Source organism: Antennarius striatus, chromosome 2 (genome assembly GCF_040054535.1).
Source record: "Antennarius striatus isolate MH-2024 chromosome 2, ASM4005453v1, whole genome shotgun sequence".
NCBI classification, from domain to species: Eukaryota; Metazoa; Chordata; class Actinopteri; order Lophiiformes; family Antennariidae; genus Antennarius; species Antennarius striatus.
This window is the reverse complement of record NC_090777.1, coordinates 11,281,158-11,425,336: the sequence shown is the minus strand read 5'-3', so window position 1 is coordinate 11,425,336 and position 144,179 is coordinate 11,281,158. Positions and strand designations below refer to the sequence as shown.

The window sequence follows — 144,179 nt, the reverse complement described above, 5'->3', positions numbered from 1 at the left end:
TTAATTCATCTATTGGAAGGCAGGGCTGTATTTCATCTCCAGCGCTGTGAAATGATTATTGAGTTTTGTGCTAACATCTATCTTAGACTGACGTAAGAGTAATTTACAAGCAAAAAGAGCAGAGAAAATACAGAAAGAAATCTGCCGCATTGCCACTTGATGTTATTGGTTCAAATCCACTCCAATAGTCACATTACCTCCTGTAAAAGACGGCAGGTAATTCTAAAAACCTATCCAAGCAGGGGGCAGTTTATGGAAAAACTATCACATTGCTACAACAAATCTCTCACTTTCAACACCTCTATCCATTTCACTGTTAATACATTTTCCTAAGAGCCCTTTCAAGAATGTTTACCTCTAGTGTTCTTCGAGGTAAAGTCTCTGCCCACTCAGTGCAGAGAAAGGTCTCTCTGATTGATAGATGTAGAATATTTTCCAGTTGCTGCTATTGTTCTAATGGTCACAGGAGTTTTGGGACCCTATCAGATTGGCTGGGAGTACTACATGATAATAAGGCCACACTGTGGAAGGGAAACAGGACAAGGGTTGTTAGAGTGACAACGCAGAGGAAGAGAGAGGCTGATCAGGGCATACCTCTGGCAATATCTCACAGTCTGTGATAAAACGTTCTCCCCCAGGCCTAGCCTATCTGAGACATCATGCTTCTGCTGGAGGGTGCCAAAAGCTCCCTCATGGCACCCGCTACATGTCTGCTTGTGTCGGATTTTAACACAGCCCAAGAATAAAAACACAGAAACAGTTTTCTTTTTCTCTGATGGTCGAGGCTTCATGTATCTTATAGTGTGATTAATTAAATAAAAGGGAAATCCCTGGCTGCAGATGCCAAAGATTGAGCCCAGGGCAGCATAAACGCAAAGCATGCGCTCTACCACTGAGTTACATCCCCAATATCTTTCGTTTCTTTTAATCCCTGTTAAACTTAATGTCCTGAGATTTTCAAGGTGAATGTGGGATATCAGTCACAACCTCAAAACATAATCCCTTGTGTCCTTTGCGTATTTGGATTTTAATTTATTTTTAATGACTTATTTCACTACCTCAAACTTTGATCCAGCCTTTTGCTTTTAGTCACTTTTACTCATTTTGTCCTTTCTATCACACCCTTACTACTTCTCCTAGTCCGCATGTTTGCACCTGTCATTTATTTTTATACTTTATATCACTTTATTCTTGGAATTGAATCTTTCTGAAATATTTCTCTCCTTGTATTAGCTGTATCAACATTTAAAATAGTGGGCACAATTAATTAAAGGACTACACCAACAAAACAAAGGCACAGTGGACCTTCAAGGTCTTAGCCAAACCTGTAAACACCTTGTGGAGCCATTTATTTTCTGTGTGGACATGTTCCTATAAACCAGCCACTGTTTAAATCAATAACAATGTAATGACAGGGAAAGATTAAGTGACATATTATGTCTCATTCTGACAAGGATATAATAAAGTCTGTCTCTATATATGTATGCATTCGCGCGCGCGTGTGTGTGTGTGTGTGTGTGTGTGTGTGTGTGTGTGTGTGTGTGTGTGTGTGTGTGTGTGTGTGTGTGTGTGTGTGTGTGTGTGTGGATGCATCTTCAAGCTAGTGAGACATCATCTGCCAGACTGCCAGACATCTGTTTGTCTCTGAAAGCCATCACGTCCTTGCCATTGTTGGCTAAAACAACAGGGGCAGGCCGGGTACCTCCCTCAGGCCTGACAAATCTGTCAGCCTGGATGGCAAGCACAGAGGAAGAGAGAAAGGAGACAAGTTCCATAAAGGGTTCATCTCTCAGGAGGGAAAAGAACCAAAACTATAAAATATTCGGAAAAGTTCTGATTTTTCTGATTTACTTATTCCCTACATAGAAGCACATTCTTTCATTTAAACAATAATGTTATGGTTAAATATGCAAAATTTATTTTGACACACATAGCATACATCTGATAGAAACCAATGTAGCAGAAGAACTAATATCGTGGGGGTTTTTTGTATTTTTCCCTCAAAGTTAAAATTCAATGCCTACATTACCCATAAAGCAACATGTCTAACAGTTGGAAATTGAGGCATGTTTCACTGAAAGTAGCTAATTAAGGACGGCCTGAGTCTCTAGTCTCAAGGCAAATGAGGAGCAGGATACAGAGATCTGGCGATGTATCAGACCCTAACCCTTAAAAAAACTGAGTTAAAGTTAAATATTTTTTTCTCATCAGTTCTGTTAGATCTTGAGGGAGCTGTAAGAGAGACAGAGTGGGGGGGGGGTTAGAGAGAGAGAGAGAGAGAGAGAGAGAGAGAGAGAGAGAGACAGACAGACAGACAGACAGACAGACAGACAGACAGACAGAGACAGAGAGAGAAAGAGAAAGAGACTTGATTTGAGGGAGAGAGAGAAACACAGGAATTAGGTCAGAGGCTGATGTCAAGTCTGCACAAACTCCACCTGGTTGTTAGGACTATGACAGCTTTATAGGGCAGGGGATTCCAGTCTAATTACATGTGAAACCCCTGTGAGAAGGGAACACTGGAGGAAGAAGATGACAACTGTGAGAATAATAGCAATGTGGGTGGGGCAAAAACTTCTAGAAGGATTTGATCAGTTTTAACAGAAAGAATGGATGCAAAAAACACTCAATTTAATTGAGAAGGTAAAAAATCTTGGAGAAAGATAAACCAATAATGGTAAACGCATAAGAAGAACAAGTCACTAAAAAAGAGAGAAGTTTTTCCTGGATTTATCATTCTGTCAACAATTAGATTGGATGATGAAGCAGAGATGAAGGTGTGGAGAGGAAGTTACAGCCTATGCTGTGTGAGGAGCAAAATAGCACCGCATGAGGTTGTAAATAGCACAATTTGTTTGTGAATGTGGGACCCCCAACTGTGAAGTCTCCTTTACTTCCTGTATGAGCAGCACTATTATTAGGTGTTATTATATTAAATAATGCATCCCATCACTAATGTTCATGGGCTAAATGGGAGCAAAATATTACAGTCGCATTGTGCAGAAAAAGCTAGACCAGAAGAGCAGAGGCTGTTTCAACAGCATACTAATACCAAGGTGCATTTACTAACGCTACATGGGTGTTGTATAGGGTGTCAAAGAGAATGTGTACAGGAGCAGTTCTATTCCAATCAATGAAAATAAAGCCCCAAATACCAGCATATATAACTGGCTGGACTGCCATACACATGGATGGTGGTATGCTGGTGCATGATTTGAGACAATTGGGAAACAATACGTCTAATTTGCCAGTATTGTTTCACTGCATCTCCAGTCGAGGTTCAGAAGGCGGCAGGATGTAATTAACCTCTGAGCCAAATCCCTCATATTTTTATCTATCAGATAAATGTCTTCAAGGGTCAAAAATGGACAACACTGACAGATGTTCATCCTGAGATAGAAGGAGCCGTATTGGAACACTGCTGGAAGTTGCTGACATAATTCTGGAGACACACGGACATACAGCTGACAGCAGATGAGCATTCATCAAATATGATCAATAATCTGCTTTCCTTCATAAGTAGAGGGCAATAACAGGCACAATAGTATGGGATTATAGTTGGAAGAAAGGTTGGTGAAAAAGGGTCCGTCTGCATTCAACAACAAAAAGAAGTAATAGGGGGGAAAAAAAGAAAGGTTTAATTCTCTTCCTTGTTTTCTATCAGTGTGATACACACTGGAGTGACAGCTGAGCTGACCTAAATCTTAAAACACATTAGGGCTTTGCTATGCTACAAAACCCCTTTTTTCTTAAACCTGATGTTATTGGCATGGTGAGAGCAAGTGGCCACACTTGCCACAGCAGCTGCTTCAGAAATGCAGTCTTGGAGCAAGAATTTTGTCACGGATCCAGTTCCCTAAAGGGAGCCCAGAGCTCATGCAGACTGCTGCACTGAGCTCCTTATGTCTGGGATGGAAGACGGATGTTTCCGGGTCACTGTACATCCAAGTCAACTATCCAGACCCTCCTAGTTTAGTTCCCCTCTCTTCTACTAAAGAGCTTATCTGGGACTTAAACTGCTGCCAACTTCAGATCTCCTCAATTTCAGGTCTGACAGTATTTTGAATTCTGATGAGGAAACCATGATGCAGGTCATTTTAATAGTTAATAGTTTAATACTTTATGGTCACGGCATGGTGGAAAGTACTGGAAATGACAATTGAAGATCTTAGTGCAATGAGCACTTAAACAGCTGGTTACATTCCTATAAAGACATTTTGAAGGTGTTTCAAAGAGCATTGTCTTATTGCACTGAGCCAGTAAAAACTAATAAAGTCAGGATATTTTGATAGGCTTGGTGTTGCACAGTGTGCGTGTGCACAGTGGCCATGTTAACATCTCACTGATGTGACAGGCATGTCACTACATGTTGGTGTCTTTGGGTCCAATCAATATCATCTCTGATCCATATCAGAAAGACAGTGATACACAGCTCGCTTTAGTTGGGAAACAAGCCAAGGTGAACAGCCTGCGGTTAAGTGGTCTGTTCCTCCTTAGCTCTCTTCCATCTTTCATGGCTTTTTCATTTCAGAGCCCTTTATTGCTATGCCAAACAGGCTTTCCACTCCCGCATTTTTAATTAAAATCTAAAATGTGCAATAACTCTGGAGACTGGGGCTAGCTGGGAAACAGGTCCATTGGCCTTGTTTCTCTTGCCGAGCCTTTGTTGCTTATTTCATCAGAGTTTTTTGATCTGTCCGATTCCGTTCGCTTCATTGCATAAAAGCTTTGACATAAGCCACACATGGTACACAGACTTACCTACGGTACACCTTTGCAGAAAAGCTCTGTAGAAAGCAGATGAACTCTCACTCTTAGACTATTGCCTAATCCATTGGAGGACCCTGAGAAAAATCCAATCCCTAAAGTCTTGACTTCTTGTGACCCCCTGAAGACAAAAGGTTGCTTGTGCAGTCATGAACTGGATAAGGACCCCAGTGCTTTAGTTTAGCCACCAGGTCATGGCTGAATATAGTTCTCACACACTTTCCAGGCAACAGATAAAAAACTTTTTTATTTTTTATAAAATGGAAAGGCAAATAAATGATAGGTCATCATGTTTTACTATACAGGATGGATGTTCTAATCCATCAACACAATTTCTAGGTAAGCTTAAAACAGGAGCAGGTGGTAGTTGAGACTGATATTTAAATTATAGGGAAGAAAGCATGCTGTAAGATTTCCCAGAATGTTTTATAGCAGAGGTAGACCACCTTGTCTGTAGAAAAAACTGCCCCTACAAACTCAGAGGAAATGATTAAGCTTAAATGATTTTTTTTTTTTAAATCAAGGTAAACAAAAACAAGCACAACACAACTAAGCCAATTCTTAACATTGGTGGCAGCTGTGCCATACTACTACACCAACAGACAGGATATCTCAACTCAGAATGTCATCTAAGCACAGTTCTAAACCTGGGCGAGCATGTCCCCACCATACTCAACATTAACTCTTTGCCGTCGCAAGAAAACAAACCGCTGTGACCAACAAAGCCATAACGGCTCCGTATGTGTGGGACGGATGAACGCGAAGACGAAGGCCGCTTCGGTTGTATGGTCCGGTCATCCAGGTAGACACCGGCTTTCTGAGTTTGGTCCTGGTGTATAAAACAACTGGTTCCCCACACGACAACGTGAGGTTCGTCACAATCCAAGAATATAAACCGCTATGTTTGATGTAAGAGTTGTATCCGTAACCACTCTTTGTGATGATCTGACCGAGGGGGTTCAGGCCTATGCAGAACAGCAGTGGTGATAGTGCATCCCCTTGGTATATGCCGAACTTGATGTTAACTTGGGCAGTTGGCTTGGAGTTGGCCTTTAGGGTTGTCTTCCACATTCCCATTGAGTTTGTGATGAAGGCTTTTAGTGTCCTGTTGATCTTATACAGTTCCAGACATTCCAGTATCCATGTATGTGGCATTGAATTATAGGCTTTCTGGCACTCAATCCAGGCTGTGCACAGGTTAGTCTGCCTGTTCTTACAGTCTCTGTGGACTGCTGTGCCCACCTGTAGCTGATGCTGGGCTCCCCTGGTGTTACTACCAACTACTTTCTGTGCCCCGCTCATATATTGATACATGTGCCTACTCATCTTAGCCACCATGATGCCTGATATGAGCTTCCATGTTGTACAGAGACAGGTTGTTGGCCAGTAATTGGATGGGATGGAAACCTTCTGTGGGTCTTTCACGATCAGGACTGTCCTGTATTCAGACCACCATTCTGGGTGTGTCTTATCCCTTAGTAGCTGGTTCATCTCTGCTGCTGGGCACACAATATGTATGGATCATATTGGGGCCCGGTGCTGACCAGCTCTTTATCTTTGGCACTCTTTCTTGGATGTTTGCCATTGAGATGGTTACTGGTTCTGGGAAGCTGCTTTGGTCAGTTCACAGGTCCACTAGCCACTGGGCATCGGTGTTGTGTGATGCTTCTCTTTCCCATATGCCCTTCCAGTATTTCTCCACCTCAGCTCTTGGTCGGTCTGACCGGCTGCTGTTATTTCCCTGCCACTGAGAGTACACCTTTGCTGGTCGAGTGGAGAAGGTCTTTTTAATTATCTTGGCCTCTATCTCCTTGGTGTATCTCTTGAATCGGGTAGCCAGAGCTGTTAGTCTCTGCAAGCCCACTCGGACCTTTGGGCGGAAAGTTTATTTATAAAAAGAACAAAGACGGAACTATCAACAAAAACGCAGTGATTCTGCGCTGCCAATCTGTGCTGTAGACGCCACCATCAGTCTGCCCCAGGGCAGCTGTGGCTACACACGTAGCTTAGCATCACCAAGTATGAATGAGGAGTGGATGAATAATGGATCTGATGTAAAGCGTCTTTGAGTGTCCAGAAAAGCGCTATATAAATCTAATCCATTATTATTATTATTATTATTATTATTATTATTATTATTGTTATTGTTATTGTTATTGTTATTATTATTTGTACCTTTTGTAAAAGAGAATTATCATATCACCTCAGCAGCTCCAGCCTAACGTATCATTTAAATGTAAAACATGTCAAGGACACAGAGTTGAACGTTAGCTTACCCTTTTAAAGGAAAAGCCTTTTGGCATCTTACCATTTAGTTGCCTTATTTAGAGGCATGTTATACTATTCATTTTGAATTGCTGTGTTGAGTTAGCTGTAGTGTTCATTTTGATTGAGAGTCTGCTTATGTGCCTATTTGAGACTCAGCCTTATTTTATTTCTGATTTTTTTTTTCATTTTATTTAACTATTTGTATTGCATTTTTTAGAAATGCACCTGTTCTAATTGGTTTGCTGATGTGCTTGGCCTTTTTTCTTTTGAATTTCATTTATAAAGCACACTTAACCTATAAAAATGTGGATTTCAAATCGTCTCTTCTTGGTGCATTCTATTGATTAGTCATGCACTACAATTTTGTATTGTCTTAGAGTTCAAATTATTTCTTTGGGGGGCTTTAGCACGTATGAGATTAAAATGTGATTAATTAATTACAAATCCTGTAAATAATTAGATAAATTTTTTTAATCGCCTGACAGCACTAGTTTATACAAAAACCAAAAATGCCCAGACTCTTAGTTGACTAATACATGACTAAAACAAAGATACCTGTGCATATATTACATGCAACAAATAAACTAATAGGACCTTTGACAGACAACACATTATGTGCTCAACCAAGGAAATTTGATTAAAGTAAAACAGACGACGGTAAAATTTCTAAAAAAGTTACAGTGCATTCATGAATACATATAAGGAAAATAAATTTAAATTCAGCTTCAGAAATTAACTACTAAACCTCATATGATGTCTTCCAGTGTTACAGTCACTGATTAACTGTGAAGTGACCCCTTTGTTTGGTAAGTCTTAAAATGCTCAAGAAATGATGGAGCCGCATGTTTTCAGGATGTTTAGAATTCAAGTTACTAAGAACTGAAGCATTCAACTCTCTCAATTTTTCTCATATCATCCCGTCACTATCTCCTTACAGATCAAGAAGGTGAGTAGGGTGGAGGCAGCCAGGTAGGAGCTGGTGCAGGTTAGGAATTCCAGCTGATTCTGGGCCACCTCCTTGCACAAACAGTGGGAAAAGAGCTCAAAGTTTTCTGTGAGGCCAAGGCTCATTCAAAGAAAAAGCCCTATAGAGGAGGTGGGGAGTGCTTAAACAGTCATCCCACATCCCACCCACCCCGTGGAACATTCCACAGGACTGTCTGCTCGACCGTCATTAAGCTAGACCACCTGCTGAAAAATCAAGACCCCCATCATGTTCTCAGCAAGCCTGGCAAACCCCATTACCAGTGAATCTCTGGACTGCTGTACACACAGATGATAAAGAGCCAGTGGTATGTTGAGCAGTAAAATGCTGCTCATTAACATCCCACAAAGCCTTCTGATTGTCCAACCGGTGAGGCACGCAAGCTCCACCCTGTATTTTGTATTGAATAGACACAGCTCAAAGGCACAAAGAAATCATGTTTGATGCAGCTGTAGCATGACTTTGCACTGACTTTTGACTGGCTCGTCTCTCCTCTTCGAAGAAATAACCAGATAAAAAAGGGAAGGAGAAATCAGGACAAGAGGAAGAAACAGCCCTTTGTTGCTGCTTTTCTTCATAGCCTTGAGGGAAAAGACTCTGACATCAAGTCATCAAGCGCTGAAACAAAAGCAGCTGATAAACAGAGCCAGACAGATAAGATCTTCCTGTACCGCTCAACACTTCTCCATCAGGAGGGCTTCCTCTCTTGCAAATCTAAAACACCTATGCCTACACTCTTTATTGCTATTAACACAGCATGGGGGGGGGGGTGGAAGTAAACGTGGCACAATATCTGTATCTTCTTACGACTGACAAATCATGAGGACAATGTTGCTGAGTCTTTGTTTCTCTTTGCAAAACTATGACTTCCCTTTTTGCCTGTATTTGAATCTGACATGTTATCTGTCAACTCTCTTCACAGCACAATTGACCAAGGTTTCAAACACATTTGTGAATGGTCGCTGGAGGAGGAAGATATTCTGTGCCAATGACCTTTTGCTTATCAGGACTGACAAGGTTAAGAATAGAACAATGTAGATGTGGTCATTTAAAGCAAAATTTTCACATTTTTGCTTTTTACTTTATTACATTAACCACAAAAATGGCAGTATATCTCTAAATCCATCTATTTAAGTAAAGATAAGGAATCAAGGAACACAAGAAAAGGGCTAAAGGGGGGGTTCTTTTATACACTAAATATGGCATACAAAATTTTCAATGTCTGATCGACCCCACTGAGATCTAGCAAACACTCCTTTGTGTAGGGCTGCCCTGTTACAGATAAAACCCTGCAGCCAAGTGATCACATACAGAGACGGAATGGCCTTGAAGTGCCACCGCCCAGTGCGAAGAGCACAGGAGTGGAGCAGAAATAGTGTGGAAAAACAATGTCAGAAGGAATCTATCGTCAAACGGCAATGATCCAAATTTCAACAAGTATGCCACAGCAAATACAGCATCCGTCACGTTCTCACATGTGAGAAAGAATTTCTCTGTTTTTAATTTATCTATATCACTCATCTTATTTTCCATCGTGTCTGTGTCCCCAAAACTCCTGGTGGGAAAGAGCTCACACAAAGCCTTTTTTCTTTTACCTCAGAAGCCTTCCCACCCAAGCTCTCTGCCAAGCATTCCTGAGTCTATCCTAGCTATCGAAAATGTCAAGAATGAGTAGAAAGCAGAAGAGGGTACAATGAGTTCTGCGGCAGGTAGAGTCTTGTCCCAGTGCACTGATGTTCCAGTCTCTGGGGGTAGCCGTTGCACAGAACAAATGGGATTTGACTTGACTCTCTTAATTAAAACTCTGTATTGGTACAAACCTCAAATTTTCCCTACGGATGGGGGTACCAACTAATTATTAGGGATGATTTCACTACACACAACACAAATACAGAGTTAATGGTGGTGAATAAACAGGAAACTGTGCCACAATATTACATAGTGACAGTCAATAAGTCTTTCTGAGAAAATTTTACTTTTTTTAAATGTCTCAAGCCCAATTTGACTCAAACTTCTCCCAGATGACATAAGGTATTTTCTTACTGCTATTCCCTCAACTGTAAAAGGATATGAGAAAATCAGGTTATGCAAAGTAAACCCTTTTCAAATACAAAGCCTTGAAACAAAAAGGGCACATTCTAGACAGTTTATCAGAGCCAAAAAACTCCCCTATCCACAACAGGAGTCCAAAAGAAAGAAAAGAGTGCTGGATAAAAAGGTTAGCAGTGCAGTGTTTCGTGACTGGACAGACAAACAGAAGAAGTTTTATGTGTGTGCCAAATGCAACTTTACACTGCAAACAAGTCCATCCATTGGAACATCTTGCCACCCTGAACTGTTCAGAGTAAAGAATCCACAACACAGACCCTATGACTGAAACAGCAATTGCCTCAGAAGGCTCTCAGCAAGGTGATTCGTGCTCTGAGTCATTTCCCCCTGGTCGTCCCAGTCTGTCTAAGAGTTAGATTAAAATTTTGAACACCTGCCAACATTGTCAAGCACCAGTTAGAGTTAAACAGCGGCAAGCTAACAGTTCTGTTCACTGGCATGGGGGCCCAGGCTGTTGCGTCTCACAGTCATGGTGGATGCTGACATTTATTAGTCGTGGCTGCATGGTTTGTCTCATAAGAGCATGACAAATGACTTCCCAACCAAAAACTGACTCGTGGGAATAAAACTATTTATTTAATTCATTTCCTGCAGGAATTCTAGTATGCAAATCATTAAAATATCAAGATCTTTCTAACTATTGCTGTCTTTTAACATCAAAATATTGAAAAGTCATGGAAAATGTTTTCACTTCATTTTAACTTGCACAAAAATTCAGATTTTCCTGCTTTTGTTTTCTGGTTTGTTAGGTACCCAAGAGTCACCAGTAAAAAACACAGGGAACTTGTTTTCCTCTTTAAAGTTCCCATGTTAAGTGTTGTGTAGTGTTATGCAGCCCCCCACCCCCGCCCCCACCCACACTTCATAAAATGGCCCAACTACATGGTGCAAAGGTTGGGAACCATCCTTTAACCACTCAAACCTTGTCCTCAAGGTATTAATCAGACACACTCACCTAACCCTAAGCGTAGCATAGCTAAAAAACGGTGGAGACTCCTCATGGCAACAAAACTGCTTAAATGACTCAGGTATCCTCACTTCATTGAGTTCTGGGAAACATTTGACTCTAACCCAGAGGCTAAGTAATTTCAGCAGCCTTCGGTGTATGACAGCCTTGCTGCTCTAAGGATTTAGCACTGCTGTGAGCAACCACACCCTGGATTTTTCTCATGAGTGACACACAGTTTTGAAGTTATTAAATTAATTAATTTATGTATTTATTTAATATCAATAAGTAATACAGTAATACAGCAATACAGTAATTCCATATGAAGGTCAATGTGACTCCCACGCAAATTAAATATTATACAAAGGACTGGTTGCTTACCTTCCACGCAGTGCTCCACATCCTCCAAGTTACGCAGGGTAATCCTCATCAAACTTGAGTTGAGCATAAGTTCGTTCTTGTGTTCTGGCCCCATGGACTGTGATGCAGGGTTGAGAAAGAATATACGCGTGTCGCCCGTGGCTACCTGGTTGTCGCATATCCCAGGGTTTCCAAAGCCACCGATCATCACCTTGTTGCCACCATCCAGGAGAATTTCACGGTTGATGCTGGTCTTCCCTTTCAAGTAGCGCCAGACCCTTACCTTTAGACCAAGGACAACAGAAAGACAGCACATCTTGTAGCGTTTTGTTCAACTCAAAGTACATACCGTAGGTATAAGCAGGCCTGTCCTATAACTTGTAACACGTTCTCTTTGGCAGACCACCTTTAGAACATTTAAATCAGTTTCTCTCAGAAAAAGTGAACATTCACATTTTTATGATTTTTTTCTTTTTTTTTTACTATTCAAATCCCAAAGGCATTGTCATAGCACTTATTATTAAGTAATTATTTATCTTGGGATTAATTTTATACCAAAGATCAAAATATGCATTTGTCCAGCCATTCAAGAGTTTATCTAAAATACTGCATGCAAACGGGTTTTTTACGCACTGTCATGGGAAAGCTTGTCCCTTCTATTACATGTTGGCGGTCTTGTCAAATTTCAGCACATGGTGGTGGTTTCTGTTTCCAGGAGGCAAGCCGCGTGCCTCTAATCTACTCCATTCATTCACTGGGATATGGGAAGCAAGTGGGCGCCGAACAAAACAGCAGCAAGAGAGCTGACCAAACACCACTTGATAATTTTGACAGATTATAGAGTGGTCTGCCACAAGTGCATGACGTGTATAAATTTGTTTCACAATGAGTGGTCATGCAAAAAGAATGGACAAAAGCCTGCTTCCTGACTCAAAATGTGCTTGTTTGCTGAAAAGTGACATTTTGGTTGTCTTTTTTTTTTTGGTGTATTAACCTTAATCCTGGAGTGAGATGTGATTTGGTAATTTTATTGTTTCAGACGGATCTATCACACAAGTCTTATATGATGATTAATGACTATGTAAAGCATGACTACCAATCTTTGCTTTGGGCACACCTTGTAGCACTCTCAGTACACTTTACTGCATTAAAAAAATGTTTCTTAAAATTTCATAACGACAGCCTAAAATTCACCATAATATTTTGCTATTTCTGTGGAGTAATCCTATTAGAGTTTAAGACCCTTTTAATTGCAAAGATATCACAACTACAGCCCCAAACCATCGTATTTGCGGAATGGAGTTGCAGGTTTTCAAGGCTGCAGCCAGGGGCCAGCCAGGGGCCGGTCTCCTACCACAGCATGTGTGAGACCCTGACATAGTCGGTGAGCGCAGTTACTACTTTTTTTATTTTGTTAAAGTGGATTACATATTAGTGTCACTGCAAAGTGTTACTCAATAATGCCATTGGGCATTTTTGCCGTTATGCATTTAAGAGGGAAGAGACAAACTCGGTGGTAATGGCTCCACGAGGGTCAAGGTGTGAAGTTAAGATTGGACTTTCTGAGTCCACACGCAGCGTGATGGTGGAGGAGCAGGTGTCTTTGCCTTGAAGCAACGCGCCTCCGCTACTTCACTTGATTGCTTCAGAAATTAAATGAGATCACTTACCTTGCAAGAATACGTATTGTGCACGGGGTCCACGTTAATGATTTCGTCTACGGTGCCGGTTAATACTATGTTGGCTTCCTCTTCCCTGTCCTCCAAGTCTTTCTCCGGGCAACTTGCGGCGCAGCGGTGCCACAGAGCCACGAGCAGCCCCGCCAGGAGCAGCGCTGTCCTTCCGGGCCGGAGTGAGCGCTGGGACCCCATTACCATCACGCGGAGGTAACCCAAAAAGTAAACTTAAAATTCTATACCTAGGGTCGAGAACAAACTCCAAACTCTTTCGAGTTTAAATGTTGCACCGAACCTCCTTCCACAACTTCCCTTCAGGCTACCAGTGGCTCTCACTCTGCAGCCTGGTTCCCCGCATCTGCAGCCCTGATCAAAAGTCCCTCACTGCCGCCGCCGGCTGGAAGACCAGGAGGGAAGAGAGGAAGGAGGAGGAAGGGGCAGGGATCTGTCTTTCTCCAGGAATGCAACTGCACTTCTTTACCCCCCCCCTAACTCTCTCTCTCTCTCTCTCTCTCTCTCTCTCTCTCTCTCTCTCTCTCTCTCTCTCTCTCTCTCTCTCTCTCTCTCTCTCAAACACACACACACACTCTCTCTCTCTCTCCCTCTCTGACTATCTCTCTCGCAGAACACAGATTCACAGTGACGCTCCTGGATTTGCATCCGATCTGAATTGCTGATCCCACAAGTGAGGGTGGGTGGCGGTGAGTCCGAGACGGGGGCTGGATTGTTTGGAGAAGGTGGCTGTCCAATGCCGCCCCCAATCGGGCAGACAAGGTCCCTACCTAAGGTCCCACTCAACAGGAGCAGTATGGAATCAGGCGTGGGAGCCTCCATTTACTGGAGGGTGGGCTGTACTGTAAATCTGACATCCATTAAGGTTCACTGCGTAGGATATGGAGTGGCATCCAGTATTTCTATCTTACAAAAGATCTGGTAGTGGAAATATTTAATTTGGCTTTACTTAACCATTTGTCAGTTTCATGTGGTTGAAGAAGAGACGACAGTTTGCTCTGTCATTTCAAAGTGAAAGAAAATAGAGTTTGACACTGTTTTTTTTAATGGTCAAGGATCTTAAATGTTTTTATTATCACTTCACCGCCAACAGCAAACAAGGACACATAAACAAATATGCTGGTCTGTTAAGTAGGCCAATAGCAGCAGGAACAAATGAGTTTAAACCCATTGGTCCTGCGCTTTGGCACAATATCAGTGGTGAGCAACAGGACTTCATTTGTAAGAGGATGGCTCAGGTCGAAAACAATGGAAAGAGTTTCCTTTCAAAGTCTAGATGTCATACAGGTGATTCAGGCAATTTAAAGACAAGCCTGTAACCTTGCTACAGACTTTAACAAGACCATGCAGCCAATTTCTATTTGTGAAACTTATTGACCCAACCAGCAGAGAAACGAAGGTGGGCACAGATTCAATAGAGTAAAACGTTTTCAGAAAAGTGCTATCTACCTGAAAAATACAAGATTTTGCTATAATAATACATACACTGGTGTATTTTTTGTGCACACCATCAAAGGTCAGGTCAATGAACTTGACTGCCTGTCACTAAATATGGAACAACCCAGGAGATGGCTGCAGGATTCTTCACAAAATCTGTCTTCATCTCCTTGGTTTTATGTTCATGCTTTAGGACCCAGACCTCAGATGGTTTAGGAATAACTTCACCAACAACTTTCATGATATACAAATGTCTCACAGTTCTTCTCAACCCAGTGTGTCCAATGATTTGTTCTCCACTAATTATGCAACCCAACTAATCAGTCACTTAAGTAATAAGTAAAAGATCTTTTCAGAACCAGATAATCCATTTTCCTTTGCAACTTTGTTTCCCAACCCTTTTCATCTTTGCAACTCTCAACAATAGGATGATTTGTTTCCACTCAGGTAACGTATTAGTCTTTGCATCCCCAAGTCATTGTCAGCAAAGTAACATCTCCTCTCATCTTTTCAATGAGATGTCTGTGTTCTCAATTATCCACATCATGGTTATCCAAATCTGTTCAAATCAGTACAGTGGACTTTAAGATCTTTTCAATGGCTGTATGTAAAGAAAATACTTGCATTGCATTTGATGTGAATGCAGCTCTACATCACCAGTCTTTTGTTCAGTGTAAACAAACAGTGTAGAGAATAATCTTGTTTGCAGCACTCTTGTGTGATCACTGTGTGGAAAGGGCTCAAGAAGTGTGTAGTTTGCACCAAACTCCTCAACACAATGGTGTAATAAGCAGCCAAAGAAGCAGATGTCGTCAAGGGTTGATGGAGACCAAAGTGAGCTAAGAGAAGGTTGAGAATAGGGGTTTTCATGTATCTGTTGGCCAGAGACTTTATGAGGTGGTCATGTCTGATTGCACATAGGTAGCCTTCTTGGTCTGGGAACCTTTGTAAAGGTGATACTTGATCCCAAAGGGTTAAATAAAGGTTAAATAATCAACTGTTTTCTGATACATATATGATAACACCCGTGTAAGGCAATATTTAGCATTTATATTAATGCTAACTGCACATCTTCACCCCAATAAAGGGCCAAAAATGAACAAGTGTACTTACTATCTTTTCTTATTTTTTATTTTTAAGTTATCTTTGAGACAGATCTGTCTTCAATGTCAATGAATCTCTTTAAATCAAATGTTTAATTTAAATATTATTAGTATGATAAGTAGTAGTAACAGTTGTAGAATTTTTTTTTTGTTATTAGCTGTGGCCAGTGTATAAAACAACAAGCGTTTGAAAGTCCATGTATAACAGCTTAGCAGCCTCATAGGCAGATGCTACTCATATCATTAAAGTAAATTGGTCCTGTGTAAATATAAAAATGTTACCATATGTCTATTTTTTGAGGCTCCTATTTAAGAACAGGCAGTGCGTAAATTTCCACTCTTCAAAAGCTGTAATTTTAACTACCCTTCTATTCCTGGGAAAATGACAGGCTTGACTATGCTCAGTTGCTAGAGAAGATATTTGGAGAAATTTGTTCAAGTAGGCCTCAGCACTGACAGCTGAGTTAACCTGACAAGACAAGTGTGGTTTGAATTAAAATGATACATTCGTCACGTCCTCTCATCCATTTCTATACAGCAGAGGGAAGGATCTCATTTGTGACAGCAGACTGACAGCTTTTAAAAACGTTATTAGCTTCTACATTTGAACAAATTTTATTTTAGACTATTATTTAAACAATAGTACACAGTCAGTCATATCCAGAGTAAGTTATTTTGCAATCAGGTTTGTGTGTGTGTGTATGTGTGTGTGTGTGTGTGTGTGTGTGTGTGTGTGTGTGTGTGTGTGTGTGTGTGTGTGTGTGTGTGTGTGTGTGTGTGTGTGTGTGTGTGTGTGTGTGTGGGTGGGTGTGTGTGGGTGCGTGCGTGCGTGCGTGTTTGTGTGTGCACTTGCATGCGTGCGTGCGTGCGTGCGTGCGTGCGTGCGTGCGTGCGTGCGTGCGTGCGTGTGTGTGTGTGTGTGTGTGTGTGTGTGTGGCCATGTGTTTTTGGGACAAAAAGCCAGCTATATTTACTTCTCAACACACTAATTACAGTATAGTGCACAGAGATTAAAATTAGAATCTCTGTTAAAGTTAAAGTTTTAGATTGAAGGCCAATCATCATCATTGTATACTTAAAGTCATTTTTTTAGAATTTTTCTGGTTTTCTGTCCCAAACATTTGGTTCTAAACCTTTTGCCTGTCTTTCAGGCAGTTGCTTCACCTCTTGTAAACTCTTTGCATACTGCCGGATTATCAGCATGGATTGGACAGAAAGTCAGTTACTGACTGGTAGCAAGCAGAGTGGCTAGGAGCATGTAAGTAAATAATCAGGTATTTACATCAGGTATTAGTGGAAACCAAAATTAGATAAACATAGAGTCACTTGAATCAGTTAGGCGCAAGTAGTGACTACAAGTGAATGCAAATATCCTTCCATGCTTCTTGCATGTCAGCTGTTTGCTAACATGTTTACCACATGGAAGCAAATAGAGGTGGGGCCCCATGGATATTGGGCCAAATAAAAGTCCCCTCAAGAGCCTTACAAGGGTCTTACAAAGCAAATCAACCCCACAATGATTTCATTTAATTTTGTGATGTATAAAAAGTCTGAGGATTGGGGCGAAGAGCACCATGCTGTCGACTGCCAGCCAATCCATACCGTCCCCTATAGTTTCCTCGGCGGGTGGTGAGTCTACCAGAGGTTGACCCCACCTCGTCCTTTCGGGCTGAGCCCAGCCGGGCCCCATGGGCGCAGGCCGGGCTTAAGATTTTTATTTTATTTTCAGGGAAAACTCATCGTATGTTACACTTACAAATACAATTTAAATATCAATAAATTAAAATAATTATGAAAACAGATCAAAAGTGCCCAGGTTGGGGTCGCTGATTCATTCATTTATTAAATTTCCAAACTGCTTTTGCAGGTCATGGAGGTTGCTGGAGCCTGTCCCGGTGGAGAGGTGGGGAGACGCTTCAGACAGGTTGTCAGCGCACTGTGTAGCCACACGTAAGACAAACAGCCTCTCGTGTACACGCTCACACTTATAGACAATTTGGAACCAACCAATACATGCACTGAATGTTTTGAAGGTAGGAGGAAACCTGAGAACCCGGGAAAAACTCATGTAAACACAAAAATAACATACAGACCCTGCACAGAAAGGATTCAAACCCGAAACCTTTTTGCTGTGAGATGACAGCACTGCCATTCCGCCACCACGCTTACTTTTTTAAATTTATAGCTTATTGTAGTTTTGCACGGTCTCTGCTTTGCATAAAATAATTTGTAGTAAAATTGGCATCAAATGTTCACAGTATTTGTACCACTATTTTCTGGAGTTCCATATACAGTAAAGGTAATATTGCAGATGTGTTTACTAATTATTATTATTATTTTACAAATACATTTGTAAAATCTAATGTGCAAACACTCAAGGTGGACATCACTTTTAATATAAATTTTTTAACCCATTTTTGTATCAGACAGACTTTACTAAAACACTAAACATCTCACAATTTGAAATGTCCCAGGGCACCCAAACGTCACATTCTGCTCTCTCCAGATAGCCCTCCTCCTCCCACAAGTATTTGAACACAAAAGCCCCACAAAATAAACTATCTACAACATGTTTGAAGATTTCATATGCTCTTTAGTGAATCAAAGCTATGGCAGACAGCTGGACATTAAGAAGAAGTACTGGAAGAGTACTGTATTCAAAGGCATAGGTATAACTTTGCCTCAATGTTTTCTCTCACCATAATAGCACAGTACATCAAGACCACAAAAAAAAAGAGAAAAGGAATCAACTGGACTTGCTTTAGGTTGATTGAAGACATTTCACCTCTCATCCAAGAACCTTCCGAAGACGTCCAGTTGATTCTTTTTTTGCTCTTCTTGATTTACCTCGACCTGGATGACCGAGAACTTACAGACACATAAGTATATTTTACATTCTGTGTTGTTAAAATTTGTTCCTTAAGAGCAGAAACTGTCTGAACAAAGCTAGTTGGTCTATTTAAATTAAAACAGTCAAAGTAGGGTGCAATTTGCTTTAAAAACTGGGTCTTGCAGTGTCATGCTGCTGTTGGCTAAAAAAACCACTAAGCTTTGCTGATGAAGTCTTTTACTGTAATTTATATTGATGAGTCATGTATGTTTATGGCTTGAAGCCCATCGCAAATGGAAAGAGTTGATTCTTTATTTAGATGTGTGTCAATGGAAAGAAAGAGGTGTAACCCGAGATTTTGACTTGGTAGCCAAATCCTATGCAAAGCCTTTGGGCTGCATTTTACAGAGAGACAGCTGCATTGCTGCACTGCTGTGTATCACTGCATCATGGTCAGCCAGAGGATCACTGCGCAGTATCAAAAAACAATCCACCTTAGGACTTGTGCTCCAGTAGCGTAAGTGATATCTTAGAGTGTGTGCCACATAAATAATGGACCACTCCTGCTAGGCTCTTTAGCACCTTGACATTTGAGCATGAGCTCTATTTTTAAAAATCCTTTATCCTGATAGCATCTGTTCATTACCTCTGCTGTGTTTTACAAAGTCTAATATATCATGTGCAGGCACATTTGCACTCAGCGTTTCCTAACAAGCAGCACAGACATACAAAACATGCACACACATGCATTTAGACATTCCAACGCTATCAAACAAGGCAGCCATGGCTCTGTTTTTTGTTATTCCAGAGGACAGGCTTAGTTCAATTTATCAGAAATCAGCCTGAGAAGATGCCTGGCATCTATCTGCCTCACACCGCAGACACAGTGTCCAGTTTCCTGCAGTATAGTGCAGCATGCCCTCTCTTTGTTGTTGTTTTGTGTGAAAGGCCTTGCCCTAGAATCATCTGGTAAGGACCCCTTAATTTGGGAATTACAAGTCAGCTTTCTGGTATTTGTTTCTGCATCTGCCAACAAAATATTAAAATACCTTGCTGAGACACCTTTTAGCTCCAGTTTTTGGCTTAAAACAAAATATTCCTGTAATCATACAGAAATGTCTTTACTTTTAATAATGACAAATTATTTTTCAGTAATAAATTAACAACCTATAACCAGCTGTTCCTGAAAAAATGCTTACATTTAAATACAGTAATAACATTGTCATCAACTTTGTTAAATTTAAATTTAATTCAACTAACACATTCAGATTTTTTTTTCTTCAAACATTAAACCATTAAAGAGCTGCTAAGACTCTCTTCTGATCAGATGCAATAACCTGAAACCAAATTGGATTCTCTCAGACTACAATTCCTTTCATATTCATGTGGGAATCTTGTGGGGGAAAAAACATGAATATGTACCAGTACAATGACTGACAGTGAAGCACCAGAGGAATGGCAGCTATTTTCTGGAATGAATATGCTAACATGTAAAGAAAAATTAATTAATCTTTTAAAGATCTGATTTTATTCATTAATCACCTTGAAGATGAGACAGTTACAATCGTCTTGTCTTCTTCAGTCGCTTATCCGAATCCGTGTCACATGTTACGCTGGAGCCTTTCCCAGCTGACAACAGGTGAGAGTCGGGATACACTCTGGACAAGTCGCCAGTTTATCACACAGCCACATAGAAAGACAGACACATTCACTCTCACACTCACACCTATGGTCAATTTAGAGTGACCAATTCACCTAAGTTGCATGTTTTGCTGGTGCGAGGAAGCTGAAGAACCCGGAGAGAACCTATACAGACACAGGGAGAACATGCAAACTCAACACAGAAAGGTTTCAGGTGGAATTGCACCAAGGACCTTCTTGCCTCAAAACAACAACGGTACTCACTGCACCATCGTGCTGCCCTAAGAATGGATTTCATTTATAAAAAAAAGAAAATTATAAATAGCACAGGCAGTACTTAAGAGGTACATCAGAGATCACCATTCCAAATACAAACAGTTTGAAAGGATGGTCAAACACAGGTTCAACAAATAGGTGCTGTCAAATATCACACACTGGGTTTGTGTGTCAGACTTCTATACAATGAAAAGCAAAGGAATGTAAACAGAGACAACTCACTGAAAGCCTTTTTTTTTAAACAGAAATATCAAATGCTCTACGAGTCCTTCTCAAAAAAGTATCATATTGTGATAAAATTCATTATTTTCTGTAATGTTCTGATAAACATTAGACTTTCATATATTTTAGATTCATTGCACACCAACTGAGGTAGTTCAAGCCTTTTTATTGTTTTAATATTGATTAATTTGGCAAAAAAGTAAAGAACCTATAACAAAAATTGTTTTTAATACAAAAAAAGTCAACCTTCAAATAATTATGTTCAGTTATGCAATCAATACTTGGTCGGGAATCCTTTTGCAGAAATGACTGCTTCAATGCGGCGTGGCATGGAGGCAATCAGCCTGTGGCACTGCTGAGGTGTTACGGAGGCCCAGAATGCTTTGATAGCGGCCTTAAGCTGATCCACAGTGTTGGGTCTGGTGTCTCTCAACTTCCTCTTAACAATATCCCACAGATTCCCAAGGGGTTCAGGTCAGGAGAGTTAGCAGGCCAATTGAGCACAGTAATACCATGGTCAGTAAGCCATTTACCAGTGGTTTTGGCACTGTTAGCAGGTGCCAGGTCGTGCTGAAAAATGAAATCTTCATCACCATGAAGCTTTTCAGCAGATGGAAGCATGAAGTGCTCCAAAATCTCCTGATAGCTAGCTGCATTGACCCTGCCCTTGATAAAACACTGGACCAGCACCTGCAGCTGACATGGCCCCCCAGACCATCACTGACTGTGGGTACTGGGTACTTGACACTGGACTTCAGGCATTTTGGCATTTCCTTCATCCCAGTCTTCCTCCAGACTCTGGCACCTTGATTTCCGAATGACAAGCAAAATTTGCTTTCATCTGAAAAAAGTACTTTGGACCACTGAGCAACAGTCCAGTGCTGCTTCTCTGTAGCCCAGGTCAGGCGCTTCTGCCGCTGTTTCTGGTTCAAAAGTAGCTTGACCTGGGGAATGCGGCACCTGTAGCCCATTTCCTGCACACGCCTGTGCAAGGTGGCTGTGGATGTTTCTACTCCACACTCAGTCCACTGCTTCCGCAGGTCACCCAAAGTCTGAAATCAGCCCTTCTGCACAATCTTTCTCAGGATCCGGTCAATGCAGTGTTTTGTGCCACACTTTTTCCTTCCCACAGACTTCCCACTGAGGTGCCTTGATACAGCACTCCGAGAACAGCCTACTCGCTCAGAAATTTCTTTCTGTGTCTTAGCCTCTTGCTTGACGGTGTCAGTGATGACCTTCTGGACATCAGTCAGGTCGCGAGTCTTACCCATGATTGCTGTTTTGAGTGATGAACCAGGCTGGGAGTTTTTAAAAGCCTCAGGAATCTTTTGCAGGTGTTTAGAGTTAATTTGTTGATTCAGATGATCAGGTTAATACTTCGTTTAGATACCTTTTCATGATATGCTAATTTTTTGAGATAGGAATTTTTGGTTTTTCTTTACTTTTTTGCCGAAATCATCAATATTAAAACAATAAAAGGCTTGAACTACTTCAGTTGTGTGTAATGAATCTAAAATATATGACAGTCTAATGTTTATCAGTTCATTACAGAAAATAATTAACTTTATCACAATATGCTAATTTTTTGAGAAGGACCTATATATAGCTGGAGTCCCAATTGTGTGATTAAATATTATACAGATACCGACAGATAGCGTTATAGTTTCCTTCTTTTTTTATTGTTCTTTCTATAAAGGAGGACCCATCTATACTTACTCTTGTCACAGAAAAACTGTCGGAATTTCATCAGATCCTTGTTGAAGTCGCGCAAATGAAATGTCTGTAGCCACTCACTGCACTTTCATAATATAATGCAATTTTAATTTTGTCTTCCTGCAAAGTTTGAATCATTTTGGAAACTATTAGGTCATCTAGTACACCCTAATGCTTGTATAATGCAATATCTAAGTACCAAAATTAAATGTCTTATTTCCAAATGACATCCAACAATGTCATTTGGAAATGTTGACTTATAAGTAGACAGAAGGTTCAGTGGAAATGTTTTCCAGCAGGATACTACATTTCTGCAACTGCAGCACCATTTTCAAAATACAAACTGTTGAGGTGGAGGAGCTGCAGTGTACAGATTTTGTTTAGCTTTCTGACAGTTTGCCAGATGGCCTTCTGCTTTGTGGCGTCAAGTCTAAACAGGAGAGTTGGTTTCACACCTGGTTTTATCCTTATGTATTTAACTGGAATGTCAGATAGTTCAGTGCCCTGTGGAGCTTCTTCCAGTTTTGTTTTTTTTCTCTCAAGCTTACTCTTTCAGAGAGAAGATGCTTTAAGCAGAGCTGACATGTTTCATTTTGTGTCAGTGGTATTGGATAAATACTTACCATGTGTTTGGACTCATGGAGGCCACCTTTTTCTGTCTGTAGCACATACCCACATATTCCATGTTTTTCCATGGTTTCAGATGCACTAAAAACATTGGTCTTGTGGATTTTATTTTTTTCCACCATTATTAGTAACTGTGTTATCTGAATGGATTTCCTCAGATAATGTCGAGTGGACACAAGATAACAGAGCGTCAGAGAGTAACACCGTGTAGACTGTCTGTCTCATTAAAGACAGGGACCCAGATAAGAACCCTCATATCCTCATGTCACACATCGTGACTGTATTGCCTCTTAGAGTTATATTAACTCTGCAACATTGCCACACAAGTGGGTGATGTGAGGAAAAAGTCTATCTCAAATGTTTTTAAGCCCAAAAAGGCACAGATATTGTAAAAATAGTAGTTACAAAATGTTGATTTGAAATGCAATTTGAATGTATAACTTTACTATACATCATACATTTTCTGTCACTTGGTGCACGCCCCACCCCTTCCCCCATCCTATCTTCATAGTGATGTGTCTCTGTGCTCTGACTGGACTGGTCAGGGTGGTGCTCTAGATTTGAAGTCCTCAAGGTTTAGTGGGTTGGCCTGACTGCTTTCTATTGGACTCTAAGGGGCCCTGGGCACTAGTTGGATTCTTCCTGCATGATGCTGGTCCAACACACCATCTTCTAGCAGTACACAGTTTTCAGAGTTGATTGGGTCCACTGGTTGTTGCTGAGTCATTGTTTGGGGTCTACCCTACCACTCTCTGTTTGGTTCTTTGGACTCTTTGGTTTGACTTATTCCTTTGTGGGCATAAACCAGAAGCATAAGTGCAGACAGATATTAAAAATATATGATAAATACATAAATAAACCCAGCTATAAACTGCTCACTGGTCAGGCTGAAGACAGACCTTCTGTGAGTGACAGTGAGTTAGTTTTCATTACTACAGTATAAGTCTGTTCAAGATGCTCTCCATCAATCTGCTCCCTCTCTTGCCCAGCTCCTAGTGCTTTATGTCAAGTGGCCACAATTCACAGACAGCCATTTTTTCTAATGGAAGCTATTCCTTTGTTTCTTGTTGCTCTTTGGCAGGCACTCACTGGAGTCCATTAGGAAATTAATCCACTGTGAATACCTGCCATGACACTGCAGATGAACGGCAGGACGAAAACCTGTCTGATCCCAGATGCTTTAGTCACAGGCTACTGTTGAGCAGATTTTGTATTCTGTACCTGCTGGCTACTTCTGTTATAACAGGATTCATTAGGATGTGAAACTGACGGCTCCCTTTTACAATAAACCACTTAAATGTTAAATCCACAATGACATATTCTGTATTTAACATGTTGAACCCACTTTGGCAGTATGAGCTGTAGGTAGATCAGGGGTGTCCAAAATGTCCACTGAGGGCCATGTACAGAAAAATTTACAAAAGGCTGGGTCACTATTAGAGTTAGCACTTAACAGTTTCTAACATTTTTTTTGTTGCAAAAACAGCACCATCTCAAACCAAATTTTTAGAAAATCAACTTTGAATTAAATTACTCAGTGTTTGGGCTTTTCAACATATGAATGACTAATATGTTTTTGACACATATGATGGAAAAAGCGTTGCACTTTGGGCTGAAGAATGGCTGGTAGGTCTGGAATCAGTTTGGTTGTTGAGATGCAAAAGACATCACAGACATGGCTGTCAGTCATTTTGGTTCATGAGATCTGCTTTTCTTCAGAGTTAACAGAGAAAATGTTTGTTCACATGTATGCTGAGTTGAACAGACTCGTAATTGTGTGTCGCGACACATCAGAAGAAACCTATCATTATCCAAGCTCCAGTAGAAGTCGGGAAGGGAGAGATGCTGTTTTGCATTGAAAGAATCACCAAATTGCATCCCATTAAGTTCTAATTGCAAATTCTCTTCTATTTCTTTTATATCCATAAGGAAATGAGATGAGAACAGCTCGATTTCTTTGTCAATGACAGAGAAGTTAGAGAAGCACTGACTGAATTATGTCATAATAAACGTCATCACAGACACACATTTCCACTTTTTCAAAGAATATTTGGCCTCTGAAAAGACATTAAGGAATTTGGACAACAGCATGTCCCATTTAAGTTTCATCTTGTCGATTGCATCCGATAAAGCGTTAAAAGCTTTAAAAATGTCTGCACCAGTTGTGCCCTTTAGACTCCTGGGATCAAAGGGCTACTCTCCAATGCTCCAAAGTTTTTGTCGAGAAAAATTAACAGCTGTGCAGTGTCTGTAGGGTGGCACAATGGCGCAGTGGGTAGCGCTGTCGCCGCACAACACGGTGGGTCTGTGTTCAAGTCCCGCACTGTGCAGAGTTTGCATGTTCTCCCCATGCTTGCGTGGGTTCTCTCCGGGTTCTCCGGCTTCCTCCCACCTCCAAAACATGCCCTTCAGGTTAATTGGCCGGTCCCAAATTGCCCGTAGGAGTGAGTGTGTGTGTACATGGTTGTTTGTGTGTGGCTCCAAGGCACACTGGCGTCATGCCCGGAGTGTCCCCCGCCTCATGCCCTACGCCAGCTGGGATAAGCTCCAGCTCCCCGTGACCCACTGCGGTGGACAAAGCGGAAGAAAATGGAGGGATGGATGGCAGCGTCTGTATGTACTGTATACACATTTGCACATACACACTAGGAACTGGAGACCAGCCTACGCTTCCCAGAACCCCGACACCTGGTCACAGAAACTCGTTTGGGTCGAGTTTGCTCACAATACTCTTCCGTCTGCTTCCACTGGTTTGTCTCCATTCCATATTGTTCATGGTCATCAACCATATCTGTTCCCCTCCGTTGACTCGGAGTCTTTGGTGCTCTCTGCATTGGCCATGGTGAGGCGCTGTAGGAAAACCTGGGAGTGGGCTCGCCAGAATCTCCAACAGCAGTCCATCATCTAATAAGGAAGCTACAGACCGTAAGAGGTCAACCGCCCCACGTTACAGACGCGGCCAGAAGGATTGGTTATCTACCAAGAACTTACTACTTCGGGTGGAGTCCAAGAAGCTTGCTCCCAGGTTTGTCGGTCTGTTCCCCATCGCCAAAGTCATTAATCCGGTCACAGTTCAGCTGAAGCTCCCAATGTCAGTGCGTGTCCACCCCACGTTTCATGTCAGCCATGTCAAGCCCGTCAGAACCAGTCCTCTTGTTCCTCCGGCCAGACCCCTTCCGCCCTCCCAGTTCATTGATGGCGAACCGGTGTTCACCGTTCGGCGGCTCCTGTCTGCTCACCATCAGGGCCGGGGGTCCAGTACCTGGTCGACTGGGAGGGCTATGGCCCTGAGGAGCGCTCCTGGATTCCGTCCCGGTTCGTCGTAGATCCCTCCCTCATCCGGGATTTTCATGCCGCCCACCCTGACGCGCCAGGGCTTTCAGGGGCCGGCCTTTGAGGAGGGGGGGGGGTACTGTCATGATCCTGTATAAGTATTTTATTTGCTTCCCCATGTTTCATGTCTTGTCTTCCTGTTTTATTTTGTGAACACTCACCCCTGTCTCTGTTCCAGGTTCCTGTCTCCCCTCCTCCCTCCCCATCTGCGTGCACCTGATCCCTGATTGTGTCTCCCGCACCTGTGTTTAATCACCCCCATTAGTTCCCCTTTGTGTCTTGTCTCGTTGCCAGTTTGTTGTAGTTCTTTGCTCACGTTCCAGCCTTGTTCTATAGCTCTTGTCATTGTTATCGTGTTTGATTCTTGCTCGTTTTTCGACCTTGCCTTTTTTCCTCCCGTCTTGGATACCTCTGCCTGGATTGAGTGCCTTTCCTGGGTTACATCAAGGATGAACTGGTTTCTCACAAGGTGCCTACTTCACTGGATGGGGTCATTGAGCTGGCGACCCGGGTTGATCGTCGCATCCAGGTCCGGAGGTGGGAGAGGCGCCAGGAGGCCGTCCGACATCAGTCATCAGCTTCATTGGGCCGGAACTCCCCCAGCTCACCTCACTTGACAGACCGACCGTCGGAGGAGTAAGAGCCAATGGAGTTGGGTCGCACCTCCCTCGCCCCAGAGGAACGCCAACGTCGTCTTCGCTCCAGGCTATGTCTGTATTGTGGGGAGGGAGGCCACATGGTAGCCACATGTTCAGCAAAAGGCCAAGCTCACCTGTAATCGGGGAGATACTGGTGAGCTCAACCAAGATACAGTCTACCCCCCGACCAGAAACCGCTGCTCCAGGTCAGTCTTCTCCTGCCTGAGGGATCCTACTCCTTAGTTGCCCTGATAGACGCTGGTGCACAGGCCTGCATTATCAGCGAAGAGTTGGCTCGGCAACTGAAGCTTAAACGGGTCCCTCTACATCAGGCCGTTCCTGCACGAGCCTTGGATGGACACAAACTGGGCACCATCAGACACCAGACCTCCCCAGTTCCCATGTTACTTTCAGGCAACCACCATGAACTCATTCAGTTCCACATCCTGGATCATTCTGTTCTGCCTCTCGTCCTGGGATTCCCGTGGCTCCGGCGTCACAACCCCCACGTCAATTGGGAGGCTGGAACCATCCTGGAGTGGGGTTTCCTGTGACAGGTTTCCTGTCACATCACCTGCCTTCGTCAAGCGACGATAACTCAGTTGTCCCTATCACCCGCCACCGACCCTCCTGACCTGACCGGGGTTACCCCGGAATATCACGACTTCCGGCAGGTCTTCAGCAAGGCCAAGGCGTTGTCCTTGCCTCCTCACCGGCCGTACGACTGTGCCATCGATCTGCTCCCAGGCACCTCCCCTCCCAAGGGAAGGTTGTACTCCCTCTCTCAGCCAGAGCGACAGGCCATGGAGGAGTACATCAACGCCTCGTCAGCTGCCGGGATCATCCGCCCTTCCTCCTCCCCAGCCGGGGCTGGGTTCTTCTTCGTGGGGAAGAAGGACAAGTCCCTGCGCCCCTGCATTGATTATCGGGGTCTGAACGACATCACGGTAAAGAACAGGTACCCATTGCCCCTAGTGACCTCTGCATTTGAACTCCTGCAAGGGGCCCAGGTATTCACCAAGCTAGACCTCCGCAACGCCTACCATCTGGTCCGCATTCGTGAGGGGGACGAATGGAAAACGGCCTTCAATACTCCTGTGGGACATTATGAGTATTTGGTGATGCCTTTTGGGCTCACGAACGCCCCCGCCGTATTCCAGACGCTGGTAAACGATGTACTCCGGGACATGCTTAACAGATTTGTTTTTGTCTACCTTGACGACATTTTGATTTTTTCCCAGTCTACCCAGGAGCATGTTCAGCATGTCAAGGCAGTCCTCAAGAGACTCCTGGAGAACTTTCACCCACAAACCAACCGCCTCTGTTTCCTGCCCTGGACGCCGAGGTCTCCTGCCCCTCTGCCTCTGCTCACGTCCGCCGCTGCCGTCAGGTGTGGTCCAGGGCCCGCGACACCCTACTCCGCACCGGGGAGTGCTATGCCACCGCTGCTAACCACCGCCGGACTCCTGCACCCGAATATCAGGTGGGCCAGAGGGTGTGGCTCTCCACCCGAGACCTTCACCTGCGTGTGGAGTCCAAGAAGCTGGCCCCCAGGTTTGTGGGCCCATTTCCGGTTTCTAAGATAATCAGCCTGACAGCAGTAAGATTACTACTACCTCGCACTATGCGGGTTCACCCCACTTTCCATGTATCAAGGCTCAAACCTGTGCATGAGAGCCCTCTGTCCCCAGCTCATCCCCCTCTGCCTCCTGCCATCCAAGTGGAAGGAGGACCAGTCTACGCGGTCCGTCGCATCATTCGTTCCCGCCACCGGGGTCGCGGACTGCAGTACCTGGTGGACTGGGAGGGGTACGGTCCGGAGGAGAGCTCTTGGGTCCCGGGCCGCCACATTGTGGACCCCCTGATGGTGCGCGATTTCCACCACCAACACCTGGAGCAACCAGCACCTCGGACCCATGGGCGGCCTCGTCGAGAGGAGTCCAAGGGGGACAGGCCTGCATCCAAGGGGGAGGCGCTTGACCCCGGGGGCATGGAGTCCTCGGGGTCCCAGGAATTCTAGCCCGCCTTCCTGTTTTCCCCCACCTTAATCCCCCACCTTAATTTTTGGGACGTCAAGAGCCGTCCCTTGAGGAGGGGGTCCTGTCATGATCACTCCATTCCTGCAGTCTGCTCCACAGTTTCCACTGTCCCACCTCCCAGCCTGACCACACCTCCCGCTGATCACCCACAACTACAGCCCATCTGCAATCAGTACGGTATTTAAACCCACGTCTCATACTCAGCCAGATTGTAATCGACCCATGTCTTACTCTCCAGCGTGCTACTCCGGATTGCCTGCCCGAACACGACCCGTTTCGTCTCTGGACTCTGCCTCTCGTCTGCCTCCCAGCCAACCTACCCGCCCTTCGTCCACGGATTCTGCCTCGTCTCTCTGTGCCGGTAAACCTGACCCTCGCCTGTCCCACGACTCTGCCTCCTGTTCCAGCCCCGGTAAATTGGCTAGCCTTCCGTCCCTTGACCTCGTCTCCTGCCTGCTCCCTTTCTCTGGAGGGATCCTTTGTGTCTCTAGCGTGCTCTGCTGGCCTAGTGGTTACCTGCCTGCCTGCCGCCTGGGAGACCCAGGTTTGATTCCCACTCCGCCCGGCCTGAAAATAAACCTTGTTGAACTTACTGCTGTCTTGCCTCTTTGTGCTGCACCTGGGTCCTGTTCACACCCTGTGACAATGCTGCTGTATTAATGAGTTTTTATTGACTACAGGTAGCTCCATTAGTGGTGAAACTGAGAATCATAATTAATGAATTGCAAATTTCACATACGGGCCATATTTTATTATAGTCCATACAGTACAGCTATTGCCTGTGGGCCAAATGTGGCCCACAGGCCATAGTTTGGACACCACCAAGGTAGATAATTGTAGAAATGATAAGTGATGCCTCTGTGGAGCTCAAGGTAAAAGTTTTCAGTGGTGCACTCTTCTATTAATGACCTTTTGATAGATAGGAGCTCAGTTACAGGGGAGAGCATTATATTCAGAGATTGGACCTAGGTTTTTGTAAGTGTTTAATCTACTGTATATGTCTGACCGAGGGAAGGGGGTATGATCTATAGTTTAACTCTGCTGGTGTATGTGTGTGTCCTCTCCTTAAGGGATTTGATCATTGTGCCAAAGACAAAATACGGACTATGTGATAAGAAAATGCAGCGTCATCGCAGCTTCCTTTTTTGCAGTCATGGTACAACCCAAACTGACTGCCCACTTGCATTAGCTAATTGGATACTCCATTGTCCCTCCCACATTGTCACCAGCCAATTTAATTAGGACAAGCACTTAATTGTACTGTTATTGATGACATAGACTCACCAGTATCAATAAAACTATATCTGTCATTGATTAATTATGAATCCTACAGATCCACGGATTAGTCATCTCTCTATAACAAAACAAACAGCCCATTGTGTACAGACTGTTGTGGCATGACCTGCATGGTGCTGAAGCTAAAATGTGCTGCATCATAGTTTGAGTGGGCTTCATGAGTCATTGACAAAATTTTTGTGTAGATGAATGGTAAACATCATCATATTCCAGTTTGGGAGACCTAAGCTTCATTCCAAAAATGTTTTCTTTCTGTATGCCGCGTTCATGCTACACAGCATTAAAAGCCCCTTCAAAACCCAATGCTGTAGACCATCAACTCGGGATCTGTGATGCTACCTGACATCTAGACACAGATTTCAGATTTTTTTTTTTCATTCCTCCTCTTCTATGATCAACAATGTCCACCAAAACTATCTTTAATAGGAGCATAAATGGAAGTGCTATACCTCTCTTAACTTTTTGAACTGAGGAAGGAATGATGGGTGATATCATTTGGGGGGTATGGGTGAATGGGGGGCAGGGTAATTTTCAAGACTTTTCCTGAAAACATCACTTAAAATGACATTGTCTATTAACGTCATTGTCGGCCAAAACCCACTGAAACTGCCAACATTTTAGGTCATGAACCTAAAGGATTGCTTAGATACCTTCACTGTCAGTTAGTCATTAAATGGGGACTATTTCTATTCAGAGACAAACGTCTAGAGGAGTTGTAGGTATTCCTTAGGCTACCGAGTAAACCGAGTCATGCCATCTGGTGCAATACTCCTAAAAGTCTGTAGAGAGCAGCTGTCTGAGTCATGGACATGGACAAAAGGAAATCTGACTTTCCTTGAAGTATTACAAGTAAAGTTGTGGATTTAATGATTTATTTATTATCAGTTACATTTAAACAAATGTGAATTACGTCTCTTTTCTATTAGTTTTGAAGGATTTTTCCAATCAGCTTTTCTGATTAGCTCCATTAGCTGTTGTATGCTGTACTTCAACTTCTCCCAATGTAAATTCATTGCTTTGCATGAACATATTTTTAAAATTGCTCAGCCAGTACTTCTGGTATAACACCTGAAATGTTGCTTGTAAGCACTCCTTTTTTTGGTAGCATGTTGCACGAGATGTAGCATGACATTTTCTTCATCAAAAATTATAAATGCGCTCTTTGACTGATTTTAATCTTTTGCCATCAGCACTATGCTAATGGTTGTCTGTGACCATTATTCCTACTTAGCTAAATTAGAACTAAATCTAGTGTTTCCCTCATGCTGAAATAGGCAACTAGTTTTATGAATTATAAATGGTGAACCAGTGGGCCCACTATCACAAAGTGAAGCCATCCACATGTCTTTTGCCTGTGCAGGTGGATACATACATTCAAACTACAATACAGTACATTGCTGGATTGGAGCCAGGTAGGAGAGGAGAACCGCCCTCCGCATCTGGAAGCAGATGTTACCTCATGAATGCTAACCCAGGAATCTGTGACTCACACCAAATCCCTCCTTGAAAAAACCTTTGAGAACCTTAAAGAATGTAGTTGGGAAGAATATTGGGGTGGTGGAGGTAAATCTTGATGTGCAGGACAGAGTGCCGGAAGGGTGAAGGTGGGAAGGATTAAGGGATTGGGTGGCTAGTTGATGACTCAACTCCCCACTCCTCCAATATGAGATAGAGTTCCAACCTAGGGAGAAATATTTTAAAAGTTGAGTGAAGAGGTGAAGAGGCAAAGCAGAGAATAAACAGGAGTGATGTCAGGAATGAGAGGCTCGATTGATGAAAGCACTTCCAACATGTTTTCTGTCCCTGAGCAGAGGAGGCCGACTGCCTGTTAGGACAAGAGCCTTTTGTGGTTGCGACTGAGCATGCATTTGTGATCTCAAGTGGCTTCATGTGCGTGTTGAAGTCAAGTGACTGCATGTGTGTTTCATCTGCTTAAAGCAAACCCTCTGTCTATCTGTTCCCTGGTGAGAATTCAAGTTTAAGAAGCAGGTGAGCCCTGCCGTGTAAGGGAGTTAATATCTCATCTGAGAAATATGTCTTGTTCAGCCAGGCCTGCGAGAGGGAGAGGGGCCCTCAAGTGGAAAAAAAATGGGATCTTCTCCCCTTCCCCAATGTTGCTACATTTCAACCCCCCACCTCTCTCACTCTCTCATTTTCTCCATGTAAAGTGCTGTCAGGCTGTTAGGGTACTTCTGCTTCTCCTCCCACTGCAAACCCACAACACACACACACACACACACACACACACACACACACACACACACACACACAGAGTTCCACACTCATGTACACATTTGGACATGCACACTGCTGAGTGCTGATTAAGGCATCAACCTGATCGGTGCATAATTCAGGTTACATAACTTTGCATATTAATTACCAAATCATGTTAGTTAAATTATTAAATTAATCATTAAATGACATTCTGTTCTCTATTTCTTGCAACCATAATAAGCTTACGCTTTTTGAATAACAAAAAAGGGGTCATAATTTGCTTCACTAATTGTCATTCAAAAGCGAATTAATTAATTATTAATTCATTTGAAATCCTGGGACAAAGACTTTGATTTCCTTAAATACAGCATTTAGCGAACACATTCATGGTCAGAATTTAATTGACTGAAATGAAATTGTCTCGTCTACAAGAAAATGGACGGATGGATGGATTAGAATTGAAGTCCTCTTTATAGCAAGACTTCTCACTGCTTGTCCATGACTGTAAACTTTTTACAACAGTTTTTAAGTACAGTGGTACCTCTACTTACGAATGTCTCTACTTACAAAATTTTCTACTTACGAAATTTTTCAGCAGGAAAATATTTCCTCTAGTTACGAAAGGAATTTCTACTTACATAAGGTAAAAATACAATATCGGCTGATACTTGCTGTTCCCACAGGCTCCTGAACGCAACATTCTCATAGCTGCTCTGCCATTGGCTATTACCTAGTATCTTCCTGGCATCCCATTGGGTAAGAGGGACCTCTGTATGGAGCTAGATCGGTGTTTATGCAGTTTCCTCGTCATTCGGCTCTCGTCCTGTGAGGTGTTCCGATAGTTTTGCGCAAATATACTTTATTAACTTTTTGAGTACGTATTCGCTATGGACCCCAAGAAAGTGACGGAGAAAAGAGGAAAATAAATGACGAAGAAAAGAGTTTTTTTGTCCATACAAACAAAGCAAGAGATAATATAAAAGCATGAAAAAGGGATGCGTTTGGTTGATCTCGCCAAAGAATATGTCTGTAATGCATCTACAATCGCCACGTTATTAAAACAAAAGGAAGTTTAAGGCATCGCGTTGGAGAAGTTCAAAAGGAGGACTGGAGTTCACTCTGTTGTTCGGCATGGTGAGATAGGAGCGTATGAACCAGAGGGCAAAAACTGAGGACAGCAGTTAAAAAGTAAATGACCATCATTCTTATTCTTTACTCTATTCTTTGTTTTTTACATTATGCACAACTCTCATTTATTGTGTAATAATCTAATTTTAACATGTATTTGTTACATGTTTTGATGCATTTTTATGCTTCATAAAACATTTATGTCAGAATATTGGGGGGGCTTGGAAGGCATTTGCATCAAAACGCGTCTCTACTTACGAATTTTCTCCTTACGTAATTTCTTCCGGAACCAATTAATTTCATAGGTAGAGGTACCACTGTAGTTGACTTTGATTAACATTATTCACGCGTTTATAGTAACAATACTACCTGATGGGCTGACGTTTCAAATCAGCCAATATATGAATGTGTCAATGAAATGGTGTAAAAAAATGTTTTTGACAATGTGATGATACAATTTTTAAAGGACTAATATGTCCTTCCGCATTGCACTGGCATGCCGCCTGGGGTTGCCCCCGCCTCAGGCCCTCAGTCAGCTGGGATAGGCTCCAGTTCCCCGGGACCCACCACAATTGATGAAGCAGTTGACGATAAATGAATGAATGAATGAAAATATGTCCTTTAAAAATATGTATATGTCTATCCTGTGCACCTGTGTAGATGGTCTTGTGACATGCCTTGTTGTTATACTTAACACGTCCTGCCTGAATACCTAGGAGAAAACTTTAGACATGCATCAGCCCAGGACTCAGGAGACCAAAAAAAAAGATGATCAGTTCTCCACATGTTCCACAATTGGCAACATCAGCCCTATTTATTTATGTATTTATTCATTTATTTATTTACTTATTTACTTAGTTAGTTAGTTTATTTTTTCCCCGGACATGTTATTATAACAAACTTCACACCTTCATCACATTTAAGACATCAACAACAACATCCGGAAAAAAAGGACTGACGGGTAGAAGCCAATAGGCCAGTGAAATGTCTCCCAGACACTATGTGCCGGAATCTGTGAAAGAATGGATGAAGTGCTTGCCTAAGGAAACATATTTCACATCATGACCTCAAGATAGACAGATAGATAGATAGATAGATAGATAGATAGATAGATAGATAGATAGATAGATAGATAGATAGATAGATAGATAGATAGATAGATAGATAGATAGATAGATAGATATATAGATAGATAGATAGATAGATAGATAGATAGATAGATACTTTATTAATCCCAGAGGAAATTGTATATATCCACTGCTCAGGCATTACATAACAAATAATACTGGATAAACACCAGGAGAAAAAGAAACACTGACATCACAGGACATACCACAAGACATACACTACACTAACAGACAAATCCAATCCAAAGATGGTATAAATGTCAAAGTAGTTACTAATCATGGATCTGTTTAATGTTGAAAATACTTTTGACATTTAGGGTCCAATTTCCTACAACTGACAAATAAGAGGATGTGTGTCTAATTGGTGCTTTGCACTGTGGTAAATGTCAGACGTGCTGTAGAGCTGCATGCCACCACACACAGGTAACTGCCTTTCATCAGTAGGAGTTGGCTGTTTACTGGAACCACGTCCCCCCCTTCAGGCAGAAATTTAATCATGGAATAAAGACAGTCAAGATGTACTGTCCGTGACAGTACATCTTGTGAGGATGTACTGTGAGGATCTTAAAACTCTACCCAAAATCATGAAGCAGAACTTGGTGTCAGAGGTTAAAGTTGCACTCTGTGAGCTTTAGGTTTGGTGGCCCGAACGTGTTCACGCGGACAACGGCGCCGTGAATCTGCTGTGAGTGAACTGCGCGCTCACCTCTGCGCAGCCTGGTCGACGCAACCCGACGTCCGTGAGGATCTCTGTGTGCGTCCTGCCGGAGGGGGACGGCTTAGCGTAGCAGTACCGTAGCTAACCAAACAGTAACCGATCCTAGCCCGGTGTTTGTGCAATGAGAAATATTCCGCGAAAGCTGATGAGAAACCAAGTGGCCGATATACTAACATAAACACGTAAGTTACACAAAACGTCTTTGTTTTCTCGCTAATGGTGTGTCACACCAATCGATCCAAGTTTAACCTTAGCATTAGCTGGCTTTTGCAATGCACATACCAACACGACACATTGTAAGATTGTCGGACTATCCGTAACGGTTACTTACCTTACGTACAACATATTGTTGTCATTTTATTGTTTTGGACAGAAAGATGCATTTATTTCTTGCTTACTTTCATTCGTCAGTTTGGTGGGCTGGTGAGCAGCCAGTGGGGAGATTTGGTTCACTAACATTAGCAGACTTGGGCATGTAGCTAGCTGTAGCATCAGCTAACAACAACATTGCCCCGTGTAAACAATCACATTGATTCATTCCAAGTTTAATTATTACATGGTTACATTGCATTTTCTGCGTCGTATTTGTATAAACAAGAACGAGTTAATGAAAACGTATCCATTTATATTCACTTCAAACAGATCAGGCCATCCAAATGGTGATCATGTCAGGCACAGCCACTGTGCTGCAACAGTTTGTCAGCGGGTTGAAGAGTCGAAATGAAGATACCAGAGCAAAATCTGCCAAAGATCTACAGCATTATGTGACTACAGAGCTCAGAGAGGTAACTGCAACAGAACACATGAACGTACAGTATAATGGAGAGCTGTAGCAAAAAAAACAAAACGTTTACACTCCAAGAAGAGGGTCTGAACCCACGTCCAACCAGTATTTTAAAAAAAAAATTAGGTAGGGTTCATGAGGAATCCAGTCACATTCACTTTGCTGGACTCTATTTTTCCAACATACTGATTTTGTACCTTCTACAGCTAAGCCAAGATGAAGCTACTACGTTCTATGATGAGTTAAACCACCACATTTTTGAGCTGGTATCCAGCTCAGATGTGAATGAGAAGAAAGGAGGGATCCTTGCTATTGGTAAGTTATAAATACTTTATATACATATGTCGTTTACACAGAGTATATGTGAAACAATACGCTCTTAATAATTTATTTCAGTGAGTCTGATCGGAGTTGAGGGAGGCAATGCCACCAGGATCAGCCGCTTTGCAAACTACCTCCGCAACCTGCTCCCCTCCAGTGACCCCGTAGTCATGGAGATGGCCTCTAAAGCCATGGGACATCTCTCTATGGCGGGGGACACCTTTACTGCTGAGTATGTAGAGTTTGAGGTGAAGAGAGCCCTGGAGTGGCTGGGAGCAGACAGAAACGAAGGCCGGCGTCACGCTGCTGTAAGTGAACTGCAAACAGCACAGTGTGTATTGTTTATTGTTAAAATACCTTCACATCTTTTGGTGTCTATGTGTGATGGGATGAGGGAACTGGAAAGTTTAAGACAGACGTTTATATGTCATTATACATAAAACAGGGTTTCATGGACAGCGTGATGAGGAAATAACTTGTTTCTAAAGCAGGAAAAATAAGTAGTTATTCTTTAAATTCATTCAGCCTTGTGGCTTTCTAAGATTTAATGGCAGCCAGCAGTAGAATAGTAACGATGAAAACATTACGTTAAGGCTTTTTTCAACGTGAATTTGCTCTCTTGGGCAATTTTCAGTGACGTGGAGTTGGTTTCACAGATGATCCATAATGATTTTCAGGAAACGACTGATGCTTTGTTGGTAGTTATGTCTGTGAAATCAGTTGAAATTGTATTGAAGACAACATTCAGGACATATAGGAAAACAACCTTGCTCATGTCAGCTAATCTGATTAACACCTTCTTCAACTTTACACTCATGAACTGTCATGATGTCTCGTTCAGTCATGTGTCTCTGTCCTGTCCATCTTCAGTCCATATTCACTTAACACAGAGCAGCACGGATAACAAGAATCCAAACAAGCCGACAAATTGTCCACAAACAGAAGAAATTATTCCGAATAAAACTGCAGTGTCTATCATTCTCTAATTTGGAGACATTTATGCCACATATGCTAACATTAAAGTGACATATGCTAAAATTAAACCTCTTAATGGTTTTATTGTCATCACGTGTTCCTAGAGTACTTTTGTCTTTGTAGAATGATTTTCTATTATCCTTTTATTAACCTGACTGATGGTCAAACAGGCCTTTCTCTCGTACCACGTTGAAGCTAAATGTAAAAGTTTCTTCATATTCCCAGCTTTCAGTTTTATTTCATAATTCCCACAAAGATGGGGATAATTATGTGTGGCAGCAGATACAGGTTTTCTGACTTGAATACTGAAGTACTGAATATGTTAAGAAGTTCATCTTATCATACGGCATTGCAATATATTTCCAGTAAACATTTTAATAAATTAGCATTTAGAACATTTATAGAACACAATAATGTAAGTCCTGGGTTACAAATGAATTTACAGAAGTGATATGTGTTTCCATTTCAAAGAAGCGAACCAAACTTGGGACATTTAATGAAGAGTTCTGATGGGATGTTCTGCTTCTTTCCAGGTGTTGGTTTTGAGGGAGCTAGCTGTGAGTGCCCCCACCTTCTTCTTTCAGCAAGTGCAGCCTTTCTTTGACAACATCTTTTACGCGGTATGGGACCCCAAGCAAGCCATTCGAGAAGGCGCTGTGTCTGCACTGAGGGCTTGTCTCATCCTCACCACACAGAGGGAGACTAAGGAAATGCAGAAACCACAGTGGTACAAAGTAAGACATTCCGCTCTTGATGATTTTTGTCAGAACACACTGCATTTTGCAGGAGAAAACCTAAAACAACATGAATGCCTGTATCTCTGACAGCAAACTTTTGAAGAGGCGGAGAAAGGCTTTGATGAGACTCTGGCCAAGGAGAAGGGGATGAATCGTGATGACAGGGTCCATGGAGCACTTCTGATTCTTAATGAGCTGGTTCGCATCAGCAGCATGGAGGGAGAGGTGAGGGCTGAACTTAGTGTGGAAACATCCTCACATGTACAAGTGAATCATTCCTGTCATGATCATGTCTTTGTCAGCGCATGCGTGAAGAGATGGAGGAGATCACACAGCAACAGCTGGTCCATGATAAGTACTGCAAGGAGCTAATGGGCTTTGGAACCAAGCCCCGCCACATCACACCCTTCACCAGCTTCCAGTCTGTGCAGCCGCAGCAGTCCAATGCCCTCCTGGGCCTGCTGGGCTACAGCACGCCTCAGGGCTTCCTCACCTTTGGAGCCGCCCCAGTGCCTGCCAAGAGTTCACTGGTGGAGAGTCGCTACTGCCGTGAGCTGATGGAGGAGCGATTTGATCAGGTAGATTTGAGTTAGTAGTTGCTTATCTGAAATTCGTATACTATATATCAATATTTTTTGTAGCTCTATACAATTATGTCATTATGTTATTTGAGTTTTGCTTTACAAACTCAAAGCATTCTTATTGTTTCAATATATCAGTCATTAGTTTAGTGTAATCTATCACCAGAATTAGATGATAAAGCGAGCTATTGTAGTTGGCTTTGAATGTTTGGAATTGATTGTAATAAATTTGAAATGTTACAATTCCTGCTCCACTGACTCGTTCGCAACAGCAGCACAGAGGAAGAGATGAGGGCTAAATTCACTGTGGAAACATCCTCAAAATTACAAGTGAAGCATTCCTGTCATAATCATGTCTTTATCAGCGCACTATCATGTCACTCTCTGGCCCTTACTTAAACTGGCACTTTATGATGAATCTTCAACACTAATTTTCACCTTTTCTCCCTTTTTGTCTGAAAGCAATGATGGCATAATTGGGTGTCAGATTTTTCCTCGTCTGTGAAGCCTATAGGGGTAGTAACATAAATGAAGTGCCTTGGAGTCACACAGTGGGTGTGTAGTTGTGTTATATTATAACACAACTACAGATAGATGTTGGTGGGTTGACTACTTGACACGAGTGCAGTCCTGATACAGGAAAAATCACATCTATCATGTATTCTGTCCAGGTGTGCCGGTGGGTGCTGAAATACAAAACCAGTAAGAACCCTCTAATCCAGATGACCATTCTCAACCTGCTTCCACGCCTGGCCGCCTTCCAGCCACATATCTTTACAGGTGGGAGTAGTTCATGATTAAATGTATGCCTGGATCCGTTTGACTGTCTTTAATGCAGGAATAAGGAGCTGTTCATTTTCACCAGTCACTGTAGCCACTGCCTTCTGTCATCATTACAACAAAGCTCTTTAAAGAGAATAAAGAGATCATCACTATTCATCACCAATATTTCTTGATTTATTTTTGTGGCCTATGTACATTGCTATGTACATTTAACCCTTTGCGATTTTCCTTTAATTGTGCAGACCAGTACCTCTCTGACACTATGGGTTACCTGTTGGCCTGCCTGAAGAAGGAGAAAGAGAGGACAGCAGCTTTTCAGGCTCTGGGGCTGCTGGTGGTGGCTGTCAGGGCAGAAATCAAGCCGTACCTCACCAAGATCCTTGAGATTATCAAGGCTGCCCTGCCACCCAAGGACTTTGCACACAAGTCAGTTTTTAAAAGCATGGTTGTCTCCATCAGTTATAGCTCCTCACTTCTTATACCACACACATTTTGTTGTCAGTGTTGTGAATTATTCTTTTACTCTGACATACTGAGTTAAAATGCTGTAAAAATCATTTTCTCAATCAGATAAGTAATTCTTGTTGGTGCTGTACTCAGTGAAAACCTGTTTCTTTAAAATTCTGCTGTCTGTCCTGTACGCAGGAGGCAGAAGACCATGCAGGTGGATGCCACGGTGTTCACCTGCATCAGCATGCTTTCCAGAGCTATGGGACCCAGCATCCAACCTGACATCAAAGAGCTGCTGGAGCCTATGCTGGCTGTAGGACTCAGGTAGGACACAATGGTCTCATCAGAATGCTCCTTAATATCTTATAGAACATATCTTTACGTCTTTTTGTTGATTTTTGGACTGCTTTTATTCAAATTGCAGTTTTTAAACCCAGAGATTGAGTGTTATGTTTAAAGTTGTATTCACCGATTAACACACACATATTTCCCCTCATCTATAAATGACATCATTGATGATCTGTCTTTGTTTTTTTCTCCGTGTCCTATTAATTTAGTCCTGCATTGACGGCGGTGCTGTATGACTTGAGTCGTCAAATCCCCCAGTTGAAGAAGGACATCCAGGATGGTCTGTTGAAGATGCTGTCTTTGGTGTTGATGCATAAGCCGCTGCGACACCCTGGCATGCCCAAAGGCCTGGCTCACCAGCTGTCGTCACCAAGCCTCACAAACATCCCTGAAGCCAGTGACGTAGGCAGCATCACACTGGCTCTACGGACACTGGGAAGCTTTGAGTTTGAAGGCAAGAATCTTGCACAAAATGCAGCTTAATACTAGTGCTACTCGCTATTACTCTTTTATTTCACAAGAAGCACAGAGAAAGAAAGTGTAAATAGTGGCATTCCCTGAGGAAAACACAGAGCACTATGAAAGGAGTGTGAATGGATTTCTGGGCTCAGTAGGTAATCTGAAGCACTGGATTGTCAGACTTGTGTATTTTAAAGTCATTCCCCTTTGAATTCAGTTTTAACCATATATGTTTATTGTTTGCTGACAAAGGTTACTGAGCATTGTTTAGCTGAAAGAGAATGAAACAAATATATTTAAAAAATATAGGATATACCGGTGCGACTACTTCTAAAAATACTGATGAAACTGCCTTCACTCTGCCACAAATAGCACAAGGTAGCTTCAGCTTTGGATGCCAGTTCACAGCTCGACGTACAAATGAGTCTAACAGCACTTACTGCGTTTGATATGTGGTGCTACAGGATACTCTGTTCAGTATACCAAGTGTAGATGACTCCTTCATATTTTTATGTAAATGAAATTCATTTCCCAGATGGCTTACTTTTTGTTGCCAGTACCTGGTAACAGTACTGGCAACAAAAGTCATGATTCTGACTTGGCTTTTTATTTTCTTGAGGTAGGACTCTTATCGGTCGTGTGAAAATTTGATCGGTGTGCATTATATGTTAAGTTTATGATTAGACATTGAAATTTGAAGGGCGACCATTGCCATGCCATTTAATGAAAATCTGAAAGGTGATCATCTTGTCAGTAAAGTTTTAAGACTGCAAAAACCAAATGTTATTTTTTGGGCTAAGGTTTCTACCTACATTCACAAATGCAAGCATTTTTAATTTATGTTCTTTCAACAGGACACTCCCTCACTCAGTTCGTGCGTCACTGTGCCGATCACTTCCTGAACAGTGAGCACAAAGAAATCCGGATGGAGGCAGCTCGGACCTGCTCACGCCTCCTCACCCCATCCAATCACTTGATCAATGGCCATGTTGTCAGCCAGACTGCTGTGCAGGTTGTTGCAGATGTGCTCAGCAAGCTGTTGGTTGTTGGCATCACTGACCCAGGTAGAAGAATTGTACTTCTTCTTCCCTTTTTTTCATTGATAAATGATGCATCAAGGTCTCTGTATGAAATGCTAGCACAGGTTTTTAAGTATGGGCATTTGGCTCTCAAGAAATATTGCATATGTGGCACAGGAATGGCCATATGCTGTTATCACCCGTGATGTGTTGAATGGGTGCAGAAATATCTCACTTCGTCTCATCCCTCTTTCCTTCTAGATCCGGATATTCGGTACTGTGTGCTGGCATCTCTAGACGAGCGTTTCGACACACACCTCGCCCAGGCAGAAAACTTGCAGGCCCTTTTTGTTGCACTCAATGATGAGGTGTTTGAGATCAGAGAACTGGCCATCTGCACAATCGGACGGCTCAGCAGCATGAACCCTGCTTTTGTTATGCCCTTCCTACGCAAGATGCTCATCCAGGTAGGGAAACCGTAACACAGGACACAGTCTGAGTAGTGTGGTGATTTATTGTTTTGCTTTTTGTGTTAATCGTCTTGTGTGTTTTTGTCCTTAAGGTGGAAGTTTGCTGTGGGATTAAAATCAAATACGTTGACCCCACATTTGTTTCACTGCTAGGTTTGGTACACTAACATGCAAGCTGTGAAACAGTTGTAGCAAAATGACGCCCTTTTCATTATTGAAGTTTAGGTCAGGATTATAATTTTTACAATTGGATCTTGTGGAAGGATTCTGGACAACGCATAAATAATGTGTCAAAGATATTGATGATACGAAGTTTTTTTTAAAGTTACAGTAATTGATTCTACTTAGTTTGATTGTTGAAGTCAAGAAAGTAAAATTAGGGTAGCTTAAGTGAAAGAAATGTGTATTAATCATGTGCCCGTTTTTACACTATACAGTATTATGCTTGAAAGATTACTTGTCATTTCAATTAGTTGCCATTAGAGGGCAGCAAAGGATCTGGTATGCTGTCATACTATTCAGTTTAGTAGCCTGAAATACTGTATGTCTCTGACATTCGTTCGGTGATAGCATTATTGGTGCTCTGACTGAACCAGACCTGGTTTCATGACCCTCTGCTCATGATGACTGCTTTTTTGATATACTCTAGATATTTGACGTGAACAAAAGCATTAAGCGTCCCTTATTGTTATGTAAGATAACATATTCTTTATTGATCCCAAACTGGGAAGTTTACATGTTGCAGCAGCATTCAGACAAACAGAAACAGGGAGAATATGTATTGAAGAAAATTAAGACATAAGGGGAAAAGGAATAATAATAGTATTAAAATATTAGTAATAATAATAATAATAATAATAATAATAATAATAATATAGTAATACCCTAGTAATAATAATAATACCCTAGCAGGGTACAACCAGCATGGGAGGAAACCTGTATGGAAAAAGTTCACTGCTGTTCTCTTGTATTTTCTCCAAGTGGCATTCTTTAATCTTGATCAATGTTCCCTAGGTCACCTACATGGCAAGCATTAAAGTGCTGTAACTTTGAAACTGTTGCTCTTTGTTTTTTTTTTTTCATGATTTGGATTTTCTCCATAAGAACACCACCTGCCTGAGATGTTCACATTTTATTTTGTTGCAGATCTTGACAGAGCTTGAGCACAGCGGTGTTGGCAGGAACAAAGAGCAGAGTGCTCGAATGCTTGGTCACCTTGTCTCCAATGCCCCTCGCCTCATAAGGCCCTACATGGAGCCAATCCTTAAGGTACAACTGCTATATTTTGATTGTTTAATAATACGTCCACGTCTTTTTTAGATTTCAGTTAGTATCAGAAAACAACTGGATTATGCCATCTGTTCCCTCTGATGTAATTGCCTCTAGTGGTGTCATAATGAGTGTTGGGTGAGCCTGAGGACAAGTTTGGAAAAGGGGTAAAAACTTTTAAGGGTGAAACTTCTACTTGAAGCTAGTCCCTACATTAGCCTCTGCTATTATAGCACATTTGAATATGATATGGAACTGGCATCAGGTAACAAAGAAGAATGTGTTAAATTTAAACATTAGATGATTCTGTTCAGCTGTTTCTCCTACGACTATGTCAGTGGTATGACTTAGTTGTAGGAGAGCGGTGCTACACGAACCTCTCAAAACATTATTCTCAGATTTGTAAATTCAGAAATGCAAATTATTTATGAAGAAGGGGAACACTAGAGTTTAATTCACAGAGTTTTTATTTACAGGCTCTCATCCTCAAGCTGAAAGACCCAGACCCAAACCCTGGAGTTGTTATTAGTGTTCTTGCAACCATTGGGGAATTAGCTCAGGTAATGTGATCCTTATTGTTTTAAAATGTATTGCACCATTATTAGCCTGTGTATCAAATGTTTCTCTACCCAGAAAATAGGAACAAAATTGATTGGCCCCTGGCCATCACTTCTTGGATTCTTTTCATTTTAGTGCAAGTGATTTTATTTTGTCTTCTCCGGAGGTTGAATTTTCAGTCTTTTTCACTCTGTCCATGTGGTTCAACAGTCCCCACAGACGAATAAGGAAAACCCAGTTAGGGCCAGACAGACTCTGGATTTCAAACAAAGTGTAGAGATTCTCAGGTTGAACAGATGTTCAGGGTTGACTCAGTGCAGGAAGAGGCAAATTCCCATATGCCCAGGAACCAACACCAGAGAACGTAAGAAAAGTAAGAAAGAGTAGGGAATTCAAAACAAAGTTACAAAAAATAGACTAAAACAGTCACACAAACTTTAAAACACATTGTGTGGAAGTCAAAATGATAGTGATGGTTTTTCATTTTGTTAATATCAAAATGATGCTGTGAACTAATAAATACCCAGTGACACAGGGACAGGGATGAATGGATTGAAAGCAAAAGACACATTTTAGGAACAACTCAAAGTACATCATTGTCATTTAACGGCCTAGACAGAGAAGCTGGTATTTGATCAGGACCCACACAGTGTCTCTTCTTCTGTATGTATGTAGCAGGCTTAGGGGGTGTGTGGTTTGTCCATGTGTCATGATAGACCAGAGGACATACATTCAGATTGTATATATCTTAGTGACAGGAAAGGCCATACATTTGCATAGTTTTGAAGGGTCTCTTGTGACTATCCTGTCAGGTGAGTGGCCTGGAAATGAGAAAATGGATGGATGAGCTTTTTCCAATTATCATGGACATGCTGCAGGACTCCTCCTCATTGGCCAAACGTCAAGTAAGTCACAAACAGGAATATGTCATTCACATGGTTCCAGTTTATATCATCATTATATCCTCAGTACTACTGACAGTTCTGAAAAATATTTTATTTCCTGTAGTAAATACATGCCCAGTTCAGTGAACATAACAGGATAGAATATCTGTAAACATCTGAAGTCACTTGGAAAGCTTTTTGAGATACTTGTATTTCTGGTATGTGCTGTTTAAACAGGATTGAGTGCAATGATCAAATATAGGGTATTTTTCAATAAGGTCCAGCAACTTAACCTGAAATGATGTAGAAAAGAGGTAATAAATGACTTTGGACTCATCTTTGTGTAATGGATTCATTTAATTAAAAAAACAGGTAAATTAATTCTGCCTCTCTATGGGTAGCTCTATGTAAAGTGAATGTGCCTCTGTCTCTCCACCAGGTCGCTCTGTGGACATTGGGCCAGCAGGTGGCCAGTACAGGTTATGTGGTGGAGCCATATCGCAAGTACCCCTCCCTTCTAGAGGTGCTGCTCAACTTTCTCAAGACGGAACAAAACCAGGGCATCAGGAGAGAGGTATGCATGGGTGCCTCAAGCTCAACTCATAAACCCCCTATACCCCACAGTTTGTATCGGCAGCAATTAGAACTCAGCTCTGTCAATCTGCAAGTTATCATGAGGCCAGAATCCTTTCCTGTCAACGTATGCTAAATAAACATGACTTGACTTTAACTCATGAATTATAATTATAAGGACACGTGCTGTGTGAGTTTACATTTTCCTTATAGTAGTAACTTTTTCTTTAGTTGTGATGTAAGTGGTAATTGTCAACTGTTTTTCCCCTGCTGGTAAATTATGACCAGCAACGCCAGGGTCTGTGTTGTGGGTGGTAACTTGTTTCTTTTATCTCATGAATTTAAAATACTGTTAGGCTCACCATCCACAGGCGTTTGTCTACCTGAATATTTACCGGTACTCTGGTTCATTCATTCGTGTCCTGTCATTTTTGATGAAGAAAATCATCTCTACCAGAGATCGACGATTTAGTATCATGCATTCTCCGTCTGCAGACCTGAACGACTGCTTTGAAGAGGACGGCAGCTGTAGTCAGCTTGGATTTATAACACTATATATTGATTCCAGTGGGAACTCAGTCCTAGAATAAAAAACACAACATCCAGAAAGACCTCTCAATCTCATGAATTACTGTATAGTCCACATTTCAGTTGTAAAATTAATTTGTTAAACAGGCTATTTCAGCAAACCTTCACAACCTCAAGGATGTAAAAACATTTTAAAACTGTAATTCAGAAGACAGTTACTGATGTGAGTGCGCTGTGTGTCTCCCAACAGGCCATCCGTGTGCTGGGTCTCCTTGGAGCTCTTGACCCCTATAAGCACAAGGTGAACATCGGCATGATCGACCAGTCACGTGACGCTTCCGCTGTCAGTCTGTCTGAATCCAAGTCCAGTCAGGACTCCGGTAGGCATGTTTATTTCTAGTCACAACTCTGAGGATCAATGTGATGATCACTGGTTAAGCTTCACAATATGAATTAGGTCGGCTGTTTTACTTTGTTTGCTCCTTTTTGTGTCCAGTAATGGGAGTCTTAAGTTCATATCGCAACAGCTGAAAAGTCTCTCAAACCATATGGACCTTTTTACAAGCTCGGTGTGTGGCTTTGGTCATTGGGGACCTTGGGTTTGAGTGTGTGCATGTGTCTGTGTGTGCGTGTGTCTGTGCATGTGTGTCAAAGCCTAGTGGATAGTATTAAATCTATGGTCAGATAAAACAATACTAGCTGGAACCCGTGGAAATTCCTCGATAAAATAATAATATCAGACTTCATACCAAACATATGAAAACAAATGCATTGGTATTATAAACCAAGCGCACCCAATGTAGTCAAAAATCAACGTGGTGACGTAACAACTTTGAGTTGGCAAATCATGGATTGCGCTGGACGGACATTGTGAAGCCGTAGGTGAATGTTAGCAGGCTAACTGGAGAGAAAAATTAAGTAATCGTGAGATTGGGAAAGCTAACGTGGAGAAGAAATTTTAGAGAAGTGATAGTTCCGTTAACTGACTACATGAACAGAACTGTATGTAGTTACTTAAAGACCATTTTTCTCAGATGCACGGGGAGCATTTTCGATACTACATCGATTGTCCCATTGCAAACGGACACCATAGCTGGACAGACTGTTTGTGTTAGTCAGATAGTTTCACTCAGGATTCGTTGCCGTTTTCTGTGTGGTTCCTGCTGTTTGGACTTTCTGCTCAAAAACATGAAAATTGTTGGAACAGTTATGACACTCTGAAATTATGTAAACTGGGAAGTGCATGTATACTTTGTGATGGACAGATGAAGCCACATGAAGCATCTAAGTTTTTCATCCCAATCGGTCCATTGTGGTTCAAAGCTTCATGAGGCTTCATTTGCTCTAGTACGACATCTACTGGATGCTAAAATATCAGTTGGCATGAGTTTGAAGTGTGTGACATTTTGCAGAAAACCTGTGAATAAAACTGTCAGTAAAATAAGGAAGTATGCAAAACATGTATATTTTAGTGATGGCAGTACACTGTGTGTGTGTGTTTAAAAAATTAAATAAGTCTATTAATAATTCCCGTAGGGAAATTACTTTTGTTTTACTCCATTTACTTGCACACGTATACAGTACACACTGTAATGTTGTAATGTTGAGGTATAGCCAGTGATTATGCCTGGGTCATATCATTGGGACTTGTGCAAATTCATGCAATTCCTCCTGGAGGACGACCTCCATCACAGAGTTCTCCCACCAGCAGGCAGTGTGACCCGGTCTGACCCAAAACTGCCGTCAACGAGGAACGTGAATGAATGAATGAATGTATAAATATGTAAACTTTATGACTCGTAAAGAAAAACAGATGAACAAATATCCAACTGTCAAGCATGTTTATTCGACGTGGAGCTGTTATACGTCAGAAAATAGCCGGTTTTAACTCCATCCATTCTGTGTGTAAATGTAGACACGGGTCACACACACTAACGTCACAGCGGTTTTCGCCCCCCAGATTGAAAAGGTTCCGGTTACAACATCCACACGACAACGCAGACTCGGCGTTTTAAAAAACTTTACTTAGGCCAGCGTTTTTGTCCCGGATATCTGTGTTGTCGTGTGGACGAAAGGCGTAACCTCAACAAAAAGCCTTGCTACCATATGCCTTACGCCATATTGTTCATGTGATTCCTTCTGGCAGATGCGCCATGATTGGTTGGCCGCTTGATTGACAGGTAGTGGGTGGAGTTTAAAGCGGGACAGCGTGAGGTTTTCATGTTAGCTCATTCAAATATGTAGGTGGTGCAGATACGGATGGATTTTTTTGATGATCATTAATTTTTTTGACTAATGTCATGCTTTCATAGTAATTTAAAAAAGCCAAGACATGATATTTTATTAGCCGTTATGAGATGTAAGAACGTATACATAATATCTCCACACACAGAGACAACCAGATGAAACCTTGAAGTGCACAAATATGCAACAAAGCAGTCTAGCCAGTAAAATGTCTCTTAAAGATGAGGAAACTCTAACCAAGCTTGATTTTTAAGGTTACAGCATTTATAAAGGGGTAGTGCATTTTACAAAAGCATTCAGGCAAAGACATCCAGTGTGTTAAATTAAGCAAAACTGACTCATGAGTTCTTCTGTCACATTTATGGTTTTGATGAATTTAGATTTGTTTCACACTTGTTAACGATTTAATGATGCAAGATAACTGCTGCAAATAGAAAACAGGGTCACAAAAATTAAATATTCATATCAGTAAGCATGAATATAAGCATGAATGCACAGATTTCCCCATTAGTTACAACGTGGTGCTCTGGAAAGAGTAGAACACACCTTTGTAGTCATGCAGTATAATTTCTGTTTGGTTTGAATCCGTTCACTCTAGAGAGGATCAGGTTTCATCCATATTGGACTTGCTGAATCTGGCTTGAATAAACCAGTGATATTTCTGTCTGACTACAGCTTGGCTGTTTCACTTTTCATAAGTCAACACTTAATTTGAAATGGAGTACAGTGAGGTCATACAGTATGTCTGCACCTTCAACTCCAAGCACAATTTTTTTAATCTACTTTGGTGTTGGATTTTAATTGCTTTGAGTCTATTTTCTGCCTTCTGTCTGACCTGTGCACCTGTATACACCGTCCAAATTAGGTCCGCAAGTTTAGAGGGATAATGAACAATTGCTGAAAGAGTAATGGGGATATGTAATCCAAGGCAACCCATGGACATCTCTTCCGGCATATACTTAACAGACTAATAATGAATAATGATGAATGAGTGATGTTTGAGTAAGTTATTCTCACATAATTCAAAAGATATTCATATTTCACGTCTTCCTGTAGACAATAATCAAGTCTGGAAATGGTGTTATTTAATATTATATGTTATGTTTTTTAAAAATATTTCCATGGTTACAATTTGAGAGTTTCTGGGTCATTACTCAAAAACTTTGCAATAGCTTTTGGTAAAACTTGTACACGTCTATTATGTATTGAAGAGGTATCTTGATATTTTCAGAATACAATTTACTTTGAAAATTAATTATTTTTTCACATGTGCAGACTAGAATACTGTAAATACCCTCTTTTAAACAGTCTTCCTTCAATTAAATTAACTTGTGATGCGGTCTCCAAAGTATTTCATGCCTATGTTATTAAATTGATTACCAATGCCAGAAATCCCCACATATTCATTTACAATTTTTGGAGCTTCCACTTTTCTCTTTTTCACTCACTCATTCTTAAAATGGGCCAAATATACTTTGGCACATGTTAATGTATGTGGTCTAAATGGTCTAAATCTGTGTGTTTGTCATATGATGACGTGACCCTGCTCAAAATCAAATCATTAGTATATTGGCATTGGAAAGGCCTTTGGTCAAACTTAATGGAGAAGAGGCGGGAAGCAGCTGGCTGTGTAGTCAGCAACCAGATGTGTAGATGCCTGCATGTCTGGAGAGAAGAGAACCGAAGGCTAAAGCAAACTGAGCACATTAAAATGATTTGTTATTAAACACTAAAATCAGGTAGAAAATTAAGTACGATGTAAATGTGGTAGCAAGATAAAAGGTCTGCAAGTAAGGAAACTATTAGTAAATGATGAGTAAAACTGAGAGTCCTGAGAGTGTTGTTCTAGCAGGGCCAGCACAAGATATATAGTCTGTTGACTGTGTTAGTTTTTATACACTCAGTAATTAAAGAGGCTCTGACAATCTTGTTGATGAAAACTGTCATTTAAAAGTTGTCACCCTCTGAAGATGTTTAATCTTCACAGTACTGACAGAAAGTACTGGTAAAAAGGCTACCTGACTTTGGTTGTGTGTGGAGAATACGGGTCTCAACTTGTATCCTCCAGTCATGTGTTTCAGAATGTGACCTAGGACAATATGGTAATAGTTTTACCAGTTTGTTCTCCGGCTAAATTAACTGTGACCAGACATTGAGATTGTATTTCTGTTGAAAGATTTGTCAGGGTCAGCGTCTGGGGCACCAGCAATATTTAACAGCATGTTTTTTTGTTGTGTGGGAGGTCATCGTCTTGCCCCAACTCCTCACCTGACTTTAAACATGGCATTACACCAGTGTCATAAAACTAAGTTGCTGTATTTACATCTATAATTATAGCTCTCCTGACATGGCTGAGGTCTGAATTACTACAGTGCTGTTGTACTCAGCAACACTGAAGCCTGCTTGTTGGCTTTAAAGATACATGTGTGGTAATACATCATTGTCATTAATCTACACTTGGTGAAGACCAGAATGATAAATTATCCAATAGCAGTCTTAAGACTGCAAACTCTGTGCCAGTCTGAAGACTTGTTATGTCTGGAGTCCAGACTCGTCAGGAAGACAACTGGAGCACCTGAAACTGTCCTGCAGAAGGCCAGTGAATCGCTGAATACCAGACGGCTGTTTTTTTTCTGATGCCTTGTAAAACTCAGTAGTTCTCCACACACAAATGGACAGACTGACCCCATTTATGGATTCTCACAAAAAATGTTAATAAAGTAGGTCTATAAAAAGAAAAAAATGCATTGTAAACACTTCTGATCACAACTACCACCAGTCTTGTTTCTCCTCAGATTGTCTTGTAGTTGAATTACAAATAGACTGATCGTAAGTGGTGACAATCATACATACAGACATACAGTATTTTAGAATAAAAGTGATAATTACACAAGTAATTTGGAAGTTAATTACTGTTCTGCAATATTGTGGGGAAGGATATTTGCTACTGTATAACCTAGTCTTTATTTCTGAGCAAGGGAGGAGTATCACTCTTTGTGCGAAGTACAGTAGTTCAAAATTGAGCGGCCTATGACAGGTGTTGTTGAATCGTGTTATGCCAATCACTGTCAAGTTCTGTTCCAGTGCTCCGGCCCAATGATTTAATGTAGAGGGTGTCATTAATGTTTCCACAGTGCTAAAAGTAAAGTAAAGTATGTGCAGCAAAAACACATTTTTGTAAGAAAACAGATTAATCATGAGGAAGAGTGTTTTTGGCATGCAATTGTTAATTTCTACTCTTGTTTTAGGGATTGAAAAACGTATACTGTATACACCCGGCATAGGCACTAGCTGCTCATCAAGCTTTATTTCATTCAGGCATCTTTGATTTGTTTTCCAGCGTTAAAACAAAGGTCAAGGACTAGACGAGTGTCCAACTTTAACGAGCCATTTCCCGTCAGCCTTTTATTGGTGTCACGTTTTATAGACAGCACCAGAAGTATTTTCAAGTGTGTGTTCTAGTTGAACGTGAAGGAGAAGATGTCGTTTTTGGTTGAGAGAGTGGCGAACGACCGGAGTGACTGAAATCATCATGGATATATTTGACTGGAGAATTATTGCCCGATTTATGGTCTTTTAGTGTCATGATGGCGCCGCCCTCAATCCTATGTGGTCACGAGGAACAAGGATTAGATTTCCCCTGTCTCAGAGTGACGGGGCATCAGGGGAAGAATAGAATTGGATGAAGTGATTCACCCATCATGCCTAGAGCCTGCTGTCCCAGCCTGTGGTGGCAGAGTTATGATCTGGGGCTGCTTCAGTTGATCAGATCTACTGTAAATTCAGCAATACTAGGCAACTAAAAAATCAGTTCAGCTGACTACCTAAATAAAATGAAGGACCAGGTTTTTCGTTGAACCAGTGGATGTTTCCTTCCCTGATGGCACGGGCGTATTCCAAGACGACAATGCCACAATTCATTAGGCACACATTGAGAGTGGTTCAGGGAGCATGAGAGATCATTTTCAAACATAGGTTGGCCCCCACAGGGTCCAGACCACAAGCCCAATGAGAATCTTTCAGATGTGCTGGAGAAGATTTAACGCAGCAGCCCAACGCTCCCATCATCAATACAAGAGCTTGGCCAAAAAGTAATACAGCACTGGATGGGAAAAAAATGTTGTGACTTTGCTTAAGTTTAAAGAATTTTTTTTAAAAATTTATATATATATACTAATCTGATTCATGAAGGGAAATTAAGAATGCGTGTTAATCAAAGCTGAACATGGTCCAACACAACTGTGACTTTTGTTTTTGGGTGCTTAATTAACTTTTTTATATAAATGTTCAGATGTATGCATTTTTGCAAATAAATAATAAGATTAATCAAAGACCTGACTGTAAGCACGCTTGATTTTTCTGATATGGAAAGACTTAGAACTATTAGAGCTTTTTTAAGGTAAAGTGTTGATATTTTGATCAGTCTAGCTAAAGTTTAATAAAGCACTTGTCCAGTCTTTGTCACATTGTGTCACCTTTTATTGGATGTAGTGTATCAGCTACATCCAATACAAGATGTAGCTCATACACCTTGTATTGTATTCATATTCAAAGTGACATTGTGTTAGGCTAGCAGTTCTTTTTGTGCCACATTCAAATGATTATCAATGATGCTGGATCAATACTGGTTATAGTCATTTTTGGTTATATATGGTTATGTTTGATTTGTTCATATGTAACTTTGCAGCACTACCTGTGGACAGGGACAGCGTGAAAGCATCATTTAAAATCTGTTCAGTGCATAATCACTTGTAAAACACATATCACGTGATGTACGCAGTATCCTTAAAATTTGATCAAAAGCTGCTTTTCGCAGAATTTGGAGGAATCTCTAGGAACAGCTGTTCCTAAGCTGCTACTATATAATATACTGTGGAATGCAGGTTTCAAAGAAATTCGGGCAAACTTTATATACAGTATTTATTGTGGTAGTGATACATGGTCTGTTCAAGGAATGCCCTACATGCTTGGATAGGCGATGTGGAAAGACTTAGCCCTTACCTGATCAGTACGAGAAAGTGGAAATATATCAATTTAACAGGAATTATGTTGATGGTTTATGATGCGTTAAAATCTGCTCATTAACTACTAACCTTTCAGAGTGGTTACATACATTTATGTACAATGTCCGGTTCAGTGCTTATCATACCAATTTTCCTTTCCTACCCTTATGATTAATGTGAAGAAAAAAGGAAATATGACATTATTTTTTCCCCTCCACACAGCGGACTACAGTACTAGTGAGATGCTAGTCAACATGGGCAACCTGCCCCTGGATGAGTTTTACCCAGCAGTGGCAATTGTAACTCTGATGCGAATCCTGAGAGATCCTTCATTGTCCAACCACCACACTATGGTGGTCCAGGCTGTCACCTTCATATTCAAGTCTCTGGGCCTTAAGTGTGTCCAGTTCTTGCCCCAGGTCATGCCTACTTTCCTGAATGTCATCCGGGTCTGTGATGCCAGTATCCGAGAGGTGGGTACCGTGAAAGAATATGTTGCTACCTTTTCATTAATGCTAACACAGTGGTTCTTAACCTTGTTGGAAGTACTGAACCCTGCCGGTTTCATATGCTCACTCACTGAATCCTTCTTTTGTAAAAAAATAAATAAATAAATAAATTTAAAAAATTTTATTTTTTCAAATTTAAGACATAAGTATATGTTTTACTGGTGTATTTAATGAATAGTGCATTAATGTCACCTTTTTCAACGAACAAAACCAAGACATGAACTCACATGAAATGACCTACCTGCAAATTAGAGTCAGTTCTGCTGTTATTGAGAGACCAGTTCAAATATGTGTGGTTTCACCTTGGCAAGTGCTACTCTTACATCATTTTCACAGTAAATGACTGACTCCCATCACGTTCCGTTAAACAGTACATGTAAATTCACGTTGCACATATTCATCCGACCACTTTCTTTTTTTGCTCAACATAGTTACTATGAATTAAAACATTAAGAAAGCAATCAGATGACGTACCATCATGACAGGCATAAATCGACTACCGAGTGTGCAAAATTCCATGTAGCACAGGTAGGCTAATCGATGTAGCGTGATCACCTGCAGCCAGTGACGGCTAAGGCGGTCATCACGCATTGACACGATGTGTCAAACGTACACAGTGATTCGTGTATGTTCGACAAAAACATCCAACACATCGTGTCGGGGGTTTTGTCTCGACCTCCGTCTCCGCCGAACGCCTGAGAGCGACTCACCGAACCCCTAGGGTTCGATCTAACCCAGGTTAAGAACCACTGTGCTAACAATTGTTTTCAAAGCACATCTCTTACCCTGTTCTATGCTCTTATTTTGTTTTTCCAGTTCCTTTTCCAACAGATGGGAATGGTGGTGTGCTTTGTGAAGATCCACATCCGCCCCTACATGGACGACATCTTCACCCTCATCAGAGTGAGTTACTGTGTAAACACCCTCCACCCAACTCTAATCCCCAAACATACGGATCATCCAGTCCTTATTTTCCTGTGAGTCAGGAAAACAGCTGCAAACTCTTAATTGTGCTCAGCTTTGCTCACCACCTTCCCCATTAGTGAAGTGTACAGGGCCTCTGAACGGGGTCGTTCCCAACGTCATACTGTTTCACACGTCATGTGTGGTGTGTTAACAGTGAAGTGGCCGTGGTATTGGGGGATGACAGGATGATGTCATTTGTTTTTGGGTATCACTCACTTTTTGTCTGAGTTTAGGTTTTCAGTTGACACTCGCTCAAAGCAGTACGGTGCTAATGTACTTTTCCACTCACCTCTGATTCATTCTTAAGAAAAAAACGATGAGGACCCCTGACATTCAGCTTCATCACATACTATGGAACAACTGCTTAAGCCATAGCCCTTGCACAAACACTCTTGTCTACCAAAGAATCATATAACAAGGCATAAAATATCGTATGACTGTCCACGTATTGGAATCGTAGGAACACAGTAACAGACACTTGCAGAAGCCATAACTCCTCCTACAGAAAAGTAATTGAGCGGGCTGGACCACTGCGCCCAAGTCCCTTTGAGTTAATAAATGGTGGGTGAAACAAAGAATCTATTCATTTTTGCTCCAGCTCAGCTCCTGCATCCAGATGAGGGGGCTGGAATAGCCATTCAGGATGTACACTCACTTGCTCTCTAGTCAGCTGCCACAGGCAGGGAAAGCAGGAAGTTGGGGGCTGGTTGAGACCTCTGGTCCCTGACAAAACACCTCTGCCAGATCTCGCAGCTGAAGTCCACTGACTGATTGACGTATTTCGTGACTTCAAGCCTTTTGACTTAACTCCAGCTTCTGGTATCTCTAATGTACACATTAACTGAGCCTAAATTTTTCAAACTGGTGTCCTGGGTTTCAGCGACACATAATGTCAGTCCCAGATGACAGGAAATTGCCGTCATTCCTTGCCATCTCGTATAGTGACGCTCTTTCATTGCCTCTGGCACATCACAGTTTTGCATTTCTAGGGAGCAGAGAGAGTCCAAACGTCTCCCTCACACTCACCTCCTCAACTATAACACATTTTGACCTAAATTCTGAGACCCAAGTTAGTACCATTTACCAAGTGTTCTTTCTCTGACAGCTAAAAACTTATTTTCTAACATCGAACTTCCATAAATTTAGGTCACTTTTTCAGAACAAATGTATAAACTACTGAAATATTATAATTTCTTCTTTAAGAGGAAATTAAAATTTGTTAATTTTTTTCAGCACATAATATACATTTTTGGACAATTTCAGCCCTGAATCTGAAATGTGCGACGTACCATCAGTACCTGATAACATTTCTGTATATCTGTATGTGTATCTACAGATTGTATTTGTTTTCAAAGAAATATCCAGTGAGAATGTTCTATCCATGCAACCATGTTATGTTTTGACTTCTAGGAGTACTGGACACCAAACAACCCCATGCAGAACACCATTATCCTCCTGATAGAGCAGATTGTAGTGGCCTTAGGTGGAGAGTTCAAGCTCTACCTGCCACAACTTATCCCACACATGTTGCGTGTCTTCATGCATGACAACAGCACCGGTCGTAGTGTCAACATGAAGGTGAGTGCAACACAGTGAAACTCATGACAAGATCACAAAAACAAAGTATCTGTGAATGTATATGGATCTTTTATTATTAGGCATAAGAAATTACAGGTTGAGCCTTAACTGAGACACATAGAGGTTTGAAGAAACAGTTCCCTCCATAATCAGAAATGCACATTTTTACATCCTGTGTCAAAGCGGTGATGTATTGTAATTGTCAGCGTTTGTGCGTCCGTTAGTCCGCCAAAAATGTTTGCAACCGCTGCAGATAGAAAGATGAAACAAAAAACACATTACTCGGGTAGCAAAGGGGATTAAAATGAGATGATGACCTTAAGAAAACTAGATCAAGGTCAAATTTTAACTTTTGTACACTCAGGAACTGGATGAGATAGAAAGGCAAGGGAGAAGGCCAGTGTAAGAACGTAGATCAAAGCTAGTGCTTTGATTAATAACAGTAGGTCAGAGCACAAGCTTTGATCTTTGACCTATGCAAGTAGGTCAGGGTAAAATTTTGAATTCAGGGGTTTCGCAGGATGTTGCAGTTTCTGACTGCATTGGTTCTTGTTTTTATTGTTTTTCCATCCAGATTGTTTTTTTTGTGAGATTTCATCTACGTTGTAGCTTGATGGTATGTATGCATGTATGAAAAAATCCATTTGAAAAAGTTAACAATAGTGTTTAACTGGGCTAAATAAAGACAGTATCTCCCTCCACCATTGACTTCTGCATCTTATCTCAAACATGAATCTTCCATCCATAAATATCTGCATGATTTCTTCTTTTGAGTGTTATAATGGAGTTCAGTAAAAAGAAAAATACTGCTGGATCTGAATCTGCTTAACCTTTTTACCAAAAATGATTTTCCTGTTGTATTTTGACATTCATGGTTTGTTTTATAGCTACATCTCACAAACCGTTCAACAGGATTCAAAGAAATTTCAGAAATTTCATAGTGGATCTAAACGTGTTTATCAGTGGTTTCTTTAATTTGTCTAATTTTTTGTTATTTATTTATTTTGCTACAATTGAGTTTAAGCGACTTTCATATCCGTTTGCCTTAACATCAACTTTCTACATACTTTCTTTACGATTGAGAGAATTTTTTATTTTATATTTCTAACAAATTTAATAGCAGGGTTGTGTGAGTAACAGGAAGAACCAGTTAGGTTTTGGAGTAGACAGTGATAAAGGGACCGTTTCACAATATTTTTCTGCCTTTTCAAAACAGGACTTTTGCATTCTTAATCTATTCAAAGGTTTCCTATGACACTGGGTGTGAGTGTGTGGAAGAGTGACCATTACCCCAAAGAAACACTTAATTTTAGAGTATTTAGACCTTTGTGTTGACTGATGGTCTATTGGTAGGGGAATACACTTATGGTACTTTTCAATAAGTGTTTTTGTTGTAAAAACTATTTGGGGTGGCTATGCATCGGGAAGAGACAGCTTGTAGTTTTATTAGTGTCCATTCAGAAATGATGCCTTCTATGACAGATTGCTTTAGATCAGGGGATCACTCGTCAACCACTTAATCCATTCAATATTTAACTGTTGTAGTGTTTGATGGAGCGTTTTAATGCAATAAATCTAGAGCAGACATGATTGAAAAGATCACATGTCAGATTGAAGTTATTTTCCATGTAGGCCATTTAATTTTATTTGCATTACTGAGAGAAGTGTGTGTTTAAAATGCTCTCCTATGGCTCTTTTTCAGAAGCACGGAGGTTCAGCCCACAGTTGATTTACTGTAATACTGTTTTCTGTTTGTGGTTTTTTTGATATCCGTCAAGGCCATTCAGGTTTCAGACATTCACTTGTAGCGCAGCGGTACAAAGATGGAATAGACGTGTAGCCGACACCCTCTCTTGTTTCAGCGGCTGCTGCCAGTAGCTGTCACGTTTTTCCTCGAACCCTAAATCATGGTTTTGGAGCAGAATACAAAGAGAGAATCGTAAGAAGCATAGTCATTCAGTGCTCTCTCCTCTGCTGCTGGTTTGCTTCAGAGTCTACAGTATTAGATAACCCATCAGTGCACAGTCTGGTCTATAACTCAGGCCGGGGTCTGGAGCCTAATCTTAACCAACCAAGGATGGAGGTCATGAAACGGAGGACCTGGGAGTCAGGTTTCCCTCCAGTCGAAAGGAGAAGAAAAGAAAACACAAGTCCATCATTTCAAGGAGCTTTTTCTGTCCGGCACTACTCTAACCCCCCCCCCCCCCGAAACCCTACTTAGCACACACATGCACACGTGTACACCTACACTTCAGCTTCCTGCTGTCTCGCCGAGCACAATTTAGACGAGGGGTTGTAGGTGTGGGGAAAATGTATAAGTGGTCACGGTGTGTGTCAAGGGGCTGGTGTGGGTCTGTTGTCTGAAATATACGTCATCTTTTATGACCACCATTTATCTGTGCACACTGTTCGCACATGTACAGCATGACGTGACCCTTAAAGCAAATTCCAGAAACTTTTCTACAAACAGCCACACAGCACAAGCTGACTGGAGATGCATGGCTGTTTCTGTGCTGATGAATTATCAGCTGGATAAAGAAAAACTCTTAGGGGTTGACTTTAGATTATGGCCCATACATTCAGCTCAAACTGATTTAATTAGCTCAGCATCTAAAGCCTTCAGTATTTTCAATGGAAATGTACAGGTTTCAATTTTATATGGGATCTGAAGATATAACATTTCATTTCATAGTAGGACTTAGTTATGGCATTTTTTTATTACAGCTTTGAAGTGGAAAGACTAACTTTGAAATATTCTTTTACTCAATTTGCCATGTTTTACAATGTAAAATATGCTCTAAAGATCTCTAGTAGATATCATAGGATACTCACTAATTACTTTTGTCATAGCATCAGTTTCCTGGAGGCCAGCATGTTTCGTAATTAAACCCAATTTCAGTTTTTCTTCCTGAAAATCTCTGTTTATTATAGCAAATTGATTCTGATGAACTGCTCATGCAAATGTTGTGATATGTGCAAGTCAGCAGTGTACATTCTCTTTGCAGCTGCTCAATGCCATCCAGCTGTTTGGTGCCAACCTGGATGACTACCTGCACTTGCTACTGCCTCCCATTGTCAAACTGTTTGATGCCTCAGACGTGCCCCTGCAGGCCCGAAAGTCAGTACCAAGCATGTTCCTCCAAAGAAGTCCTCGTTTTTAATGAACAATCTATTCTTTTAGCATTTCAGAGGGACTCTGTTGATTTATATATGATAAATATAATCTTATATACAGTAATGTAATTTTCGGCATCTAGTGTGACATGCTATTATCTATCATCAATATACTTGACTATACTTTCACAATTTATTTTTGTTTTCTATTGATTTTAAATTTTTATATTTATCTTTATTACTATGACATCGTAACATCACACATTTTGTCAAACCAACGTTAGAAAAAATTCCTAAAATTTCAGAATCTGAACCCAGTGAATGTTTCATACTTTCACTGGAGTCTCGACTGAAATGATTAATGGAGAAACAAAATATTTTGGCCTCTACTTTTAGACTAACCGTGGCAGCCCTGTTCTTGATACGCTTTGCATCACAGATATTGAAACTAAAGCTTGAGTAGCCACATGAAACTGGAAGGCAGAGTACTGCTTTCCTTTCTTCACATTTCACGCACATTTTCTTTAAATATTGAAATCTGTAGTTGTCCTTTTCACATGTCACCTCTATTTTTCAGCTGTTGAATCTCTGTCCATTCTACTACTGTTTAAGTGAGCGTTTTGTGTTAATCTGTTTTTCTTCTGTCTGGCTCAGGGTTGCCTTGGAGACGTTGGACCGACTTACAGAGTCCCTGGACTTTACCGATTACGCTTCACGCATTATCCACCCTATTGTTCGGACACTGGACAGCACCCCCGAACTGCGCTCCACCTCTATGGACACTTTGTCCTCACTGGTGTTCCAGTTGGGCAAGAAGGTAACTCTTGCTGTCCCCAGGGTGTCCTTTAGATGTAGCTATTATTCAGTAGACTGTTTCCAGCTTCCCTGCCACTGGCTTCACATGAACAGCGTTTCAGTAACTGGCCCTCTTCCAGTCTTTATTGCTTCCTACCAGACTACTGATGTCATCGAGCATTTGGTGGCAGGGGGTGGTGTTTATGGGACTGTGTGAGGTCATATTTATCCCTCCTTCTCCTTCCACTCTCAATGCCAAAACCCTCCTATTGGTTTCAGGCCTAACCACAGGCACACGTGCAGCCACGTCTGGCTGCAAGTGTGCAAAGAGAGCGTTTTGATGTTTGACTCGTGACTGCTAGCTACAAGTGCAGGATACTACATTATTTTGCTTTTGGTGTGGTGGAAAGAGCTAGCAGGACTTAACCACATGAAGGACTCATACACCCTTTTATTTACATTTCTGTCCCACCCTCTCATTTCCAGTACCAGATCTTCATCCCCATGGTGAACAAAGTGATGCTGAAGCACAGGATCAACCACCAACGTTATGACATTCTAATATGTCGTATCGTCAAGGTAACGCCTGTCCAGTACAACCAGTTTACTGAAAAACACATTAAACCAATGACTATACAGTATATGCAGTATGCATACGTGTGTGTGTGCGTGTGAGTGTGTATACATGCACAAATTGTCGCAAACATTACAAGCAGTTGTTACAGAGAATAGCTTCACACAGTCAAGCATTGAATGACATCGTCATCATCATCATGTATACATGAATGCATTTGTTTTATGTACAGCACACCATAAGCAAGTCATTACCGTCTGTTTATCAACACCTACTCGTCAGGAACCAAGCTAACTTTTTGTGAAGCCCTGACTCCAAAGTTTATCTGTGTGTGGGCTGTATTTGTGTGTGGTCCTTTTCTGTGTGTGTGTTTGTGTGCGCATGTGTGTGACATAATAGGGCTACACTTTGGCAGAGGAGGAAGAGGACCCTCTAATCTTCCAACATCGCCAGCTTCGCAGCAACCAAAGTGACACTCTGGTCAGTGGACCAGTGGAATCGGGGCCTATGAAGAAGCTTCATGTCAGCACTACAGCACTTCAGAAAGTAAGAAAGGGTTACAGGCTTTTTACTGTTTAAAACTACTGTCAGAGTGATGCTACCAAAATAAAAGGTAAAACACAAGTCGACTGTTTGTTTCACTGTACAGTCGTTGATTGTAAATATTGATATTCTGTGCAGTCAACAGACCTGTGAACCAGATCATAGTTTACTTGTAGTGATGACATGTGGACCGACAGATCAGTGATAAATGAGCAAATTACCAATGGAGCACAATTAATGCAGATGCCCCCAGGCTAGACACAAGAGGCCGGTGGATGGTTTTCTAAATCAATCGTGACTTTCTTCACCATGAGCATTGAATCATCAAACATGGTGATATTTTCAGACTGTGTCATTCCTTAGAGTATTGAATGACTAGTAAGTAAAGTGTTGATGTTTATATCTCAGCCAGGTCATCCCACACATGTCACTTGTGACACTCAATCTGGTTGAACTGCTCCCACGTAGTTCCCAGTTACTTCTGCGATGGATGATTTCTGTCTCTTTCAGGCCTGGGGCGCTGCCAGGAAGGTGTCCAAAGACGACTGGCTGGAATGGCTGAGGCGCTTAAGTGTGGTCCTGCTAAAGGAGTCATCTTCCCCAGCCCTGCGATCATGCTGGTCATTGGCCCAGACATACATTCCTCTCGCCAGGTACACTAGTTCACTTCCCTCTGTACGTTCTTCCTCTGCTCTCGTCTGTGTCCTTAAATGCTCCACGTTCATAGTGTGCTGTACCTAAAAATATGAACAGGATTCCACATTTGAACCCAGACTTGGAAGCACAGCAGCACAACAAGCTCCAGCACTACAACACCGATTGGATAATACTAATTTAATTAATTTAATTTGGATACTAATTTCCAGATGTGACTGTTAATTGTCTTAAATGTGAAGCAGGCTGTTACAGAAAAATACAATAACTGCTTTGTGATCAAAGCTATAAAACACCATTACACTCTATGACAGTCTTTTTTACATTCTCCATAATAATTAACTGCTCTCCCAAGTTCACTGCCCGTCTATTTTTGCTTCACCGTGTAAATTGTGTTTCTCTGGTGCTCAGGGATCTGTTCAACGCAGCCTTCCTCTCCTGTTGGTCTGAGCTGAGTGAGGACCAGCAGGACGAACTCATTCGTAGCATCGAGTTAGCTCTCACCTCCCAGGACATCGCTGAGGTCACACAGACGCTGCTTAACCTGGCAGAGTTCATGGAGCATAGTGACAAGGTTAGCACCAAACCGCATCAGCTACATCCAACTGCAGAGTCAGTGCCACCATTTGGACGGACTACAAATGTGTCTTATTTTAGGGTTCTTGTCAGATTTATAGAATATGTTTTTAAATTTAAGGACTTGATGTGACCAAGTGCATTTTAAAAGGGAGATAAAGTAAGGCAATTACACCCTCATGATCTCAAATGACACATCATAAAATCAGAAGGTTGGCTTTCGTTACTAACAGTGATTCAATGTTTGACATTTTTATTATATTAACTGTTCAGCCCCTTTGTCGAAAAAAAGACATGCCTACTTCATGCATATAAGACATTACATTCACTTTATGCCATTAAGATGCCATTTGAAAACATGCATCGCCAACTGGCAACGCAGCGGCACTCAAACCTCAGAAAAGACGATAAAAGGGTTTTAATATCCGTGTGGAAACTGTGATGATTGTTCACTTGGCTCAATCATTGAATCCCTGTCTTTATCATCAGGACATCTTCACACTGTGTTGTTTAAGCCTTGGCAAGAAACGTTAAATGGTGAACTTGACACAAAGCAGTGTTTAGGTTTGCCAATCGGATAACCCGCACGGAGGTAGTCACTTAACTTTTTCACGTAAAAACAAGACACCTTCCTATTTGCTCTGATATGTCATGAAGTTTCCCAAATCTGTAATACATTTCTCAATCATTGCTTAAATAAAAATGATTAGAGAGCTGATTAGAAATCAGCCTGTCCATTATTGCTTGTTTCAAAAATAAGAGCAGGATGGATAACAATACCCCAAACCACAGCTATTACACAGACGTTATAAGGTCCATTAAAGTCTTAGGACAATGTCTTATGGGTGTCGGCACTTTCTGGTCTGCTGTCTGACCACAGATGTTGAGCTATGCAGTGACGGTACCGTTACGTTCAGAGCTGAGACCGTCATGGTACGGTCCCTCTCTCCTGCCTGCTGTGAGTCTGCTTTAGAAGCCCACATAAAATGTCCTACTCTAAGCCAGCGGAAAGAAGAAAATACTTTCAGCAGACTGCTCAATATTTGCACATTAACTCAATTACATTAACAGTCACATTAATGTGACATTTGAATTCTACATCAAATGACCTTCTTCTGGCGAGTTACAGTAAGTGAATTATAACGTAAATTAAGTTTTTAAGTTTCATTGCTGGTGCAGACCTTAGTAATTGCCAATAGTGGACAGTAGAGGTCACACACAACTGTTGATTCAAAGTTAAAATGTTTAGGGTCCAACTTTGGTCATTTTCAAACAATTTATTATTTTTTCCAGGGCCCGTTGCCCCTCAGGGATGATAATGGCATTGTGCTACTCGGTGAGAGAGCTGCTAAGTGTCGCGCCTATGCCAAAGCTCTGCATTACAAAGAGCTGGAGTTCCAGAAAGGCCCATCTCCTCTCATCCTGGAGTCTCTTATCAGGTAGGACTTTTGGAACAAATCTTTGTTTATGAATTTCCCTTGGGATCATTAAAGTATCTATCTATCTATCTATCTATCTATCTATCTATCTATCTATCTATCTATCTATCTATCTATCTATCTATCTATCTATCTATCTATCTATCTATCTATCTATCTATCTATCTATATTTTTCTGCTTGACCCATACAGTGCACCCTCGCTCTTTGCAGTTAATGCATTCCAGGAACCACACGCTCTTAACAAATTCTGTGAAAGAGCAAAAACTATCTTATTATTTATGGTAATTTAAATGTGAATGACCCTTCCCATACTGATATTAAACCACCTTCTATCTGTATTACCTTTTCGCACACTCTTATCAACTGTTTAAAGCACTTTTGTGTCTCACGTATGTCCGAGACTCACGGAAGGTCAAGCACTTCCGGATGCCGTCAGCCAATGGAATGCATGTACAGTATCATGTGACTGCCTACCAAAAATCCGCGATGAGGTGGAGTCGCGAGCGTTGTTGTGCGAATGCACGAGGGTGCACTGTAGTTTAGAATCGTAGGCTTTTGACTGACTACAGTCAAAAGCTGTGATCTCTCTAAATTAGCTTGACAGTTGAAGTGCTTTTTAAGTTGTATTGTGAAAGGAATGTGCAGTATTCCCTCTGACAAAAGTTGGGTCTGGCTCATGACCAATGATATTTTGATAATTTTAGAGATCATAATATAATTAATAGTCGGTGAGGAATATACACTGCATATTTAGTTTTCTCTTTCTGCTGATATAGCTTCATCTTCATCGTGAAAACCAAGTTTGACAGTTGCTTTTGTGATTAACAGTTATTCCATATGAAGTTATCGCTTGAAAATAAACACAAAGCAATACTCCCGAAGTAAATTTTTAATCTATAAATAAATAAGTAAAGAAATTATAGGATACATATCCTCCTCTCCCATAAAGCTTTGATATCTTCTGTCATCTTTTCCATCCCATTTTCTCTTCCATATTTATTTCTGTGCTGTTGGAATGGCATGGAGAAATCTGTTTTCCAGACATCTAATTGGACGCTTTCCTCCTTTTCATCTGTGAGTGTCTGGACTTGTGTTTCTTAGGGGCCTGTTTTCAATTTCTCAGGAGCCTTGATGATGATGAATGATGGGAGCCGGCTCTCTGGTGTTTTCAATATCCCCATCTGGTTCTCACCTCTCCAGGATTTCCCATAAAAGATCTAGACGCTGGTGTGCAAAGAGCACTTTGCCTGGCTCTACTGAATTGGCACTACTTTTTTGAGAAAAGAAAGAAATTGGTCATGCTTTAAGCACAGGTTTTAATGATGGGGTGGCTTTGTAATTGCATTTTAGTACCTGATGAGTCACAGTGTTTGTGGATGAGTCAGTTCAGGAATTCTCATACAGATCTTCACGTTAAAAAAGATTATTGATTCTGAATAAATGACATAGTCATAAAAGTACAAATTTTACGAGTTGTCCCTGATTTGAAAAATGTGTGAAGGAATTAGTTTGTGGACTAACTGTATTTTTAGGGCCAGGAAATTGGTCATATTTTCTCCTTTATTCTCTGAAATGGAGGAAAACTGTCGATTTAACCTGAGGTGTTACTGCTATATTATGGTTAGTCTTTAAATAGAATTGGATAATTTATTTTTATTTCTTTCGTATTGTTATAAGCATATAATAATGAGGGTGAAGACTATGTGACAGGTGTTTAAAGTGTCTCTGAAAGTGAGGCAGCTTTGAATGAAGTGGGTATGTCACTATTTGAATGACTGGAGCTGGGTATTACTGTTATAAGAACCACATTCTAATCATACAACTTTTGCTACAGTCATAAAAACTTGAGTATTTTTAATTGATATTTTTCTACAAACTGAGACAAATTATTACCTTGATACTGACCATTTAGAATGCGTTCTATGTAAGTAATTGTTTTCTTTTTTAGAAAATTAGAGAAAATTAAAATCTGTGAAAGTTTTTTTTTCTCACGGTAAAAAACTATTATATGTTATATATATTTACTATTTATCAAGAAATAAATAGGAAAACAATATAATGCACTTCAACAACATCAGAGAATTGAGAAGCATTCATTACAGTTTGCTGTAGTGAGTGTTCAGTTCAGATGAAATCTCTTTTGCAGCTTTGAATCAAGTGGATGAATGGTATTGCCATCCCAGATACTTGTTTATAAATGCACACAAGAAGATGTGCTTTGCCAAAGCTGAATCAATCCCATCAAAATATTGTGATCCTTTTTAAATGGTGCAATCAAAGTGTTCATCACATTTTCTATGACTCATTGGGTTTAGTAACCGCTCACGAAGCTGTATCTACAACTTGCAGGCGCTGCATTCACTTGGTTTGGGAAAATAGAACTTTGCTGCCTGTTTTTAGGAATGTGTTGGAGGTTTACCACTAGAAGCCAGCCCCCAATTCACATGCTATTCACCATTGTTCCAAATCAGCTTTTGCAGTTAGGAAGGGAAACGTTATTAATGTCAGAATCTGAATATGTCCTTTATTTCGCTTTGCTCATGTGTTTGAAAGGAAGGAGATACATGTTAAGCATTAATTGCATGTTTGGCCCAACAGAATGTGTCATCCCATAAAAACAGAACATCTGACAAAGCCTATCATTGAGCCTGTGTAGACAGTGTTCCTCACCAACAGGTATGCTCCAAGGAATTCATGGTTGTATTCAAAGCTCAGCAAAATGTTGTCATTGTTTTCAACCTAGGGGCAGTTAACTTGAAGCCAGCATATGTGTGTGGCCTATCGTCTTGTGTTTGGTTTAGGTGCCCTATGACCTTTTTCAGAATGTCAAGACATGACCCATGAGTCAGATGTCAAGGCCCGAGTCACAAAGTTGCTATTATTGAACCTAAAAGAACATGAGACCTAACTTTGATTTAAGATTTCCATTGACTGTGGCCTTTCAATGAGCCAAGGAGGTAAAGAAAGTAATGTGTAATTATCTGATCGAGTTAAGCACCTTGTTTCTTTTAAAAAATATTTTTATTTTCTATCACATGAAAAAAGTTAATTACAGAGCTGTACACATTTTACAAATTACACATTTCCGTAGGCAATGGTTCGGGTTTTACAATAATGTAGTGTAATTCTTATGAAATACTTTTGGTGGTTGGCCCCATTCCAGCAAATCTCAAAGATCCTTTCTAATTAGCTCCTGCCATTCCTTGATGATTGATAAATGAACCAGACTAGTCTATACTGATGTTCAATACTACCCATAAATGTCACACCCGCTTTCAAGACAAATGGTAAAGGTGGCAAAATGCAGAAACCCATTTGCGACAGTGGTAAAAGAGCATCTAACAAAGCTTTTAAAAAATATAATATTTTACTGATAAATACACAAAATTAACTACAATTTACAATCAAAGACAACAAAAACATTACACATTCATGTGTATGAAGTTTTACCAGACCATCACAAACATTTTCATTCCTTATGCAGTCCAGGAAAAGCCACTATTTGTTTGAGCAGGTATTAGTGAGATCTCTCAGCCTCCGTGTGTGTGATCTTGGTCCAAGGCAAACAGCTGAAGCACTCATGGTTGAAAATCCACTGGTCGGACCTTCATTTCCACTCTCTTGAGGGAGTAGTTGGACCCATGCCAGCCATACCAAGTGATTCCATCTGAGTTCTTTGTGTGCTCACCGTAGCGGTAGAAAACGCCATTCAAGTTTGAATCGGTGCAGCAGTTGTACCAGTAACCACCTAGAAAGACATTTGGCAATGAAATAGACTTAAACTGGATAGATATACATACAGTACCTGCATGGGTAATTAATTGTAAGCCATGATTTACCTTTGCGCAGAGAAGCACAGTGATCCACGCATTTGTCGTTGTCCTTGTCAATGGTGCTGAAGTTGGTATTGTTGTGGTAACGCAGGGAATTTCCAGCATTGCCACTGTAGTTGGCAAGGAAGAGCCTGAAGCTGTTTAGCTCATTTTTCACTGTGAAAAAACCGTACTCAGCATAGCGCGTCTGTCCTTCCCAGTCCTGCATTGAAAAACACATAAAACATGATTAAGAGCCGGCCAGTTGTAGGGCCGTAAGAACATTGGCTCGTGTGGTCTGCCTAGCGTCTCTAAAAGTTTGTGTGATTTATTATTAATTTTCTTAAGCGCAGTACTCTTGGGGATAAATTACATTTGGCCATGAAGTGATTTATGCGTGGTTTGCATTTTGTTGCTCTCTGGCCCAAATGTATGCGAGTGCTACATTTTCCAAGGCGTACCTCCATCTCAATCCTGAGGACACTGGGCCGCCTTGTTAAACGGAAGATGTGTTCATTGCCCAGCCAGAAATCCCCACGAATGGACCCAAATCCACTTTTGTACTGCTTCCAGTCACGGTTGAATGATGTCAAGCCAATCTTGCGCCTTTGGATCAGGGTCCAGCCACCTCCAGTGGTCTCCATGTCACAGAAAACCTGGAAGGATTTACTTAATTTAATACATTGCATAGAGAAAACTCCAAAAACTACATTCTATAAATGAGACTCAAGTACAACGTACATTTAACTCAGGTGTACCCAGAAAATCATCTTTAGGCAGTTTGTACTCGCCAGAGATCTTGTAGCTCTTGCTGTAGAGGGATGCACAGTCATAGATGGCATCTGGAAGAAAAAAAAGAATAACTCCTGTCATGTCAAAACCATATGAGGCATTATGACCAGTTAGTTAGTGGCATATTTTCTAGCAATATCATGGATATCAAAGAACATTGTACCTTTTTTCCATCACTAAAAGTAGAAAAGATAAGAACAGAAGGGATTTTAAACAGTGGCTTTATTTCAGTCACTCCTGTCACAGTATAGTGTTCCTATTACTAGGCCTATGAGATCACCATGAGGCAAATAGGCCAATACAGTAAAATCCGTGCAAAAGAAAAAAGGTGGAATCCTACCACTTCTTCTAATCGTTGCATCCCTTCCTGTTCTGCTCTCTCCTGTCTCTAATTTGCTCGGGTTTTGAAAAGGCCTCTGTTCCTTTTGCCCGTGACATAAATGTGCCCCTGGTAGACCATACAGTTAAGGTCTTGGAATAATAAACTACGTCATGCCTGGTTAAACTCTCAACCGCAGCCAGTTCTGATTGGTGCTGTGTTAAAGTTGAGATGATTGTTGAAGATGATTAGGCTTTTGAGGACGCACTTTATAGGCAGGCCTGCAGATGGGATTGTGCAGCTCCAAATAAATGTTTTTGACTGCTCTCAGATAAGTTTGACCCTAACTCCTAACCCAACTGGCATTCTTCTCACAGCAGTTGTCCATGATTTAATGGTTTGGTTTATTTTATCTCTACTGGAATTAATATATAGTGTGTGTTCATAGCCAACCTACACAGAGACTTGTTTTTGTGTCATTTTAGTACTTAAATTACAGTAAAATGACAAACTTTTATTTTCTGAAAAGGTAATTTGCTGCAGTTTAATCTTCTAAATTAAAAGGTCAATACATTACGAAAAGGAGCTTTTGCAACATCTCCAAATTGAACTCCACAGCATCAAACAGCTGTTTTTCCTTAGGATACAGGTTAGAAGGTTTGGTAGACAAACAGTACAAATAAAATTCAGTCATGTCTAAAGTCTGTGTCAATATGTGAAAATGGTTTTTACTCCTGGACTAAAAATTTGACATCTGCTTAACCGTTAAAGATTGAAATACACACCTGAGTTACAACCACAGCTAGTAGCAAACACAATTCATGAAAATGTGTTATTAAACGTTCTACTCGATTTAAGAGGAAGTCCAAAGTGTTAATGCTCACCTGATGAAGTCTGAGGAGCAGACTGTAAAGTCTGTAGCTGCATGATCTCCACACGGTTGTTGATCTCTGAGTACTTGCTCTCAGCTTCTGTGACCCGGGCTTCTTGTTGCCTGTTGTGTTTGTCCAGCTCCATTATTTGCCTCACAACATTCATCACATCTGTCTCCTGCTTGCGACTCAGCTCCTCAAGTAGGCTGGACAGATTGGCCACCTGTACCTTGAGAGAGCGCACTTCATCACAGCACTGGGCCTTGAGAGCCTTTGGAGATGCCAGTCGCTTCCTCGGATTTTGGGCCCATGTCTCTGCCAAAAGGAGTAGAATGACCCCAAAAACCACTACACTCAAATTCACCTTTGACATTCTTTATGCAAGAGTCAGACAATCTCAGGATTTTGTGATTGCTTTCAGTGTTCAAAAGCAGGCAGCCGCTGAAGAAGGTCTGTGCTCAAATATCAGACGGACCAGATGGGTTGGAGTTCCTCTTGACCAAAGGCTCACAAGGGCTCTGTCTTATTTTCACATTGAAGCCCTCCTCTGACTGAACATCTTAAATATCTTGCGTGTGGGTCCTCCCCCTCTCCTGGTGCGCACCACTCACCGTCCTGACCCTCTCCAACCTTCAGGGTGGAGGACCTCTGTCATCCCTCCTCCCCCTGCTGCCCTCTGCCTCTCCCCTCATCTTACTTTCACTTATTCCACAGAAGGCTCACCCACGTTTCTCCTCTTTGTCAGGTGTTGTCAAGGTTTCTGGGAAGTCTTTTTTTTTTCTCTGCTTGGAAGAGCTGCATAACGCAGAGGCAACAAAATGCTGCCTGAACTTGTTGTAATTCCAGTCATGTGGCACCAGTTACAGTGTGAAAACTGAACTTAAATTATATTTCATTTGAAAAAAAAAATTAGCTTCAGTGCTGTTGTATGTAATTTCCTCTCCTGTCTTCACACTTAAATTACCCTCTTAATGACAGATTTGACTATATCCTTGGGGGTAACTATTTCTTCAGTAAATTTGGTCTCCACATGCCAAGAAGCATGTGAAATCACTAAAGTCCTCTTAATTTTAGGTTAAGTGTTTTATTGATGCTACCCTTTATGTCAGATGTTGAGGCAGGCGTGTTTTCCACAGAGCCTTTCAGCATCAAATGTCAGAAGGGTGTTGATGGAGGGAGACAGCCATAGTTAAACATTTTGGAATAAAATTAGACCAAAGCAGAGATTGCATTGACTGGAAAGAATTTGTTCAGGAGCAGGCAAAGCCTGCTAATCAGCAACTACTAATAATTTAAAATATTCACACCCATTTTTATTGGACAGATGAAAAGATGGTTAGTTGAACAGATTTTTCTGTCACATTTTTAAAATTTATTTGATGTGGTTAAATTTAACTGAAACTAGCTGTGCATTTTCAGTGAGAAGTACAAGAAGTGTTTCAGTTTTAAAAACAATATCACTGTCAGTCTAGAATTTCAGACTGCTACATTTAGTCGGTGTGTCTACACATAGTCTTCAAGACCTGTACACTGTACTCTGCATCTGAGGAATTTGGAAAATGTTGAGATATACTGTACATGCATTGTGTTGTTTAGCATTGTTCTGGGTCCATCTAAATAGGATTTAAGTTGGGTGGATACAACTTTACACATCTGAAAGCAAATTTCAGTATAGTTGAGTCATTGATTTTATCATTATGAGATGTTCTTTACTATGACTGAAGCAAGTTATATGAACTAATTCGTTCATGAAAACGTGCATAGTGGTGTGTAGAACAATGAAGAAGCACAGTCATTGTGTTTGGGAGGGTTAACCTGAAAAAGTAGTGTCCTTAACGTTCTCCGGAAGTGAAAACCACCATGTGTGGTATTTCTCTTTTACTGACAGTCTTTGTTCCTGGTTGGGCTGTCTTTGCTTCTAAAATTGCCAGAGCCTAAATGTTTTTTATCTCTCTTTTTTGGAATCTCTTCTAACTTTCTACAAGTTATATCAGTTTAGAGGCGATACCTTTGGAGATTAGGTCAAAGTGCTAAAGATTATTGCATCGATACAACACAACATGCACGATCTTGTGTGACATTATGTGTGAACATGGCTGTGTAACAGAGGTATTAGGGTATGCTATAAATACAGGAGTTGCATATAATGGCACCAACGGAGACATGGATAAACCAGAACATTCCTGTCAGATTTTATTTGAACTTTATGGATTTTCCTCTCTCCACATGGACAGGAATGATTGAACAGGCAGCGACGGAGTTCTGTGTAGTTTCATGGACAATAATTAATATCAAATACACACAGTAAGATGTATGATACCTTAACGCTGATGTGTTTAGTTTTTCTCAAATCTCAAAATCTAAAGGTTTTGTAATTTTTTGTAATATTACCCAAATACTTTTTGCACTTAATGTTGAGCCTTTTAAAAACAGTGTACACTACCATATACAACATTTCCATCAACGAGACAGTTAGTAGTGCCATTCATTAATGTGAATTTATACATCTCATGAATGCACAAAGTACAGTTGAGGGAGGAAAATTTTTGAATTGTAGAGCACAATTAATGTTAAAACTAGTTTCAACATTATTTAATAAATTCATCTTTGATGCAGTGTTAGGCTTTTTTATTACCCTCCAGCCAAATGTCTGAAAAGTTTCCCTCATTTCCCTCATTGGTTTGCAAACAAACAAGAGAATGGTTGAGGTCATTCTGCTCAGCATCATCTCTGTATCAAGGGAAACAAAGTTTGGAGCAACAAATTAGAAGTATGACTTTACTCAAATTCTAAAATATGATGTAACTATGAAATGATGTACTTTTCTTTCTTGTGTCTGGATGACATACAGTACATGGATATGAATACCTCTGTCTTTCCCCAGGGATTTTGTTTCCTGAATGTTGCTCGCCGTCTTTCAGCTGATCAATTTCACCTTTACTCAGTGCATGGTTTTTGACATTTTATAGATATGTTCGATTTGTATGAGAATTACAAGATGTTTGTAACAATTATCTAAACATAATGTTCTGTTTCACATTCAGTTTTCTGTGGAGTTTTGATCACCATATAAATTCTGACCTCTGATTAAACCCAAAGCATAAGCAGCCTTTTCAGTTTTCCCAGTAACAGTTTCCAGTAACAACAGATGTGATCATTCATGCAGAGCAGTTCACCCATAATGCTCTCCATATAGAAATAATCATATTTAAATGTAACCTCTAACTTCTAACCATGTAAAAAAGAACTTGATTGTAAGGCACTGAGATAAGTATTTTACTATCATTTTTATTATAATATAGACAATTTTGTAATACATTATTATTATTATTATTATTATTAATAATAATAATATGATTATTATTGTTATTATATTCATTTGTACACACTCAAATAATCCAAAAGTTTTTTGCCTTAGCTCCTTTCTGAGTTATATTTGTACAGGTGGCAAAGTTTTTTTTAACATTGCAATTTTTGATGGTGCTTCATGTAAAGCTTAACCATAAGTCATCAATGTGTTCAGAGTTTCTTCTGAAAATATGTGGATAATTGTCTTTTCTGGAATTTCTCATTGTCCTGACTGTTGCGTGAGTCACAGTCTTCATTGCATCACAGCAGGACCATATTTCTGTAGCCCAGTCATTCAGTGCTGATACAAGTTGAGCTGGTTGCTGTTTTATGAGTTAAGTGTCACATTGTTTCCCCTTCAAAACAGCCTGTTTAAGCACCCTTTATCCCGTAACTGTGTCTCATCAGGCTCTGTGTAAAGAAGGCATGTCTCTTACTAACATTGGAGGAATTCACTACATGTCACTAAAACCCCCTTCCTTTTGTGACTTCCCCAGGAAGCCCACACAGTTCATTGAGTAGACATTTTCCTTTGCCTTCCAAGACAAACACCCCACTGTGCTAATTGTGGCACTCGTCTATCTGTGATAAGCATGAGCTGACAAAACAAAGTGTTTTGAGCCAGAATGTGCTCACAGTCAGTTTTTGTGTCTTTAAACACACTGGAAAAAACATTTATTATCAGTGTCCACCTGGGCCAAGCTGTCAGAGAAGCACTCATGGGTTCAATTACAGGAAAGGCAGGAGGTGAAATTCAGAGGCTGTAGATGCCAGACTTTCTATCTCAAAATTTGAATTACGTAATCTTTACTTACAGTAACCTATTCCACCTGTTAGCTTGGCATCCAAACAAGATCCTCATTTTGAATTGTGCAAATCTTGGTAATAGTTCGGCTTAGGAAGGCATTACATTTCCTTTAGGTACTTAAAGTCAACTATACATCCTTTATTTAAATTAATGAAACAAATCAAGTCAAAGGTAACAATTCCCTTATTATACACTGGTATTGTTGTCCTGGCCATGTGAACTTAATTAGTCTTTGAAATATATCTGTGACATCTAAATGAGCCAGTGGATATGAAAAGTAGTGTTTATTCATTGTGTAACAAAAGTTTAGACTATGAAGACATAGTCTTCAAACACAGTATATAAATTACTATGAAACCTTTTCACCTTATCAGTCTTTAGCGTTGCTCTCTCAGAAGCAACAGATTCCTATGATTGATTCATTGTGATTAATTTTGAACTAAAGCAGAAGACAAAGAAAATCTGTTTTTACCTGGGAAATAAGCTGCATATTTGTTGTATTACATCATAAAGCAAATACCTTGGGCAGCACATTATTTCCTCACAGCCTACGTTCATTTTAAGTGTCTGACAATGCTTATTACTTAAATGTGAGACACGTAAGGCAAGCAGCTGGTTTAAAATGAATTTGAATTTCAAAGTCACCCACTGTCTGGTGATATGTGAATGAGTTAAAACTGGTCACGTATAAGGCAAAACAGACTGTTTCATATTTCCTCTAATGAAGGGGACAGTATGCACCAAGACATCCTCCAGCTCTGATCAGCTGGCAGCGTCCATGCCTTGGCAGGGAAGTAGCAGGCCTGGTGGTTAAAACTGGTTATAGCTAGCAGGTGGTGTCAGTAGCTGTCTGCTTGCAAACCTGCAAACCAGTAGCTGGGACAAACAGTACCGGAGGCAAAGAAGGTGAATCTTTCCTCCTGGAGCAGTCTCATCGGCTTTTTGTGAGTGTAGCTTACCACGTGGCACTGCTTTACAGAGACATTTCATAACAGTATGTATGAATAGTTCTGTCACAGGACAAAATAATTATACTGATGCCATGCAAAGACTCCGTTTTTTTTTGTTCGTCAAGTATTTGAACTGTCAATTATAATGACAATTTAAATAGTCTAGCTCTTTAGTCTTTAAAAATTAAAAATGGAACTTTTTTTTGTCATAAGATCCAATTAAATATTAAAAAAACCAGAAAAAAAAAAAAAAAGCTAGTTCGTGTGGGCCTCTTTGTCCACATAGCAAGGGCAGCATTCCAACAGGCACAGGTTTTATGTAGGCCACTGGAGACCCTTTGTTCTCTTGGCCTGTTGACCTGAAGGTGAGGAACCCAAGAGACACATTCTACAGTCATGTCCCAGTGTGGTGATAAGTTGGTGTAAACACTGATGGAATGATTTCTGTCCTGATGTCTCAGTGACCTACTTACTCATGTTAGAACACAAAGATTTGTGAAATTGTATGTTTGAGAGATCAGCTTCTCTTTTGTATTTTTTCCCATCAAGCGAATTCCTTTATTTTTGTTACATATTACATGTACGTTTTGAATAACTAATCTATTATCTAGATTAACAATGACACATTCCAAAGTACAGAGCTTCATGATAAGCCCCAATGAGAGAGGTTACTTTGGTAATCTCAAAGGCAAGGGATGCTAAGTGTTTCCCCATGCTGCAGCATCTGCTTGGTAACGAAACAGTCACCTTTTTGTGTTCAGATTTCGTTGTCAGAGAAATAACAGACAAAGGGCTAGTCAGATGGAATCGGAGATGAGTTCAGCCCCCTTTCAGCCACACTCATCCAAGGACAATCTGGAATGAAACGGGTGATTGAGGTAACCACTTCCTTTGCATCCAAGCTTATCTCATGCAGTGAGGCATGTGATGTTACTGTCGTTCAAGAAGCATGCAGACAAGGAACTGTTTTTGATCACAATATGCTACTCATTAGTTACGTAGAAACATCGCACATGTTATCCTTGAAGAATTATGTAGTGTTCATGTCTTACAAGGTTAAGGTTTTGGGTCTTCATTTTAAATGGTGTTAACTGACATTGGTCAGATATTGTTAGAGAGTTATGAAGCGTTTGTTATGTCACAGCACATTTCAAAGCCCATGAATGTCTGGGGTTTAAATGTTTCTGTAATGAGATGAGATCATCCAGTTATTTGGGCTTCATGTCCGCTCACTTTAAGATTAAAAACAGTAAATTATGCACTAAATCGTGAGATATCAACTGGCAGTAATTCTGTTCTTTAGTTGTACATTTGAATGGTCCAATGCTTCTCAATTTGTCTATTACTATGATGTGTCTCACTATTTAGTTTAACTTTCATTTACTTTTTATTTACTTCATGTTCATGTTGGGCCTGATCCACCCCAAAAACGTCTTAATGTTTTGCATAGGACACTAAAAATGTCAAACTCACCTACATTTACAGGTTTTTTTTTCGGTTTTCTTGCGGGGTGTGGGATGGGGGGTTGTAATTGAATATCCCTGCCGTATGAAAAGTATACTGATTTATCTGTGTTTGAATGGGGTTAAAGACATAAACCTCCCTAGCTTTGTCTGGTTTTTAGTCGTCATCCGATTCACATGTCAAGAGTCAGCAGTACAGTATCATTTTCTTTCCTAGACTCAGTCATGCTGCTAAAAAAATATACGGTTTTAAAAAATGCAAGTTTTATGAATCCGTTAATGTCAATCATTTTTTATTTTCCATGACTGATGACTGGAACAGTTTCTCAGAGCAAAAGCAAAGCAATGCAATCGTCCTGCAAATTCAGATTAAAATTCCTGGTGTGTTTTGGTCCTTAAAAGTGGTCAAGTCCAGTGTTTCTTTTTTGCATTGGTGTGTATCTTATTTTATGTTTACCTCCACCTGTTAGCTTGATAAATAGTTTTGTAAAAGAGATTGTTAAAGATCTAGCCTAAGTCAATACTACCTACTGCTGGGTATATTTTCTTGAACACATGTGGCCACCTTGGTCAAACTGTTGTTGGCTTTTATTATTTTTTAAACAGCCTCGTTGTGCTGCTTCAGAAGCCATGGTTAGTTGAAGCAGTGTTTTCAATAGTGTATTACCTCCACCCTTTTCTCATCTGTGGTCTGCTTCGACAAAGCTGTTGCAATGGAAAGAGACCAAAGTGTGAGATGGTCGAGCTCATTCTGCATGGGAATATTTGTTGATTGCATTTTGGCTACCCCACAAATGAGCAGTTCCCCAAGCACAAAGGTCAGACTCACACAAACGATGAAGGACCTGCCACAGTAATTCACCAGCAAATAAACTGGAATAGCTTCAGTCACATGTTAAGGCTGATTTGACGGTGGCGGCTTTCTGGTGAGTGACCCTGTGAATGGCACTACTCTTCACGAGCAGGTGGCACTTTAAATAGTATGAATTCCGCTGTTGTATGAATGTTTGTGTGAATGGGTGAATACTAACTGTTCTGGCTGCAATGTTGTGATTAAAATGAGTCAGGTAAGAAAGATGCATGTGAATACAGTCTGTTTACCATTTACTGGTCAAGCAAGTTGGAGATGGTTGAGCACAGATTGGAACAGCCTATTGCTGGTTATACAGCAATAGGCTGGGGTACATGGCTGTCCATTGTGACGATGCCACTTCCTTAGTAGTGCTTACTATAGATTTCTGCAGAAGGCTCAGTTCCATTTGAATCTCTCATATATTTTTGTGTGATGACTTCATCAATGATAAATATTGATGCGTTCTGCACTTAAATGTCCTGCCGTAGTAGAAATACCACTGGACCAAAATGATTGAAATTATACTGCACATGTTATATATACAGTATATAAATTGTTTTTGCATTCCTTTAATCAATATCAGCAGATTTTCCATTGTACACCGGTTGATAACTTTTGCCAATATCTTATATATGTCTTTGAGAAATATTTAAACTATCCAGCATGTTGACCCCCCCCTTGTAGTTAATCCAATTGATCCTGATTAAGTCTTACCCTGAACAGTGTGTGGATACCATTTCCCATTTTGAAGTTATGTTCAATATTAAGGAATGGAGACAGCACTTGGCAAGCAGGGGCCCCAAAAATCAGTGAGAACCAAGTGGATATCTTCCTAATTAGATTAGATTGGGTCCAGTAGTGAGGTCTGATTTTCCTTCTTTGTGAGATTCACACACATCTTTCCCTTTGTGGAGAGAAATATCTGTAATTTCCTCAGGGATAATGCTTTTTCTTTGGTGAAACAGCCAGTCCACTTTAAGATATTGGAGAGGGGATTGTGGATCATATTACTGGAGCTGGGCATATTTTCCTGCTTTTGAGAACAGTACATACATTTTAGTCCCTCTCGGTGCTTTCAGGTCTAAGGTAATTATGGATAAATGTTTTATATCAATGCAAACCTATACCTTGACCTACACATGCTGGTTCAGAGTTTGCAGTGTGATCACACATTAGTGTTCCAGTCTTGAGATATGAGTAGAAGGAACTTTATTTTTCTCTGCAGTAATAATTTAACAGCGTTTATGTAACTACCTAATCCTTGACTGAAAGATTCAGTACCACTTATAAAGGTATTCCCAGACATCTGCCATCACCGGCTATTATAATTACTAAAAGGAAAATTAAAGTTATACATCTTTTTAGGTTAATGTTTTGTTTTTATGTAAAACTCAGGCATTTAGCTTTTGTTTATATAATATAGTATACATCTGTCAGTTTAAACATTTCATGAAGTAGGGCTGAATAATATCGTGCACAATATTAGATTAATATTTTCTTTCCATATTGATCAACATCAGTATGGGAAAAACTAACCATAATAATGTTTTCACTCTTCTCAAACATTTTCATCACCCCAAATAACATTTCTAAAAAGAACAAAATTTTGCAAATCAGAATTTGTTGGAAGTGCTGTTCTTCATAGACTTATTTTAGCAGTATGTCTGGAGGTTGAAGAATGAAGCAGATCCTAATAAACAACCTGCCTACAAAGAGGAGTGGTGGTGGATCAGTGATATCCTGAGGCTTCCCTGTTTTGATAACTGGAAGCCTGCAGCATAAAGAGGATAAAATGGATTCTGTCAAGTATGGGGGAAATCCTAGAAGAAAATGTCTCGCCATCTCTGAGGAAGCCGAACTTGGACGTCATTTGACATTCCAAAAGACAATGATCTCAAGCATATCTCAGTGTCCACCAGGACGTCCAGAATAATTTAAAAGTGTCCGTCATTTGGACTTGAATCCAATACAAAATCTCTGGTGGGATTTAAAGAAGACAGTTGCAGCACGTAAGCACAGAAATAACAAAGCTGGAGGCTTTTATCCACCAGGAATGAGCTAAGAGTCCTCAGTAATGCTGCTGTTTGGATGTGCATCATGTTTGAAGCAGGTCTTATTAGCACAAGGGTGTCAACAAACTATGAGAGACACTTTAGAGGTTGAATGTTTGACACAAGTGGTCAGTTAAGGTACCATTTTGTGTTTTGTGTTATATTAAATTCATTACATTGTTCTTATGTATTTGTTTAAAATCACTAATATACCTCAGGGGTAAGAATCTTTTTTGGTGACAGGGAGTTACGTAAAGAGTAAAGGTACTGATGCATTGCACTGACTGATTTTTCTCACATACATTTCTGCTGATTCATTGGCTGTTCTATCCATGCTGACGAAAAATGTCCGAAGCATTACATCTTTATCAACATACAAAGCATACATAGTACTGTATCCCCGATAAAGACCTTTGTATCACCTGGCCCTACTGTGCAAAGGATCATCTCTATTGCATAAATCTGAACCTCAAAAATCTGATTCAGCATACGCACCACATTTTCTCAGTTTCGAAACGTGATTTCATGATGGCCTCGCAGCGAATGAATCCTAAGCTCATATTCTTTTCGGTGACATGTTCATGTCTCACAGGAGCAAATCAGAGAAAGAGTCAAAGCAGGGAGTGATAGGTGTGGCCTATGCATGTTTTCACGTTAAATACTTCAAAGTTTAGTTTTAACTTGAGGAGAAAGCAGTGTGTCTGCTGTCATCTGGATGCATTTAGCCTTTGGGTGTTTGGAGCTAGCAGCCTGATGGCTTAAACTGAGGGACAATGAAATCCCTTGGGTCTGCAGGAGAGGAGGCCTGATTATGATTTTTTTTTCTTTGCTCAGATGACACCACATCTGGGCAGTACTAAAATGCCTCTGCAACCTGTGGAATATGGTGGACATTAATGTGTTGTCTAAAAATTGATAATTTGTAAAGTAGCAATTAGTAGGTCAAATTACACAGCATGCCTATGTGATTTTGTGTATGCTAGTCAGAAATTGAATGGTTGTGGTTTATTGGAGGCTGAGTCTCATTTAATTGCTTTAATGATGCATGGCTCCATATCAAGCCCTGGGAGGGTTGCAGACATGCTTATTTACTAAAGTGAGCTCACTTTCTCATGTTATGTAATCACCTTCTGTCAAGCTTGATTTCCTTATGGTCTTTCAGTCTTGCACCGTCCGTCATTGGTTTACACCAGCCTCCTTTGAAAAATCACTTCAAACATAGGGTGTAAAAGGACAGTATTCACTGTCACGCAAGTGAAAATAGTGTGAAGCATATTTTGCTTCACTGTTTGTTTTAGTTTTATGATTGATAATCATGATTATTATAATTCTTAAGCTTTCAACAGAACAATTATATTAATTATCCAGTAACTACGGTACTGTTAGACAAAGATTCAATCAATTATTTTTGCCTTCAGCCGATACAACAGACCGTCGCCACACTACTGTTACCAAAGCAAACAAGGCCCGACTGGAATGCCAGGATCTTTTTTTCTTTTAAATAAGTTTGGTACCGGTACATGTACCGACATACCAATGACATCTGCTGTCATCAGCTTGCTTGTTGCAACCTTGGCCATGGCGCAGATTTGTCCACACAGATACGGTCCAGAGATGGATGAACAGTCAATGCAAAAGAGTCAAAAAGAAGAAACTTAGATTTACGTCACGTGCGAGGTGTGAGGATGGCTAAGACCTGTGAATGATGAGTGACCTGTCCAGACTGGATGGTCGGTAGGTTGGTTTCACTATTGTGAAGCATATAGCTCATGAGCCACATGCAAGAACAATTAGTCTTGCTCCATTTGGGTACCGATTTCATATAACTGATCCTATGAAAGACATATCTTACTTGTTAAGTACCGGTTTTGAAAAACTTGTATTAGCGAGCAATTAATCTTTGCCAAGACGATTCATTTATCTGGCAAATGTGATATATCAAGAAGATATGTCTGATAAGACTGATGTCACAAGATTTAAAGAAGTGTACAGTAGAGTTGCTGGCTGAACTACCAACAGAGCCAAAGCCAGTCATTTGAATGTCCATTGCCCTCCCATAAGCCATCTCCAATTTCATTTTCAAGAACTTTTCTCCACATTCATCTGGCTTCTAAACTGGAACCACGCCAACCAAGGACCCCACACATGGCCTTTTTTCCTAGTGTAATTTTGTCTGTGAACAACCGCAGGCGGATGTAATAGATATCCTCAACTCAGTAATTCTGTCCAAACTGTCACAATTCATCTCAGGGAAGCTTATGTGCATGCTTTTTGTTGTCACAGGGATCTCTCCCTGACTGCTGCTCATCATAACAACTGATTTGAAATGCTCAGGGAACCTGGCACTTTGAAGAAGTGTCCTATTCAAGGAATTCTGGTCTGCAGTGTGCCGAGCAAACAATGTGGAAAGCTTCGGTTTTATAACATTTTATAACATTTATAACATTTTTTTGGGTGTAGAAACAGCACATATCACTGCCATCAGTACTTTGATGGTACTCTGAGGAAAATTGGTATAAAGAGGAGTGGATATGTTAAAGCTAAATTGGTAACTTTGTAACTTTGTTCATGGGAAACCTATTTTTCAACTCAGAGCTTTTCAGCACATGTGTTGTGTAAGTAGCATCAGTTGTCTTCTATTTCCAGAAACGTACCAACTCCTGTTGTTATTGTTATTTTTTGCGTGACCACTTGCTCTGACATTCCATCCTGTACTTTGGCCTTTAACCTGAGTCAGATCAGGGTTCTGACATAGATACTCACATATCTTCTATCAACATTCTCCTGCTATTCCAGGAGCGCCGCTGCATACCTGCGCTCTTCACCCACCATATTTTACAGATATATTGACCAAAGCTGCGTGCAGGTTTTGCAGTTGAGGAAATAGACACGGGGAACAGATGAGTGTTTCCAGATGTGGTGGCAGTGTGGGTGACTGCAGGGTTTACAAATGGGAATTGTCTTGATGGATAATACATCATTTTCAAATAAGCGTGACACCTGTCAATCGCTGCATTACTTTTTACAAACAGATCACTGAGATGGAAGATATTTGACATTTGTAAAACCCATTTAGGCATATTCTAGGAGGTTCAGTTGTCAGGCAGTGTTTCCAATTGATTATTTCTGTATTCTGCTAATGCCAGTTATACAGTTTTGTCTTGGTGTGAAGCCAGTGAACCATTACAACCATTTGTGTCTGCATCACTGACTCTTACTGGTTTAGGAAGGAAAGCTAACACCTTCCGTGGGTTAACGCTAGAGTTCAGCAGTAACAATATTCACGGTGAAATAATTATATTACAAGTTTTAGAAAAAAAGAAATGAATGGAAGGTAGGGGTTCCATGTTAGCTATGTAAACACATTCAAGTTGTCAAATCTCTGCCCAGAAATGTGTACAGATTGTGCTCTCGACACCCACTCAGTTGCCTGCCTGTGTATAATCACTCATGTCATATTGTATTTGTACAGTACATTGACAGCTCGAGGTATATATACATTGAGAGAAAGCTGGAACAGTGACTGCTTTTTAATAATAGTTGTACCTCATTATATATGTTTTAGTGGCATATTCCATTGAACCACATCCTCGAGTTATGTTTCTAAAAGCTTGTCTGTATTTTTCTCACCTCTTACAGCATCAACAATAAACTGCAGCAACCAGAAGCAGCATCTGGGGTGCTGGAGTACGCCATGAAACACTTTAGTGAGCTGGTAAGTGGTTGTTTTTTTTTTTCATACATGTCAGCGAATTACTATGAATACTTTTAAAACTCTTGTAGTTTAAAGTGGGCATTTTGGTTTACATTTAGTTTTGATTCAGGTGTAACACAAACTTGTATCTTTGCCTTCTCTGATGCATTTTTACACTTAAGGTGTTCTCAGTGGGCCATATTATATGTGATTTTTTGTCTGTATACTCAGTTTGACACTGATGAGGGCTATTTGAAATGCATATCCCTTGTACACTCTGTTCTTAAATGCAGTCTGTGGAAACCATCTGCTAAGCTGATTAGTTGTCAAAGTCAAGCAGCAGCATTCTGGACTTCTTTATCCAATTGACAGGATGTTTTTTTCCCTACATATTTACACACCAGAGTTATGTGACTCCATTTTACAGTTTTCCAAAAGTACTTCTGATTTGTTTTTTCCATATAGTGAGTGGATGTAGTATTTAATACCAAAACTACAAAATGTAGTTATTTTCTAATGCCGAACAGTTTTTAAGATTTATAAATAGCTTTAATTACTTACAAGTTAATTACTTATCTGTATGTTTAATGTGAAAATGTTTTTCTCCCAAATGTTGGCATTGGTATTTTAGCTAATGCCAGAATTATTTTGTATCATTGACATTAACGACATTGAAATCTTTGATTACTCCTCTATACTGTAATGTTGAAAAGTGACTGTTTAATTTTCTGGTTCAGATATAAAAGAACTGGACATGCATTCGACAACATCACATTAAATGTCTGCTAATAAGATCATATTTGTTTGTCTAAATTGCATCACATAGTATCTTTGACAACTGATTGGTCAAAGTTACTAGACTTGCATAAACAAACGAATAAGCAGCCACTGAGGTTGATTCTCAATGTGTACATTGTCAGCCTAAAAACAGACTCTTGTGGCCTCACAGTTAAAATAATATTTAATTTGAATCTATATTAAATGTATATTTTTTTCTGCAGTCCATGGTTGCCACAGATATGATTAAGTAGTTTATGTTGTGTTGATGAATTGCTCAAACGAATGCAACTAGTGATGGGAAGGTGCAGATAGGGGAAAAAAGTATTTACAGAAAGCCTGCATTCATACATTAATGAAGGGGTTATTTTTATCCAAAGAGCAACCCAGGTCTTTTTTTCCCAAACCATTTGATTTTCTATGGAAAAGGCCTTTTTTGCTGCGTTTGTAAACTGCATTTATGTTTCTCTATGAAAGCATGTTAAAATTGAAAAAGACTGAGTAAAACCAGTTTCACTATGTGTTTCCAGGAACCTTGTTTATGAGGTGACTGTTTGGAAAGTTTTACTGTGGGAGGATGTAAGGCTTCCCTGTTTAATATACCATTCAGGAATCACCGGTGAACCAAAATTTGGACAAAATGTATGCATTTAATCATTGGTTGATGTTTCCCAAAAGAAGTCAATAGTTTGAAGTTACTTTTACTGGAAGGAAAAAGTAAGATGTAATCAGTTTAATATTGATTTATTATTTACTTTTGGAAGCCACTATAAAATATTACAGGAAAAGTTATGAGACATTATTACCTATCTGTAAATGGAAAAGGAAGACTTAAACTAAAATTAATGTATTCACTTATGGTTGAGTATCAAATGAATTCTTGCTAGTTGATTAAATGCACAGAAGTTTATGGTGAATCTACTCGTATGAAGTTATTTTCACAATTTATCTTTTGGGTTTTTTCTTTCCTTTTTTTTTTGCTTCTAGGAAATCCAAGCAACCTGGTATGAGAAGTTACATGAATGGGAGGATGCACTGGTAGCATACGACAAGAAGATCGACATGAACAAAGAGGATCCAGAGCTCATTCTGGGCAGGATGCGCTGCTTGGAGGCCCTGGGAGAGTGGTAAGTCAGTGGTCAGGGCTGTGGTGAGTTCAGACGGGCTGTAGCAATTCTTCAAATCAGTTCCAACCTTCAGGTCTCAGATTTATTGATACTTATTTTGGTACATAAATAAACACATATGGTCAGTGTTAGTCATATTCTCTGATGTATTCATACCCGTGTTTTGTTTTTTTCTGTCCTCTGGGTTTTTTGTGATTCACTGAAGATTTTAACTGTAGATTTTAACCTTGGGTCTGATGGATAAAGTCGGTAACCGAGGTGGTGTACCTGCTGTGAGCATTTCCCTGTCCTGCTTCTCATTAGCTCAATCTACGTAGGCAACCTATTCCTTGTGTTGTGACCACATGTCTCTCATGACTGGGCAAAAAGAGACAAAAAAGGTTCTTCTGCAATGACTCAATTTTTCCAAGAAACACAAACAGGCATCCAATTGTAGGAAGAGGTGCCACTGTACCAGTGAAAACTCATCACAGTGAAGGGTTAGCGCCATAATGACTGCCCGTGTTCAATGAGTATTTCTAAGGAAAAAGAAAGTCATTGGATGTCACAACGATCCAAGTATGAGGCTCGTCACAGGGCCCATGACGCTAAGCAGATGTTAACTTGCTTATGTGATTTGCTGTCCAGGTCGCTGTTGTATGCACTGATTAATTTCAAAAGAATATGTTTTAGCTGTAAAGAGGCTTTGCAGCTATGTTGCTATTTTTATTGGTTATGGCCAGTAGATGACATAACAGTTGACCGGATCATGACTCAAAAGAGATGAGACTCAAGTGAACACATTGTTCCCTGTTAAGGTAAAGAGATATTCTTTCAGTCCTCTCTGTACTAATCCAAAACTGGTGAGACAGATTATTAAAAGTGCAGTTAATGTTTTTGCCAGGCAAACTGAAACCCTAGTTTTACACTGAAACAACCATTAGTGTAGAAAATCTGTCATTTAATCAAGATGATTGACAAAAATGTAAACACTGTTTTAAGACAAGCTTTTTGAGATATCAATTTACAGAGTATTTATATGAATATGTTTTTCTGCCATCACCATCTACAGTTGTTTATTTTAACATTCATTATCGTTTATAGCAGAGTTCAGAATGACTGTATAGGAAGTTTTACAAAAACTGTAAAAGATACCTGACAAATGCTCATCTCAAACTGAGCTCCCTACATTTTACTTGTAGATGCTGTTGGCTAACATCCCCAAAAACATTTACCCACAAAGGAGATCTGTAAGCACCCAATAAGCATGTGAAGTTAGATTAACAAAGTGACATTTCAAGATTTTAGTCGATGGAGACCTTGTTTCTGTACATTTTACTGATTGAGATGCTACAAATTGGGGAACTTGTCAAATATTTTTTCTTGAAGATGGCTAGGTTTGTGCAACAGTTAACTACATAAAATACGAACGCAAAATAACAGTATGTTGTAATCTATTTTAATATGACGCAAGTGTATCACCACAGAGATGATTCCAGTAGCTACTGGAACAGAATAGATTTTTTAATAGAAATTCCAAAGAATGGGAATGACGTTCTCTTTAGCCAAACTGTAAGTCAAGTTCATACTTCCACTGGATTGTGTTTGTCTGCTCTAGACACCGCTCTAGCACTTATTACTTTGATGTTATATGATAGCCAGACAGCTGGAGAATGGCTTCACTCCAATAACCCCATCCAAAACCGCTCTTCTCTTTCTGTCTGTCCCGCCCGCTTTCCCTCCCTCCTCTAAGCTGCTCTAGCATCCTGCCTGTTGACCACATGTGGTGGGTTTGATCCTCAGGACAATGCAGCACTGATTGTTGTTAATGAAGAACTGGTCTTGGTTAGGTGCACCTGACCCTGAGGGAAACTTCCATCTGTTTGCTGGGTGACTTGATTTTATCAGACTGTGGTGGGGTAGAACATTTGATTCAAGATATTCGTCAAATGAAAGGATAAAGAAATAATCAGATGCTGATGTAATGGAAATGAGGTCTTATCTCCTTCCCATCTACGGCCAGGAGTATTCTGATGAATGATTTCTTCTGTTGTTGTCATGGCACTTGGGAAAAAATGTAACGTCTTGACTTGTATGTAATATCATGGATCTGGTACAAGAGCATTTTTAAGGAGAACAGATGACATATTTCTTGAATGAACGTGCTGTAACTGTTTTTCAAACTCAGTGAGTCAGTCAACAATGAACTCCTTTATCAATAGTCCAAATTATAGCTATAAAAGAAGAACCTACCAATCACTAATGGCTTGTTTTGCACACAGCTCTCAGGAACCAATCAATATGTGAAACATTTTAGATGGCTTCACACAGTGACAGGTTATTCAGAGTCCTTTCTTGCACAGTGTCTCTTGTTAAGAGCGTGTACAGCCACGGTCCAGTGTGCATGACAATACTTGGCCTGTGCTTACCTGATAAACCAGGGAACATGACGGCAGCTGAGCTCAGTTTCTGATTAGGAAATGTCAACACTAGACTTCACTGCACTTCCGTCTGAATCCTGTGGGTGCTGTTTTCCAGGGGACAGTTGCATCAGCAGTGCTGTGAGGAGTGGACTCTGGTGAGCGAGGAAACCCAGGCCAAAATGGCTCGTATGGCTGCTGCTGCTGCCTGGGGTCTAGGTAAATTGTCAAATACTTCAAATCCGATATGAATGAACAACATAACAGTCAGCGGAGCTTCCTGTATGGAGCATTTAGGTCAGCCTCCGTCTGACCTAGGGCTACAATGCAATCAAGCCAGCAGAAATCAAAACAGTAAGAGCTCTTGCCAAGTCCCCCTCTCATAATCAGATGGGAATGGTATCCAGTCACAACACTGACATATTGTAACATGCAGTGGTGGAGAAAAGCATGGACCACACTGCAGACACATCCTGAGAGGTTTGTGGTTTGTGGTCTTGATTTTCCTAACACCCCTCAGACAGCGCTAATACAGCAGGCTTTTTATTGTTTTCTTTGGAACGCAATACATTGAAATTGAAAATTGTCTTGGCATTAGGGTCATAACAGTGGTGACAGGCTGCTTCACCACTAAAACTTGAGCCTTTAGTTGTGTTTTCTCTTGATAATCTCATCTCTACAGGGCAGTGGGACAGCATGGAGGAGTACACATGTATGATCCCAAGGGATACGCACGATGGAGCATTTTATAGAGCAGTGCTGGCCCTGCATCAGGACCTATTCTCATTGGCTCAGCAGGTATTATGTCACCACACACAAAATCATCTTATGCCAAAGAGTTCCCCTGTTCAATACATCATAAGGCCATTATATAGATATTATACATTTGTAATACTGTTAGACAACATCTCTGTGTAGCTTCTCAGTTATCCCGGTCATGGTTATCCAAAGCTGTTTAAGTCAATTCAGTGGATGTTTGGAAAGTTCTTGAAGACGTTTCGTCTCTCATTTAAGAGACTTCTTCAGCTGTGAAAGTGGCTGATCATGTCCCAGCATATAAACCCTGTGGGGTGTGGTCAGTGCTATTCACATTCCAACGACGGTCGTTGAAACCCGTCTGGCTCCTCAACGATTGTTGGTGGGGGTGTCAAAGGGGGTCGCTGAGATGTGAGTTTCACCTTTGTATGCTAATGAGCAGTAGCTTTGGGTTAGACAACATCTAGTAAAAACAGGGCACATGGGAATTCTCCTCGCCTTTTGGTTTCTGTAAAGTTGATTAGTATTTATCACAATGAATGAAAATGTAATCTCATTTTAGACTGCATAGAAACAGAAAAATAATTTTATGGCTATTCCAGACAGGATCCGATTTGCTCATCAACTCAGGTTTTTCATTAAAACAAAATGCTCAAGGTTTTGTTTTCATTTACCATGTGATACCTCCTCAGTATGGAAACGTTATGTCACAATTGAAATTATAAATGGTCACAGCAGTTAGCCTCAAATAAATACATAGCTTGTTGCCCCCTCCTGTCTGCCTGTCAGCAAGGACTGGTGGAAGTCAGGATGGTGTTTTCTACATTTGATGAAGTTTGGAATATTGGCTGAGCTCATTGTCCCTGGAGATGTATTTGTTTGAGCTGGATGCCACCATGTCTAACAATCACAAGCTAGTGTACCAACACTAGTGAACACCTGCTTCCAGTCCAGTTCTTCCAGTTTATCTGGGCTCATCCTCCAAGCCTCCTTCTTCACCACAAAGCCCAGGAGACTTGCTCTCTTTGCCCTTTCATTCTTCCACATCTATCCTTCCTCCTGTAAATTTGAGATTAGATCCAGGTGTGGTCCATAGGACTCTTCTTCAGCTGAATAGGAAAAGCAGACCTCTGATGACAATGAGGCCGCTCACAATGGAAAGCAGATGGAGTGAGGGTGAAAGCTTAAATGTCAACATGAGCTCAGTCTAGTGTTCCGGATGTGGTTGATAATCCTCACACTTTAGCTCTTTTGATTCCGTCGGGCTGTTCCTTTCCGTTTCTTTATGCCCCCAACAACCAGACATGCTCCAGGAGTCTCGGCATGCATTTTTGTTCAAGGTTTCGCGTTGCAGTGTTTAATAAATATCATTGTTTAGTCTGTTCCAGCAATGATTTGTAGACAGGCAGCCATTGCCCCCCATAAAGTAGCTAAGAGTTATGATATAGACAGTCCTCCAGAGCATGATTTCATGATTTTACAAACCAGGGGGTCCTTTTCACTTTACAGTCGTGTTTTGCTTTGTTTTGACTGCATTGGTTGGTATGGTTTCATGTAGTGACAAACAGGTCTGCATATGACACAGTAAGAACCGTGCAGCATCACTGGACTTTGACCTATGTCAGTACATAAGTACAACCTCTAAGAAAGTTTGAGATTGGGTCATGGTTTGTTTGCGCTTTAGAAACCAGACACTGCATTTATCAGGAGTCGTCTGGACTGCACATTTCCAGTGAGGCCCCAGCACAGTAATTCAGGAGTAAACAGGAGCCTGGCTGAGTGGGGCATATAAAGAAGCAGCCTCGTTGTCACCTCGTCCCAGCCGCTCTCCCATCACCCCTCCTCTTCTTATGCGTGCCTGAAGAGGTGTTGGTGCATGCCATTCCCCCATTCCCTCCCTGCAAAAAACAAAAAACGGTTTTAATTGATGGGAGTTGGTCTGAAACAGCTGTGTGTCCTGGCCTCAGAACTTCCTCAGTCATCCGCCTTCATTTTATCTCCCCACTAAAAACACTTAAAAACATTTGGGGTAGAAACCCACAGATACGGTTTACGTCAAACTACAAAATGTGTGTCCTTTTTTGTCCCTTTTGCTGGGGGCACTTTTTTCAATCCCACCAGTTTCTCACTTGTTGACATTTCTGTTTTGTCATTGAATTTAGAGATGTTTAATCCTATCATGAAATATGTGACAGTCAGCAATGCATTAAACTATTTTGCTTTGCAAATAGGTATTCTACTTCTGTTAGCCAAACTGAAGTGTTTTTAATCCACGCCCAGATGGACACCGAAAGGTTTTGAAAGAACATGACATTATGTTTTGGTCCACAGAGCATCTTAGCATAATTGGCCAATGCCTGGTAATTACATAAAAATAGAAAATATAGACAGAAGAAGTACTTCATGTTTCAATATAAAATTATCTTTTTGTTATGTAGTGTATTGACAAAGCAAGAGACCTCCTGGATGCTGAGCTGACGGCCATGGCTGGAGAGAGTTACAGTCGAGCCTACGGGGTAAGAGATTCTATGAAACATCCAGGATGATCAGAATATGACTCCATTTCATCACCTCATTATTCAGGTCGTGTACATGTCAAAAGTTTCTGCCACAGCCGAACACCTAATCTTGAAGTTATAATATATAGTCAGTCTGATAAAGCTTCTTTAGAAGTCAAATTGAAAATATTGAAAAAAGTTTTTGTGTGGAATGTAGAATTATAAAATGTTTCCAAATAACAATATCTTGAAGCCACTGGTCTCTGTTTAATTTCATGTACACACTGTAGCAGCAATAGCAAGCATGTTTCAGCAGGCTTTGTGTCATGAATTCCTATAATACAGCCATCTGACAGATGCCACAGAAGAAGGTCTAGTGGGCAGCTCAATTCTTTCATTTGCAGAGCAGCTTAGAGGAATTTTGGTCCATTAATATCGAACAAAACAACTTTAACTTATACAACTATGTTAATGAATGCATGTGTAAAAAAAAAGGGTGTGTTTGCTTCCTAGGCCATGGTGTCTTGCCAAATGCTGTCAGAGCTTGAGGAGGTGATCCAGTATAAGCTGGTGCCAGAGAGGAGGGACATCATTAGGGAAACATGGTGGGAGAGGCTCCAGGTAAGCACATGATAAATGGACAAGCACACATGCTCACGTGTGCAGCTATAAATGAAAGCAGATGTTGGAAAGGCTACTGTTACTAATGGAAAACATAACCAGCTAGACACCATACACACATAAGACACACATTCATGCCACAGGGCATCAGAGTTCACTATCTTTTAGATTTGTGTTATAATGTAAATGTTGCATGGGTTTGCAGAATAACATCATCGGTATTATTTGTGTACGAGTAAGGGGCATTGCTCGCATTATATTTTCTCAAAGATGCTTTCGTGGAAAAGACAATAAAATATTGGCTGACAAAGGAAACAGTGTTTTATAATTGATGATCAGCAATTTTGCTTCATAAACAGGCTTAAACATGTTCCTACGTAGGCGTCCTGATGTAAAAGTGATACTCTGTTAGCTGATGTTACTTGCAGACCTCACTGCTGCTAGCTGTCACTCGGTTTGGATCATTTTGGTGCTTTCACACCTACGTCATTTGGTCTGGAATTTCTGACTTTTCAGTTTGATCCAGAGTAAAATTGTAGGTGTGAAACCTCCCCCAGACCAAGGTTTGGATCAGATAGCCACTCTTAGGTCAGACAAACAGAGATGTTTTCAGACCGGATCAAACTCAACCATGACTGAGTTGGTTTTCAATGTCAAAGCACTTTTTTTCTGTAAGATACAGGAAGATATGTGACTTCCATTTCCATCAAACAAGCGGGGCAACACAAACAGAAGTATATTTCTGATGAGCTCCAGAAAGACTTGAAATTGCAGGGGCTCATCTCTTTAAATGCTTTTAGAACAATGGTTAAGGGTAGGGCAGATGCTGAAACATGCAACTGTTTCTCCCCATAGCATATGGCTCAACTCACTTGTTGTTTGTTGTTTTTATTGATGTCTATTTTATACTGTACTGTACATCTCTTATCGGTAAAATGTTGTAATTTATTTTTTATCTCTAATGATCTGATTTGTGTCTGAAATGTTTTGTTGCCTTCTTGGCCCAGGTCCCTCTTGAAAAAGAGATTCTTAATCTCAATGAGGCTAACATGGATAAAAAAAAGTTTAAATAGAAAAAAAAATAATGGACTGTTTGAAACACAAAGAGACAAATAATTTCCCTTTAGGGGTAAGTTCATTTAATCTTTAATCTTTTAAAGAATGACAAGTGAGCCGCAGAAATGAGGATAAGACAAAAAACTGCTGGAACAAAAAAATCATTTAAGACCCTGAAACCTCTGATTTACATTCAAAACAATGTAAAAATGTACATTAGAACAATGCTACCTGGCGATAAGGAAATTTAATGGAACAGTATGTATATATAGGTAGATGACGCAATCAGAAAAAGGGACAAGTGACAGGGAAAGTCCTTTCCGAGAAGAGAACCCTGTATTGATAAAAGTCAACTGGGCTTTTGGGTAAGTCTTGAATACATTTTGCCTGGGAATCTCTACAGACATCTTTTTTAAAAGTCTGAGACAGAATTCTGGGTAATCAAGCATCAAGTACAGGGAGATCATGTAGATGATAATGAGAGGATGAAGGTATGTCAAGTTCTTCACTTGGAAACCACAACTAACTGCATCAAAATTGCTTGATGTAACCAAAAGCCTGGTCCGTGGTTTGGATCCTCAGATGTGAAACCGCCCCTCAGGTTGTGACCACAGGGCAGAGTGGGACATACCGTCAATGAACTGGGCCTGAGTCAGGCCCAGTTCACTAAGACATCGCAGCAGAACTCTTCAAAAAGAGTTGATGTATATACTGTACAGTATGAAAGAAAATATTATAATTATTACATATTACAGTGTTGCACATGATTAGATAATTAGACAGTAGGTTGTGTGAACCATAAACCCTAAATCAGTCAAGGGGAATTTCTCCCGCTTGCCAAGTCTTTGGAATTTGAGACAAATGACATCTGATTCAAGCTAATAATTTTCATGTTCACGACTTTCATGCTAAAAATGAAATATGAATGTATGTCAAGGGAAGATTTTAATCAGATAAATTGAGGAGACTTTTATCTGTGATGCACCACTCCTGACTTTGATACCATTATGTCTAGGCTTCTCAGGTTAATACAGCATGTCTAATGCAATGTAATGTCAGTTGTATGGGCATGCCTGCATCTCATATCCTGCTCAGGCATTTGGAAAATCCAATGATAATAACCCAAGCAATTTCTTTTTTACTTTAAACCTAGATTATAAGCATTTCTCCTTGATAGACAAGGTCTTGTCGGTGAGTTCATGCAGAGCTGGTTAAACCAACCACCAGATAAATCTTTTGTGTCTTTGTCCACAAGCTGATGCACTATCAGCGACGAGTTTCACGTAATCCAGTGAAGAGAAGTCTCTGGAACTGAAGGAGGAACACAATGGGCACAGTGTGTATGGCAACGTCACTACATTAACAGTGTCTGTGAAATTTGCCTGATGACAAGGACAATACTAAAGTTCTGCATTCCAGAATGCACCAAAGAACAATAAGGTTGTGCTTGTCTGACAACTGCATATCCTGGCCCACAGGACTCCATTATATTATTTTAAAAAAAATTAAGTTGATGTGTGATGGTATCCATGATACATGAGAAGGTCACGGGATGAGATGAGTCTGAATGAAATAATGGCAACAACTAGCTCTGGCTGCTTGGAAAATGACAACTATAATGAAGGACTCAGCTCATTATGAAAGCTTAAATAAAATGGATAGAATGGATAGAGATTAGATTTTATTCATGCAGTTTGATGATCTTCAGAAAGAAGCAATTGCCTTATCAGTTAGCAGTTCAGTACATTCAAGACACATCACAAGAACAAAATAAAGGCAATGACAGATGTACAAACTGCAGAAGCTCAACCTTTAGGGTCTTTTTTTTTGGAGGTGGGGGATGAGGTAACCTGTATGTCTCACCTTTTCAGAGAAGCTTGTCAAAGACAGAATAGAGCTGATTGTTTTCAATTCAACTTTCTTTTTTCTTCATAGTAATTTGCTACCATGCCTTGTGACATTTCAAAGGTTTCTCTAAAATTATGTTAGCCGTTAAAACGGAAACCACATAAATACACACGCACGCACGCACGCACACACACACACACACACAAATCTCTGCAGTTAAATGAAGATACTCTTGATCATCTTGACTTTTTTCCATTTGAAACAGATGGAGGTTGGTTGGAGGAGGTATTTTGGATCAGGAGGTGGTCTTCCTGAGCAAACAGACAGGGACCATTATACCAGCACCAGAGCTGGGGCTTTTGCAGTACTTGACAGGTTTCTTCTCTCTCTGGTGATTTATTGGAAGCTGACCTCACACATCTGTCAAGGAATCGCTGCCTGCTCTCCTTTACTCTTTCTTCCCTCAGCACAGGATCAGACATATGGCAAAGAGCGTATGAAAATGCTGCACCCCACCACTTGTGGGTAAATGTGTCAGAGTGACTTCTTAAGCCTCTGTTCCTGTGAGAACCTGGTTGATGTTCAAGACGGGCTGTGTTTATGAATGTGCCCTTTTACACCGCAGCTTACCTCACTCTTTAGTAGGATGTGTTCCACATATTAACTCATGTATCTTCAACAGCAGTAATGTCCATAGTTAAATGTAGTTTGAAATATTTAGATGAAGTGAAATGTGGGTGGAAGTTTCTCATGGGAAAAGATTGATTTTATTTCTTTAACTCACAAACACCAAAGCTGCTGGGTTGGTATTTGTTAAATCAACACACCACAAGCATTCAGGTGGATTGTTTTTGCACGTATTCAGTGATACTCTCCCAGGATGTAGACAGGAAATGTAGAACAATAGGAGGGATGACATGAAGCTGTGGGCCATTGCTTCAAACCAGGAGCCATATGGTGCCATACAGTCATGGCTATGGTAAACACTTGAGATCACCTTTCTGCCAGGATACCAAGTTGCTCCTTTCAGTCTTGTTGGTTGAACTTTGGCACTTCCTTCCAGCTTCTCAGCAGAATGATGTCACTGACGTCTCAAAGTTGAAAGTCTTTGAGATCTCTGAACATATTTTCTTTTGGGGTTATCTGGACTCAGCCCTTATCCCACCATATGAAGCCCGCTTATGAAAGTGCAATACTATTTGATTCCAACCCCAGCTTTCAACAGCTTACTAAAAAGCTTGTCTTGTCTTGCCATCTAAGGAAAGCAGTAACAGTAAAACATTACAGATGAAGTCAACACTTAATGAAAGGGTTTGAAGTGCCTAAACCATCATGGCTGACACATCATCCTTGATGAATATTTCCAGTGAAATACTGATCTCTTTATTTGTTGCGACTAGTTGCCATGCGATTTAGTTTGGCCCTACCTCATAGCAATGTTTGTAATTATAATCAAGTTTAATCACTGTCCTTCTTCATGAAATATTTGTAATGCTTGTGTCTACCCCATGTGGTTTTGTCTTGATATCAAATCCCACACAGACCAGGTTGATTGCACTGTCTTGTCTGTTGGCTGCCTGAGGTTAGGAGAATGTTTAATAAGTGGAGTCTCTAATGTTACAAATACATTAGCACAGGCTTGTTCTTGTGTGGTTTAGCAGCATGTGAACATAGGCTCACGTGGACATAAATAAGACAAAGTGTGCCAGTAGCACTAGTAACCCCCTAGGATTTCGACTGCACCCCTCCTTCACATGTGTTCATTCTCTTGAGTTTAACAGGGGGGCTCCTCTCCCTTTGAGGGCAGTAACAAAAGAGCAGTGCGTTTAACCTATTTAACCCGTGTTCCTGTTATTTTTGTTCCTCCAGGGCTGTCAGCGTATTGTAGAGGACTGGCAAAGGATCCTGATGGTCAGATCGCTAGTCATCATCCCCCATGAAGACATGAGGACTTGGCTGAAGTACGCCAGCCTCTGTGGCAAGAGCGGGCGGCTGGTCAGTACATGGATCTATGTCTTCAAACCCTTCAGCTTTGATTGTGCAGAGCCAATGATAATCCCATAATGTTTGAGGCATCAGTCAGTGATGATTAGATCATTCCAGTCAAAGTGGTAAAGGAGTCAACCTGTTGAGGGATGATGTTGAGGAAAGAAACTCAGCACTTTCAGTCACACTTCACAAACATGAACCTGCAAGTATGAAAAATGAAAAACAGTGAATGTTTCTTTCCACACTGTTGTTCTATTTGATAGATGGATGCCAGATAATTGGCCAATTCTTCACACACACACACACACACATGCACGCACGCACACATACACACACACACGCACACACAGAATGCCAGAATCGTGGTGGACTGAACAACAAGAAGCTCTTGGACAATGTCAAACATGGGGACTAATGTGGTGACAAAGGGAAAAATGCTTTTTGATGGGATCTTTTTCTGTATGCACACAATCTAAACTAAAAATCCACAATGATCTGTTTGGGTTATTTCAAATCCTAAAGTTGTACCAAGGACAAGTTTCATTACGTTCTGTAAAAAGCTCTTTGAAGATGCGTACCCTTACCCTTTGCCTCTGTTGCCCTCCTCATCCTTCTAGGCACTGGCCCATAAGACCCTGGTGCTCCTGCTGGGCGTCGACCCCTCCAAGCAGCTCGATCACCCCCTGCCAACAGCCCACCCCCACGTCACCTACGCTTATATGAAGTACATGTGGAAGAGCGCCCGCAAGGTAGGAACACACAACTGTTTTGTGTTCAGTTGATGGATTACAACTCACATTTGTAAATATTTGTTACTTTGATGTTCGTCATCATACTTGACAACACGACAGAAAAATGTTCCTATTTGTGACATAAACAACTCAAGAGTCAAAACAAATCAGAAAAACAATATCTGTTAGGAACGTTGGTATAGCAACCTTCTCAACAGGACAACTGGACCGTCAGACGAGTCAAACTGGAGTCATCTGTGCTCATCGCAGCGCAAACTTCATATGAATAGCAACGACGGATAACATGAGCCAGACAGTAGCTAACGAATAAATGTTACCATTTGTTCTGAAGCCTTTGTGCTTTCTTTGGCAAAGCTTCAAGTGCATGAACGCAGCCAAAGGGTCTGTCCACCAGCAGCAATGACCTAACATAGTGAAAGTTTCAATATAAGCCACGAGAATAGCATTGTTTGAAACGCTCTGCCCTCAGCCATATATCATCCACGCACAACCATTCACGCACAGTCCATACAACTCTGAACAAAGATAAACACATGTTTATTGCCAGGTGTTGAGCTGTGTTCCAGAGTGCAGGTCTCATTAGGGGGCTTAGGTAAGTGTGACTGTAAGCTCTGCTGTTGCCTGGCCCAGATGTCCTACCAGTCACAATGTGAAAGTAGAAGGCACCCAGTAAAGAATAAAGGCCAGGCAGGTATTTTTAAATTCATATTCACACTGACAAGTTCTGAGTCCGTCATTCTCATAGTCCTTTTTTATTATCATAAGGAAATCATTCGACAAGACAACACTATGTCATAGTCCTCCTCCTAACTCATAGTATTTAAAAACTGTGTAACCATGACAATCAGAACATTTCCTCTGGGTAAGCACTATGGTTTGTGGAGTAATAAGGGGACAACAGTGAATAAGCTTAAAGCTGTACCACATCTGGCAGTGCTTCAACACACCTGTGATGTTTGAGAGGAAGCCCACTAAATGTGTGCTGAACCCTTAACAGACCGAGTGTGTAAAGTGTGCTGTCTGTATAGTAATATCTGTTCATATTTTTATCATTAATTACTATCTTGTATTTCAGTCAAAGTTAAATAAAAAAGTCCAAGTCCAAAGTCCAAACATCCTTGAGAAGATTATTTACCTGCCATTAATATTTGTTTCCTCCAGATTGATGCCTTCCAGCACATGCAGCACTTTGTACAGGGGATGCAGCAGCAGGCCCAGCACGCCATCGCAGCCGAAGACCAACAACATAAGCTGGAGCTCCACAAGCTTATGGCCAGGTTGGTTGTTTTCTGTGTGGGTTTGCAGCAGCCACTGAGCACCTTTTATACAGAAAGTAAACTCAAAATTAGATATGTTTAGATTGACCATAGTAACTATTTGTGGCTTTAAGTATTTAAGATTTCCCATAATTTTTTCCCCAAGGAAAGCTGATCTTAAAGATGACTCTGAAGAGTTTGATCATGTTCTCCAAAGTATATAATAAAAAAGTGTTCATCAAGATGTGCCACATAATTTGTTGTTCAGTGTTTTGGATGATGTCATGGCATGCGTTATTGACGGAGGAATTTTAATTTAATTCTACATGAAGAAAGCTGAGAGCACCTTTTGTTTTCTTTCTGATGTAGGACTTCAGTTAATCCTGTGCTGAATTTGTTGTGATGTTGGAGGCCATCAGGATTATGATCAACACAAATGCAATGTTGTGAAAAAAGCTAACTTTTTTATCCTCAGTTTTTTTAAATAAAGTGCAGCATTCAGAACTGCATTATTCTTGTCAATGCACATCCTTGCTGTTGGTTTGAATGTAGTTCAGATGCACTCAATTTCTGAAGTATCTTACCAGCAGTCACACTCTCACTCCAGTCCCACAGAGAGGACCAATCAGCATGCCAAAGTGAGGGAAAAGTATTGTCTGCCCCAGTACTATAAACACTTGGGGTCATGTACCGGCATTCAGCTCCTTTTCCATTCGCATGAGTCAGTCTGGCAAAGCAACGCCTTTTACTTGTAATCCTGTAGGCTCTTTTCAAGTTTGCCAGGTTTTCTAAATTTCTCACCTCAGACATCCCAATTAAAGTATCCCTTTTGGCAATTTTTCCCACACAGCTACTTATCACAATCCTACCAGAACACGGCGCCTGCAGGTATCATGGACCAGGTGTCTTTCCTGCATGGTGCTGGTGGGTTGCACTTAAACCCTGGGTGCCGTGCTCTTTAGCTAACAGCCTTAACACAGTCCTGGCAGCTTCACTCTGTCATCAATCAGTGGGCTGTTTTCAGCTGTTGTCAACACATCCTTACATTCAAAAACGAAAGAAACAAAGCATGACATTAACATACCAATGATGTGTTTCAGGCCCATTTGCAGGATTATATTATGCAGTGATTACTGTGTCATGTGGGTCAAAACCTTCAGAGTAAGCAGAGAGGAGGTGTAATTGAGGAGCAGACATGTATAGGTAGACAGGTATAATCTTAGGTCAGTAAACATATACAGTAGTCTCATCTAGCCTTTTGCACAAACACACAGCAGTCATGTGCAACGTCCCATTTCATCAATCACACAAGACAACACAAAAGTGTGACAACAGACAGGAGGGGCTTTTCTTTCTTTTTTTCTGCATCTTCCTGACAGTGACTGTGTGTGACTGGGGAATGCAAACACCTGCATACTGTCAGGCTTACAGGGTCTCTGCAGACATGCTGACACACTTTCATGAATGCAGGTCAGTCGTGTGGTATGGAGCTCGCCTGCAGCGCTCAGTCAAACCTACATTTATAAAATCACCTGGACTCGCCCCCTTTCCTAAGGATCCATTGCATCTTCACCTTTTTCCCACATTTGGTCAATGACACTGGTGTCAAAACAAACATGTTGATCTACTGTTCTCAAGACCATCCCTCCAACCCCCACCCTCCCTCGGGGGGAGGGAGGGTGGGGTTTAACTGAAAACATTTCTACGCTGAAGTCAAACTGCATGGAAAATCACTCAGGAGAAGAAATTACATAATCTTCAAAGACGATTTATTGGAATTGATCGGCACACAATGTCTCGATTGATGTCAGATGGGTCGGCAGCATGTAGTACCTGCCATTTGCTGGTTTGGTGTCGCTAATGATGTGTTTTGCATCTTGGACGCATCAAACACAAGACATCTGAGTATTTGTTTGTAACCACGTGTGTTTGTGAGGGTGATGAAAAGAGCTAAATGCCCCACAGGGATGCCACAGATCTTACTGTCAGCTCAAATGAACCGAAACAGTGGTTTGGATAAGTGACAATCTCCAGATGGAGTCCCAGAACCGTTCAGCAGATAAACACACCGTTGCCATGAGTAGTGATACTTTTGATAAATGCTTGCGTGATTTACAAGCCCTGTGATGTCATTTGCTTATTCTTTTTTTAATGGGCTTTCTGCCTTTAGGTCAGCTCAATGTCACATAGAAATGTCAACATAAAGATTGTCTTAATTATTGATTATTTATGATTTTACCCCACTGGTGTTTCGTCAGTGTTAATAAATTCTGTATATATTCGCTTCATCACTAGCATCTAATCTTCGCTTTACATTGACCTCAGCAACACTGTTGAATGGTTTGAATGATGCAATTAAAGGCCAGAAAATGTGAATATGTGTGTTTAAGATTAGCAGAGTTAAGTTGATCGGAGGTGATTCTGAGCTTCATTTTTAGTTTAATACATGTTGAATTAGAAGATTGATTCAAAATGAACTGGGGATTTTTTTCACAAATGAAAGATGACGAAGTAGGAAATACCTTCAATCTTCAATGAAAGGTCTCCTCTGTATTTATTACTCTTCCTTGTAGATGTTTCTTGAAACTGGGGGAGTGGCAGCTCAGTCTGCAGGGCATCAATGAAAGCACCATCCCCAAGGTCCTGCAGTATTACAGCCATTCCACAGAGCATGACCGCAACTGGTACAAGGTCAGTTTCTCCCTTTTAAGTCTAACCCTTCACTCCTGAATTCTCTCTGGCTACAGTTAAACTCCAGCTGTCAGCGCGTAAGGAGGTCGACCTGACATTGATGCGTCATCGGGAAAACTGCAGGCCCATTTTACTGCCCTGCAACCAAACATATCTGTCCTTTATTGAGACTTTGTTGTAGTATGAAAGAGCATTAGATGTAGAAATGATTCACAGTGTTACTAATCCCGTTTTCCTCACTTTATGCCATCTCGTAAAAGGCCTGGCATGCCTGGGCAGTGATGAATTTCGAAGCGGTGCTGCATTACAAACACCAGAACCAAGGCCGTGATGAGAAGAAGAAGCTGAGGCATGCCAGTGGGGCGAGCGCTAACAGCGAAGCCAGCAACAGTGACAGCGAGGTCGACAGCACTGACCACAGTCCTGTTCCCTCGCCGGGACAGAAAAAGGTCAATGAGGTGAGTCAGAGAGAGAGGCCGTGTCCCCCCCACTCAGTATCAGCCATACATGGTCCCCTGTTCTCCCAGCACACCCAGTCCCCACTACTTTATCAACTCTTTTTGCCAAATGTTTGTTTCTCCTCCACAGGACCTCTCAAAGACGTTGCTCCTGTACACAGTTCCTGCTGTACAAGGTTTCTTCCGCTCCATTTCCCTGTCCAGAGGCAATAACTTGCAGGACACACTCAGGTGAGTTAAATGTTCGTAACACACACACACACACACACACAGCTCACTTTAATTGTATTCAGTGTATTCACAGACACCAAACTGAGGGGGCATGTGGAGAAAGGATGACCTCTAGTGGTTGTTTTAAAGTTGAGGTGAAAAAAGATTGTCCTTATTTTAATAATGTTTTTCTGTTGTTTCAGGGTTCTGACTCTGTGGTTTGACTACGGTCACTGGCCAGAGGTGAATGAAGCTCTGGTGGAGGGTATAAAGACTATTCAAATAGACACCTGGCTGCAGGTAACCCATGCACACACCTTGTGTGTGATGTTGACCTAGAGATTAAAAAATGTATTCATGCTTAAAATTAACACTGGCAGATTTTTTTATGTTGACATAAATAAAATTGTGTGTGTTCCTGCTGATCTTTCAGTTTGTTTTAATTTCAACGTCTGTCTGTCTGCCTGTGCAGGTGATCCCTCAGCTCATTGCCAGAATTGATACTCCTCGAGCTCTGGTGGGTCGCCTCATCCATCAGCTGCTGACGGACATTGGACGGTATCATCCACAGGTATGTCTTCTGACATCACTGCACATTTCGATGGAACCCTAAAGAAATATTCTTATTTCCTGTTGGATCCCTCCCCTCCAGGCTTTGATATACCCGCTGACTGTGGCCTCCAAGTCCACCACCACTGCTCGCCATAATGCTGCAAACAAGATCCTGAAGAACATGTGTGAACACTGCAACACTCTGGTTCAGCAGGCCATCATGGTACAGAGATTTAGACTACAGTCATCAATAAGTTTACCTTCATCCTATAATTCATTGCTTAAAACAAGGATACAATGTACTTGTCGTTCATTTTCATATTTTTGTTTAGCTTTGGTCCATAGAAGAAGAAAGCTGTATAGTTAAATATGTGCTGCAGTATTTCTGTGCTGCTGCTGTGTTAATGTGAGCATCTGTGTGAAAAGAATGAATGAATCCATTGTTGCAGAGCAAAACGTTCCTCACTGCTTCCACCAGCCAATATTTAAAGGCTTTAACAGCTTGTTTCTTATTATTGAACTTGTTGTCATAATATTGTATTTTTCATCTAGAAACTTATCAAATAAAAACATTATCCAGACACGTCAGGTATGATTGTTATTCTGATTCCTCTCTCGTCATCCAGGTGAGTGAGGAGCTCATCCGAGTGGCCATCTTGTGGCATGAGATGTGGCACGAGGGCCTTGAAGAGGCGTCACGTCTTTATTTTGGCGAGCGTAACGTCAAGGGCATGTTTGCTGTTCTCGAGCCTCTGCACGCCATGATGGAGCGAGGACCACAAACCCTCAAGGAGACATCTTTTAACCAGGTGGGTATCGGACTCGTCTCAGTTCAAGTTCTATGTACTCCAACTGCTGCTTTGTGATCTGCTCTTTGGACATTCAGTGAAAACTCCAAAACAAAGCACCAGAACATTTTGTTCCCGATTATGTTCCTTAAGAGCATTTTTACATAATATTCATGCGGTGTACCATCAGTTTAACAAGCCTAATCAGCATCATCTGAACGATCTAACATCAGTCCAAATCAGAGCTGTAAAACAACACCACCCTGAACTATGAGGAAAGGGTGAACCTTGGTATTGACTGTTAAATGAAATGCATTTATTTCATGGCCACAAATGAACTGTGCATTTTTGTGAGGCTTGTTCCTTTTGACTTTATAGCCATAAGTTATTCCAGTGGAGTATCAGATGTTTCCATTTATGCCTTTGCAGATGTTCACTCTTAAAATACAAAATACTTGATGAAGTTCTCGGTTAATCAAGTTTGATATTGGTGTTCAGCAGTAGCTTAAATTGCCCTGCTTTGGCAAACTGTTTTCCTATAATTGGATGAATCACAGTACAGAAACAGAGGGTGTTGTTTTTTCCTCTCTGTGCTGCAGGCTTATGGCAGGGACCTGATGGAGGCTCAGGACTGGTGCAGGAAGTACATGCGTTCTGGAAACGTGAAAGACCTGACGCAGGCCTGGGACCTGTACTACCACGTGTTCAGACGTATCTCCAAACAGCTGCCACAGGTGGGCTTCGATTGCCAACAGCACTTCATAAACTGCTTCATCATTATGATCAACAAGGGGCACCTACAAGTAAAAAGCAACCACGCAAACTGCTCTGAATCAGATAAATGTGGTTATGGGCTCCATGAAATATAAGACTTAGACTGAAACTACAGCTGCCATCCAACCAGTTGTGCATATCGGTGTCTATTCCTATCCACTTTCAGACGTGGTGACGTGTATTTTGACTTTCATGATTCACAAAACCAGAAAAAGCAGTCTCGTATTCCCACAAAGAAGGAATGTGATGCAGCAGATATTAGAAAATTGAAGGGAAACTACGTATTTCATTTAGTGCAAATCATTAAACAAGACACCAAAAATGTGGTGGAAAGATTCACTTTAATTAGCACAAAAATATGCACACTTCTAAGTTTCTTAATTCTTGTTTTTGCACATTAATGACCTAAACATCTCTTCTTACACTGCTTAGATATTATAGTCACAAAGTTATAATCATTATTGTTCTATTGTTATTATGACAACATCTAATAATAGTACAGGTCTATTAACATTTGTTCTGTTATCTGTACTAGTTAATAACTACAGTAATAGAATGACTGCGGATGTCAGCCGTAGTGGGCGGAGCTGTGTCGTTTAATTTGAGCACCACAAAAGGATTCTGGGAACAACTGTTTTCAGATCAGTGTGGAACATTAATTATTCAATCTTAGAGAGGAAAATCAAAAGCTTTCTCTCACGTTGACTTTCTGTCCTCATAAAACAATAAAGACAGGAAGCAGCTTGATATTTTATGCTACCGATGGTGTTTTTTTTCTGGAGCTGAAACAATAACATAAGAAACTTTCATTTTTCAGTTCGATCTTCCCTCTAGTCTGTGTCATTGTTATTTGATATCTGAGAATTTTCTGTGATTCCCACAAATGTAAACTATCTGTAAAACAGACCTGGAGTATGTGTGTGGTGTACATTCTGGGGATGTCATCATGTAAGTCTTGTCCAAACATTGTCAATGTTATCCATTAAGGTAGGAGCAAAAACCCCACAATGATGAAAACCTTTTAAATTTAAATCATGCTTTAGTGATGATTCACATCACCACTAAAACATGATGATTGTTCCGAGAACTACATCCTCCATCTTTCATCAATCAATCCATCCGTCCAACAAACAAACAAATCAGTACCATTAAAGACATGACCTCACTTTGATGAGGTAAACATTTGAGGGACATCAGGTCAACTCTCCTGCAGATTTAATTCGTGGAGTTTGTGAGTGGTAATGATTCAAACATGTTTGGGTTTGTTTTGGCCTGGGTACTCATTTGTGCTATTATCTGAAGGATAATTTCAGCCTCTCATGCAGCTAAATGTTGTGATGATGAATTGTTGCTTTATTCTGTCACTTTCTCCAGCATCTCCAAAACGCAATTAATCTGCTGAAAAACAGGAAAACAGCTGTTTCTTCAATAATTAAAGCACTTTTTATGTCACCAAAGATTCCAATAAAGTGTGTGGCTCAATACTTCAGTCTCCCAACCTTGTGGGTGTGATAATAATCATCATTTCCATGCACATGGAAACTGAGTCCCAGAAGCTGTTTTAGCTGTTTCTTTTGAGCTGAACCTGGTCTAAGATACATGTGCTTTGGTGTTTACTCAAAGTCAGTATGGTAAGTCCTGAGTAATTGGCTTCAATTTTACTTAAAGCATGTCTCACTGCTTCTGGAATGAAGATAAAATTGAAATTACTGAAATCGTCCCTTACAGCGATCATCATGTCGCTGAAAAATGACATGAAAAGTAGTTCTGTCAGGAGCTCTTCACAGCAAACGGATACAGCAATGCTATTTGACACAACGTGGCTCTGCTCTCGGAGATGTGCTCCCGCTGTGACATTACAGTAAGCACCATAAAATATGCAGCAACATAATATCATACTGCGTGCTGCAAAGAAAACACTCTCCTCTGGGGATTCAAATGGAAATAAACTGTCTCTAGGATGTGTGCCTACAGGAGATCCAGAGCAGGTTGCAGCTGTGATGAAGTAATCATATAGTGTTTGAAATTAAATAGTTCTTCTTCTTATCCTTTTGGCTTTTCCCAAACAGCCACCTAACCAGCTTGTGGTTTCCATCGAAATTCCTATTAAAAGACCTTCTTCTTCTTCTTCTTCTTTTCCTTTCGGCTTTTCCCTTCAGGGGTCACCACAGCGAATCAGTTGCCTCCATCTAACCCTGTCTTCTGCATCCTCTTCTCTCACACAAACTACCTTCATGTCCTCTTTCACTACATCCATCTTCTTCTTTTCCTTTCGGCTTTTCCCTTCAGGGGTCGCCACAGCGAATCAATTTCCTCCATCTAGCCCTGTCCTTTGAATCCTCTTCTCTCACACCAACTACCTTCATGTCTTCCCTCACTACATCCATAAACCTCCTCTTTGGTCTTCCTCTAGGCCTCCTGCCTGGCAGTTCAAAACTCAGCATCCTTCTACCAATATATTCACTATCTCTCCTCTGGACATGTCCAAACCATCTCAGTCTGGCCTCTCTGACTTTATCTCCAAAACCTCTAACATGTGCTGTCCCTCTGATGTACTCATTCCTGATCCTATCCTTCCTGGTCACTCCCAGAGAGAACCTCAGCATCTTCATCTCTGCTACCTCCAGCTCTGCCTCCTGTCTTTTCCTCAGTGACACTGTCTCTAGACCAAACAACATCGCTGGTCTCACCAGTTATTTACACCTTTCCTTTCATTTTAGCTGAAACTCTTCTATCACACATCACACCTGACACTTTCCTCCACCCGTTCCATCCTGCCTGGACACGCTTCTTCACCTCTTTTCCTCACTCTCCATTGCTCTGGACTGTTGACCATAAGTACTTAAAATCCTCCATCTTCTTGATCTCTTCTCCCTGTAACCTCACTCTTCCACTTAGGTCCCTCTCATTCACACACATGTACTCTGTCTTACTGCGGCTAACCTTCATTCCTCTCCTTTCCAGGACAAACCTCCACCACTCTAGCTTCTCCTCCACCTGTTCCCTGCTCTCACTACAGATCACAATGTCATCTGCAAACATCATAGTCCATGGAGATTCCTGTCTAACCTCGTCTGTCAGCCTGTCCATCACCATAGCAAAAAAGGGCTCAGAGCTGACCCCTGATGCAGTCCCACCTCCACCTTGAACTCCTCTGTCACACCTACAGCACACCTCACCACTGTCTTACAGTCTTCATACATGTCCTGCACTGCTCTAACATACTTCTCTGCCACTCCAGACTTCCTCATACAATACCACAGTTCCTCTCTGGGCAGCTTTCTCCAGATCTACAAAAACACAATGCAGCTCCCCCTGGCCTTCTCTGTACTCAATCAACATCCTCAAAGCAAATACTGCATCTTTAGTACTCTTTTTTGGCATGAAACCATTCTGCTGCTCACAAATACTCACTTCTGCCCTTAGTCTAGCTTCAACTACTCTTTCCCATAACTTCATTGAATGGCTCATCAGCTTTAGTCCTCTGTAAAATGAAATAGTTAAAGCCTCTCAATAACCTGCCAAAGTCAAGTTCAATTGAGATCAAATAACTGATGGGTGAATGAATACAAGCCGAAGAAAGTTTGCATATAAACCGCTTTTTGCAGTTTGATATCTTAGTTTGGATATGAGCTCACAGCATAGTTCAATAGTGCAGGGTGTAAGCTGTTTTGGGTTTGCAGTTGTATCATCCTACCAACTAGTCTTGACTTTTTTCCTCTTGTGCTCACCCATTCCCCCTTTCCACTCAGCTGACCTCCCTGGAGCTACAATACGTGTCTCCAAAGCTGCTGATGTGCCGGGACCTGGAGCTGGCCGTACCAGGCACCTATGATCCCAACCAGCCCATTATCCGCATCCAGTCCATTGCTCCCTCCCTGCAGGTCATCACCTCCAAGCAGCGCCCACGTAAACTCACCATCATGGGTAAGATTGGGAGAAAATTGTACATGCATGAACCTATTAAATTTGAAAAACAGTTCAAAGAAAAATTTGTAGTCAGAGTAATAATCTCTCTGCTGGCATGTACATGAGAATGTTTGGTAACTTAACCAAAGCAACAAAATGCCTGTGGCTGCAATTTATTCAGAAGCTATCAGTGATGACAAAGTTCAATGTGTGCAAGTAACACCAGATAGAAAACAATTACAAATAATATCAAACTTTTAATTAAATTAATATCAAAAATACCCCAAAAAGGATTTAAAATGTATACCTGTTGCCTTTTGTGTACCTCAAGAGAAATAGTGCTTTCAGGCAAAGGTTGAATACCCTGGTCCCATCCAACAGTATCTACTGCCTTTCTCTTACATCTTGTGTCAGTCTCTGCTTTGTTGTTCACATAAAAACTGAAGTTGCCTTAAAAAATGATATTCTTAAAATACTAAAAGTAGCTCTCAGCTACCACATGAACCACATGTGCTTCTCGCTGCATCATTTTAACTCTGCACAACGTGATGCCTGCACCTGATGTACCCCATTAGTGTTACACAAGACACTCTGTAAAAGACAGGAGCCAATAAATCAACTGACACCTGAAGCCAGGCTTTAGATTAAGACCTGTCATCACTGCAGGCTTAGATTTACTGTTGGCGCTCTGCTGCCCTTACTGGGAATGGACTGGAGACTGTTTTGTTTCACTGGATGCACAGATTGCCCCTGTAAAGGTGGGATGATCATGTTGGTGTAACTCTATTAGTCGTAGGACATACTAAGTCCAGACAGTAGAGCATTGTTTGTGTGGCATCATAAGTCGTACTGAAAATGAGATTTTGCTCTGGAGAAGTGAGTTAATGTTACTTTGGGCTCGGCAGGAATTAAAATTTTCCACTTCACTTGCGAAAACCACGATGCCTGGCACACCATCAGGGATTGAACTTCACCTCAACTTTAGGGCTGTTAAAGGTCAGCATTCATTCTGCTGCACAATCACAACAGGGTTCTTCTCTTTATGGTCCATAAAGTGAGGGATTATTGGGATGAAGCCTACTGTACGAGTGATGTGGTTCATATGAAGTCATTTACTGCCTGCTCTAACTCACTACATATCACTTTTGGAGAAAGCAGTGGGGATGCAGCTGTGCAGCAGCAGCAGGAGAGCTCTCTGCCAGTGCTGCCAGATCCAGAAAATGCTCCTTACAGTACATAATACCTTCTCTGTTGTTTTGTGGCGCCCACTGCAGGCAGCAACGGCCACGAGTTCATGTTCCTGTTGAAGGGCCATGAGGACCTGAGGCAAGACGAGAGAGTCATGCAGCTCTTTGGTCTGGTCAACACTCTGCTGGCCAACGACCCGGCATCCTTACGCAAGAACCTCAGGTCAGGGTCAAATCATCTTCACAAATACACACATGCCTTGAGTTCATTTCACACACACTAAGCACAATAACCATACACTCTCACAGTCAGGAATATGATGCTGATTGAGAGAAGTGAGGAAGCCTTCACGAGTCGTTTGTTTTCCTTTCACTAGCATTCAGCGCTACGCGGTGATCCCGCTGTCCACCAACTCAGGTCTGATTGGTTGGGTGCCCCACTGTGACACGCTGCACGCCCTCATCAGAGACTACAGAGAGAAGAAAAAGATTCTGCTCAATATCGAGCATCGCATCATGCTCAGGGTGAGGAGCCACTGACTAATGTGTTAGCGTACTTTTTACGTTTTAAAAAAAGAAAACACTGCGTATTTCCTATACAGTATTTTCCGCACTATAAGGCGCACCTAAAAGCCCATAATTTTCTCATAATCCTGTAGTGCTTCTGATAATCCGATGCGCCTTATATGTGGATTAATATTGGTTAAAAACAAGATCGCTGAAAAAAAGCCGGCAGTCATGTTGCACTGAGCCACCAGGGGCACCCTCACAAGGCACTACGTCCCCTAACAACGGTAGTCAAGGGGCGTCACCCAAGTGCCTGCTCTCACTGACCTGCTGTCTGACGGCAGAGCAGCCTGCGGAGAACACCGGTGACTGGCAACGATAACGTTGAAAAACATTGGGAATTTTCAACAATTCCACTAATAAAGTTTGACCGACTGACTGATCTCAGTATTTTACAACTACTGTGGCGCCGGAAATAACCCACTTTAAACTTAATCGGTCTAAAAAATACCATTGTCGAGTGTCAGTGCTGTAATCTGGTATCTAGTCACGGTCCATTCTCAGTCTGCGGAAACATGGAGAAACTGGTGTAAAGGTGAATGAAAGACCCTCAAAGCTGAACTTCCATCCGCTTCAGCAATTTTAAGAGCTGAGTCACTGCTAGACAAAGACGCCTGGTGTGCTGCAATTGATTTGCAAATGTAGTTGATACCTGAGGCCCCGTCCACATGATGCCGTAACTTTTTGAAAATGCAACTTTTTTTTACCCGGCATTGAAAACGATTCGCGTCCACACGACAGCGTTTTCAAAAAAATCTCCGTGCACACGTAAAAGCATCAGTGTATCAGTGATCAACATGTGTATAAGCAAAACAACTCCAAGAACGACTGGAGAGACGACCGGCACGTGTGGAAATTCACGCATTTCCTCTTGAAGGACAACCTTCATCACAGAGTTCTCCCACCAGCAGACAGCGTGTCCCGGTCTGACCCAGAACTGGCGTCGGCGTCTTTGGCGAGGAACGTGAATGAATGAATGAATGAATAAATACATATAAAAACCTTTTGACACATAAATAAAGAAACAGACGAACAAATATTTAAGTGCAAAGCATGTTTATCAACGCATCTTTGACGTGGAGCTGTTATACATCAGAAAATAGCCGGTTTTAGCTCCGTTTGTTCATGTAGGTACGGGTCACATGCATGACGTCACAGCGGTTTTCGTCCCAGTGACACGCCCCCCGGATAAAAAAAGGTTGTGGATACAGCGTCTACACGACAACGCAGACCCAGCGTTTTCAAAAAACACCCACCTTGACCAGCGTTTTCAAAAAGTTGCGTTTTCGTTCCAGATATCTGCGTTTTCGTGTGGACGGAAGGCGTAAACGTAACAAAAAGGTTGCGTTTTCAAAAAGTTCCGGCATCGTGTGGACGGGGCCTGAAACAACACGTTACTGGGGGGAGCGCATTCTGGCTTGTGTATTCTGTCTGCAGCGACGTGCTGTGAGATTCACGGCGGTGAGACGTTAAAGTCAGTTCTAGGAGTAAAACAGCGTCATATTTGCCAGTAAATTAGCAGCCTGACATTAAAAACTAATTAAACAATTATTTAGGACACACAGCAGCAAATAGCTGCACCTCACCTCCGACTGGACTACCAATCGATCGAAACAATATTTAATTAATAAACGAAGACGAACGTCGGAGCTTAAATATCTGCTTCGAACTTCAGATCAGGAAATAATCCGCCCTGTTCGCACTGAGTGGTCCACTGTAATGAATTTAACCAGTTTTTAATGTCAGATTTTTTAATATGGCGTATTTTGCCAGACAGAGTGGCAAATACGCTGTTTTGTCTGGCTCATAGAACTGACTTTTGCGTCGGTGCCTCACCTCCGTGAACCTCACCACACGTCACTGAGAGCTATAGAAATAAAATCTAATTTGACTATGTTTTAGATAATTTTGTACAACAGTATTTTGTAGTACTTTTATCAGTAAATCTCAGCAGCTAAGGAAAAAACCCATGCATGTTGACTTCTTTCTAAGATGGCAAAGTGATCTAGTGATCAGGTTTTCCTTGGTGAGGCTCAGAATGGCCTCATTGGCATAACAACAGGGGGCCATTCACAGCTGATCAAAGGTACTCAGTCATGAATGCTCTATCTAGTGGACAGATAGCGCTACTACACTACAGCCATTCGTTTTTTAAATCTAGTTTAATTTTTTTATTATATGCGCCTTATAATCCGGTGCGCCTTATATATGAAATAAACTATAAAATAACCAGTTCATTAAAGGTACACCTTATAATCCAGTGCGCCTTATAGTGCAGAAAAATACTGTACCCGCAGTTTTCATCACCTATTAACTTGTGATATTTTTTACCTCCTTATTTATGTATAATTGAGCCTCTGCGTTGCGTGTAGGTAATTACTGAAGAGCAACAGTTGGTCTTGCTGATGAAAGGTTTGTAAATCTGTCATCTTCATATATGATGTCCATACTAAATACTAAATAGATTCATCAAAGCTGAAGAAGCATCTGTTTCCAATGATGATCCTGATGAATACCAATCACTCTATAATGAAAATACATTCTCCGGTCCTTAATTGTCAGAAATGAATTGCATACCTCTGCTTCAGAAAGCTTTATTAGACACACACACGCACACACACACACACACACACACACACACACACACACACACACACACACACACACACACACACACACACACACACACACACACACACACACACACCTAATCGTCCTCACTAAATCGTCCTCACTGAAGCATCAGTACAGGAAGCGAAGCAGCCTCAGATGACTCATGGGAGGAGAGAAGGAACACGTTAGGACACTGAGGGAGGTGTAATTACAAACACAGACAGAGGCATCAGGGCCAAAGAGAAATGTCAAGGCTCCGCAAGTGCAGGCTGAAGATCAAGTGACTGGTCCACAATGAGATGGTGACATCATGTGAACCAGGATTCATGGGCTAATGGGATAAAAAACAACCAGTCAGACTGTGAGGACCTGCAGGAAATGTCACTCAAAAGCTACAAGCATTATCAGATTTTCTTTTTGAAAACTGACCTGGGGTCTGTTGAACAGGTCGTTTCACCCATAATAATGAAAACTTTACCAAAATACAATCCGTGTTCTGACTTCAGTTAAATAACGAACAACAAACGGAAGGAATTAAACCATGAATGGATGCTATCCTTGAACAAATGTTATGATGGCAGAATTTAAATGGACTTTATGGTTTCAGTTCAGTTTCAATCTCCAAATAGCAGTGTGTGAAGTCTACCAGTCAGTCAGTCAGTCAGTCAAGCTATCCACCAGATTTAGATCAAATGTGAGGAAGGTGGGAGTGAGATGATGAAGAATGACACTGTTGTTCTGTGACCCAGAACCCAACACCATCACTAAAGCTTTGTTCTAGCTGTACGGGTACTCACCTGCAGGGACCCCATGTTGGCTCTGAAGTTGAGCTCCTATTAAGGTTTGTTGCTGTAATGGATCAGATTGCGTGCAATTAAATTTTTCCATGCGTTGCAGTATTAATATAATTTAGTTGTAATTGTAGCAACATGCACAATATATCTATTGTGTGTATTAACTTCACTACTCTTTCGTAGGTAATATTATAGTTTAATATTCAAACACATAGCTGTGAGCTACTGTGTGAAGAATGATTAATATGTTAATCATCTTTTGGAGTGTGTATTGCGTAGCAGCACTCCTGTAGACTTAAATGAGATCACGCTTGAAGCTTGGAAATTTTGAACAATTACTTACATGTTGGAGGAGATCCAGGCAGAAAACAAACAGCATTCTTGTAATGCATTCACTGTCCTATGTCTTACATGTTGCTGTTGTCCACGGCTCCCTGGTGTCTTTATAAACCCCTTGATATCTGTGGACCATTTCTGTTTTATTTGAAAAGAAAAATTCACTCTTATGCACTTCGGGTTTTTTTACCCACTGCTTGGTGTGTTGCTTACATGTGGAGGGCGTGTTATGTTTCAGATGGCCCCAGACTACGACCACCTGACACTGATGGAGAAGGTGGAGGTGTTTGAGCACGCTGTCAACAACACGGCTGGAGATGACCTGGCAAAGCTCCTGTGGCTCAAGAGCCCCAGCTCTGAGGTGAGATGCTGGGCTCCTTTTACGGTTCAGGAAAGGCGTATTCAGCGTTTCATGTGCGAAAGGGAAGGGAAAATGTTATTTTAATGATAATAATTTTTCTATTCATTGATTAAAATATACAAACTACTCTTGAACACTCAGACCTTCAAATCGAGTCCATGTAATACGTAACTGTTGTGTCACATGTTCAAGTGGAAATCTGTCTCCAGCAGCCTTCAGGAGGTTTTCATTTTGAATAATGCACTACTGTAACGCTCTCAGCTAGAAAAGCTCTCTTACGCAGAGGTTTGTCTCCTTCAGGTGTGGTTTGACAGAAGGACCAATTACACCCGCTCCCTCGCTGTGATGTCCATGGTGGGCTATATCCTTGGACTGGGGGACAGGTGAGATCTGCTGCAAAAACAAGTCTTCATCTATTTTGTGTACACTAAATAATGTAAGAGCCAATAAGGAGACACTGCTTGTATCCTGAAGGCATCCTTCCAACCTGATGTTGGACCGGTTAAGTGGCAAGATTCTGCACATTGATTTTGGAGACTGTTTTGAGGTCAGGAGGTTTCCTTTCAGTGATTTTATTTTCAATTTCCCAGCGACTGACTGTCATTGAAACCTTCAACAGGTTGCCATGACCAGAGAGAAGTTCCCTGAAAAGATCCCATTCAGACTGACCAGGATGCTGACCAATGCCATGGAGGTACCAGCTCTGTGTTCATATGCTGCCATCCACATTTGATTTTGTGTGCAAAAGCCAGAAAAGTGTTCACATCAGCTCGGAAGTCAGAAAAAGAAACATTTTGGAGGAGTTGGTATTTTTCCTGATTCATCAAAGCACCCCCCATGAAGCAGACACCAACTGACTGAAAGCGAATGCTGTCTCAGAGCGGCTTCTTCTATGTTTTTTACATTTAAGTCAAAATGATAATTAATCTTTTCCAACTGTGCACAGCTGGGAGCCATGACTCACTGCACCTTTTATTTAATGAGTCAAGAAGAAATGAATGCAGTGACAAACTGATTTGATCACAAGTGGTTGTAGTTGCATCATCACTGAAAGGAATGACCGAAAAATGTTTTGTCTGAACTTCAGATATACGTGTAATTAATTTGTCAATATGGGGTTTACCACCAACAAAACACCAGGTTGGACTCGAAATTACAAAATACATTGACCCAATACATTTCAGATGTGGGGAAAGCTTTGTCTCCTTCAGTAAGGTTTGTCTCTGATTGGCTGCCAGGTGACTGGTTTGGACGGGAACTACCGGATCACCTGCCACACAGTGATGGAGGTGCTGAGGGAGCACCGGGACAGCGTCATGGCCGTGCTGGAGGCCTTCGTCTACGACCCGCTGCTCAACTGGAGGCTCATGGACAGTAAGCGACCCTCAGCCGGCCGCTGTCATCTTCGTTGACTTTCTTTCCTCTTGCCTCCTTTTTTAAATCGTCACACATGAACATAGAGTTCGGTAAACATTCGTCTTGCAGCAGAAACACGGCTGGGTGGGTGTTGTCTGTCGGTGGGGTGAGACGTTTTCAACAAATCAGCTTTTTGTTTTTCAGAAGTACAGTAGTTATAAAGGCTAAAAAACAAAGCTTCATTTTTGTGCATTTTAAAAATGAGTGCAGCACATGATGAATACAATATAAACTGTAGAGGAAAAAAAAAATCCTTGTTCTCACACATTTCCCTCCAGCGAACACCAAAGGCAACAAGCGTTCCCGCACCAGGACCGACTCGTACACCGCCGGACAGTCAGTGGGTGAGTCTGGGCACGAACTGTGGCTCCTGCCTCCGCACTCCTGTTTAATAATGTATGAATGGACTTAAATCCGTGACTGTTGTGTCCTCACAGAGGCCCTTGAGGGAATAGACCTTGGAGAGACCACACACAAGAAACCAGGGACCACGGTGCCTGAGTCCATTCACTCCTTCAGTAAGTCACCATTTCCTTCTGTGCTCTTCTTTTTCATCTCTTGCTGCTCATTTTACCACGAAAAGCAAGCTCTCCGGCTGTCATGAGTAATCGCTACATCTGCCATGGTACTGCGAGGCAGCACTTATGTCCAATTTCCGTGAACTGCAGAGAGACAAAGAGCTTTTGAGTTTCCTTAGATTGTCAGTATTTGATGTCAGGATGTGTGTATTTTGTAGTTGGGGACGGTTTGGTTCAACCTGAGGCACTCAACAAAAAGGCCATTCAAATTATCAACAGAGTCAGAGACAAACTTACAGGTAACGTCTGCAGCACTCAACAAGCACCAGCACGCACACACAAATAGGGTCAAAACTTGTCTGCTGGTGGATTCTTTTTTGCCAAGACCTTTTCTGGAGCTAATTCAGATGTTAGCAGCATTGTTAAACCTCCTCGGGTCGAAGGAGACACAAGTCAGTTCATCATACTGCAGAAATTCCTACAATAAAACATTGACTGAAAACTGAAGTTGTGGAATTAAAGTCTAAGTATTGTGATGCTGTTTCCTCCTCGTAGGTCGAGACTTCTCTCATGACGAGACGCTGGATGTGCCGACACAAGTGGAGCTGCTGATCAAACAGGCCACGTCACACGAAAACCTGTGCCAGTGCTACATCGGATGGTCTGTCATAATGAGACTTCCTTTTGCTTTAACTATTTAGAACAGCCAGAGGTTTTTTCTGGTTTGACTGACTCGGCTTTTTTCTTTCTCCAGGTGTCCATTCTGGTGAAGATCTGTCTCCTGCATCCAGGCTTAGACTTCAGTTTTTTCACCGATGAATTAGGAAGAAGTATGGAATGTACGGAACAGAATTTTTTTATTATTATATTGTTATTAATATTATTATTATTATTATTATTGGTAAATGATGCAATTTTCCAATGATATGTTTTTATGTTTTATGAGAAAATGTCCTGTTGATTATAATTTACCTCAAAATGTCATCATGAATTCGTTTAAATTTCCTCTCCCTCATATTTGCTCGAATGTCTATTCTATGATCACATCACAATAATGAATATTTCTTACTTCATAGAAATCCAGAAGTCTGTTGTCATTTTGTTTATTAATAAATGTAATAATGGCAGTTTACAATAAGACAGTCAGCTTTTAACTGATTAAATATTCTTTATTAATGAGATCAGACATGATTTGAGATGACCATACTGTGCTGTACGGACATTTGTGTGCCAATAAACCCTGTACAGAAACCACTGTGATTGAATCGTGTTCCTTTAACTGCAGCTCTTTTACATTTTGCAGTAAAAATTGAAGCATGTTTTTGAAATCTGATAGAAAAGTTAAAGAACCCCTACTGTCGCTCCATTTGTGTTTCTTCTGGTTCCCACAGAGGGCACTCTGACTCCTAACATGATCCTTCTCCATCATCTGCCCTCTTGAACCAGTGAAGATCCACCCCACCCGCCGACCAGAACAGAAACAGAAACACTTAGGATTTTGAATATCCTTTCTTCACACTGATGCAACACAGCTTGTGATATATTCATCCTCCTTCAAAATGCGGGACGTAATAGTCATTGACAGAAACAAAACTCATTCAAATGGAGTCGATGGCAGCAGAGACTACCTTTAATTTGGTTTCCTGTTGTCTTATCCTGTCAACCTGAGGTAGCCTCCTAACTCGTGCTCATTGTTATTCCCAGCTTCTTCCTCTGTTTCTTACTTCCATGCGTCCTCCTCTGAAGGTTAATTACTTATAGATAGTTAAGGACTACAGATCAACAAAAAGCAACCCATTGATCTCGTCACAGCCAAGCTCAGCTCTGCAATGTCACACCCGTTACGCATTGGAACACAGGCCTGGTGATTATCTGTTCATATCGATCAGTTCCACCTCTGTTTGCCTTCGTCGTCCTCACAGATTTTTTCTTTCGCTTCTCTTTTCACTGTTTCTTCCCTCCTGCTGCCAAAAAGCTCATTACACAAAATGTTACTATCCATAGTCTGTGCCACCTTTTTCATTAAGTCCTTTTCACCCATCTAATGTGTTTGTATTTTTTCAGTTTCTCCACTCTGTTGTGGGGCATCTGAGTCAATACCTCACGTTAAATAGGCTGCATTGATTGGGAGAGGGATTTAGCTGTTTACCAACTGTGGAAATGGGTGAGTGCTGCAACAAAACACTGCCAGACTCTATGGAGCAAGTCAATGCTAACAAATGGCACTCATTGGGAGACAATGAGGGAAGGTGAAGGCTTTGGCAGCTGAGGCTGCGGATGCAGCAGTCCATGCTCCATCAACCTTTAAAGTTGTCACATGAAGCCGTCCAGGCCCGACACCAGGAGGCATGATGGGATGCAGCGGTGTTTTAGTGGTGGTAGAACTCTCCTTAACTTGGATCCAGGCCCTTTCCTCTTGCATGTTGCTGTTTGCTCCATCTTAGTGCTTTGTTCCTCCCTTCTGGAGTCATCCCCCTTCCTTCTACCATCTTTAGCTTCTCATGATGTCTAGTGCTTTGAAATTGCTCTCTGTGTCTCATGTGTTTGGAATGAATTCACACAAACCAAAGATCACAGCTGAGTCATAGAAGATATTAATATTCCAGTCCTCGAATCAACTTGATCCAACTTGACTTGTGTATAAAGAACATTTTAGGTCCTCCAAGTTACTGCCTGAGAAGAAGCTTTGTGATCACGGATAGGTCAAAACATTTCACTGAATAAACTGGTTTTGTTGTATAAAGTTAGTACATCTCTTTTAAGGTCAAGTGAAATTCAGACATTAAATTGCAAACACTGAAAAAGCAGCACAATTCTCAAAACTCACAGGCTACTCTGAAGCAACAGGTGTTCACTTTGGCTTGATGGAGCAAATTACAAATGGTAAAGCTTTTGTAAAATTGTATGAGCTCAGGTATGAAGGAGATGGAAGCTACAGGGTGGGGTCTCAAAATGCATCCACATTTCAGCCTCTAGATGGAAGCTTTGTAGGACATCAATTCCCTCCTGTGCTTCTCTACGGTTGAGGCTTTGTCTCTCATACTACACAACCTCCCCCGGGGTCTTTCTCTCTGGATTGGCCTACAAGAAAGAGACAGCCGAAGACGGAGGAGAAATTGATGCAGCTCAGGAGTTGTTTAAAGATGTGACCTGCAGCATGGACTTTGGCTGTCTGTGCATTGCAGTGTAAAGACTGTACTGATGAACCTGACAGCAGTTTAACCCGCCTGAGATCAGCTGCTCTCTAAGGAGGCTTCAAACATGTTCCCCTTACAGCTTTAGCCTTGTTTACTCTGCCTGTTATGGCTCCCTAGCTAGAATCTGAGATGTGTGAGGAAAGATCGTGAGTAATCACCTGTTTGTCAGAGTGCAACGAACCAAATCTTAAGCACAAAATTAAAATTGTTAGCATCAAGAAATTATATTCTATTTGATGTGCTGTAAACACAATCTGAGCAGACCAAGGGTGGACAAAGTGGAACAAACTTGAAAAGGGGATTTTTAACTGAATGCAGCTCCAAATGGCTCCATGAGGTAATAAAGCGCTTGAAATATAACCAGTTTAATACCTGGTGACATGAGCAAATGGCTCACCATATGCTCCATTATGCATTGACCAACTCTCCTTCTCTGTGATGATTTCTACTGAAACACTTGTAACTACTGGGAAGGACTGTCTCTGACTGTAACCATGAACCACTGAGAGCATCATTTATCGACTAATAAAACCCAGAAGCTCTGACACATGACAGCTTTGGTGTAGACTGCATTTCTTTCCTCTGGGGATGCTTTGTTGTTTTGTGATAAAGAGGAGGAGGTTGAGACAGAAGTTCATCCAGCAGTGACTGAACTGGTGATGATAGAGCTAGAACATTTGTTGATAAGGCTGGGACTATTCAGGACATGCATAGGTTACATGAGCTCAAACTACCTGGTGCACTACTGCCACCCACTGGGGATCAGCAGTCACACAAACCAACTGCACGAATGGACATCTACAGTAGTTGCCAGCACATTCTTTAATCCAAACTCAGCAGGATTACTGAAAACATACAAGACTGACTTACATCGAAATTGGCATAAAAATGTAAAAACTAACTCCGTAAAAGAAAGAGTGGGTCATTGACATGTCACACTGTTTAATTTTCTGCCAGTTTTGGTGAAATGTGTTCCTGACAGAGCAAAGGAAAGGCTGTTGTTCAAACACATTCTCTCACTGGTGGTGGTGAGGAGGGACAGGCCTGTTCCATCCCATAAGCAATGCAGACACACATTCCATAGCGTCCTGTAGATTCTGTCAAACTCGGGGCGGCTGTGACTCGAGAGGCCAAGCAAACCTTTTACTAATTGGAAAGCTGATTTGACCCTGGTCGGGGTGTCGAGCCCCCAGTTGCTCTTTGTGACTCGTCCGTTTGTGTCTGCGTGTTGAAGTGAACGGCTGAGCAGCGCTGCAGCCCGGATGGAGATGAGAGAGACTGGGGAAGTGTAGAAAAACAGGATAATGAGAAATGGGCTCCACAGACACAAGTCTGTTCACCACTGACACACTTTTAGAGCGCCTTCTTAACACTTAAGCTATTCACAAACACACGTTGAATTAAGTCTCTGTGTGTCACAGACGTATCAAGGCTGCAATTTCACATTTGCATATGACAGAAAGGTGGACTAGCTGCTCTTGTAAGGCTGTTCTGGTTTTCAATGATTTAGTAGTTGTGGGAAAATGAAGGTAAAATTACACTTCAAGTGGTTTCAGAATTGTTGAACTGCCTTTATCTTAAATCTGAAAACCCATTTCCATTGTGCAAACGGGGTAACCAGGATGACGTTATGGGGAGCGCAATGACAAGTCAGAATGATTGCTGTAACAGGAGACTGCTGTGGCCTTTAGAGCTGCATCCTGCAAGTTAGATTTATTATCTCTGCTGAGGAGTTCATGTTTTCAGCCTTGTTCACTTGAGGATTTTTCCCCAGGATTATGCAAATATTTCTGAACAGATTTCCCTGAAACATGGTTGTTAGAATAAACCTCATTAAATATTGGTGCAGTTCTGGATAAAGGAGTACGTTCATGGTTTTGTTCCTGATTAGTTCTCAAGTTCTTCATGAGAAAAAAGTATCTCTGGGGTTGGTATCATGAGTGTGTGCAATTTGATATGGATCCAAATCAAAATCTGGAGCTGTCAGATTTAATCTAATCAGTTATTATAAAACCGGTGACCTTAAATTATGGTTTCCGGGTAATGAGTTTGACTTTGGATAAAGCATGAAGAAATTAAAGGGCACTGGTCTTTACTGGAGGGACGTGTTTTACTGTTGCTGTAGTTACATTATTGTTGGCTGACAGAAAATTCTACTAACAACACACAGAGGAAGTGGCTTGAATCTTATATTAAAATTCTTCATCTGATTTTGTTGTTTTTGCTCTTGCTCTTTTTTTCTGGGGTTTTTTAACACACACACACACACACACACACACACACACACACACACACACACACACACACACACACACACACACACACACACACCAATACAAGCTAGATCAACTGAGTCTCTGTGCTGATTGAGAAGTTATAACCTCAGCAGGTCTGCAGTAACAACAGGTCAGTTAATCCTTCATTGGTTCTGGTGTTTGGTGTCCACTAACATTTTCTCCCATCAGGACCGTGAGGCGGGTCCTGCAGAGATGAAGGTCTCCATTAGCCCTGAGCCTTGACTGGTGAGTCACGGGTGCTGCAGGAACACATTGTTGAGCAGAGGAGACACACAGGAGTTGTTATTCATCGTTAACATCATTATGAGGCTGATAGAAATGATTCCAAGCTGCAGATTTTAGACCATCTGAAAAGCAGTGACCCTACCTTTGAAGGGGACTACTGCCGAGCTGGTGGGGCCGGCTGTGGTGCAGTGTGGGCGGATGTCTGCAGTTGTGTGTGACAGCTCCCAGGTGTGAGTGTACGGTACTCTGTGAATGTTTCTCAGAGAGGCTGCATGCTCAGCAGAATCCACCCCGAGATAAATAAAGACTGTTAAAGCTTGTTTGTCTTAGTACCTACTCTAGATGCGCTTGTGGTGGCAGATGCAGAGACTGATGCTATTCAATTTGACATCTCTATTGCGTTTGGATTGCTGGATTTTAGAGGGAGATGGGAGACAGATGCCTCCTTTGGAAGAATCTGAGCACATTGTCACAGACAGTCTGGAAGGGGAAATAAACAGCTAAGACTCCGATCAGACCAGAAAGCTGTGTGACAACATTGCACATAATGCACAGTCTCAGCTAAAATACTTACTGACTTTAAATGTAATGCTTTTAATTATATGTCTGCGGGTGGATGGGTGTATATTTATTTTTGGAAACTACTTTCATTAAATTTTTGGTGCATTGACCACAATTATGAGCTGACGTTCCAATTTTTTGATCGAAGAAAAACTGGGAAATTATCTTTTCACTCACACCATAAAGAGATGTTAGACATCCAAATATATATATATATATATATATATATATATATATATATTTGGATGTGTGTGTATATATATATATATATATATATATATATATATATATATACACACACATATACACACACACACACACACACACATGTATATACACACGTATATACACATATATATACGTATATACATATACATATAGACACATATATATTGTACACAGGCCCCTGAAACAAACACACAACACACTAGGGGCCTGTAGGCATGCAAATTACTATAGGCAGAGGCAGAGTGACTAAGGGGTGTGCCCCTAATGAGCAGCTTGTAGGGAGGACGGCGCCTTGCTCAAGGGCATCTTGGAATTGACCGGAAGGTCAGCTGACACCTCCCGCTGTCAGCTCACACTTTGAGGATCGCTGGCGGGAGCGAGAATCGAACCGCCGATGTCTGATCATAAGTTGTCTGCACTACCACTGAGACACTGCCGCCCCAAATTACAGGAGATCATGAAGGTCAGTGGAGTCCATGGATGCCGCCTGCATCTAATCCTGTGGGAAATATCTACTTGAGAAAGACGAGGCTGTTGGACAGAAGTGGCTGCACCTGGTCAGCGGCAAGGTCTGGGTACGCGTTGGCATTCCAATGATGCTATTAGCTGCTGCCATGTGTGCCAAGAGAGCACTGACCACACTATCACACTCTATTAGTTGCCTGAACCTTACAAAGAGCCACTAATCCAGGCAAAACATTGTCATTCTTAAGTACATTTGGGTCGTTACGGAATCCCAATGTTGCTACAAATGGGAAAGCTAAAAAAAAAAAAAAGAACTCTCAGCAGAGTTTCCACCTGCAAATTACTTTAAATATTCAAAGCACCAAATTAAATGTAATAAAGAGCAAAAACACAGAGTTTACAGTCCAAATCAATTGAGCTAAATAACATCACTTATCTGTTGTAATGTAATGAATGTAAGAAATTTTGTGGTGCCAAAGTGGTATCAATGTGAATAATCTTTCAAAAGAAAAACTACATTTTGTACTGTACAAAAACAGATGAAACTATATTTGAAGATTATAGAAAAAAATTCTTTCAAGGAATGTAACTTGGAGGCACAAAGAAAAAAATCAGACTTTTCAACACACGTCTTCTTCTACATTTGATTATTTATTTCCAGAAGAAAAGAAAAAAAAAAACCTTCAAAAATTCAAATTCAAAAACCTTAAATTCGAAAGTTTTTCTGCAAGGACACGGATACCAGTACGGCTGCAGAAACTGCGCTGACGTGAATAGACCATAACCTCCCTCCTAGAAGAAGCATAATGATATAAAACTGGCACAACTTCAATAGGAAATTCATTAGACGCACACCTTTAGGACCGCTGCAAAGAAATAAGTGTGTGACTTCATCAAATCTGTTCCAGACAGACGTCCCATCAAGGATTCCAATGAGCCTGTCACAGGCACAAAGAAAGGGACTGATCTGCACCGGTTCTGGGAAAGAGGAAAATAAAAATCCTAAAAGTCAACTCCGGACTGTTTTTGAAAAGCCTTACCGTTCGTCCAACTTCACAGGATACACCCAGGATGAGACACCAGTTCAACCTGGGGCCACATGAAAGACAAACAAACACACACACACACTCTCACTCACACCTACAGACAAGAGAGGAAGCTGGAGAACCCGGAGAGAACTAACGCAGACATGGGGAGAGCAAATTAACATTCTGCTGTTCGGTGCATTCAAAGCTCTTCTGTGTTGTGCTTTTTATGATGCAGGTTTTTTTTCGTGATTTCTTCTTCTTTCTTCTTCTTCTTCTGAAGATGTTGTGCACTGAGCGATCACCTTTCAATATCATGCAGGTGCCATTAAATGTTCAGGCTCTTAAACTTAGCGAGACACCTGAATTTGAGGCAGCTGGATTTTAAATTCTCATCCAAGCAGCTTCTTCAGTTCTGGCTGGTTTTGTGCACAGATTTTATATCTATATCTTGTAAAGGTGCTAACACAACATTAAGGTCATTCCTTGACAGTTGAGTCAGAAGTATTAATATTGGTTGTTAAAGTTATTTAAATACACACTTGGGGGTTTTTTGCCTCATTGGACAATATGCAAATCTTTGCTATTGCCATCAGTGTTACGCAGCTCAAAGTGAGAATGGTGGTGAAAATGTCCTCAAAAGACCTGCTGAGACTGTCCTCACCCCCACCCCTCCATTTAGAGATGTTCCAGTTTGAAGTAGATGGATTCTTTCACTCTAAGCACTCAAACCGAGTTCTCTGTCCACGGTGTGGGCATTGTTGTCTTCAGATGAGTGTCTTTTATCCTGCAGGCATTGAGTCCTGGTCTAGAGCGCTGCATTTATGGGGGGGTGTGCATTTATGGAGTGACTGCCTGGTATGCAAGTCTGTGCATTAGACTGAATTGACAACATCGCTGAGTTTGTGTTTGTGTGTTTTGTCCTGTTGACGAACCAGTTTTTGTCTGAGGGTGTTGCTGAGTCGGAGCAACAAGCTCAGTCATTTTTATGCAGCAGCTAGGAGTGTACAGACCATAACGCCCGTCAGCATGCTCCTGACCTCAGAACCAGGGAACCGGATTTTTTTTTAAAAACATCATTCTTTTAAAAACTGCAGAACTCTCCAGTCCTGGCCCTGATCAGGAAGTTGCAAGATGATGATTTTTGAGCTAGAGGCATATTCTTTTTCCGGTAAGAAATATGTTTGTACATTTAATTCAAAGATCTGTTCCCTCACTCAGATGGTCATTTCAGAATGGTGAAAGCACGATAGTAAAGTCACTGACATAGAATGAATAGCTACAACTTATTTAAAAAAATTTAATTTATCATAAGGGGACATGACTCCCCATGTCCCCAATCAAAAACATTGATAATGTCAGGATGTTAAGACAAGAGACTAACAGACAGAAGAAACGCTATGGAGGCCACACAGCGAGGAGTCAGACCTCTGTTCATATGTTCTGTAATCTGACTGGAAATTGTTCCCAAACCTCAAAAGTAAATGTTATAAATGTTGTCCCATGAGGAAAAACTACTCCAAAAAATGTTATGTTATGATTGCCCTCCATGGTTTCTCTCAGGAAGTTTGGCTGACCATCATCAGAATCATTTACATTTAAGAGCCTGTTAGAAACCTTAGTCACCTCTATGGACATGTCAATTGCAGTGTAAACATTGTGTTGTTGTGTTATTTGTTTTCTATCAGCAAAAGTTCATCATGTCAATATTGAAGTTTTTTTGGGGGGGTGTAATTTTTCAGTCAATCCAAACAGCGCCATTAACAACTCATTGCCTTGAAGCACTATTTAACTAGTTTTTTTTTTTTTTTAATTGTCCATTATTATTCTTGTATTGGGGTGAATTGATTCCTTTTTAAAATCCTGATTGAGTTTTTGCAACAACATTTGGAAAATTGTATTTTGAATCTTTAAAAGTAATAGTCTTTAAACGGTCTGGGATCTTTATCAGGTTTTCAAATTCAAGTGATCTTTGATTTCTTCGCAAATGGGATATCTGTGAGAATACACACACACACACACACGCACGTGCGCGCACACACACACACACACACACACACACACACACACACACAATTCTTATTCTTACACTTAGTAATTGGAGTACATAGAGCAATAGTTATTAAATTACAAATATACTGTATTTATAATTACAAATATTTAAATTTCAAACTTTGATGATGATGATGATGATGATGATGATGATGATGATGATGATGATGATGATGATGATGAGACCCATCCTTCAGGTGCGGCTCAGTCCAGATGATGGTGCCAGCAGTCACGTGGCTGACTTGCATCTGTTGTGTAGTCAGACTGTTGTCTGAGCGGAGGCAGCTCATTGTCTGGGGCGCCGGAGAAGCAGACTGCGTGGGACCCCCCGGTTTGCGGCACCTCGGTCGACTGGAGGCATTGCCTGCATTATAAAATCAACAATTGGCACAATTTTGACACACAGTAACTTCATGAATTAAAATAATTACTGTTTTCTTCATCACACCTGTATGACCATTTATGTAATGTCAGTATATTTTATAACCTTTATAAGCACAGTCAAGCCTCCTGTCTCTATTATTACACACTGCAGACCTTAATTCATTAACCTCTAGAAAGAAACATCCAATGTGCTCAAAATTGTCAAGCATCACTGTACAAAGATCAGTGAGTAGAAACCAGAGCAGCTTGAACAACTTCACATACTGACTTAGATGTGGTGGCGTTTGAATCTGTCCGTCTCCCAGAGCGAGTCCACTCAGGCTACTCTCAGGCCCCACACACATGCCTTACTCCTAACCCTACAGAGAGGCTGCAGATCAGACATGAAGAGGATTTGGTCGCTAGCCTCCTGTACCTGTACATGGACCGATAGGATGTTGCTTTTTTTGTGTTGTTGTGAGTTTTTTCCAGAGCTGGCAGGAGGGTTTTTTAATTGTGTGGCTGATTTTTTTGTCTTAACTGTCACATTCGGATAGATGATAGCATATGTACACTGTATTTTTGATAAAACAGGCACCATAAGGTGGACGGTGAAAGCCCACATAAAAAAAACTTTTCCGTTTTTTATTTCTAAACACAAAATTAAATGTTGAATAAATTTGGCTCCACTTCACGATTGTGTCTCACATGTTGTTGATTCTTGAAAAAATATTTTCAGTTTGTTATCTTTAAGTTTGAAGCCTGAAATGTAGCAAAATGTCAAAAAGTTTTTTGGGGGGCCAATACTTTCGCAAAGGCACTGTAGGTGTGGAGCAGCAGGCTTATTACGCAGAGCTTTTTGACCACTTCATCACAGCTAATGGGATTGCCGATGACAAAATAGTCTTCACATTTTATCCACATCATATCCAATATGCAGTCGACTGCAGCAGGTACAAACACGAATGAAACAGTGAATACCCTCACCCTCCATTTTTAACCAAAATCTTTGTTGCAGAGAGGCTCTGGATTGACAGACACAGCCAGGAGGAAGGTGACTCTGCAGTATTGGCGTAAGTGGTGTGGATTAAATGGCAGAGGTTTGTGCCTGCTGTGAAAAGACAGGACATCTTGCATCCACATGCTGGCGCACATATGTGAAAAAATAAAGACACAAGTGACAAATCAAAGTCTGGACATGAGGAAGAAACACGAAAATTCAAAAAACAAAACATGTCCGAATTGTTGACCTAGGAAGTAAATCAGCTGGTGACTCTCCTCACAATGTGAAAAGAGGATGAGAGGACACATGGCTCCTACTGGGAGTCAATCATTTCTAACAGGGCTTTTAGATGACTCATGAGGCACCTTCCACTGCGATCACTGGACATAGTGGACAACAGACATCAATGAGAGGGACAACAGATGCCACTTCTAAGTGTGATGGCCATACTTCCAGTTTATATCAATAAAGGAAATAATCCTGCAACTAACGGAAATGTTTGGGACCCAAAGTGCTTTCAACCGTCAGTGAAAGCACCACTTCAATAGTTCCAGTGCTGAAGAAGGGTGGTGGTGTTGAAGATGACACTTAACCTTGTGCTGTTTGTAGAGCACGATTCCCTTCCTTATTATGTTGAGGGTCTGTTTACCATGGACCTTATAAAATCATTTCTGCTCCAACATTGTTTCAAGATGCTGGAGATCAGTATATAGATGATATTCTTTGCAATAAAGGCACGGCTGAGGATCACCTCAATAATCTGAATGCTACTTTTCAAAGATTTAAAGAATATGGACTCAGGGTTCATGAGGAGAAATGTGCTTTGGTTTTCTTGTCCTCAGTTGAATGTCTTGGACATGGTATGAAGGTACAATATCATGGAAAAGTTGTTTCAGAACGTGAAGATTGTGTGTACTGTATTGAGATTCATAACTTAAAAGTCTGGACTGGTGCTGGAGTGAGAGGTTGTGTTCAACACTGCTTCTGTCAGAAAATCTCAAGGAATATAACTTATTTCATTCATAACATTTACCGGAGACGTGGTAAGTATCAGGTGTGAACCAGGCCACATGTATTTCAGACTTGTGTCCATGAGTAGTCAACAATCAGCCACCCTCCACAGAAGTGTCAGGTAATTAGCAACAGGCCACTCAGTGGTATTAAAGCAGTGGTCATCTCACAGGCAACCTTCACGTCATACTGCTGAATCGCCCTGGGCCTTCAAAGCCATGTAGCCAATCATTCAGCTTAAGTAACTTGTTGACATACGACTGTCCTCCAGTTGTCTGGGTGGGCCATCCTCTTGTCGCCCTGCTCAGATTTACTCACAGGAGACAATGGCTATTATATCTCCTGTTATTATTTGCCATAAAAATGCACTGGATGGCGACTAACTCAGAGCTGCTATAAAAAGCATCAGGGTGTGAGATGGTGTCTGCACGTCATCAATCAGACATGGCGCTGAAACACTAGGGCCTTTCACCGGGTAGTAGAAATTGATTTTTCTGTAAGCTTCAACGATTAAAGTGTGAAAGAGAGAGGGAGGGTGGGCACAGAATGGGAGGAGCTGGGAAAAGGGGGTGGGCAGGTGGAATTAGGGTAGTGTGACAAAATTAAGGTACACCTAATTTTTCAAGTGGGTTCGTAACTCACTTGCGTATACTTTTAAATCTTAAGTAATGGCACACTGACAAACTCAGGTTTTCTCAGTGAGCTCCTTTTGAGAGCTCAGAGAGAACTGAAACATTAAATATCCAACTTGAAGAATAGACCTTTTTTTTTTTACAGCAGACATTTTTACGTCCCGGCAAGGAAAGCACAGGTATGATTACTATCTGTAATAAGGGTTACTTTCCATTAGCGTTCCATTTTTAAGAACTTTTTAGAACCTGCGGAACCCGTGATGGTCCTGCTGACAAGTCCGAATGATTGCTGCAACAAAAGTTTATTGTGGCTTTCAGAGCAAACAGTAGGTCTGGTGACATTACGTTGGAATGCCAGTTACTCAGTAATTCTTATGTGTGATATATTTGACTGAATGAACATAAAAAACCTTGACAGGTAAACTTTTTCTGACAAAAATATGAAAACTGAAATCCTTTAATGCAGAATTGCATGTGAATTTTTAAGCATTCGGAGGTAGTCAAATCAAAAGACCCACACTGCTCAAACTGTGAGTTCACTGTGTGTTTCATACAAAATGTAAGATGCGGCATGCTTTCAGATTCTCCTCTGTGTGGGTTCTCTCTGTGTTCTCCAGTTTCCTCCCACCTTCAAAAAACATGCAGTTCAGGTGAACCGATTGCCCCAAATTGTCCATAGTTGAATTTTGCCAAATCTGTTGGCATCAATTCAAGTAAGACTCCTCAGAAATCATTTATAAACTTAACAAATTTCTATTTGAATTATTCTGGCATTTTATCGACTGGCGAAAATCCAGTGATAGGAAATGTTTCACATTGTCCTCCATGCAGAAAACAGAAAGCCTCTTGCAGGAGAAATTAAGAGTAAACAAACCTGTAATTCAGACTCTCATGCATCACTGAGCCTTGAAAATAACAGGCCACAAGCCAACACAAACACAGACACACCCCCTCGGTGTATGTAGTGTTGCGATGTAGCTGCTGCATCCAGCACATCCTCCCTTCATTCACCGTGCGTCAGCCACACACAACGCAACAGTAAGCTATGACTCTGTGCGGCGCGCTTATCATAGCCTTGGAGCGCTGATGTTCTGGGGCATGCTGGTGCAGTGACCCCCCTCGCCTGTGCCTCCAATAAGCATAACCATATCTGACAAGGCCAGAGCTATTGAAGGAGGATAGATCCTTGCCTCCGTCAGATAGCTTTCCACCCCTGCGTTCTCTTGCCTCATTTTCATTGGTGCCTTGAGAACTACACCTCCTCCTTCTCCTCCCCTTTAAAATATGGTTGATTTATTTTTCCATATTGTTTGCTGAGCCGTTCCCTTTTAGTCTTCTCATCTGCATCCCTAGGCATTTAGTATCAATAAGCAGACGAGTAAACTCCTTCGGCAAAGTCAGGCAAGAGAGGATTGGATCGAGACATGGAGTCATACTGTGAAGCAATTGGATGCATTTTACAGGATATAACCCCACCAATCATTCCCCATATTCCCGTGAGAATGCTAAATGCTTGAAGGGGTAGATACCAGAGAGACACACACGCATGCACGCACGCACACAGACACACACACAGTCACACAGACTAGAATGAATTTAATTTACTTCCCACACACTGCTTTTTTGAGTCGATCCTGTGTCTACAAAAATAATGTGCATGCGCCCATTATCTCAAGAAAGGGCCGCCGGAGCGTGAGGGGCATCTTTCGCCTGGCTGACTTTCATTTACAAAGTGGCGATGTTACTTTTGTGTGGGGAAATGAGATAGCGCTGCAGCAGACAGTAGGCTACATTATCCCTAGCCAGGCGCACATCCTGCTCTCTTCTTTTCCCTTTATCAGCGTCTTTTTCTCACATTGTTCATCAGCCCCCGAGACGCAAAAAAAAAAAGTCTGTCTCCCAGGATCAATTAGTCACTTCCAGGGAGTTGTGGTGCTGAGAGGGATCTGAGGAGACAAAAGCCACGTCCGTGTTGGCATCACCGCTTGGTGATAAAGTGTCATGGTCGTCCTTCCAGGCCATTAACGTGAGAAGCAGTCTGTATCCAGGGAAGGGGGACCTGACAGCGGAGTGGTGCCCTGCCAGGACATAAAAAGCTCTCGAGAGAGCAGTCACTGCCTTTGACACACTTTTCTTCCTTTTGCAGCTTGACTCCATTCTCTCTCCATCTGTTTCCATTCAAGTCAAAAAGAGAGATTCTTTCTTTTTATAAACTCCATCTCTGTCCTCTCCCTGGAGCTTCTTTCCTCCACAATCCCTCCCTCCACCACTCTTACTTTCTTAAAAGCTGTCTCTTCCTAAAGCTCCAAAGCCCTCCGTGTTCCCTCTCCAAATTTCCTATTTTTCATCTCTGACTCCGCTGCAGCCGCATCTCCCTCCCTCCTTTCCTCCCTCCAGTCTCCCCCCTTTTTGTTTTTACATCTTTCTTTGAATATCACACATCTTGTGTCTCTGTTTCATGGTCACCCTTTCTTCTCAACAACAACTCATCTGCTCACTCTATTCTTGAGGAAATCGAAGGTGACACTGGCAATGCAAAAACAATGAGCTGGCACAGAGTCGCAGCAGGACACAGGCCCAACAAAACTCAGAAGAGTAAACAGGAACTATTTTTAGGATGCTGTTGCCTGTCCTTAAGAAGACAAAAGCAGCATAGTTTCTACGTACGAGAGCTTATAACATGTCAGAGGATTCATGAAGCTGAACACAGACACAACTGCAGAAACTACCTTAATAGTTGATGCATACGTACTTGAATGTCAGAATTATGCAGCACATGGTTGAATGATATGTTTGTTTGTGTGTTTCATTCAGTATTGAACAGATTTCTCTTCTTTGACCACATACTTGAATGAGCTCAAACTCATTCATACATTTGTGGCAGAGAACAAAGGAAATCTAGTTCAGCATCTTGGTCAAGGACACTTCAATTATGTGTGCTGCAGAAGCGCGGGGGGGGGGGGGGGTCCAACCATTGACCTGAAGAGGAGATGACTGCTGTCTCCTGAGCTGCAGCTGTATGTGAAGTCAGTTTGCAGCACTGCTGTGAAAGATAAAGCCAAAGTCTGAAACAACACAATGCTGAACCAGTCAACTGGTCTGATGCACAAGTTAATAATGTGTGTTGTTGGAGTGTGTGTTTGTGTTGTCTCCCCTGCATGATATAGAGGTATTCTACGTAACTGTCTCTGCATGTTAATATGCAGAGGCAAATCAGTTTAATCAGGAGGTCAAATATGGCCTCTGAGTTCCTTTAAATGAAGACTCTTATTTTCCATTTAATGTTTAATGTTCCATTTAATTTATCACATTTTTCACATAGGTTGCCACATTGCCAATAACTCAATGATAATGTAGCAGTTAGTGTTGAAGTTCATTTCTTATTCTGATACACTGGTATATTTTGTGATGTATTGAAAGACACTTGTTTTGACATTGAACACTTACAAGACGGAGGCTAACTATTCAGGATATTAATACCATGTTTTTTAATTCAATTGTACATTTTGTAAGAACTCAATGCTAGCTGAGCTTTCGACAATATATCAAGGCAGAAATATACATTCTTTGAACGAGGATGCGTTTCAACCATTCTTCCATTCAAGTACGACCCTTTATTCAGTGGCACTTTCCTGATGAAAAATCATTTGTGGACGCTGCCCTGTAAATTATGTCATAAGACCTGAGGAAACAATAAAATATTGAACAAAGTTGGTTTGGACTTGTATACTCAAATAAATAAAAATTAGTAATTTAGACCAGTAATCACTTAGTTTCCTAGCCGTAAAGAGAAAGAGAGCTGGTAAAATGTTTGGTTACAATAGTTTGTTAATCATAGTAAATTTACCCGTTGAGTACTTTTTCAACTCATCTGCTTTGCTGTCATTAGTTCCCCAGAATTGGAACAATGTTACATGTCCTCCATTTAAAATGTGTTTTATGGGTGTCACTTCTTTCAGTGTGAAATATCTGTGAGTGTGAAGAATGTGTGTATGCATGGACGGCCTTTATTAGCGATGGCTCATCACACACTTATTCTCAATTGGGGAAATTGGGAGAAGAGAGAACAAATCTTGTAACTTGTTTATTCTGCGTGGTGCGTTCTACCCAGTGAATACAATCCCTGTGCTTTTATGGGACTTATTTGGCGTGTAACTATTCTATGCCTTTGGCATTGGTCTCTAACAACGTGTGAAGTGAGGGGAAGAAAGAAGGACTGACACGTAAGCACTGCCCCCACCCACTCTGTCTCCTCATGTCAGCTTCTATTCCTGGAAGATCCACCGCTGAACTTGGCCCTTGCGCACTTTCTCTCCCAAAGAAACCTCTGACCGGTTAAAGTAAAGGTGCTGTAGCCTCATGATTACTGCTGTAACCTCTGAGAACATGGATGGGTTTTTTTTCCCCCAGCAGTCTTGTTTTGTTAGCAAGTGTTCAGTGTTTAAACATTGCCTTCAGATGCAAAACCCCAATCCTCAACTGGTTCCCATCACTGCAAATGAGCAGTAGCTCATCTCCAAGCTCCTGAGCCCATCCACAGTATCCAGGAGTCTCCTTTTGATTGTTTGTGTGTGCAACGTCACTGATTTGGTAACTGCCCACAACTCCTGAGGTGTGGAGTGTAAATGGCCTCGTGGTCTGGTTAATAGGCTTCTGATTCAGCCCCATCTTCACCACCTTGGTCTGATTCAATGTCTGCCTAACTGATGCGACACCAAAGCACCTGTTCGTAGTCCACTGTCCAGTCTCTCTTCTGGAGACCACAACATGCAGCATCATAGACCGATGAAACGAACAGAACTTATGAAATATGAAAGACTAGACAAGAAACACTGAGAATCCCCTCACTCTGGTTGTGACTTGAGGTCCTTCTATGGATATCACAAACAGGGTGAGGGGTGGAGGGTTGTCTTCACATCCACCTCACCCAACTGCCACTGAAGGCATTCTTGAAATCGTGCAGAAAGTATAGACATAACTTTTGCAGTCTTCACAGCCTGCAAGAGTAGGTCAATTTTCCCAAGATAGACTTAATAAGTTTCAAAGTTTGACAAGTTTCCTTTTCCTCCACTTTGAATATTTTTTAACTGATAGAGACCAAAATCTCTAAAATCTATGACAGGAAAATTTTTGCTTTGCTTACCAATTTTTGAGTTCAACTGTAGTGGTGTATACACTCATTATACCGATGACATGTATTTGAGGACAGCAGTGTTTTCTGACATTTTAATAAGGGTTGATTCAGGCAGATAAAGTTTGGGCCTTGAGGCACTGCATACATGGATGCTTTCTGACACCAAACTACACCAAGCCAGTGTACGCTGCTTACGGTTGTAATCTTTCATTGACTGCTGTAAAGTAATAATTTTATTGCTGGCATTCTAAAACTCCTGAAAAACTTTGTATTTTTTTTTCTGACAGCAAATTTACATCTAAAAGCCATCACCACACCAGCGCTGCTGGCAAATTCTGCTAACTTCTTTTCAGCATTAACCATTACAATACATGCACACACATATACACTCTGTCTCCTCCACCACCTTTACGCTGCTGTGACAGCTTTGTCACAAAGATGAATTCATCGACAGCACTGCAGCCAAAACAAGTAATTTGATTGCCCCGACCACAAATTAAGTTAGTGTGATTCAATTTTCGATTTGGGCTTCTCCTGCAGCCATACATCAAGAGAGACATATTTCATTACACAGCAAAACCACAGGCGAGCAGGCAGCAGTGGCCCATTCTCCCCATAGGAAGACATCATAGGAGCATTATGGCATTTACTCAATACTGCTACAGGTCCGGTAAGGCCTGTGGTGGCATTGGTGCCATGGGTTGGCTTGTTATCCACACAGCAGCACAGCCACGGACTGTACAGCCGACATATTTAGCCCATTTAATATCACTGTTATCCAAGCCGTGACAACACGCTGCCAGGCCTGGCTGCATGAGAAATCACATCAGGCTGGCAACGACGTCCAGATTGTTGTCTCCGTTAGGTGGCATAAGTACACTCACCTGGCTGACGGAAAGCACCACACAATCATGCTTTGCAGGAACCGTTCCCTCCATCACCCTTACAACTCTGATACAATCATGCATCTCCTGTTTTTTTCACTTTATACTCTGCGTTTCTTCCTAAATGGGTGTGAAGACAGAGTGCTCAGTCAGTGACTATTTCCACCACCTCTTCATCCATTCACAATAGAGTCAAGGGCTTGAGTATCTGACAGTAGGCCATGATTCTAGGTAATACTATGCAAACCACACAGTGTATACACACAACTCGGCCATGTTTTAACATGAGTACCAGTGAATTGTTCTTAAACATGATACTAGTTTATAATTTCTTTGGTGTAGATTGTTGCTGCGCGGAACAAATGTCCTCAGTGTTATACAGAAGAAGTTTGAACTGATGGACCATGATCAAACTCAGACAGATGAGAATTCAAAGCTTTGAATGATGGGACGGGAAATTCAACAGTGAACACAATAATGCATCGAATAACTCAGTCTGTTTTAACTGTACCCGTGACTTGCAGCATAAGTAGCATTTGCTTTTGTTCTGCTGCAGTACTGACTGTGTCAAGTCAGTCTCACTTGATAAAAACACCCTAAACAAACCCAAACACTGTGCTGTATTTCAAATGACTGATTGTCCATGCCAGACACATTTCAGCTGTCTGCAGATATGAAAAGGACAATATTCTTTCATTTTCAGAGCTGCAGGTCTGTACCTACATACTGTGTATTCCATTCCATCAATTTTAGGGTTACAGACAGAATGTCATTGCTTTATGCTGATTGTGATCTCTTCATCTTCTGAACCGGTCACCATCGCAAACTTATTGTATGAAAAATAGATTGTTCTGTTAGATTTAGTTGAAGTTGTTGCTCATGGTGAAGGAAGTTATGTATCTCAAAGTCTTGCCTGCAGAGGAGGATGCAAGAGGGGAAGAGGGAGCTCAAGTAGTTAAATAATACAAAGTGTTCTATGTTCAGAAGCATCTGGTAAACCTGAGGCACATTAACACTAAAACTGATTAAGACTCTTATTTTCTTGATCCTTTTTTTGACTGTCATGTAATGACAATGCTTGTTTTTCACATCCAAAGTAATAGTTTACGTAGGGTGAACTGGCTGCTTGTTCTGGTGCCAAGTACTGAAACAGCCTTTCATTAACAATAGATGGACCTGTGTTTGTAGAGGGTGGTTTACACAGGTACCGGTGTGGCATGACCTGTGAACCAGTATGTTTCAAACAGATCCCATGTGAAGTTATCTCAGTTCTTAATTATTGGATAATTTTTCACTCTAATTTAAATTACTAATTCAAAAAAGAAATTATTATCAATATGATATTCTCTGGGTGGAATGGTGGCACAGCGGGTAGCGCTGTTGCCTCACAGCAAGAAAAGATTCAATTCCTCTCTCCCCTTGTCTGTGTGGGTTCTCTCCAGGTTCTCCGGATTTCTCCCACCTCCAAAAACATGCAGCTTTAAATGAATTAGTAACACCAAAATTGTCCATAGGTGTGAGTGTTTGTCTTACGTGTGGCCCTGAAATGAACTGGTATCTCATTGGGGTGTGTCCCGCTTCCGTCAGCTAAGATAAGCTCCAGCAGACCCATGACCGGCATGGTGGACAAGTGACTGCAGACAAAATGATTGTGATCATCTAGTTTTCAAGAAGATGGATGGATGGATGGATGGGTGGATGGATGGATGGATGGGTGGATGGGTGGATGGGTGATATTCTCCTTATCTTCTACTATGGCAAATTTTGACCTTTTTTCCAGACAGCCAGATTTCTTCTGTTGCGGTTTGCTGTGTCTGTGTCAGCGACTGAATTATCAGATTTTGCTCCTTCAAATGAATAACATGTTTCTGCTTTTCACCAAGTTGGTTTAAATGATGCCTTAGAGACCTGGTGTTAGAGCTAATCTGAAACTAATAATGAAACTTTATTCTTATGGACTTCCAGACTGATCCCTCGTAGACTTTAGTTGTACACGTCGTCTGCTGTCAGCACATGAACTCTTCAGAGGACAAACGACTACAGAACTACATCAGCTGCTGACCACGGGCTACAACAATAAAATGAATGTTGATTACTTCTGTAGCCAGCAGATATTTCTGTATCTGTCTGCAAATTTGGATTCAGCATCAGAATTTATTTTCCTTCATTCTCCTTCTTGTCAAAAAGAACTAGCTGAGGTGGATCAAGCGTCTGTAAATTGTTCTATGGGATCTTTCCTTTTGTAGTGAGTATTCTGGGAATGTTCATTTGGGAAGAGAGCTCAGGTACAAGCACAAAGCTTTCAGGAATCTGTCCAAACATACCAACCTGACTTCCTTCACGAGACCTATACTAACACAAATGGATGAAAATGCAAAGATTCTGATAAAGCAGGTTGAATATAATCTACAGAGAGAGCTGATTTTAGATGTTAAAATGTTAAAATGGTAAATAAATGTAGAGTAGATGGGTCATTAGATAGGACAGTAGCTCTCTGCCTTTCTCTGCCTTATGGTCTTTACAGGAATACTGCTCATAAGTCTGGGCCTGACGGAAACTGCTCTCCTGGGGCAAAGAAAAAGTGCCTATCTATAATCCCTGGCCGCTGCAGTCACACGTAGGGCCTCTGAAAATGGGTAAAAATACGCCCCAGAGAACATTTACATGTGGGGTGGATATGCGGTTTGGAGGAGGCTTAACATTCTCTCAAAGAAAGGCATTTTTCTTTTGTTGACTTAGACTATCAATCCACATTTTCCTTTTTTCCACCACAATTGGAGTGATCCCTCATAGCGTTGTCTTCAAGGCCGGCTGCTGAGGCATACTGGAGATATGCTACCTGTCATGAGAGGCAGGTTTCATTTGTGCACGTTGCAGAATGGATTCATATCCATTCTGCAACGTGCACAGAATGGATATACAGGAGAGAGAGAAAGAGAGAGAAAGAGAGAGAGAAAGAGAGGAGAGACAGACAAAATGATAGAAACACCCACCATGCATTCACTGTTTCTGGCAAAGCTGAAAGCATTGTGCCTCCGTCCTCATCCAAATGCCCGGCCAATGGGTTTACACACCCCAGCTGTAAATTCTGCTTCATGCTTGATTATCCCAGATGTGAGTTCCTGCTCTCCCTTTTTCATTGCTGCTCATTGTGCCTTCTTTCATTATGTCTGCTTTACTTTCCTCTGGCTAATCTTTATTCATTATTTCTATGTGGATTTATATACTTGCTTTCATCCATTTTCATTGTCTATCCATCTTTAATTCAGCTTTCTTTATAACTAATGAAATATAATTAATCAAATGTCAGTGGAATTACACTGATTACTCAAACTTGGGATGTAATCATCCTTAAACTGAATGAATAAATGAAAACGAATTTTACAATAAAAAGAGTATGTTACACTCCTCCCTGCATTTGTGCTGCAGCATCTTGTTTCTATTAGTGTCCCAAAATAAACAGAGTCCACCTTTTGGAACTCATGAAGTGCTTCAGATGAAGGACGAAGGTCAGGCCTATCTCCTAATGTCACCAACACATCAACATCTCATCTCTGTCTAGACACATATGAGATTTGGTGCCTAACGTCCTCATGAAGTCTTAATGCTTTAATATGCAGGCACAGCACTTTTCTGGACACCATTTGAATTATGTGCCTGCTGGCCATTCTCTGATTCAAGCAGGAAGCAGTCGTCTCCATGAAAAGAAATAGGGGCCACTTGTCATAATGGTGGAACACTTCTTTGCTAAATGGATGCTAAGATTAGCTCTCCTGTAAGAGGATGAGTCATTATAATCTCTATGCAAAGTAAAGGAAGAGGACAGCGCTGCAACAGCAGCAACAATAGTGAAGGAGCTCTGGAGGGAGGTTAAATGAGCATGAATGGCCAGTGTCAAGATGTTGAAGTTTTCCACTGTAAATTAAAAAAACCCATTTAGACACATTGACTGCTCCTCCATAAAATCTTAATCTGCACTACTGAGCGAGGCAGCATGAGGGGAAACTGCAGAGCCACGCTGTTCCATGACCGATGAGTCACTTTGTCTCCGACTGCTTCAGAAACAAACACAAATTTCCTGCCATGGCTGTATGCATGACTGGATGCCATTATGAATCCAAGCAATGTAATTACAGTGCGCTAAGGGTGGGCACTGACCAAAGGACGCTTTATAATCATAACCTTCCCAATCCCAATTATTTCTGTGGGTGTTTCTGACTATGGATTTGGCAGTGCTGTTTTATGAGTTTTAATTTCAGAAAAAATTGCAGTGGATACTTTTCTCTCAGAATTAATGACCGAAAATGAGGTTTTGTTACTTTTTGTCAGCGCCTTCTCCCTGTCTCTCTCTTTCTCTCTCTCTAAGTGCAATTTCAGGAGGCTGGATAAAATTATGACCACCATTTCAGCAGCTCTTACACAGATAAATGGCTTTTAAATTGGTCTAGAAAATCATAAAGATCATCAAAAGTGTTCGTAGCAATTCACACAGGAGAAATGATAGAGTGCAGCAAATAAATTTTACTTGATACCAGAAGTCTGAAGGGAGTTTACCTACTGGCTACTCCCTGCTGTGGAGGGAATATGATCTGGTCTTTGGCAGTAGGAATATTTGACTTTCCATGTGACAGAGGCAGCTTTTTGTTGGGGAGAGGGATTTCTGAAATTCCTTTCGATGAGATACCCCCCACCATGACATAGCAGAGGAAGATAGATGTTAAATAGTATTACATTCTGATCACGCTCGATGCATCCGATGGAACTCAACAGCCTTTAGTTTACTGTCAGCCATAACAAAAGCAGTTCAGTGCATAATGTTTGACCAACAGTCTGTTATGGAGAAAGACAACTAGAAGAACTAGAAGACAATCCATTAACTCACCATCAAGTTCTTTATTAGAGCGGGAGGCTACATTTTTTAAATTAAGAAAAGCAACCAAATAAAAAGTAAGAGAGCTGTCAGTACACTTGGCTTCATCCCCAGCAGCCTTTAGCAATTCATGACTGGCCATTTTCCAACCTTTGGTGAAGAGGACCTGTCCTGTTGATTGGAGAGAAACATGAAGCAGGTTATCCAGAGAAGACCTGCTGTCAAAATGCTAAATCTATACAGTACAACCAGCAGATCTGTCAACCGGGACTGGTTTGATTATTTTAATCACAAGAATTCCATCAAGTCCCCCGGCTTAGCCCAACCTGGTCTCTACATCTGTGTACTAATAAAATCACACATATTCTTCTAATACTGTACCACAATTTTAAAAACCCTTGATTGGCTAGTCCATCCCTTAAAGTCTGCGAAGAACATATTCATGGTCAGGTAACATCGTCATCTTTAGTCGGGTCATTGTCATCCACACTCAGGATACAAGTTAAACCCTGCACGGACCTCTTCACTTTTTATACTACATCAACATTCACTTTATATGCATGTTTTCTGGATGAAATGTCCGTCCGTCCATCCATCCGTCCATCCATCCATCCATCCATCCATCCATCCATCCATCCATCCATCCATCCATCCATCCATCCATCCATCCATCCATTTTCCTACACTGCTTTATCTGTTGTCACGGGAGCTGGAGCCTATCCCAGCTGGTTTAGGCTGTGAGGTGGGGGAAACTCCGGGCACGACGTCAGTGTGCCGCAGAGCCACACGGAGACAGACAACCACGCACACTCACTCCTCCAGGCAATTAGGAACGGCCAATTAACATGAAGTGACTGTTTTTGGAGGTGGGAGGAACCTGGAGAACCCAGAGAGAACACACAGACACGGGGAGAACATGCAAACTCTGCACAGAGCAGGACTTGAACCCAGAACCGCCTTGCTGTGCAGCAACAGCGCTACACACTGCACCACCATGCCGCCCTGGGTGAACTAATGTAATATAATATTTTAATCAGTATAAAGTTATTTATGTGCAGATACTGATCAAGAGGAGTTTAGGGTTGGAATCTGATTAATTTAGGTTTTTATATAGTGTTTTTACATTCTTTCATGCTGGACTTCGTTGTCGGTTCTTATTTCCTCAGGTCACAACAGTTACAGTGTGTGTACAATAACTGATGAGGCCAAAGCTACGAAAAAGAGACCCAAATACTGCTAAACGGTATTTATCCATTGACATTATGATTCTTAAATAAGTCCCCATTTATGTAACAGTTTCCTGTTCAAACATGTCACAACTTCTTAATCCTCCGCAGGGAAAGTTCATTGATATTTTTCGCAGCAACAACTTAACCAAGCGAGCATCTTTTCTCACCTGCCCTACATTCTGCAGTCATATTGTTTGCATTCAAAGGCAGTGCCCACACAGCTGGAGGATAAGCCAAGTCTCTCAGCAGATAAAGTATGGCTGCTGCACCCTCTTTTCATTTCCCTCTGTCTGCTGGGGTTGTCAGAGGCTCCTGGCCACAGCTGTAAGATGAATAGTGTTGCACCACTCCACTTTGTCATGATGACCAGCAAGGCTCTGAACGCCATTGAGAGACTCTCTGCCTCTCAGAAATAGGATATCTGCAAGACCTGTGTAACCTTGTATGCACGGAACAGTTTGAATCATTATAGGTGTTCCATACAAACATCCCCAAGAGATTTCAAGTCTCTTGTGGGTTGCAGTTGCTCTGGCGAGAATACAGGATTGTTGAAATCAAGTTTCTACGTAAGGTATAGAGATCCTTTCACTTTGATTGCACAAGACCTTTAAATTGATCGAGTGGGGGATCTGATTATAGAGGGCAAATTATCGGCATCATAACATGCGGTAGTTAACCTTGGGTTGATATTGCATAGCCACGTGCCGTACTTATACATGTGTTCAATCAAGCCGTGCGTTGAAATGCCTTGCAGTGCTTAGGCTGCAGTGACAGATAACAAAAATCTTCTACTGCTGCTTCCTCTGTTCAGTTTGGTTGTTCCTACACCAGGGGCAACAACACCTACCTGCTCTGTCTTGCTGTTCTCATGGAAACGCATCAAAGTAGTTGAGAGATAGACAGAGACAGAGAAACGGATGAAAAACAAGCTGGAGACACTTTGTTTCTATACTGCTGCACTTTTGATTGTCCCTGTTACTTTTCTTGGCGCTGACAGTAAGCGCTGTCACAAATCTCTTTCCCCTTCTGTTTGGAGGTGAACAGCGGAGTGTGTAGGAGCTGCTGCGCTGCGTTGATATTCATGGCACCCAAGTCACCCACTCAACCAGCACAAACTGCACACTTTTGTTGGTTTCAGGGTAAGCTCATACATATTTCAGTGGTTTTAAGGTATTCCTCATGTTGAGTGTTGCCCTTGTGATAAAACCTAGGCTGACACATGAGAGAGCCCGGGGCCTGTGGAGTTTGGAACCAAGATTAAACCAGAGATGCCCGAAGGCCAACAGGCTACGATTACAACGGCTCCCATTAAAAGAAGCTTTGATGGAAATCCAAAATGGCACATCTCCACGGGGAAGAGATGGGCAGAGGATGCGTTTACGGCCACATTGTAGACAAAAGGTGGTAAATGTCCCAGGATTGAGTGTGTTTCTTGGTGGGACATATGCATCAACAACTGGTGTCAAATGTCACAACAGCTCATCCACAGCAGAAGAGACGCCAGAGCTATAGTTGGTTGGATGAAGCTTTAAAAGGTGCATAAATTTTGACTCATTTCTCAAGTGAGTTTGTTCACTACATGGAAAATCCAACGCTGGAACAAAACCTGAACTTCCCAATATTTTCAAGAATAATATTGATGTCTATATAGATGTTTAGATAGATGGATGGATGGATGGATGGATGGATGGATGGATGGATGGATGGATGGATGGATGGATGGATGGATAGATAGATAGATAGATAGATAGATAGATAGATAGATAGATAGATAGATAGATAGATAGATAGATAGATAGATAGATAGATAGATAGATATACATACATACATACATACATACATACATACATACATACATACATACATACATACATACTTCATTTATCCCAAACTGGGAAATCTCTGGTGATATGTCAAAAAAGTACAGTCTGTCTCAGTTAGTCTGCCTCACAAAAAAATCATAGCACTCCTTGACTTTACTCGCATTTAATATCTCAAGTGATGCGATGCAAAGGGCCAAAGATGGAATAACATAATCTCACTATTGCAAATAAAAAGTTACATTTTGATGCAATAAAGAACTTGTTCAGTTTGATAGACTTCGGGGATTTGCTGCCTCAGCTTTACTTATAATTTTACTTACTGCTGTACAACAGACATTACTGAGTCAGCCCCCTCACATTATTGCTGCTCTTCATTTATGTTGCTGTTACATAATGTTTTAGCAAATAAAAAACTATGTCGTTTCAGCGTCCTCGTTGTGAACCTAAAGACGGATTTTTGCAGGCTTACAGTGACATGTAAGTGTTCATCGTCTTCATCATGTCTATGAACACACACATTCACTAATGTATAAAATGGGCTTTTGTTTAATAAGATTGCTAAACCACAAATTTCCTTTGTATATGAGAACCAATTTAACCAAACTCATTATTCACATTCATTCTACTGACACATGCCAGACTACTCAATGGTCTGCTACCTCATTTTGTATTTCAGAGATGATAACTTGATTCTTTTGAATGAGTACTACTGTTAATGTTAATGTTTGTACACAGGATAATATTCAACTGTTTTCTTATTCCTATTGTTGTTGCAACAAATTATCCATGATTTTTGTTTATTTTTTCTTCATTAACATTATGAATTCTGAAGGAGGTGGCACAGTGATGCAGTGGATACCGCTGTCGCCTCACAGCCTCACCTTACTGGTTCTCTGGCTTCTCCCCACCTCCAAAAACATGTAATTAGGTAAATCAATTATTCCATATTGCCCATAGGTGTAAATGTAAGTGTGATGGTTTTTTTGTCTTTCGTGTGACTCCACAGTGCACTGGTGTCACGCTTGGAGTGTCCCCTACCTTTCGCCCCTAAATCAGCTGGGATAGGCTCCAGCAACCCCTGTGACCTGCAACAGCTGAAGAAGCAATGAAGATGAATGAATGAATGATTGAAGGGATGAATGAATGACTGACTAACTGACTGACTGACTGACTGAATGAATGAATGAATGAATGAATGAATGAATGAATGAATGAATGAATGAGGAAACCCATTCAACTGGAAAGCTACATAGACTATCATTTTCCTTAGCTCATTCACGGTTCAGCTATGATACCTACACCATAAAATGTGGACCTAAAAAAAGTTAGAGCAGGTGATCACGTTCTGGGATGAATCCTCACTGAATTCTAGGTGTATTTTTTCATGCTTTACAGATGTAGCATGTGATAGAACTGCAGCTTGTGGGGGGAGGAAAGGTGGATGCTCAGTCTTGGCAGAAGTTTGCGCTCTCTAAACAGTCATGCTGAGTTGTGGATTTGTACAGGTGCTTGAAGATTACCTGTGATTGCAGCTCTCAAGTCACACATGCAGGCCCAGTTCCAGTGTCATCAGTTATCAACTAATGTTTGCTTCCACAGATCAGCCCGCTATACTGGATCATTCTCACAATTTACATCCGAATGTTCGATGCTAGCAGAGGATAAAAGGGTGCATGTGTCATACTTTACTTTTGTCATAGAATATTATTTATTGTCTTTCATCAATGTCAGATATGATGTCTGATATTGTCATCGGTCTGAGT

The 144,179-nt window shown here is 41.1% G+C and overlaps 3 protein-coding genes across 4 annotated transcripts in view; 1 reads left to right on the top strand and 2 right to left on the bottom strand.

Annotated features, from left to right (window-relative positions):
* agrn (agrin) overlaps positions 1–13,502 on the bottom strand; it is a 266,995-nt gene extending 253,493 nt beyond the window's left edge. The window contains exons 1-2 of the mRNA XM_068330831.1: positions 13,106–13,502; positions 11,457–11,718 (exon numbers count right to left, since the gene is read on the bottom strand). Coding sequence (XP_068186932.1) covers positions 11,457–11,718; positions 13,106–13,312 — 469 coding nt within the window. The 5' untranslated portion in view covers positions 13,313–13,502. The remainder of the gene's footprint in view (positions 1–11,456; positions 11,719–13,105) is intronic.
* A 22,005-nt stretch (positions 13,503–35,507) lies between these two features.
* Positions 35,508–116,670, top strand: mtor (mechanistic target of rapamycin kinase). Of its 2 annotated transcripts, XM_068328056.1 has the most exons (58): positions 35,508–35,647; positions 36,108–36,250; positions 36,456–36,564; positions 36,646–36,878; positions 38,079–38,279; positions 38,373–38,507; positions 38,585–38,860; positions 39,535–39,643; positions 39,889–40,072; positions 40,292–40,420; positions 40,654–40,898; positions 41,758–41,967; positions 42,184–42,389; positions 43,539–43,661; positions 44,138–44,221; positions 45,032–45,124; positions 45,543–45,677; positions 46,455–46,584; positions 53,674–53,924; positions 54,777–54,863; positions 56,337–56,504; positions 59,510–59,622; positions 60,273–60,435; positions 60,900–60,992; positions 61,387–61,533; positions 62,041–62,183; positions 62,596–62,758; positions 64,054–64,199; positions 83,109–83,184; positions 84,928–85,067; positions 87,585–87,685; positions 88,149–88,264; positions 90,661–90,738; positions 91,234–91,341; positions 96,115–96,240; positions 96,852–96,983; positions 98,148–98,263; positions 100,816–100,933; positions 101,194–101,391; positions 101,522–101,622; positions 101,805–101,901; positions 102,074–102,172; positions 102,254–102,376; positions 102,780–102,962; positions 103,541–103,675; positions 107,468–107,642; positions 108,899–109,034; positions 109,189–109,336; positions 113,360–113,482; positions 113,783–113,865; positions 113,957–114,029; positions 114,102–114,176; positions 114,721–114,856; positions 115,177–115,242; positions 115,336–115,416; positions 115,635–115,715; positions 115,972–116,077; positions 116,171–116,670. In XM_068328056.1, exons 2-58 carry the CDS (start codon positions 36,122–36,124, stop codon positions 116,184–116,186), a joined length of 7,551 nt encoding a protein of 2,516 aa, XP_068184157.1. In that variant the 5' UTR covers positions 35,508–35,647; positions 36,108–36,121; the 3' UTR covers positions 116,187–116,670. The 2 variants fall into 2 exon arrangements, 1 of the variants encoding a protein (XP_068184157.1); XR_011037383.1 differs by lacking the exons at positions 113,957–114,029; positions 115,177–115,242; positions 115,336–115,416; ... (1 more) ...; positions 115,972–116,077; positions 116,171–116,670 and having other exon boundaries at positions 114,721–114,794.
* On the bottom strand, positions 67,550–70,549 carry angptl7 (angiopoietin-like 7). The gene is made up of 5 exons (XM_068335515.1): positions 70,009–70,549; positions 68,755–68,855; positions 68,475–68,669; positions 68,041–68,236; positions 67,550–67,949 (listed from the first exon to the last, which is right to left on the bottom strand). Exons 1-5 carry the CDS (start codon positions 70,367–70,369, stop codon positions 67,780–67,782), a joined length of 1,023 nt encoding a protein of 340 aa, XP_068191616.1. The 5' UTR covers positions 70,370–70,549; the 3' UTR covers positions 67,550–67,779.
* Positions 116,671–144,179: the final 27,509 nt, after the last annotated feature.

Coding starts and splice junctions, on each gene's coding strand:
- angptl7 (XM_068335515.1), bottom strand. CDS start 70,369: ATGTCAAAGGTGAATTTGAGTGTAGTGGTTTTTGGGGTCATTCTACTC. Junction 68,670..68,754: donor TGGGTACACCTGAGTTAAAT/GTACGTTGTACT, acceptor AAATCCTTCCAG/GTTTTCTGTGACATGGAGAC. Junction 67,950..68,040: donor CTGTGCTTCTCTGCGCAAAG/GTAAATCATGGC, acceptor ATGTCTTTCTAG/GTGGTTACTGGTACAACTGC.
- mtor (XM_068328056.1), top strand. CDS start 36,122: ATGGTGATCATGTCAGGCACAGCCACTGTGCTGCAACAGTTTGTCAGC. Junction 53,925..54,776: donor GTGATGCCAGTATCCGAGAG/GTGGGTACCGTG, acceptor TTGTTTTTCCAG/TTCCTTTTCCAACAGATGGG. Junction 96,241..96,851: donor GTGGCAAGAGCGGGCGGCTG/GTCAGTACATGG, acceptor TCATCCTTCTAG/GCACTGGCCCATAAGACCCT.